Consider the following 144,179-nt stretch of genomic DNA (forward strand, 5'->3'; position numbering starts at 1 on the left):
TTTTCAGCCCACTTCAGAGCCAGGACTGTGGCAACACTGCTCAGAAGTTCAGTTAGTCATGTATTTTAGGAGTCAAAGTTGCATTTTATATGCGAATATACGTGTGATAAATCTTTCTATCGCGTTTATGGAAGCCTTTAAAATTCGAGAAGGAAGAAGATATAATTGTGTCATTACCAAGGTTTTTAATACTATTGTTTATATTGTGTAAATACTATTGTGTTTATATTGACTCACGGTACTATGCATAAAGTTACTTTCCATCCATGCTACTCTTACTAAATATCCAAAATGTCAGTTTATTTCTTCAATTTAACAAACAGAACTCACCTTAGCCTTTCATACAAAATATTACAGCTTCACTGTATTTACTGACCCTATTTCAATAAGGACGCTGTTTTATTTATTTATATATATTAGTGAAGAGCGTTTTATTCTGCTCTCTTGGAATCTAGTCCATTAACTGGGATAATCATATGAAAATTGAGGAGTTTGATGTAATAAGGGCGTAAGCCAGGTAACGCCCTTTTTGCATCAAACGCATAAATGGTTTTTGCCATGCTTGTTCAACCTTCTGTCAAAATTTCAACTCAATATCTAGATTCTAGAGGTCAGGTCAGCTCTTTGAATCAAGAGCAATATCAGCCAAAGTAGCGTGAAAGTATCGTTTATCAGCTGATAACATTGTTTCTATCCCACCAAAAGATGTTCATTTCCCTCCGAACACCATAGTGCAGTCGTATACCGTATTAATTCCGAATATGAGTGACTTATTGAATCTAGATATGAAAGGCAGAAAAGCAAGAAGATGAGAAATAGTGGTAAAGAATATGAGATCTATTGCAAGTCATTGATACTAGTGACGTTTTAAGAGACTGAAGAAATCATGTCATGGACTATTTCTACCCAGAATTTAAGAGCAAAATTCTGTTCAAACTTCAATCGTGTGTAAGGATGCAGTGGTTTACCAGTGGAATAGCTCTAGCATCAGGTAGCTACGTGTAGTGATGTGAGGTGGAAAATTTTCCGCGGAAAATTTTCCGTTCTAAAAGAATCAGTAATGAGGTAACAATTCCCCAGCAATCATAAAATTGGTTGAATTCATGTATAGAAATGTTAAAAGGTGAAAGATCGTTTAAAGAATCTGAAAATTTTCATGGCTCAGACAATTTTCAGTACTATGTAGCAACAAATGAAACGATTGTTCATGAATCGTAATATTTTCTCTTATATGGAAAAATTGAAGAACTTCTTATGAGTCGGAAAATTTTCATCATTTTAAAGATAAAAGTAAAATAACTTTTTGTGAATCGGAAAGTTATATTGCTCTGTAGAAACAAGTGAAAGGAATTTTCATAGATCGGAAAATTTTTATCACGATATAGAAACAAGTGGAAAAAACTTTTCATAAGCCGGAGGATTTTTGGTATTATGTATAGTGATGTTGGGTGGAAAATTTTACCACTATATTTAACTGCACATAGTGCTACAAAATTGAATTTCTGTAGAGGAAAGTTAGCCAGCAACAAATTATAATTTTCGAATTAGGTTTCGGGAGCCGGAAAATTTTCTAATATTTCAAGTTGGGAAGTAAAATTTTGCATAGTGTTTCTCTCTCTCTCTTCCTCTGCGAGCTCCTTCGTTGCTAAGCGGTTAGCATACGCCTGGCGTGTAAGACCTGGCTTTGATTCCCAGCGGGAGCTCATGTAGTTCGGATTCCACGTTAATTAGTGGTGCCGTCTTATATAGTCTCGCTGCTGAAGGGGACGTTAAACTCAAAATTCAACTCCTCTCTCTATCTCTCACTCTCACACACACTCTCTCTCTCTCTCTCTCTCTCTCTCTCTCTCTCTCTCTCTCTCTCTGTGTGTGTATACAAAGTGCAGAGAATATACGTCGAGTTCGTAGAATACAAATATCTCATTCTATTATTTAAAATTTCAATTTATTAAAAGTCATGAATATTTTCCGATTCATAAAAACATACTCCATTTATTCCTACATCGTTGTTTAGCCGTAAAATTTATTGATAATAAATATTGTCTTAAAAAGTTTCAAGAAGTGAAAATCTAACGATTCTTCATTTCAAGAATGTTTCAAAAACTTCAATGCGTTCTTCCTTCAGAATCCACCTTTGATCTTACAATATTAGATTTCGTCAGTTTAATACGCATAAGACGGTTTTCTCATAGCTTTACTACTTTTATAGATTTACATACTGCAACATTCATAAATAAGTGGATATAATAATATAAAATGCCTACTGTAAATTTTTGACTACCCAAAATTCGAGTTTAAGTAACTCATAAAAGCAAATACTGACCACTTTCTGGAAATAAACATTTATTTATTCATATATTCATTCAGAAGAGAAAGTGAAATATAACTAATAAGGAAGCTGATTTGTCTAGTTGTTCTTAAAATAAAATAATAAAAGAAACATAAAAAGCTGCACTATTAGCGCTGCGTTCTAAAAGGAACAAGTAATTTCATTTCAATTTACAAAATAAAAAACATATCTCTTTTATATATATATATATACTTGTTCCATCGAATCGTCATTATTTCTAATACATTTTTATACATAATAATGGTAGTTTTACAATACAAATATCTGCTCTAAGATGTTGATTATACAGAATTCCAATATTGAAATTATGATTTACGAGTGTTAAACATAATAAAATCATTTTTTTCTTATTTTCTGTTACAAAAATAATCTTATAAGGAACTTTTATGTAGTTATTTCATTACAGAGGCAGGTCTACATGTGAAGAAATAGTTTCTGAAATTGATAAATTCAGAAAGGTTTCTTTTGAATTTCTTGTTACATTTTAAGTATTGGAATGGGATATTTGTTCTCTACGAAGTCGATGCATGTTCACTGCACTTTACACACACACACACACACACACACACACACAAACACACACACACACACACAGAGAGAGAGAGAAACACTGTATATTTTTACTTCCCAACTTGACATAGAAAATTTTCTGGTTTCCGAAAGCTAATTGGAAAATGATAATTTGTTGCTGTCTAAATTTCCTCTACAGGAATGGAATTATATATCTGAATGTGCAGTTAAATATAGTGAAAATTTTCCACCTAACATCACTATACATAATATCAAAAATTCTCCGGATTATGGAAAGCTTTTTCACTTGTTTTTACATCGTGATGAAAATTTTCCGATTCTTGAAAATCCCTTTCACTTGTTTCTACAGAGCAATAAAACTTTCCGATTCACAAAAAGTTGTTTTACTTTTTGCTTCAAAATGATGAAAATTTTCCGACTCATAAAAAGTTCTTCAATTTTTCCAAACAAGAGAGAAAATATTTCGATTCGTGAAAAATTGTTTCACTTGTTCCTACATAGTACGGAAAATTGTCTGAGCCATGAAAATTTTCAGATTCTTTAAACAATCTTTCACTTTTTAACATTTCTATACATGATTTCAATCAATTTTATAAATACTGAGGAATTGTTACTTGATCACTGATATTTATTAAGAACGGAAAATTTTCCGGAAAAATATAGAAGAAAATTTTCCACCTCACATCACGGCTAAACAACGATGTAGGAATAAGTGGGGTATGTTTTTATGAATCGGAAAAGTTTCATCACTGGCTAAATGCCATTGTAAATGCCATTGCAATATATAAAGAAACCGTTTCCTAAAAACATAGTCCCAGTAACGAAACCAAGGGTAAGAACATCCAAGTTACTTGATGTTAGAAGTCTCTGTCGGTCTGTACCATATCCTGATAAAGAATGGTATGAGCATGTTTTGGCCCAGAGCTCTTCCGCAAAATGAGGAAGAAAATTCGGAAAGTGACGACGTTCCGTACAGGATTGCCAACCGTCCTTATTCTGTCGGGACTATACCTATTTCTGTCTTATTTGTCCCGCGTCCCGACCGGACACTCGTCGGGATGCATATTGTCCCGATTAATCGATTTTCAAACTTAATATTTTACCGGGCCCTTTTTGTACAAAAGAATAACATTATATTAGACACACAATTTTATGTATAGAATCAATTTAACAAATTTGTGTTTTAATTTGACTCATGAAAAAATAGTTAAAAGCTCGTCTTTAATTTATAGTTATTCCCTACTTGTTTTGAATTGATGATTATAATAATAGCATATTCCATGTAGCGCTAAAAATATTGTTTTCGCAACGTCTACGTAAAAGAAACTACTACCACAGTGGCACTAACACTAGCGGTCACTTTAGCGGGTGGCCACCAAGCTAACTGTAATGCTTCTTTCACATTGAGGCGGCGATTTGCCGTCGCCGCTCGCGGCAGTTTGCCGCGTGAGAAGTGTACCCTTTTATATTACGCGGTTTTTTGCCGCGAATGAAAAATATGCGAGCAGGGTTGCTGTGGAACTGAAGAAACGAAACCCCTTGTGACTCTTGTCGTGTTTGTGGTGGTTGCAATGGAGAGACGCAAAAAGTGTCTTCTACTCACCTTGTTAAGACAGACAGAAAGAAAGAAAGAAAGAAAGAAAGAAAGAAAGAAAGAAAAAAGTTTACTTTTTTTTTTTTTAAGAGAAGTGGTATCTTAAAGGAGATTTTTCTATACTGTTTCCACAATTGATAGACTTGAGCAAAGTAGCGGCCAGGTCTGGATATTTAAAATACCATCCATAGATATTTAAAATAACTATTATCACTGGGAAAACCAGGATAAAGTCTAAGAACAGTCGGTGATTGAGATCTATCCGAGAATCCCAAGTCAACACTCAACCACTGAACCCAAGGCTAGTCTCTAGATCTTATTATTATTATTATTATTATTATAGCTATAGTATTTCGGGTTTATTCGTTTTTTTTAAGCGTTCCGACTATTGACTCGAGTCTCTTTAAAGCACTGCTCTAGTCCTTGAATTCAAGGGACTATTCAAGGAATTACACCCATAGAAGTGTTAAAAGTTATAAAATATATAAAATACGGTATATTTATCAAATATCACATAATCAAAGTGATGCTAAGGTACAGTATTATTACTAAAATCCGGATTACGAATTTTTATGTAACAAAATATATATAGCAAAATAGTACATACATATATAGCAAAAGACTATAAAATATGCAATATTGTTGAAATATTTGATAGTATATATTTCAATTTTGGAGCACAAGAAATTTATAGAATTACAAGCTCATTTGCCCAGCGCTGCCCGCACATACGTAGGGTATATCCCAATCTTCTATTAAATTAAAAAGAAAATAATTTGTATTGATTTGGACTCTTTTTAATCAACGACCTATGGATTCGACACTTCGATAGTATCGGTCGTTTTCGATTATTTTTACATATTATCTTTTCCCATATATTGTATGTAACAAGTTTGGTTAAAAGCACTCCAGGTGTTCTAAGCTAGAACATAACCACATATACAAACACACTCCACATCCATATATATATATACGTAAAACACACACACATCCATATTATCGCAACCACTCTCTACTCTTTCCTGGCAACACTTGCTACCTCCCCCAACACCCAAGCGGCAATTCGCCGCCTATATGTAAAGAGCTTCATTACTTGCAATGTCTCGCTTCGCTATACGCGGCAATCTGCCGCGCAGCTTTCTAGCAGGGAGAGGCGACTGTTTTTCCTCGCCGCGAAAATTTGCGGCGACCGCCGCGCATATATGAAAAGCTCAATTGCTTGCAATTAGTGTTGTAAAAAAACGGTTTTTTCTGTGAAGTTTTTTTTCAATAAAAAACATCGTTCTTTTTCATGTTTTTTTTCAAAAGTCTGTTTTTTTTCTGGCAACTATTATTTATTGATTTATGTTGCAGATTATTGAAATAATCAACACAACTTGAGTCGAAGCCCTCGTAACTTACAAATCGTTTGTTTCTTTGAACCTATACGAGCAAAATTGTGTGATTATTCCTTTCGATCCCAGGCCATTTTTGGCGTTTTCCTACATTTCCAGTTAGTGACTTATTGCTCAAAAACTATTCATTCGATTGATATGGTTAAGGCCTTGTTTTTAAGAAAATGGATGTGGCTACTTTTTGGTGTAAGTTGCATTGCAGTGTTACCAACGGGTGGGAAATTATTGAGGGAAATGTAGGGGTGAAAATTTACAAAAATTCCCTAACCGTATTTCAAAAATTTTTTGTATCTAGCACCACTGCTGCTATATGGGTTCAAGTCACCTGAACAAATCTTTGGTGTGTTGACAAGGTACAGTGAAATCCTGAAGTTGCTGGCTTCCATTCAAACAGGGAAAGAAAAAATTCTGTCATACACATGAAATTTTGACACTTTTTACGCCTCAGAGGCAAAAATCAAATATGCCGGGGTACAGCTTCTCTAATTATCCTATTGAAACTTTTTATGGTGCGTTCTGTAGGGAAAAGAGGAAGCTTTCAGGTAGTGGTACGTTTGTTTCAATGTAGCCAGTAAGAGGGTAATAATAGAGGGGAAAAGGGAAATTTTCCGAATTTTTCACCTAATAGTGGGAATTAATTGTTTTGGCTGGAAACGCTGCCATCAGACAGACGAAAACTATCTGAAAATAAACCGTAGTACTCAAAGAATATATCCTACAAGTAGCATGGCGATATATAACAAAGTAAGCATGAAATTACAAAAAAATCTCATTCTACCTCAGAAATTCACCATTTTCTTACCATTTCCAGAACATGGTTTATTATAAACCTCAATTGTACTTTCTCTAATTATTCTAGTGAAACTTTTTATGGTGCGCTGTGTAAGCTAAGGATGAGGCTGTTAGACACTGGTACATTTGTTCGAATGTAGCCAACAAGAAGGAAATAATAGAAATAAAAAAGGGAATTTTTCCCAAAATTTGCCCCTAAAATCTGGAATTAAAATGTTTTGTAGCTAGCAACACTACTATCAGACACACACAAACTATCTTAAAATAAGCTTTGGTATCCCTTTAATATATCCTACAAGTTTTATGACGATATCTAATAAAGTAAGCATGTCAATAAAAAATATCTCATTCTACCTTAAAAAAAATCATAGTTATCTTTCCAATTAGAGAACAAGGTCCACTGTAAACTTCAACTGTACTTCCCCTAATTATCCTATTGAAACTTTCTATAGTGCGTTGTGTAGAGCAAAGACGAGACTTTCAGATACTGGTACGTTTGTTCCTATATAGCCAACAAGAGTGAAATAATAGACAAAACATAATTTTTTCCAAAATTTCCCCCTAAAATCAGGAATTAAAATATTCTGTAGCTGGCAACACTGCAACCAAACAGACGCAAACTATCTTAAATTAAACATTGGTACACCACTAATATATCCTACAAGTATTATGGCGATATTTAAGGAACAAAGCTTCTAATTACCAAAACTATATTACGGTAAACAGAAACATAAGGAAAAACTAGAAAAATCAAGGGCTAGAACCTAAATACGAATTTTACGTGCGTCCCCTAATTAACCCATTGTAACGATCTGTACTCTCGTTTGTTAAGTAAGAACAAATTTTCGATTGGCGCAAGTTGACTTGCACTCGGACGTATAGGTACGGATTTATAAACAAAAATTTCTAATTTTTTGCCCAAATATAGGAAAATTTTAATTTCCCTAATTGGCAACACTGCGTGGAGGCCCGTCCAATTGATGTCAACAGTTAGGTATCCATCCGAGGTATCTACCTGGCAAGTCTTAAGGATGTCTTTCTACAACGAAGGAAGCTACAGGGAAAAAAAGTAAAGGAAATTCGAAATTCGAAAATTCTCGAATTTTTTACTGGGGTGAAATTTGAGAATCAAATTCGACACCAGAAGAAAAAGAAATTAATATGATAAACTATAGTGCAACCACATTTTGCAAGAATAATATCCCGATATCTTAATTAGTGTCCACACTGGAGCGGATTAAACAAGTGACACACCTGTGTGTGCCACTTTGGCCACCTGGGCCACCGAGTACACATTTGATTACATTTTTTTGACTACTAACTCGTGTTGTTGTTGTAGTTATAGTCTCGACTAATAATAATATCGTTGTAAACAATAACTTTATAAGGAAAATTTTCTCTCCTTTTTACATGTTAGTTCCAACACTGTTGGTGAGAAATGTAGGGTGTTTCAAAATAAATTTTGGGGTTTTAAGTCTTCGTAGTACTTATTACATTTTACGTATAATTATAAGCAATGCATCAAGTAAAAGAGCACCTCAAACAGTCTTTGCTACAAGTGTTCAATGTGAGATTCATTAATCACACGGCACACATCTAGTCGATAGGCGAGAAAGGCCCATATGGCACAAAACATATTCAATTTTGGGGAGTTTCGTTTCAATTGTACCATCTCCTGAGGATTTGCTGACGGCCAGATGCAAACATTATGAGTATTCACATTAGCTCTTAGGTGAAAAATCGATTTATCACTGTAGACGACACGATCCAGAAAATCTTCATTGTTATGCAGGAATATTTCACTTGCGAAATTGGCACGTAAACCGTAGTCTGTAGGTTTTAGACCTGTAGCAACTGCAAACAATAAAGGCGTAGTTGCAAGCGTCTCCTTAATATTCTTCACACAGACGGTTGTACTGTGCAGGTTCAGTCTTTATTAAAACACAGTCTCCATCTTTGCTACTTGCTCTTTCTAACGGCAGACAGAAGAAACAATGCACGTACATGCGTGCGTACAAAACTGTTTGAGCTGCTCTTTCATCTGATATAATATTTATAATTGTAAGTTAATTGTAATAGATACTACAAAGTTTCAAAACCCTAATATTAATTTTGAAACACCCTGCATTACTTCAAATTGAGTCATCTTTTATTCAGGTCCTAGTCAATTTGTCGCCTCGTGCAATGGCCTAATTTGCCGCCTCCCTCTTTCTCCAGAAAGAACAAATCTTAGAAGTCATTATTTTAAGTATACTACTCCAGCATGAACAACAAAGGTGAGGGTAAGTGCAGTCGCACTCAGAAAGGCTTAAATACTTACTAAAAATGCAATTCCGTTGTGTCTGTTTTTTTTTTAATGTTAATCTATTATGATAGTGAAAGATAAAGCAAACACACCTGCAGAGGAAAGATTGTAATCCTTTTTATAGAATTCACTATCGAGCTTCAATCTCAATGTATCAGTTTGCAATTCCAGTGCAACTAGCTCTTTTATCTTTATTTCTTGATTTTTCTTCTACATCTTCTAACATTTAAAAAAAAACTTGTTTCTATCTTCAATGATAAGGAACTTGCTTCTGACAAAAACAAGACTACTTTCATATCAAAACTGTGATAACTTACTAAATGGAAGGGGGGCCGCGGTGGATCAGTGGTAGAGCGTTCACCTCTGGTGCTTTGGGTCCCGGGTTCGATCCCCGCCAAGTGAACTTTGTGGTGGACAAACACCGTGTGCGTGGGTTTTCTCGGGGTTCTCCAGTTTCCTCCCACTTTTTTCATTCCACCATTTCATTCATTACTCATCATCACCGTCTCCTTTAGCCTAACCGGCATAACCGTGGGACGTAAAACTCAAAGATTTCATTTCATTTTTTTTTTTTACTAAATGGAACAAATATTCACTACTATTCGAGAATTGAATTCTTGCATTTGACAACAATCAAGCAATTTGTGCTCGGATTTATTCGACCATTTGCTTTAGCATTGTCCATGTGGCCTTAAACTAATGCAACCTAAACATAATTTATGAATGTAGTATTCAAATAGAAAGTCAGCTTAGTAAATGTAACTACCATCATCATGAAGTCTGTTTCCAACAAGAAATATTTAATTTAAATAATATACTTATGACAAATTTTACCGGACCATCCAAGCTTGCCGTTCCACGCAAATGCACGTGTTGCATATATATAGTGGCGTATTTAGGAGGGCTTCCGGGCTTAAACCCCCCCCCAGAAATCTTACTTACTATAGTAAAGTATATGAAATATCTTGCAGAATTTTCACATTTTCAGGCAAAGCCCCCCCCGAAAGTTAGCAAAGCCCCTCCCGAAACAAAATCGTAAATACGCCACTACATATATGGTAGAGCCGGCTCTTCATATGTTTAGTCGACAAATTATTTATATATGACATTTAGAAAAATACTATTAGGCAAATTAGTATTAGTTTTTACCTTTAGACAAGTTATTGGAATTTTATACTGTTCGTGACATTATTTTCGTACTTATTAAAGGCCTCCTTTCACGAAAAAACAAAATTTCATTTCTACTTTTATTTCTTAGTTGATATTGATGAAAACTGCTGAAACCCGGATTGTTAATAGGTATGGTATTCATGTAAATTGTAAAATATTTGTAGCGTATCAGTATCTAGCGTTTAATTTCTGGTGCATTATACGGTGATTACATCTACATAAAAATATTTCATACTTAAATAGACGTAAGATGCATTACAAATGACTATTTGAAAAAAAACGAAATTTAGAAAAAAAACGAGAGGCAATGTTTTTTTTTCTAAAAAAAACGTACATTTCTGAAAAAATACGAACCGTTTTTTTTCTATTTACAACACTACTTGCAATGTCTTTCTACCCTGCGCGGCAATTCGCCGCCGCCGCGTGCGGCAGTTCGCCGCAAAATGGGAAAGGGCTGTAACTCATTTGTTTGTGATAAAAACTAAGCATTCTATAGGCCTATAGTTTTCTTTTTAAACGTTGTTTATGTTAAATAAATTACAATTGTTTTGGTTTGAATTTGTTTCATATATTGCTTATACGTAGTGATGAGAAGTTGGTGGGAAAATGAAAAAAATAAGGTGCCGTATTCATTCAGGTTCGTGTTATTCAGCTGATTATTTACATTTTTTTCGATGACTCGCTGTACACGGAGTCGTCTGCGCGGGAGGGGTAGGGGCGCTCCAACACCGATTGTCTCATCCCGAGTTTTTTTTAAAGAAAAGTTGGCAACTCTGGTTCCATATGACAGTAAGAGTGACTAAAAGAACAGAGCACTGACAAGCGTTTTATGTAGTTTCCTTGTTATATATTCTCATAAAATCTTGTTACTTTGTTTCTAAGAGTTATTAAAGATCAACAGTTTAGTAAATATCTCATTAATTCACTTTTAATTTTAGAGAACATTTTTGATGCTAGTTGTTTGATGCAAAAATGGCGTACATAAATACATTCAAATAGAAAGCTAAGCACAACATTAAAAATATATATATTTATCTTCATTAACATGTGATTTACCAACAACGGAAATACAATGCTGGATATTATATTGTTTTATGTAAGAAAAACACTACTTAAATTTTCAACATCGTTTTTTCCCAAAATGCATATTTCAGACTTACGCCCTCATTGCATCAAACTCTTCAATTTAATTTTGAACTCACCTTGCTGGTTTCATGTGTCCTATTTAAGGTAGGTCCGAAACTGACCTTTCTGTTAGAGAAAGCTGAATGTGTTCTTTTATGTGGAAGGGAATTCAGCTCGATTATGAAAGGATATTTATCTGGAAATATCTAGTTCCAGTTCGGACTAACAAACTTCTTTTTGAACTATTTTCTTTTCCTTAGCCTAACCTTGTTCGTTACAGAAAAATTTAGTTAGAATCCTTAATGAAAGTGGTTTTAGCTTCAAAAGCTATCTCACGGTTGGGATTAGCCGAGGCTAGCCATAAAAGGTGAAGCTAACCTTTGAAAATTAAGAGAAGCACCACCCATTTTGGAAATGGACAAAAAAGGGAGTGGCTTCATAAATCTCCAAATATTAGAGGAATTTAGAAATGACTGAAGCTTAGTTTGATATTTTATTTTAGTTTGAAAATTGAATCTAAGTGACTATTTTCTCAAAATAATGAGAAATAGTTTTTAGACCCTAGATCTTGAGTGTCATTTAAGATTCTTAATTACAGAAACTCTAAAGAAACTTAGAGGAAGTACTTCCGAATAAATAAAACATTAAGTAGGGAAGAATTCCTTCCTTACTTTTATTAAATCTTACACTTAGACTTGGATTAGTTTAAATTTTGATTTTCTTGTTAATCATTTGGAAAATCTATATGTTAGTATATTCTCATTTAATATTTTTAACTTTGTAAGGTTTGGTCAGGGGCATTGCGGGGTGGGGCAAGCCATCAGGGAGCCTCCAAATCGTTAAGTGGGACGTAGAGAAGGGGTCCCACTCCATGCTGTCTGCGGGAGGGCCCCCAAACCTTTAGTTACGCCACTGGGTTTGGTTTTGGGATTTCGTGAGTCGCATAGGTGATGACACTTAATTTGCTTTTAGGCATAGTGTAAGTTACCATCTGTTGTATCCAACTAATGTGATTATAAAAACGAGAGACAATATTTATCATAAAAAATAATTTCTATGTTTTATTTTTTACCTCAACCTTACCACTTACAGTCAGTAACGTAGCCTGAAATATCGAAATGGGTAGGCTGAAATTTAGGCCCGTAGTAGGGCTGTGACTAGGAGGGGCTCAGTCCCCTTGCGATCGTTGTCAGCCGCATGAAACATTTCAGTTCTTTGTTGTGTGTATATATGAGTACAGGCCCGTGACCAGCCGAAAAATGATGAAGGGGCGCAGTGGAAATTAGGGGGGAAGAAATAGTCTTCAATGCGACTCAACGATATCATAGTTCATCACCGTACTATATTTCATTTGCAAGCCTACCGTGAACAATTTAGGTGGCCAGTAAAAATTTAGGAGGGGCCCGGCCCCCTAGCCCCTCGTGGATACGGGCCTGTATGAGTACAAAGTGAACTGAAATTTGCACCCATCTCTCTGCGCTTCCAGTTAACCATACTCCAGATACCACACTTGTATGGTATACAACAAGTATATTTTGTATACCATACAAGTATGGTATCTGGAGTATGGTATACAAGTATAAAACGTATGTTGTATATTTTTACTACTTGTAAATCCTTATTTTATTGTAATTTTAGGACGTAAGATATTTTAAAATATGTACTAGGCTGATTATGTAATTCGAAGAAGAAAAAGAAAAATAAATATGTTAATTATAATATCGATATAAAAAGATATTCATATGTTTTATATGTTTTTAAATAATAGGATTTTGGAATGTCGTTGTCAGGACAACAGATATAAATAAAAAAGATTTGTTCAACGGAGTTGGCATTTTAATGGCTCAATAAAATTTAAAAGAACCGTTTTAGGTACCATTTTGATTGGAAGTATCTTACTTGCTCTTCATCTTTTTCCCCAAGCAAGAGAGATGAAGTCGCTTATTCTTCGTTTCACTTTTCCCCCTCTAATATGAGACGGGTAAAATATATCTACGTCTCAATGAGATCATCCACTAAGTTTCGCGATAATCCTGTAGTAGATCTACATATGTCACCTCACTAATGCACATACACGTGTATCACGCAAAAATGACAAACTACACAGTCAAAGAAACAAGTACAAACGGATGTAGACCTAGATTTAAGCATAAATTCACCAACAGGTCTTCAGTTTCCACATTATTGGCCATGGAATTTGGATTTGAACTCTGAAATCAGAAATTTCACTGAAACGCGATTGATGGAGATCATCTGCTCTTGGCTAAAATTGGGATGGTGATAGAACGTGACAAGCTTAGTGCACATGTGAAATGATATTGTGTGCAGACCTTTGGTTCCTGAGTTATTAATAATCAAATTTGTGGTCGGACTTAACGGAAGATCATTCTATACTAGCGATGATGCTAATCCGATTTTCACCAAATTTCACATGATAATAGACCATGTACAGCTTAATAGATACGTTAAATATTATGATAAGTAAGCCATTGGTTCTCGAATTAGTTCATATCCAATTTGGGTTTGGCCTTAGAGGAATAAAGAAATGTTATGAAATTCAGATTGGTGAAAGCTATCCGATCTTGACCAGACTTGGAATGGTGGTAGACGTTTGTGAGTTTTGTATATATTAGAGCATGGTATGAAATATTATGGTGTACAGGTCTTTAGTTTCCAAGTTATTGGCCGTCGAAATTGGGTTTGAACTCAGTGAAATAAGGAAATTTCAGTGAAAGTGATTGATGGAATTTCTATCTGATCTTGTCCAAATTTGGCATGATGGTAGATCTTCATAAGCTTACTATGCACATGAAATATTAATTTGTGCACACCTTTGCTGCTTGACTTATTTGACTTCCAAGTTAGGGTTTGAACTTACTTGGGTCCAAACGAAGTTTGATAGTTAATAACTCAAGAGCAGAAGACTTGTACACCACGATATTTCATATGCATATTAAGCTTATTACGGTCGAACAACGTTACAAATTTTGTCAAGTGGAGACTTTTGGTTCCCGAGTATTGACACCCAATTTTGGGCTTGAGCTTAACAAACTTGTTAAAAGAGGTGCAGTGTGTATTTATTATAAAGATTTGCTTAAAAAAATGAATGAAAGACGATTTTTCTTCCACTATAAAGAAACTTTGTTATTTCATCCTGTCTTTCTATTCTTATCTGATGACTCATTTAGCGAAAGGACTTTTTAGTATGTGTTTGTGTTTCCTACTAAGTATTTAATTTTCTTTTGTTTCTAGTCGCAGCATGTTCCTTACCGAAACTCCAAATTAACCCAGAACTTCGAATGGAGACAATGCGAAGATATTGATGTTCGTCAACATTTCCCCGAAACAAGAATTTGTAGGGGAAAGTGTCAGCACCTTAAGATTTGGAGAATCCTGCAGCAATAGCAAAGAAGCAACCAGGTGAATTCAATTAGTGTGGTATGAATTTATGAATACGTGAAATAGTGAAGTGAATGACAAGCATACAGGAAGTAAGCTTATACTGACAAGGGTATGATAGTGAAATTAGGGTTGGCATGTTCCTCATGGAACGAAAAAAAAAGGTTAATGGCAGTATTTCATTCAGAAAAAAAAGTTCCGGGGGGCACACTTAATATTCGGAGGGGCACATATTATTTTCACACGGTACTATTCTATTTACTATTATATTACACACAATTTATTTTGATCTCTTTCGGGCGGGGGGGGGGCGGCATGCCACCTCAAAAACACGTCTGGAAAAGACACTGGTAACGGAAGAAAGGAAAAAGATTGCTGTAACGAATAATACATTGATTATTGCGATTTTAGTCTGAAGAAATTCTCTGTGGATTACCTAATTCTTTAATTAATCGGAAGGAATGATAGCTGTTTCTTTTGACAAAAATCCAAATGCTAATGGACTCCACGGCTTTACTAGCATTTACACACTGTTTTGTTGAAATTTTCTGTGACCGTTTTGCATAAATGTGGCTGAATTTCCTTGACACAGCATTCAATTTCTTCCTTCAAGACATGTGTAGTCGGGGCTTATTCGCATAGATCTTAGACTTAAAAAATATAACGGTGTTAAATCGCATGATCTGGGCGACAAAAATCTGTTCACCAAAGCAGGAAATTACACGACCAGGAAATGACTCATGCAGTAATTTAAATGTTTTTCGGGCTGGATGGTACATGGCACCGTCTTGAAACCACATGTCGTCCACATTCATATCTTGCAATTAAGGCACAAAAACTGGTTTAGCATATCTCAATAGCGAGCACCATTAACTGTCATTGCCTGACCAGACGCATTTTCGAAGAAAAATGGTCAGATGATGCCTCTAGCCCAAAATCTGCAACAGAGAGTATGCATTTGTTTCTCAACAATCCTCATGGATTTTCTGAACCCCAAATGCGACAATTTTGTCGATTAACAAAGCCATTAAGATGAAAATGAGCCTCATCATTGAAAATAATTTTGTTCCAAAAAATCAGCGTTCACTTGTTATTCTAGAATGCGTTCAACGAACTCTCTTTACTGTGCGTGATCAGTAGTCCTCAGTTCTTAAGTAGTTGAACTTTGTAAGCATGAATCTGCAAATCGTTCGTAAGAATACGCTGTAGAGAGCTTCTAAAAATGTCCAATTCTTGGCCACCTTGCTGAATTGATGTTCCTAGACGTCAGCAACAATCTCACGAGCTGCTTCGATGTTTTGTGTTGAAGGACTTCCAGAGTGTTTAAGAGCACAAATTGATCAAGTTTCCTTAATTTTTTGTTAATTAATCTTTTCACAGCTGATGAAGTAAAGTCACTATTCCGACCATAATTTGTACGAAAATTGCGAATTGTAACTGCCAAAACTTCATTATTTTTAAAATATTCCTTAACAATGAAAACCTTTTATCCTTTTGTGTAAGAAAAATAAACACATTGCTGAACAAGACTGCACTTATTTAATATAAAAACACATTTACACGTGACGTTTCGATCTTCTAGCCAAGATCCTCATCAGACGTACACTGAGTGATACAAAAAATTACTCAAGTATATATACACAATTCATCTCCCTATCTGCTTTCTCTTTGGCCCGTTCAAACAGCCAATCAGAAGCGTGGAAATCTATCTGAACTGACCAATGGGACAACATAACATTCTACCAGAAAGAAACAGCAAGGAGCAAGCAACCATTGAATACATTAATTCACATACATTTTTCTGTATTTATCAATAATATTTCTCCATTCTTTATTAATGCTGATACCTTTGGTCCAATTCATTAAGTTTACATCCCCTTCCTTTTCTATCCACCAGGCCTCTTTCCACTTTCTCGGCCACAATCTTTTTTCCCGTTCCAGCACAATAACTTCTTCCCAGTTCACATCATGTCCCTTTTCTTTTACATGTTTAAAGATTGCGTTAGTTTCACCAATATATTTCATATCACAATCCTTACAATTTATACAATAAATGACATCTTTCTGATCTCTCTTTTCTTTTTTCTTCCCTTTGCTTTTGACCATGTCCAACAACGTTCTGCTACCTTTTCTATACACTTTGATCCCTTGCTTTCTTAACATCTTTTTTAAAATCTCAGTATCTTCTCCTAACCCTACAATGCCTTTCCATACCCCCTCATTGTCCTCCCCACTTTTACCTTTCCCCGAGACCACAGATGCTTTAACGATATCCCTTTTACTATAACCATTCTCATACAGCTGTCCTTTAAAGATTTCCACATTCTCTTCTACATTTTTGTTACAAATTTTGGAAATTCTTTCTAACATATTTCTTATGAAATTAACTTTTGTGTTTCTATCTACATTACTTCTCTTATTACAATAAATACCAGCATTACATTCTTTTTGATACCATTGAGTCTTAATGCTCTTCCCTTCCTTACTCATTAAAATGTCAAGATAACATAATACACCTCCCTGCTCTGTCTCCAGTTCTAATTCTATTCCCTTCTCCTTATCTTCAATACTACCAACGAACTCTATCAACTCTTCTTTTGATCCTTCCCATATCCCAAAACAATCATCAACGTATCTACATAAAAATCGAATCTTTTCTTTCCCCTTTTCTATCACATCCTTCTCCCACACATTCATAATGATATCAGACAATACCGAACTTATCTTAGATCCTATACTTAAACAATCCTTAATCTTATATATGTCATTCTTAACTTTACAGAAACCAAACTCATACAGCCCCTTATTAAGTTGAGGGCTTTTCTAATTTTCTCCCATTTCCAGCCTTTAACACATTCTCTCCCCATAACTTCCTTAATCGTATCAAGTATAGCACTTCTCTTTAGATTAGGGAACATGGCTTTAATATCTAAACTAAACAAAATACAATCATTATTAATTTCAGCATTACTGGTGTAGTTTATTACTTCTCTATAGTCTTTAACTGCCAAAGTCTTTTGTCTTTCTCTTACCCACTCTAACACTGGTTTCAATTCACTTTCTAGCGGTTCCAAATAATTATTCCTACAGTCCATAACTGGCCTAAGCTTTACTTCCTTTGTGTGTATTTTTGGAAAACCCTTTAACACGGGCACTCTTCCATCTTCATTCATCCATTTCTTAAGTCCCTTCCTTTTACATTCTTCTTTTAATTCTTCTATAATTTCTTCTTTCTTCTTGTCAACTAATTCATATTGTCCATCCACCAAATCCTTCACCTTGTCCTCATACCACGCTTTATCCATTACCACTGTCGCCCCTACTTTGTCAGCTCTCTCTACCACTATGTCCTTCCTTTTCCTAATGCTATCATATCCTCTTCTTTCTTCTTTTGTCAAATTCGAATATCTTCTGTGGATTTCTTTCTTTACCAAAACCATTGCCTTCCTTCTTAACCTATCTCTGTCCTCTTCTTCTTTAACTTCGCTCAACGCTTCTTCTATAGAATAGACTATGTCATCGACCCTGCTCGTTCCGCCTTTCACTTTAAATTTACAACCCAATGAAAGAAAAGATTTCTCTTCTTCTGACACTTGCACTTCCCCTATCACCACTACTCTTTCTGTCGCTTATAAGGAGAACAGAGATGGAGAACGTGAGGAGCCTGACGGCTGGTTTGAAGAAGAGGCTTTCACACAGAAATTAGAAGTAGAATGTGTAGATTTGGCATCTATTTTTGTAAGAGACTGGTTAGTGCAATATTTAAGAGAATGGGAAATGTGTTTTAGTGGCAAAGTAGAACAAAGAATTAAAAACAAATTAATAGCGTTAGGCATAAGCGAGGAGAAGACCAAAGAAAGAGTAGTGGTGATAGGGGAAGTGCAAGTGTCAGAAGAAGAGAAATCTTTTCTTTCATTGGGTTGTAAATTTAAAGTGAAAGGCGGAACGAGCAGGGTCGATGACATAGTCTATTCTATAGAAGAAGCGTTGAGCGAAGTTAAAGAAGAAGAGGACAGAGATAGGTTAAGAAGGAAGGCAATGGTTTTGGTAAAGAAAGAAATCCACAGAAGATATTCGAATTTGACAAAAGAAGAAAGAAGAGGATATGATAGCATTAGGAAAAGGAAGGACATAGTGGTAGAGAGAGCTGACAAAGTAGGGGCGACAGTGGTAATGGATAAAGCGTGGTATGAGGACAAGGTGAAGGATTTGGTGGATGGACAATATGAATTAGTTGACAAGAAGAAAGAAGAAATTATAGAAGAATTAAAAGAAGAATGTAAAAGGAAGGGACTTAAGAAATGGATGAATGAAGATGGAAGAGTGCCCGTGTTAAAGGGTTTTCCAAAAATACACACAAAGGAAGTAAAGCTTAGGCCAGTTATGGACTGTAGGAATAATTATTTGGAACCGCTAGAAAGTGAATTGAAACCAGTGTTAGAGTGGGTAAGAGAAAGACAAAAGACTTTGGCAGTTAAAGACTATAGAGAAGTAATAAACTACACCAGTAATGCTGAAATTAATAATGATTGTATTTTGTTTAGTTTAGATGTTAAAGCCATGTTCCCTAGTCTAAAGAGAAGTGCTATACTTGATACGATTAAGGAAGTTATGGGGAGAGAATGTGTTAAAGGCTGGAAATGGGAGAAAATTAGAAAAGCCCTCAACTTAATATGGGAGTTTGGTTTCTGTAAAGTTAAGAATGACATATATAAGATTAAGGATGGTTTAAGTATAGGATCTAAGATAAGTCCGGTAAAAGGGGAAAGAAAAGATTCGATTTTTATGTAGATACGTTGATGATTGTTTTGGGATATGGGAAGGATCAAAAGAAGAGTTGATAGAGTTCGTTGGTAGTATTGAAGATAAGGAGAAGGGAATAGAATTAGAACTGGAGACAGAGCAGGGAGGTGTATTATGTTATCTTGACATTTTAATGAGTAAGGAAGGGAAGAGCATTAAGACTCAATGGTATCAAAAAGAATGTAGTGCTGGTATTTATTGTAATAAGAAAAGTAATGTAGATAGAAGCACAAAAGTTAATTTCATAAGAAATATGTTAGAAAGAATTTCCAAAATTTGTAACAAAAATGTAGAAGAGAATGTGGAAATCTTTAAAGGACAGCTGTATGAGAATGGTTATAGTAAAAGGGATATCGTTAAAGCATCTGTGGTCTCGGGGAAAGGTAAAAGTGGGGAGGACAATGAGGGGGTATGGAAAGGCATTGTAGGGTTAGGAGAAGATACTGAGATTTTAAAAAAGATGTTAAGAAAGCAAGGGATCAAAGTGTATAGAAAAAGTAGCAGAACGTTGTTGGACATGGTCAAAAGCAAAGGGAAGAAAAAAGAAAAGAGAGATCAGAAAGATGTCATTTATTGTATAAATTGTAAGGATTGTGATATGAAATATATTGGTGAGACGGGGAAATTATTAAAAGAAAAAATTAAACAACATAAAAGTGATGTGAAATATGTCAGAGAAACTAACGCAATCTTTAAACATGTAAAAGAAAAGGGACATGATGTGAACTGGGAAGAAGTTATTGTGCTGGAACGGGAAAAAAGATTGTGGCCGAGAAAGTGGAAAGAGGCCTGGTGGATAGAAAAGGAAGGGGATGTAAACTTAATGAATTGGACCAAAGGTATCAGCATTAATAAAGAATGGAGAAATATTATTGATAAATACAGAAAAATGTATGTGAATTAATGTATTCAATGGTTGCTTGCTCCTTGTTGTTTCTTTCTGGTAGAATGTTATGTTGTCCCATTGGTCAGTTCAGATAGATTTCCACGCTTCTGATTGGCTGTTTGAACGGGCCAATGAGAAAGCAGATAGGGAGGTGAATTGTGTATATATACTTGAGTAATTTTTTGTATCACTCACTGTACGTCTGATGAGGATCTTGGCTAGAAGATCGAAACGTCACGTGTAAATGTGTTTTTATATTAAATAAGTGCAGTCTTGTTCAGCAGTGTGTTTATTTTTCTGATTTTATTCGCAAGACGTTGACTATGATTGTGTGCCTTTTGTGTAGCTCTCCATTTTTTTAATAACCATGAACCGTCAGCTGTCACACTATTTTTTTTTCGTTGGCAACACCTTACCGCACCAATGGCGCAAAATTCAAATCTTCCGTAAATTTTGGGGCACCCAGTATATATTTTATAATTAGATTTAGAATTTATTTATTTATTTATGGAGTTTATCTACACAAGTCCTAGATGCGATGAGATGCGATGCATCTAGCAATCTACCAAAGCATCATTGCTTTCATGTCAAACCACTCGGCTACTATCCTGCGAGGCAAAGGGTGGACATACCAGATATTAGATAAGAGGTCATAATGTTTTGGCTGGTCAGTGCAGCAATGTACGCAAGGGGAGAGGGAAGGTTGGAGTTTACAGCAAAATAGTATGGTAAAATAAATATTTACCACATTAAGATACTCGTATGTATACAAACGCCTGAAATTATGTGAACGTAGTGCTTGAATCCCCTCCCTTGACGAACATGTACACCCATGTCCAAAATGATTGTCGCATATCTATAACTGTCTTCTTGTAAGAATATAATTTGATAATGATTTTGCAGGGTACTTTTAATATTGATAGGGTGTGGTGTATAATCGGGGAATATATTTAAACACAAACAAACTATTTGCTGAGCAAAACAATATATTCACATAAAAAATTACATACGTGTTACAGTTTCGCCAACTAACATTTTGGCTTCATCAGACACTATGAGATACATGAGAAACGTGCAGTCTTATATACACACATGAGCTGAGACATCTTGCTTCTGATTGGCTCCTGGAAGCAGCCAATCCCCTTCAAGTATTCTAATTTGTATTTCCATATACCGAGGCTTCCTATCTGTTGTAAATTACACACACACATTAAAAGGACGATCTTAGCACAACTAATCTAAACTAACAAATAATTGACATAAATAATTAAATAATTATATAAATATATATAAATACACATAAATAAATAAATATATAAATAAACAGATAAACATACAATTACGCATACGCTTAAAAAGACGACACACACATACAGTATATACACATATATTATACAACCACATATATATCTATATATAAATATACCATTACATATATACATATATACACACACGTATATAGAGATAACTAATATGGACTAATAAATACATAAACACGTGTAAGACAATCAATATATATACAACAATCATAATAGATATGTATATTCAAATCTTATACTTTAAGCTTTTTAACAACCTATTCCACTGTTGGTCGATGATCAGTCCTGAGTTCCAGTTCATAGCTTTATTACCCTCCATTTCTATAAACCGTGCCTCCTTCCATTTCCTAACTATGCTTTTTTCTTCCTGGCCTAGAATTTTTACTTCATTCCAATTAACTGAATGTCCCGTGTCCCTTACGTGTTTGTAGACCGCATTTTTGTTCCTTTCTAGCCTAACGTCATCCTTATGTTGTCTTATACTCTCTCTTAGTCTCTTTCCAGTTTCCCCAATATAACACATATCACACTTGCTGCACTGAATTTTATAAATCACTCCTTTTTTCTCCATCATTACCCCTTGCTCTTCTCTCTTCTTCCTTCTTTTTCTTCCCTTATTACTTCCAGAAGCCTCTTGCTCCCTTTTCTGTAAGTTGAGATGCCCCTCCCCATCTTCTTAAGCATTCCTTTAATGATTTCTGTTTCTTCTCCCAAACTTTCTATCCCCCACCACATTTTTTCTTTTTTCTGCTACTCCTCCTTCACTTTGCTCTCCTTCTCCGCTTCTTTCTTCTCTTTCTTCGTTTTTGTTCTCCCATCTCCTGTATTTCAGCCTCTTTCTTCATGGAATGACTGTATAGTCTGTTCCGCCTTGTTTCTTTCACTGCTTATTTGCTTAATTCTATTCTCCATGTTAATGATGAAATTCCTCTTGGTCGAGTAATCTACATCACTTCTGGCGTGGCAATAGTTTCCCGACGCGCAACTTTTTTGATACCATTCTGTGTATATCACTCCTTGTTTCCTCCTTATTCTCATATCCAGGTTGTTAAAAAAGCTTAAAGTATAAGATATGAATACACATATCTATTATGATTGTTGTATATATATTGATTGTCTTACACGTGTTTATGTATTTATTAGTCCATATTAGTTATCTCTATATACGTGTGTGTATATATGTATATATGTAATGGTATATTTATATATAGATATATATGTGGTTGTATAGTATATGTGTATACACTGTGTGTGTGTGTCGTCTTTTTAAGCATATGCGTAATTGTATGTTTATCTGTTTATTTATATATTTATTTATTTATGTGTATTTATATATATTTATATAATTATTTAATTATTTATGTCAATTATTTGTTAGTTTAGATTAGTTGTGCTAAGATCGTCCTTTTAATGTGTGTGTGTAATTTACAACAGATAGGAAGCCTCGGTATATGGAAATACAAATTAGAATACTTGAAGGGGATTGGCTGCTTCCAGGAGCCAATCAGAAGCAAGATGTCTCAGCTCATGTGTGTATATAAGACTGCACGTTTCTCATGTATCTCATAGTGTCTGATGAAGCCAAGATGTTAGTTGGCGAAACTGTAACAAGTATGTAATTTTTTATGTGAATATATTGTTTTGCTCAGCAAATAGTTTGTTTGTGTTTAAGTATATACAAAGCAAAGCTTCTACTTATGGAAAATATTACAGAGAAATATATATTTGTGGTAAATTTCATAGGAAAAGAATTATAAATATGAAAATTACAGTGACTAAAACAAAATGTTACGAAATGGACAAGAAAGTTTTATTTTCGTTTTATTGTTCTTATTTACTGTTCTTTTGACACAAAATTTGCCACATACAAGTCTTTTCCGATTATACACATACTAACGTTATAAGAAATACCAGGATAATTCGTTATCAAATTAAATTGCTACACAACATATTTATAGACATGCGACAATAATTTTGGACATGAGTGTACATACAACAGTCGGTCAGTGTAAATCATTGTACATATTTTGTTTGTAGCATTCTGTACAGTTTTATATAAAGAGAAATTAGTAGCCATCATTGTTATAAAAATAATAATATTGGTGACAAATACTGGAATATTTGTAAATCTAATTGATTCTCGTAACTCATTTAAAGATCACGTTATAAGATGGATCACCACTTGAACTCGAGTCTACAAACTGTCACGGCAAATTTTCTTACTGACGTAGCTTCAGCTAACTGGACCTTAGAGTACACTCTACGTCTTCAAACATCTAAGTTGACAAGCTTTTTCTCAAAACCAGTTTAATGTACAGGAAATTATAAATAAAATTCTTCCGATAGTAAAAATTTTTATTCGTTGAAATATTTTTCAACAAATACAGTTTCTGTTCAACACAGAATTCACTATTTACCTACATACAGAGTATGCCAAAATGTGTGTATAAATTTTCGGAAGTGATTCATAAGGTTACACTGAATACAAGGACTTCTAATATCAGACTAGTCCAGTAACATGTAGTTTTACAGATAAGGAGCTGCCGAAACCTGTTTAACCTTTGTTCACTTATGTAAGGTACACAACTCATGCTGTACAATGTTATATATGTACAGTTTGGTTTAAAGGTATCTGGTCATCCATTCTTTTCGGAAAGCTTGGTATTCCTGTCTATAGATGAAATTAAATGAAATAAGTGAAATCTCTGAACAATTGACAGCTTTATTTTAAATTATTAAAAGTTGAAATGAAATTTCTATTTTTACGTTCCCCAGTTATGCCTTTAGTGTAAAGGAGATAGATGATTATTGAAGGTGCATAATTATGAAAGTATTGGTAAAATATGAATATGAGAGGAAAGGGAGAACCCTAAACACGATGTGGTCTACCACAAACTCACGCAGCAGGAGATCGAACCAGGGGTATTACACGAGGGGTATTAAACATTTTTACGAACAATTGTAAAAGTATGCTATTTTAAAGAGAGATGGGTGGTCAGGTTTCTGAAAAAGACTGTACTTATGTTTGTAACGTAAATTTTTGAGGATTTTTTTTCTTTTCAGTCATAGAAAAAATAAAGTAAGAAATTAATGATTATTTGGCATTGTACTAATGAAAATTTAGCAAAAAAGCTCCCATGTAACTTAAGTCGCTAACGTTCTCGCCTTTGATACGAGCGGTGTCGGGTTCCATTCCCGGTGAAGATGCTCGGTCAAAAGAATTAAAAGCCTTTTCAGGCCAGCCATCTTGAGTGAAATTTTTCCTGGATTTTCCTAATTCATTAGGGATACCTAACAAAAGGTCCCATGCAGCTTCCTTCCTTTCCTATTCCTTAATTTCTTCCTCACTTTCCCGGGTTGAGTGATAGTCGAGGAACGTCATCCCTCATACGTGACAGGCTTACAAGACCATAGATGCCGAATGCCCAGAAAAATAATTCCTAATCCTAAAGAAACGACAAAAGATGGGAACTTCTATTGTTGAAATGGCCTGAACTGTACAACTATTTATGTCAGTGAAGTGCATATTCTTGGACTACAGGACATATCAAATACTAGGCGAACGTAAACAGTGTAATTTTTGGATATTTCTTCCTATCATCAGTTCGTATATTGCCTACGTATCTAATATTACACTCAAAAGAACTTCAAATGTTATGGATATCACGTTTTGAATTTAAAGACCACAGGGGAAAAGGGAGCTAAGTCAAGAAATGGTCTTGAATGAGTTAACAGTAAAATTATGTAGTCTGAAAGGTGTAGTTTGCATGGACTAAATCCTACAGTAAGAAGAGGGTTAGTCACTAAGAAAGTTAATGCTAAAGATTTCGTCTACAAGGGAAGAAGGAGATAAGTCAGTGGAAAACAGGGCAATTGTGTAAAGTTATAAAAAATTGACTTGCCTCCTTTTTTCCCTGTAATCTTCATTTACATATAACTTAAATATAAATAAAACCTAGTCAAAGAAACCGTTATTGTTACAAAGGATTCCAGTTTAATGAGTGTTACACTTTCGGCACTATATCATTGCCTTTATCAGACATATTATGAAGGTAAAATCAAAAACAACGCCTTAGATATTTCAGAAAAGGAGAGGAGGTCACTTCTAACAACAAATAAAATTAAAGGAAAAATCTTATTGGCTGTTAGAAATGCCTCCTCAAATTTTCTGAATTGCTGTGGATTTAGATTGTACTTTCATAATGTGCCTAATGAAGGCATATATAGCCAAAAGTGTAACACAGACTACAAATAATAACTGTTTTTCTTTTCTTTTTTTTTTGCCAGATTTTATTTTCAAGTTACCCGAAACTTTATTTACGTACAAAATACGTAATGAAACTTTAACCAAACGTTTTCTTGAAACAACTTAACAATAAAGTAAAAAGAAAGTTCTAATGTTAAATTAAATGAAATTTTTGAGTTTTACGTCCCACGTTTATGCCGGCTAGGCTAAAGGAGACGGTGATGATGAGAAATGAGTGAAAATGGTGGATCGAAGAAAGTGGGAAGAACCTGGAGAACCCCGAGGAAACCCACGCACACGGTGTTTGTCCACCACAAGGTTCCCTTGGCGGGAGCAGGGTTTGAACCTGGGACCCCATGCAAGAGAAGTGAACGCTCTAACACTGAGCCACCGCGGCCCCCCAATGTTAAATGAGAAGAATACGTATACGACATGACTCATGTTATCAGTACTAGTCAACAAAAGATTAAATTGACAGTTTCTGGAACTTGCCTTGAGGAAACGGTCGCTTTCCGACCTAATTTATTAGAACATTTTCATTCAATTGGAGGAAAAAATAATCTCCTAATGCTGTACACATTTTGACACACACTGTATATAAACATGTATCACTTGAAAATATTCTGTACATAGTCTGTAGTGTTACAAAATATATACATCTATAAGTGGGAATAAGTTATAAATAATGTCATGTTATAAAAATAAATATCACATTTAATCTTATTTTACAGAATTAAGAGGTCTAATCACTGAGAAATTAAAATACCCCTAATTTTACAGTAATTATGTGATATCTTCAAATAGATAAAAGATAATCGAAATGTGGAAGAAGATCGCCCTAGACAATATTATTTTGAATGAGATACCGTTATCACGAGTCACCTAGTAGCTTACCGTTTGCAGCCATTTAGAAACGTGAAAATAAATGCCGATTTTCTAAATGGCTGGAAATCGAAAACAGATAAGTGAGTCGTGATAACGGTATCTCATGTAACATAATATTATGTAGCGAGGTCTTGTTTCACTTTTACGATTATCTTTTATCTATTTGAAAGTATCACATAATTACTGTAAAATTAGCAGTATTTTAATTTCGCGTGATGGGGCCTCTTAAGGATTTACGAGACATAGGGCAAGGTAATTGTGTTCTGTTTGTCTGTAACTTTTCTTTGTCTTCTGACGTTGGCGATGAATAATCGAAAGAAAGGGAAATAGATCAGCTCCACGAAGCTAAGGAGACTAAACCCTAGGAACAAACCCAAAAGACCTCCAACAGTACCTGCAAATAAAATAAGATTATTTGTAATGCACAAATCATTTGACAAGATTATCATTTCATTAATATATTTGTACAATTACCAGAAAAGCATATACTAGATCTTTCCCTGTAAGATCAAGGTTAAAATTTACTTCATGTGTCGAGGAAAGATATATATTACAAGCAGCAATTAACATTTGAAAATTACGTTATTCTTTTAGTATTATTGCTATATTGTATCGTTCCTTAAGTGTACAGAATCTGTAAAGTATTCTTTATAAATATCTTTATTCTTCTGACAAAATCATGAATGCAGAGTTCCTATAATTAAATAAACAATTAATTAAATGTGGATAATCTTGTATTTAGTAACCGTATTCTACCCTTCAAATAGTTAATATTCTCTGAGGCTCTGTTTTTAACTTTTACATGTCTTGTTTTATTATTCTTTCTGTTATTTGATTCATATGCTTTTTATTTTATTATCAATTCAGTTTTTATTACTTTATTAATTTTACTTTTTAGAATTATCTTTAATATACTATTTTTCATCGAACTATATACTACGCTAGTAGCAAGAAAACTTTCGGTCATTTGGCGCGTGCTTGTCTTTTGGCTTTCTACGCTTGCACTTGAAACACATGCTTTCATACAATCTGCCTTTTGTTGTACTTGCAAGCGATACTTTATACCCTTCGTAGAGCGTCATAGCATCACTGGCCGTTCATTGGCCATTGACTTGGCTTCTAAAACGCTTGCATCAAGCTTGAATGGAACACTGAATGCAGGGTTGCCCCCATGTAACTTCGTTATTGTAATCCAGCTTGCGGCGTACTTGCACGCTTTCCAATCAAGCTGGATGCAAGCTTGGCCGACTTGCAATTCAAGTTTTCAGCAAGTAGTTTGCAAGTTGTTTCTGTTGCTAGGGTAATTACACATTTTATGTCTTATTTTTGATCATTGTGTCTTATTTTGGGAATCGGTTTTGGAACAGCATGTATTAGACATTGTCCTTTTCATGTCAATCACAAGCAGTCTCCCTCCTGACGTCCTCATCAATCAATCAATCAAGGCCTCACGACGTTGGATATCACCCATTGCCAACATCATCTGGTTGTTTCTTTCGGTCATAAGTCTAAGTGCCGATCAGACCTACGCTGCTTAGCTTCCAAATCGGGTAAATTAATTGATAATAATTTTTACACAAAAAGCATGGTTTGAAAGAACACGAGTCCACAGGTTGACAATTTCCTTAATCTTAGAACTTCTGTTATAGAATCTGAATAATCTCTTTAATTGCATTTTATTTTGACCATATTATCAATGTTTTCTCATATAGAAACACATAGATATGGGTAAATAATTGAAAATAAATATAATTAGAGACTAAATAATTACCTAGAAAATCTGTTAGTCCAAAAAGTTCATTTCGTTTGCTACTTAAAATAAGTAGATCTCTGAAGAAAATATGGACCATTGAAATATCTGTCCTGGATAAGAAATGAGAAAAAATCAATCAGAAAAACATAAAATGTTTAAGAAACGTAAAAGTACTGATTCTTTCTTAGAAATGAAAATCACAAACATTTAACAAATAAGGTTTTTTACTTCAAATGTTTAGATGCTTCTAAGTTTAAAAATCTTATTAAGATCGTATTGTAGTACGTCCGCGCGTCTGTTACTCTGCACAATAACCCTTGAACGAAACTGTATCTTTTTAATTATGTATTTTGAAAATGAAATCTTTGAGTTTTACGTCCCACGGTTATACCGTGTGGGCTAAAGGAGATAGTGATAATGAGAAATGAATGAAATGGTGGAATAAAGAGAGTGGGAAGAAACGAGAGAACCCCGAGAAAACCCACACACATTGGATTTGTCCACTACAAAGCCCACTTGGCGAGATGTGGGATCGAACCAGGAACCCCACGTACCAGAGGTGAAATACAGTATCTACCACTGAGCGACTGCGGCCTCTAACTATGTATTTTGCTGTAGTTGAGTTCGTTAATGAAAACAGGCTTTTAATGTTTCAATAGATAACGGTGGCTCCTTATATCCCATATCACACATATTGTTTTCTGCAATAGATATCTAGATCGATTATTTCTACCGATTTCGTTAGTAGAGTCAATCCGTTAATACATTAACGGATAACGGCATCCTTAACGGTGGCATCCGTTAACATAACAGATAACAGCACCCTTAACAGCAAGCACCTATACTCCATATCTCATCTATGTAAACAAGTTTTTAAATTGTGTTTTCTGCAATAGATGACTGGAGAGACTATCTCAGCTGAATTAGCTAATGGAGTCCAATCGTTAACATCTTAACGTGTAGCGGTTGCTTTACTGGTCTCCGTTACTCCATAGGATAAGTCTTAAACGAAAACAAATTTTTGAATTCTGTTTTCTCCAATAGATCGCTAGAGCGATTATTTTGGCCGAGTTCGTTCATGAAGTCAATCCATAAATATCTTCTTGGGCCGTGGTGAATTTAACAGTAGTGTATTGACGTGCTTGATAACGTTTTTCCGAACAACAAAACTTTTCCCTTGATAAATCCTTTCCATTTTTATTCCCTAATGTTTCTATTCTTTTTCTTCCTGTTTTTAACCTATGACCAAGACTCCAGAGGAGAGTTGAAAGGTTGGAAGTTTAAAGAAACTTCAGGAATTACAAAACTCTGTAAATAGAATGATATTCATATTTCATTTTCTACTACTGAAGCAAAGGTAATAGAAGTTATAGATCTCGCCGCTAGATGGAATTAAACATTCTCCAACGGTTGACATCTACCGGACGAAATTAAAACTTCTAGTGCGTGATCCTTTTTATTGTTTACTAGGGTTTATTTTATTAGTTTGCTAATTTATATTTTCTTTAACATTGCTCTTCCTGTAATCTTCCATAATATTCAATATCTCTAATGTAATCAATATTTAGAAGCACCTGAAAATCTTAGATGATTGTTGAGACACATTGAACTGAAAACAATAAACAGAAACAATGAGCTTTCGAGATACGGATGGCTCGTCGTCACTGTGAGGAGAAGGCAAAGGAAATCTTGAAATCTTGCAGTTTAACGTACCACGATTATGTCCATTAGGATAAGGGAGACGGATGATTAACCCAAGTGAATGATGATATATGAATTAGTGGAATGAGAATATGAGAGTACCCCGAAAAAATCCACAGACACAACGTTGTCCACAACAAACTTGATCAAACTAGGGATCTCACCAAGAATCGGACGCGAGGTAAGCGCTCTACTACTGAGCCATCGTATCCCCGACAAAGAAATGATAAAGATTATGATGATGTTGGAAAGCAGTCCCTCGTGTGTCACTGTCTGAATTTTGGAATGTTATGACAATAAAACATGTTGCCATGTTAATAGCAGAGTACAGTTTCCAGAGAGTTAAAGAAAATAAAACAATGGAGACACAGCCTACAATAAATAACAATAGAGGAATCCACAGACTTAAGACTTGGAGCAAAAATGAAATAAATTAGCAAAAATTACTCAAATGTAAAATAAGATTAAAATTAGGATATATTTCATACTTTTATATACGTAATCAAGAACTTGCTGCAGAATCTATCTATTGCAACACTTATTTTACACTGTTGATTAATATTTAAATGAGAGTTTAAAGTGATTTTTTCAATTAAGAGTCTCACAATGTAAAAGTTAGATCATGTGTATACCTTTACAGTTTAAGTTCATAGTAGTATAGCAAATCCATTATGTATAACACATTAAGAACCTGACACTAAAAATAATACAAAATTTACAATTTTTCTTTTGCTTGTTTATTCATAAGTGAAAGGAGATAATGAAATACAACTCACCACAATCATAGATAATGTTATTCTACAACAGAAACTATGAACCTGAAGAATTTTCAGTGTTGCCATCCATACAAATTACAGTGTTGCCAAAATAACTATTCCCCCAAAATCTAAGTTAAGGCAGCGACTAGAGGAACGAACTAAACTGCATTGAAATAACAGTTGTATTTAGTTTGTAATAAACAAAATAGTTTTAATATACAGTTATTAAAATTAAATAATAATGTTACTTAAAAAGAAGTTCACAGGATACCAAATCAACAAGATACGTAATGAAATGCAGTTGAGTTTGTTCCTCAAGTTGCTGCCTTAACTTAGATTTTGGGGGGAATTGTTATTATGAGAACAAAGTAATTTGTAAGGATGGCAACAGTGAAAATTCTTGAGGTTCATATTTTCTGTTGTAGAATAATATTATCTATGATTGTGGTAAGTTGCATTTCATTATCTCCTTTCACTTATCAATAAACAATTAAAGAAAAATGGTAAATTTTGTATTATTTTTAGTAAGTCAGGCTCTTAAGGTGAACAAAAGCAATTATCAAAATAATTATCACCAAGAGGTTATGTTAGAAAATAGTTAGGAACAAGTAAATTAAAACCGTTGAATAGGTAACTTCACTGAAGTTACCATTAATGGGGCATAAAGAACTTACCTTTCATAAGTATTGCCCTCAATCACAAAATTTGTTTTTGCTAAATTGGCAGATGAAATCTCCATGTCGTAGCTGACTTCGCTGCACGCCGATAGGCAATCACAGTCGCTATAGTCAAAATTCTTGGTCTTCCATTGGGCCTTTTCGTCATTATCTATACCGTCTCCGGAGGACTCAAGCAAATCTGCTATAAGCAGAAATGTAAAGAAGAAAAGTATTTGTATTACAAAAATATAATTTCAATAGAATTATAATTAATTAATCGTAACAATCTTGCCAATGTTGTGGTCTACTTTCAGTTTACACAGCTAATAATTTCAGTTACTTTTATACTGAATCAACTTTCGTGAAAGTGCATTAGAAACTCCAAAGTGAAGGACAGTGTGTGCTCCAAATGGAGTGGATTTGAACATAAATATAAAAATTAATTATTTTGCATAAATATTGGAAATACTTGGAGTTTTCAGGTCTCTGGGTTGGCAATAGTCAGGCGACGACCGCAGTTTCGGAGTATTGGCGATGGTGTGTTAAGGACCGAATGTGCATGGCAATGGCCTAAACTTAATGCTATCGTGTTATTATTATTATTATTATTATTATTATTATTATTATTATTATTATTATTAATAATAATAATAAGAAGAAGAAGAAGAAGAAGAAGAAGAACTACGTAAAGAATACTTAAATACTCTAGAATTTACTAAGAACTATGAATATATATCACATGCTTCAGCTACGCGTAACCACGTCTACGGTTCTGTCCTCATTTACATTTCTCCTTAGATATATACGTGAAATCAAAAAGTAAAGGAACTTTTCAGAAAAGGTACATTTATTCTAATGACAGAAAATAGAAACATACATTATGTTTGTACATAATCTCCCTGCATTTCAATGCACTTTTCCCAACGTTTCACAAGTTTTTTCATTCCGTCAGAAAAAAAAAATCCGTTGCACCTGTAACCAATTTTTCACTAGCTGATGGTTGACATTTAAATTTCTTAACCGTTGGTGATAATGAGTATTTCCAAACCATGTTCGCAGCCTTACTTTCCAGTTCATGATGATGTACCCAAGTTTCATCTACAGTAACAATTTGCTGTAAAAATGCCTCTCTCTCTCGCAGAGAGATGTCCAAGCTTTCTGCCTTATGCTGCACTGACAATTCTTTCGGAACTCATCCTCACACACTTTTCAGTTGTGTTTAACACCTTTCGTAAACAATCATTGCCCTCATTTCCTCCTTGGTGCAGATTGACAATGAAGCTGCCATGTTTAACTGTCTGCTACACTCCAACGGCTAACGCGGGAATAATACTGACACGTTGCATAGAAGTGTTGCAGACAGCACTAATTCAGCACTGGATATTAGTAGGGTTACCAAATCCTAGAGCGAGAAATTGCAAGTCCCTTTGCTTTTTGACTTCTCCAAGTATTATGGTATTTCGTATGTTTTATTGATAGCCACACAAGTCAAGTTGTCAGAAGAAAATTAACGTAGTTTTTGAATGTAAAGATTGTTCTCCTAATACGATGTGATTGAAAATGAAAGAACAAACAGAAACAGTATTTCTTTCATATATACCTCCAAGCTTCCTGAAGTAACCCAACTACCGCCTCCTAAAGCTTAGAGAAAGTAAATTGCAATAAGATGTTACTTTTGTGCAAAGCACGTCTTTTAACAAAGAACGTCTTACTGCAAAACCGCCACATTTTGACTTTAGATCCCCCAAATAAAACTTTTTGGAAGAAAGCTTGTAATGAAATATACGTACTGTCAATAGCAGAGGAACAGTTCTGCTCTTTCAGTCCACAAATTATTGTTTGAGGAGGTTCTACAAAAGAAAAGAAACATAACTTATAATCTCATAATAATAAATAACTTAATTAATAACTACGAGTATTACATAAATTATATGTAATAAATAACCTACGTAATGGTAAGAAATAACTTATAATCTCGTTTTCTTAAGAAACCACTTAAGAAATACGTTTGAAATAGGAAATAGCTTTTTCTATGAATCAAATAAATTCATAGTTGAAAAAATTAATGAAAATTTTATAGGATTAAAACAAAAATTAAGGCTATAAAATAATTCATTACATTAAAAATTAATGCCAGAACAGAAATAATAATTATAATTAAAATTAACTTCAATATTAATTGATTAAAATTGAAAGTAAATATGAAAACTTTCACTACAATGTACGACAAGTGTTCAAATAAAAAGATACGAAACGACACTGTGGGTATAATCGAAGTCTTTATTCAGACGTAATCACCAGAGGCCTGAGCACAACTATTCCACTGTTTCACGACCCGAAAGATTCCCTGTTCCCAGAATTCCTGTGACTGTGACAGCAGCCAGTTCTCCACTGTGTCCTTCAGTTCGTCATCCGAGTTGAAGCGCTTCAAGCGGATCGAACAGATGGAAGTTGCAGGGCTATATATCTGGGCTGTAAGGTGGACTCAAGCTGCGCCCACTTGAACTTGTCCAGCACAATTTGTAGTCTGGTTCGGATCATCTCTCAAATTCTGCCGGTCTTCACAAAAACGGGTGCTCCATTTTCTAACTAACTTGTCGGGCACACAGCCTTCCCCGTATACGGCCACCATCTGACGATGAATATCGGCGGATTTAACCCCTTCCGCAGTCAGAAATCTGATAACACCTCACTGCTCCTCAATCGTCGAATTTTTCAATGTGAACGCCATGATTTTCTCAACGCACTGACGCGTTAATTGGACAGAACACGCAACTGCCAGATTTACTCCTGTGTCGTGTTGGATTCGCCCGCGCATATGCAGAACCACACCGGACATTATATTTTTTCCCTAGATGTCGCACAACGTTATTCCAAAAAGGCATATTCCTATTTCAACCGGTTTGGTTTGTACGACATTTTGTGCCTTTTCATTTCATCACTCCTTTTAATAAGAATTGTCTTGAGTTGCAAAAGTTTAAATTGGGATAAAGTTAAATTAATTTAACGTAAAATTTAATGGATAAAGTTATGGGAATGGAAAAATTAATTTATTATTTTGAAAAGTCATTATTTTCTCGCAAAACTAATAATTTGTAAAAACTAAAATTAAAATATCATAACTCAGAAAATATCCAATAAAAATTGTTTTTTAACTTAACTTTTTGTAGAACAGATATTTCTATACTTCTACAAAAAACATTATACATCTACATTTGTCACTTTTCCAGTTATTGTTGTTGGTCAAGTGTTATATATGGAGCATTAGATTTTATGGTTCAGAGACTTGGACATTACGGAAGTTAGAGAAGAAATATTTAGAGAGCTTCGAAATGTGGTGTTGGAGGAAGATGGAGAAGATAATATGGACAGAAAGAGTAACAAACGAATCTGTTTTAAAACGGATAGGAGAGAAGAGGCCGCTTTTAGCCACCATCCTTCGTAGAAAAGTCAATTGGATTGGACACATCTTGCGAAGAAATTGTCTTTTTCATACCGCCATAGAAGGGAAAATGGAAGGAAAGCTAGGAATAGGAAGAAGAAGAACACAAGTGATCGATGATTTAAGAGACAGAAGAAAATATTGGAAATTAAAAAAGGAAACTGAAGATCGAGAAAATGGAATAAACAATTCCAGATCCAAACTGAAAATTAAGAAGAAAAAAACTGATTGGTCCCAGGACCTGCCAAAAGGCGGAATACTTAATAATAATCACTTTTCAAGTTTTTCATATAAATTGCAAAACGAAAAAAAGAAAAAGTCTTGAAGAATATCTATTTTGTATGTTGTAAGAAAAAAAATTAGCTTTAATTTACTTAATCGTTACAAATCTTTTAACAATTATCATTCAAAAATTAACTAATGGAAATTTTAATTAATTAGTTATCAACATTTTTAATTGATTAATTACAGGCCTGGATAAACTAATGTGTAACCTTGAACCGTTCGTAAACGAATAATTTTACTAAAAATGAGAGAAATTTTGACTTAAAATGTTTTTGTTTTCATTTGACTGGTAATTTAAACTCATTTTTACTTTCCTGTAGGAAAGCATGATGGCCTAATGGTAAACCGCCCACCACTCGTACGAGGATTCCCTGTTCTCAGGACATGAGTTGGTGATTTTAAATGTCATATTTGTAGCTTTTCTTGTAGTTCTCCAGTGTCCTTATACATTCGCATTCAATCAACTCAATACTTCCGTAACACAGCCACACACACAAATAAATAAAATAAAATAAAAGTTCTGTGCAGCGTACCCCAGTGTATGGGTTCGATGTATTTTGTTACACAGAATCCAAATTTCGAAACCCCAGGATGATTGACCCCAGGATATGGATTCGATGTATTTTGTTACACAGAATCCAAATTTCGAAACCCCAGGATGATTGACCCCAGGGTATGGATTCAATGTATTTTGTTACACAGAATCCAAATTTTGAAACCCCAGTATGATTGACCCCAGGATATGGATTCGATGTATTTTGTTACACAGATTCCAAATTTCGAAACCCCAGGATGATTGACCCCAGGATATGGATTCGATGTATTTTGTTACACAGAATCCAAATTTTGAAACCCCAGGATGATTGACCCCAGGATATGGATTCGATGTATTTTGTTACAAAGAATCCAAATTTCGAAACCCCAGGATGATTGACCCCAGGATATGGATTCGACGTATTTTGTTACACAGAATCCAAATTTCGAAACCCCAGGTTGATTGACCCCAGGATATGGATTCGATGTATTTTGTTACAAAGAATCCAAATTTCGAAACCCCAGGATGATTGACCCCAGGATATGGGTTCGATGTATTTTGTTACACAGAATCCAAATTTCGAAACCCCAGGATGATTGACCCCAGGGTATGGATTCGATGTATTTTGTTACACAGAATCCAAATTTTGAAACCCCAGGATATGGATTCGATGTATTTTGTTACACAGAATCCAAATTTCGAAACCCCAGGATGATTGACCCCAGGATATGGATTCGATGTATTTTGTTACACAGAATCCAAATTTCGAAACCCCAGGATGATTGACCCCAGAATATGGATTCGATGTATTTTATTACACAGAATCCAAATTTCGAAACCCCAGAATGATTGACCCCAGGATATGGATTCGATGTATTTTGTTACAAAGAATCCAAATTTCGAAACCCCAGGATGATTGACCCCAGAATATGGATTCGATGTATTTTGTTACACAGAATCCAAATTTCGAAACCCCAGGATGATTGACCCCAGGATATGGATTCGATGTATTTTGTTACACAGAATCCGAATTTCGAAACCCCAGGATGATTGACCCCAGGATATGGATTCGATGTATTTTGTTACACAGAATCCAAATTTCGAAACCCCAGGATATGGATTCGATGTATTTTGTTACACAGAATCCAAATTTCGAAACCCCAGGATGATTGAACCCAGGATATGGGTTCGATGTATTTTGTTACACAGAATCCAAATTTCGAAACCTCAGGATGATTGACCCCAGGATATGGATTCGATGTATTTTGTTACACAGAATCCGAATTTCGAAACCCCAGGATGATTGACCCCAGGATATGGATTCGATGTATTTTGTTACACAGAATCCAAATTTCGAAACCCCAGGATGATTAACCCCAGGATATGGATTCGATGTATTTTGTTACACAGAATCCAAATTTCGAAACCCCAAGTTGATTGACCCCAGGATATGGATTCGATGTATTTTGTTACACAGAATCCAAATTTCGAAACCCCAGGATGATTGACCTCAGGATATGGATTCGGTGTATTTTATTACACAGAATCCAAATTTCGAAACCCCAGGATGATTGACCCCAGGATACGGATTCGATGTATTTTGTTACACAGAATCCAAATTTCGAAACCCCAGGATATGGATTCGATGTATTTTGTTACACAGAATCCAAATTTCGAAACCCCAGGGTGATTGACTGTGTCATTTTTTATGGGCGAAAAACTTGAGCGATTTTGGACAGGAAGAACACAGGCTTTTCGCCTATAAAAGAAAATTGACACGGTCAATCGTCTTAGGCTTTCAAAATTTTGGATTCAGCGTAACAAAATACGTCGAATTCATACCCTGGAGTGCAGTGCATAGAACTACTTTTTTTTGTATGTGTATTTGTTTGTTTGTTTGTGGGGGAGGGGTTGTGTAATCATTCCCTTTCATTAATTATGCGACTTCCTCCACCTCAAGAGCAAGCCGTTAGACCTTAAACTAAATATAATTTACTTTCCTGGAACAGATATATATATTAACAAATGTAATTGCAATTAAAAAAAATGTACATACTTGGAAGATAGGAATCAACACAGGCACAATTTTGGAATGTTAGTTTCGATGCACACTCCATGAAACAATTCTTTTGAGTATAGTAACGGAAATAATCGAGTTCTTGCTCATCGGAGAAATAACATTTTCTTTGGGAAGGGTTGATTCTTCGGACGTCGTTGGAGGCAATAATCATTCTTGGCTTGGCAACAATGTATGTGTGAGTGCCTGGAGCTATTGCTGAACCAATCTGGGAAATTCGAGGGCTTTCAACGGGAGTGTGAAGAGTAATCTGGAAGAAGAAATAAAGAAATACAAAAAAAAAATGTACCTAACAAATTATCCAGTTAAGGGGACTTTTTTTTTTTAAGGCAACTTGAACTAGAAAAACAAATCACTAAAGAGAGCAACGTTTGTTTTAAAGTAATAACTGTGTGATAGTTTCACCAAGTAACTGAACGTATTGGCTTTAGCAGACTCTCACAGTCTGATCATTGACAGTGTCTGATGAAGCCAATATGTTCAGTTACTTGGTGAAACTATCACACAGTTATTACTTTAAAACAAACGTTGCTCTCTTTAGTGATTTGTTTTTCTAGTTCAAGTTATTTAAGATAGCAAAGCTAATATAAACCAGTTGTTTAAGGCAACTGTACAAGATGATTTGGTATCACTTAAACTTGTTCTTGGTATGATAAACAGGAAACAGTATATAACTACTATGAGATAATGAATGCTTTCGTAGATTTTAAAAAATAAATTTTGAGCTCACCATTTAACCCTACTATTGCACGATACTTAACGATTCAATGTCATTAAATCTTCTCCCATTTCGTTTTCAATCTTTCAATACTTTTACCCTGGTTCCTTCAGTTGATAACTATTTCACTCGCAGAGTGAAGAAGGAATTTTGTTTTGGATTGGTACGAGTCATTATATTTCATTAAATATTTTATAGTTTTTCATTCTTTTCGTTTTTCTCATGTTATTCATATATTAATTTTTTTTCATAGAATGTCATATACCATATTACAGGGATGCAAACTACTTTTGAGGTCATAGTATATATTTATTTATTTATTAATATATATATTCAAGGACGCCGATTTCTCTGTAAATTCGGGGGGGGGCATTCACATGCAGAAGGTATATATATATGAAGATTTTAAGACAAATTGCACTCAAATACCAAATATTTTATATTCACAAATAGAGTAGTGGGCCCGGACCCCCAGGATCGGCGCCCTTGTATATATTAATATATTAAATTGACCAGCCTATTCTCCACTAAACAGCAGTAAGATATGCTAACTCAGTTATTAACAAGTCTTGCACTATAATATGATAATAAGTATATTAAACATAAGAGATGAGAAAATACGAAGATTGTCTTTGTAAAACTATCTAAACAAAACCAAATACATAGAAAACTGTCTATTCAAAGCCAAATATATAGAAAACTGAATTGCAGTAAACTCATTTTCGTAAGACGAAAAAATAATTACAGCTGCTCAGGCGAATTTCCCTTGCCTCCTTTTACTCATGCAAACTTAAGAACCTTACTATCATGTTTACTCCTTTTTGTTTTTTTTTTCTTGAAAAGGTAGTAATTAATTAGGACTTTCGTTTTTCTACACTTTCCTAAATTATCAGCCTTTTGATTCTTTCCATTAGCTTCTTTCTTCATCTTTGTGGCACTGTCAAATATTATTTGTGCTACATCAGTTCCAACAAGATCCTTGTTCTTAATGGCCTCTCTCAACCATTCATTTGCTTCCTTCAGTAACCTATCAGATGACTGTCTCTTCTCTTCTTCACTCAGATATTTTAAAGTACATTCTTTTCCTTTCTCAAGTAAGTTCTTTTTTTTTAATTGTTCTTCAGCTGCCCATTCAGAGCTTTCCTTTGCCTCTCTTTCTTGTTGTTGTTGTTTCTTCAATTTCATCTGTTATTTGCAGAATTCTCTATAGCTGTTGTAAGCAGTATGTTCCAGGTCTAAAAGCTCTTTACATACATATATATACACAGGGTCGGATCCACAATTTTTTGAGAGGGGTGCACCATAACTACCATAATAACCAGTCTTATTGAAACTCTTCAAAATGACATGTGACAATATTCTTTGCACGTGACAGCGCTGCTACATAGAATGGGAGGGGGGGGGGAGTATTTTAAAGAGGGTCGCAAGTGATATGAAGGAAAAATTGTTCTTCTCTTCTCCTGGCTCTGTTTCTTCCTTATTTGACAGTTATTATATTGCTTTGCTTTGTGAGTCCTTTTCCTTCAACTTTCAGAAAATCGACTGAAACTATTGCTTTTGCAAAACTCCTCTTTCTTTTAAGCCCCAAACGGAAACATGACGGCAGAAAGTTTCGGAAAGTGTTGCTATTTTCACTGCTGTCTTATTTTAGATAGTGTATATTTGCAACAAAGAGGGAGGGGTGCACGCGTACCAGTGCATCTCCCCTATATCAGGCTCTATGTGCCCCCCCATCATATATCTCATGCAGGGCTCCCTTAATGTGCAAACAAGCATTGAGAACCTTCTCTGACATGATGTTAGCCCTGCACAACAAAATTTACCACTTAGAATTTACTAAACTGCAGCACCTGGAAGAACATTCAATTACAACACAGCATAATTTAACACCTTTTACAAATTATTAAACTGCAACACCTTCATAAACTAAGTTCTCCCACTTATGCTTCATTCATCATTGGCGACATACACAAAACATTTTAATCGCTTTCAAAATTTGAAAAAAATTGTTTAATCTTCCAAAGAGCCTAAAATACTGACTTTACTGACTTATTTTTTTTAAAAAAATACTGACTAAATACTGGCCTCGTCAAAAATACTGACTTTACTGACCAGTTTGCATCCCTCCATATACATGAGATAAATCAATTTGAGTCCTTTGTACAGATTGCATGATAGCACCAATATTATTAAATTTTACTTCCTATTTCTTGTTATAATTATAAGCTGGCACATGAGATTTTTCTTTTGTTTTATACAGTTCCTCCGTATTTACATGAAATTTACTTAGGGAGCATCGTATATATAGATATTGCATTATATAAACGTTAATAACTTATATATCCCTCATTAATTACATGTACAATATTCCATGTTAATCACAGTGAAATGACAATGTGCAGTTCAGTAAATTTATAAAAAAATATATTTGCTGAAGTAGTTTGAGGACGTTTTAAAGTTATTTTGATCACTGAAAAATAGGAATGCAGTAAAATATGCGGATGAGTTTTTTTAGTAGAGATCTTGATTGGTTTCTTGATGCTAAGAAAATATCAATGGAAAAATCCATTAATGGTTATACTGTGGGAAAATATGTATCTGTAATCATAGAGGCGAAAGAGAAAAGAATTAATGCGAACATTCTTGGTTTTGTTCTGAATATTTCAGCATCTAATGTTCAGCATCGAATGCACTTTTTTATACATGAAAGACAAGTGGTCTGATAATAAAAACTCATGTAATTTAAATTTAATGGAAGCTGGACTAAAAAACGCTATGAATTTTTACTATACTTGTAAAGAATTTGTAAATTCCCTACTAGCAGAGACAACTTGCAAACCGCTTGCTGTAAGCTTGAATTGCAAGTCGGCGAAGCTTGCATCCAGCTTGATTGGAAAACGTGCAAGCATGCCTGAAGCTGGATTTCAGTAATGAAGTTACAGGGGGCAACCTTGCATTCAGTGTTCCATTCAAGCTTCACGCAAGAGTTTTACAAGTCAAGTCAAGTCAATAGCCAATGAACGGCCAGTGATGCCATGACGCTCTGTGAAGGGTCTGGGGCATCACTTGCAAGTACAACAAAAGGCAGATTGTATGAAAGCATGCGTTTCAAGTGCAAGCGAAGAAAGCCAAAAGCCAACCACACGCCAACAGGCCGAAAGTTTCCTTTCCATTAGCATTATGTCAGAGACAATTTCAAACATTAGGCTGCTACCAAAGATGTAAATAAATACATCTTTAAATAAGAACCTCTCTACTCTGTTATCATTCTATAGCTGTTTGTGTAATAAAACATTTTAAAGATAAGCACGGGGCATGGTGGCTCACTGGTAGAGCTCTTACCTCTGGTGCGTAGGGTTCCTGATTCAATCCCCGGCCAAGTAAGTTTGTGGTGACTACATAGTGTCCGTAGGTTTTGTTGGGATTCTCCCGTTTCCTTCCACTTTCTCACTCCACCAATTCTTCCATCATCATTCACTCGCCTTAATTATCTGTCTCTTAGCCTAAAAGGAATAATCGTGAGACGTTAAACTGAAAATATATTTAAATATAAGCATTTTTCTATTCATTCGTAATAGTTGTAAAGTTGTAATAAAGTTGCCCCTTTTCACCAAAAAAAAAAAAAAAAAAAAGTTGACAACCATAGCTATAGTCTATAAATTCACGTAAGCAGTGGTGTTATTCAAATTATTTAACAACAGTTCTATGATGATCAGTACACTAAGTATTAACATTAATACATGATTATATTATTTATTCCAATGATACTAGTAATCAGTGTCGCAATTAGTATTTTATTTCGGGAGGGGACAAAACTACCAAGCAATAATATTTTTTTCGGGAAATTTCACCAAAATTTGTCTGCAACGCTGCTGTATGATAAGCTACGTTAGTTTTGGAGGTGACTTGGGCCCTCCGAACTCATAGTTGGTTGCGCCACTGTTAGTAAATAGTAACTAGGATTAAGTCACAAAGCAGCTTTATATTGATATTTTGGTATATTGATTATCAAAAGTAGTACTAGAGATTGATTGATTGACTGATTTTGAGTTTTACGTCCCGTTCAGCAGCGAGGCTATGAGACGTGGACCTACTGATTAACGTGGAATCGAACCACATCAGCTTCCGCCGGGAATCGAACCGGGTCTTCCGTGCCAAAGGCGCGTACGCTAACCGTTTAGCCACGAAGGAGCTCGTAGTACTAGATAATAATAATAATAATAATAATAATAATAATAATAATAATAATAATAATAATAATAATAATAATAATAATAATAATTATTATTATTATTATTATTATTATTATTATTATTATTATTATTATTATTATTATTATTATTATTATTATTATTATTATTATTATTTTAGTAAGTACTGTGTCTAGAAGTGAACAGACACTTTTAACAATCGGTTCCGGAAGCTGAGAAATTTGAAATTTTAACAAGTTCGGGTTATCAGACTGAATAACATCGCTGGATATAAGTACGGTCCATAAATTTGATTTCGTAATAACGTCTTTATTAAAAATATAATTTCTAAGTAATTAAGTAAATGATAAAAAAATGTATTATACTCAACTACTATACATAAATTGTAAAAGTTAATTAATTTACTTACTTTAAACCCTACTTCCTTGTTTTCATTACATGGAGAAATATATTCTCTACCGACATTTAGTACAAGGCTAAGACCCTTTTTCCGCCCTGTTCCCTTTGTCCTGAATGGAAACTCTGTGGGATCACTGTCAGCTCGTTTGGAGTATCCGTCTTCAGGATTCCACCAGGCATCAGTCATATTAGCACGGGACTTCGACCAGCGAAACTCACTGCAAACAACAAAATATTACATCAATTTAGTGATAATGTAAAACAATTTATGTTCAATAAATTTAATTGCATACAGTAAGAAGTTATTACAATGAACTCACGATTATGGGCGGGAGAGTGCGAGTAACGAACACAGCAAATAATCCCACAAAGTATTGTTAGTGATTGATTTGAGAATCAGGTTATAATTAAAACTACATTTATTTATTCTAGTGGAAACGCATTTAAGAATACCGTATAGAAATTTAGGGATACGCCTCGAAGTAGGTACACAAGAAGAAGGTGATAATAGAATGTGGCCCCGAATATGCTATATAAGATGCTATATTTCAATAGTACGCCCGAACGGCCACAAAAGCATCTGTTTAATCAAATAGGGTTACAGATATTGAATGTGTCTGTGAAATGATATCCTACGCTTAGGCTAGACCATCACGTAGCACGCTGGCAGTTTCGGAGTTCGGCTGGTTGCCAGGTGCCGTTTCAACATGTCGCATAGTGGTCTCAATTAGGACCGTAGATCCAGCAGGGCAGAGTAGAGGACAATATTGATTAGAACATGCAAGGTTTCCTTTGTGTTGTGCGAAGGCACATTATCCTGATGAAAGATCAAGTATAAAAAGAGTCAAGATAAGGCAGGGAGAAAGGATTGATGGCGCAACGAATGTACGATACAGTAGTTATACTTACTGATCGAACACCAGAGGCGAGTGAGGTGTGAAATCTCTCGTGGCTATCGTTAGCTTATGAACCTTCAGAGTGGGAGACCTAGGTTAGACTCCCGGTGAGAGCTCATGTAATTAAGATTCCACGTTAAAGCTGCGAGTCCACGCGTCATATAGCCTCGCTGCTGAAAGGGACGCTAAACTCAAAATCAACCATTCAGGTGAGCTAGATCTGCATCTTGCCCTTCATATCAGAAAGAGTTAGGGATGCGCATGAGACAAGATTTGAGACTGTCTCGTCTCGAAAATGTGCTGTGAAAGTGATGTCTCGACTCGAAAAAAATGTATATTTCTCTATTGGAAGAGCTGTGTCTCGACTCGAATTTTGTCAGGAAAATTCTGTTTCGACTCGTCTCGTGCGCATCCCTAGAAAGAGTTCTATATGACAAGTGCAAATATAGGCCTACACTAGATTTTCTTGCTCACGTGACCCTTATCAACAAATACCATCTCTCTATTGCAGCCTGCCGCGAAACTAGCGAAGCCGTTCTCGACGGTGAACGAGTGTAAAGGTAATCGTGGGAGAGGAACACAGTAGCGTATACTTCACTCTAACAATCGCACTTTTTATTGCAATCACATGGAGGAAGTAAGAGTCGGTCGTCATCCTGTCAGGGCGACCTAAACGATCATTCGGTCTAGGCGTTCTCTTGTGCGTCGCGGAGCATGTTTGTTGTGGGAACCTCTGCCTCCTATTGTGTGCAGCACCAATGGATCATTGACACATCATAATCCTCACAAGCGGCTATTGTACGGAGCGACTATGCGGCATTTCACAGTTCCACTACGCAGCCATGCTCTAAGTCGCTTAAATATTACAGCAGTTTTTTTAGTTCATATTTTAACATTTATTATAAAGTTGTTTGCTGAAAAATGTGATATCAGAGCTGTGTATACACAAATTACGTTTAGAAAGGATAGAAAAATTACACGCCCGAAGTATGGTGTAATTGATTCTAACTAATATTGACATCAGCATTGTCTTCCGCAACCTACAGGTATGGCAAAATTTATATACTTACAAGTATACCATAGTAAAACATAGAAAATAGTAAAAACATAATCGAAAGACTAAAACAGTTCATTGTAAGTGCTTTCGCTTAATATTTCATCACATAGGAAAAAGTAGAAAGAAGTTCTTTTTATTATTATTATTATTATTATTATTATTATTATTATTATTATTATTATTATTATTATTATTATTATTATTATTATTATTATTATTATTATTAAATTAATGATGATCGTAAACTAAGTAAGTAAAAACTGCATCACATGGCAAGAAATAATATTTTTTATCCGCGCAATCTGGGAATCACGACTTGTGCCTAGCCTTAGGAAAGTCTTTGCTCTGGTGCTGTGAAATAGTTTCCCCTCATGTAGAAGTTTGTCACTTACATTGGTAAAAGAAATGGTTCTGTTGATATCCTCTCCCTCGGGGTGCTTATTTGGGACATATTGTGTTGGGGCTTTCCGTTTGGAAACGACTGTGTAAAGTCACAAGAAGCTTAAAACTTACAACAGCTTAGTGATACAGTGTTCTATCTGGTGAGAATTCACGGTTTGATTTGGATATATATGATCATCGATTTCCACGGTGTCACCTTGTACCTTTTGATTCAATCAATTCTTCTCATCCATTATAATATTATCGGCTTATCGGCTTCTTATCAATACAATACAATAATTATCGGCTTCTACCCCAAATCATATGAGTGAGCAACATGGATCCATATTCAGATGTTGGTGGCAGTGCACTGGTAATGCTAATACGTGTGGCAGGTGAGTAATGTAGAAGATGAACGGCACTTGGACTTCGAAAGCAAATTCATTGCTCAACAGGCAGGAATTCATACAGGAGAGACGAGAATAAACTGGATATCAAGAATTATGAATAGGCGTTATTAGTAATAAATAAGTCAGTAATAGCAACATCTTGATATTAACTTGGTTTCTTATCTCTCTTCGTCAGACGAGGACTATGCGGGTAACATCTGGATAATGCATATAGACATATGATTACTTATAACATCAGTTTGTATAATATTTGTTTATCTTCCTTCATATAATATAATAGCCACGACAGCAGAGTATAAATTAGGAGACCTTGCTTCCTCACGAAGCATCCTAAATCAACAACAATTCATCCTTAGTTTCAGTACCATTAAATTATATATATGTATAGATGTAGATAGATAGATAGATAGATACATAGATATAGATATGAGTTCACATATTGAATGTATATATATATATATATATATATATATATATATATATATATATATATATATATATATATATATATATATATATATATAAATTCAATATGTCAACTCATATCTATATATAAAAAAATGAAATTGACTATGATTTGACTTAATCTAGCCTGTGAAGTTTTTTTTATCATTTCCCTTTGACGGTGTAACTTAGGGAAGGGGGACGGGAGGTATTTAAAAATAAATAAAAATGAAAATGACTACGTCTGTGACTTAATAACTCTTGAACCACACGACCGATCTCGATCAAATTTTCAACATAGATGAGGTTCTGACATAGGATGTTTTTGTCGTTTCATTTTGACGGTGCAACTTAAGGGCGGGGAGATATTTAAAAATGATCGAATATGAGCGATATTAGTGCCGAACCCATAATTTTCGGGGTCGCTGAGTTGAACAGTGACACTTGCATTGCTGTTTAAATCCAAATTCAGCCCCTCAACTTGGCTGATATACAATGATAAAAAATTACCGATATTCCTGTCGAATCCATAGTTTTTAGGATCGCTGAGACGACCAGTGACACTTCTGATGCCGTTTAAATCCAAATTCAGCTCTTTATGTCTAAAATGAAACGTATTCTCCCCGTGCGAAGAACATGTATTCTGGTAGTTTATAATATAACTTCATAGCAGAATATTGTTATCTAACATATAAGTGCGTTTCGTGTCAATCTGAATGATCTACCGTCAATCTGAATGATCAATCTGAATGTCAATCAGTTTAATATAATAAAACAGTTAAGCATCATGTATATTAGTCTACGAAAAGTGAATCGACATAATTCCTACTACATCGATGTTGGATAGAACCCAGAAGGATGAAGGAAACAACGAAATCCATGAGGATTCCGGAATCACTTCCGTAGCTACGGTTATACATTTGTACTCCTATAAACAAACAATATAAGTTCAAGTGCAATTAATATAAGTTAAGTTATATATGACAATTATCAATAATTATATTAAAATTTCAACTTCAACCACTATCCCATCATTTTCTTTTTTAGTTTCGTTCCGACGTTAACTTTAAAACTAGAAGAAAGTTAATCTCATTTCATCATCACATTTATTAGTGTGAACAGCATTACCAGACGTACGTCTTTTGTACTATGAGGATTTAATAATATTATGTACATAATGGTTTTATAAATGTAATTGATTTGTATTATAATAATTATATGTCGGGAATGGTCATAATTCTAAAAATTATACTTAATTATAAGTTGGTAGTGTTGTATCATTATTTTTCATTATAATCTCTCTGTCATCATTTTGTAATAAAGTATGATAGTCCGCCACTATTTGCATTAAGCAGTCCAGAAACTTGTATTGAGTTTAGAAATGAATTATTACATTATTTATATAAATTACATTAAGTATTGGCACAAACAAAATGTCGTATTGCCTGAAGTGTTAGCAAATATGAAAGTAATATTAAATAGAATTGATAATAAATTTTTGAATAATTAGTTTAAATATTATTTCCAATGATTGTCATTTGTTATTCAAGATGTATTATTTTTATATGTTATTTGCACTTTAGACATTTTTCATTATGCTTTTGATAGTTGCTTAGTTGCTGCACAGGAATCGAATTTATGTACGTAAGCTTTTGTTCTGACGAATTGGTATATATATATCAGAAGTGCCCACAAAGGGGGGCTATGACGCAAACTGCGTCATTGAAATATTTGGGAGGGGGTAAAAATCTATATAAATATGTTTGAGGAGGTGTAAAAATTAATTGAAAAGATTTTTTTTTTTCATGGAAGAACACCTACGGATAGACAATTGGGGGGTTGCGTCATGGACATAAGGGGGATGGGCACCACTGTATATATATAAAAAACATGTAAAAGAACTAAAAACCAATCACACACAACAAACACTCCAGTTCACATGTACGCCATCCTCCTCGCGACCTCTAAAACAAAGTTAGAATCCGTAACCAAGGATGTTATAAATTGAGGATCTACCCATATGTATCTTCATCCTATTAAATCGATGAAGCCAAAAAACAACCGAGCATCGGCACGTCTGATTGGCTACTCTCGTTTCTGCCATCGTTTGATTGGCTACTTTCGTTTCCGCCATGATTGTTGGCTCAAAACATTGCGATCCTATTGGGCGGAGTGGGCAGAGTAGGGGTGGCGAAACTGTGACGTATGGCTTCAAGATTTTTTGTAAGGGCAGATCCTCTATTTTATAAGATCCTTGTCCGTAACAGTGCAATCATTTATATTATATATCAGAGAAAAAAAAACACATCTGTCACGAAAACTCATATTAATCATGCCAATTGCTTTACACATCAAAAGTGCCGAAATGATAACACATTGACTAATAGAACTATTAAACAAATAAAAGTAAGCATAAATAACAATGTAATTATCAAGAATAACCAAGATATGGTACAGATATATAACACGGTCACTAAACAAATAGAGCAAACAAATAACAAGGAAAGAGAGAAGCAAAATGAAAGAATTTGTAACGGATCCTTACATGTTAATTATATATTTATTATTTATTCGCACCAATTTTGCTGAAAATAATTCAAATACTAATGCACCTGTAATCAGAGGAAGACATTTTTGATTCCATCTGGCATATTGATCCATATAAACAAACAATTTATTTATGCAGTAAGATTTATTTGAAGTGCATTAAAATATTCGTGTTAATTTTAGAAAGATTATTAGCTGAATTTTTAAAAATGTGTTCTATTTTAAGGACCATAAAAATTGCTGCTTTATTTATTGAATTATTTCACTTACACATTTACGTGCATATTTTTGGATTACTAGAGGGATCATATCGCTGGAGAACAAATAAATGACCTAGACAATAAAAACATATTAATTGACGCATATCCAAATCTTCATTTGATACCCTTGCGTTCTGTATGTACACTTGAATGAACTACAAGAAATAGGAGACATGCATATAATATAGGGTTCCTACTGATCTGGAGTAATATATTTCCCAGACTTAGGGCAATCGAGCGGTGTTCAAAATTTTTATGGTTTAATTTAGCCTAAACGACATAATTACATATCAGTTTAACTGCCTGCAAAACTTCATATCCTCTTCGGACGCCAAGTGTCCTATACGACACGAAATTGGCATTATTCGTCCTAACAGAGAGACAATATGGCACATACGACACGCGTGTTTTGCTTCTTTTCCTTGTCGCAGGAGTAGGCACTGCATTTCATAGAAGCTTGACAATTAAAGAACGCTTTCCGTTGGTCCTAGGTAGTATTTTTGGAGGGAAGAAAATATCACAGAAACCGAAAGATGACACGATTACGTAAGTATTCTACTTCTTTTTCATTAGTCAGTTATTTTTTTTGTAATACCTGTTAATTTATTTTGTTAAAGCCTTAGGCATAAATACGCAGTTGATTATTTTGCTCTTCTATTGTGTGGTGGAAAATGGGGACCTTTCGTTTTATCATGTGTCGTATGTGACACTATTAAAACTAACCGTTACAAAAGATGATTATTCATAATCTAGAGATATCTCATGTTTTCAATCTTTTCACTTGGGTTTTGTGAACATGTGACCGTGTTTTAGGTATTGGATATTGTTGTTGTATTGCATAGATGTAGTAACTGTGTAATACACATAGGCGTAAGGAGTGGGGAGACAAGGGGACAGACCACTATCAGAATATCGTTTCTAACTTTTTATTGGTAGAGTTTCAGTGTGTCCTATATGGCACATATGTTTTTCACTCCTCTGTGCAAAAAAAAAAAAAAAAAAAAAAAAAGTAATCTCTTTTACTCTTTGAATGTATGAAACGAAAGAGTAACGAAAATATAAAATTTACAAAACAAAACAATTCTGCTCCACAAGTGACACTGAAGAGGATATATGAAACTTATACTTACGTTTCCTTGAAAAGGATATTTGGAGGGAATGTGTTAAAAGCACAACACACTCCTTGATCCGTTACCACTTGATGAAATAAATTCGTACATGAATATACTTTGTCTCGCCACGTACATTTTAGGAGAAGTTCTTCACATGAATAGCTTGCCTGTAAGAAAATTACTACAATAATCCTTTTGAATAGAAATCGAAATAAAAAAGTTCTTACATTGCAATAAAAGGTACTTTAGAACTGAAAGAGAAAAAAACTGAAGGCACAACTTACGGACACCTAGCTTTCAAGCCTTGAATGTCTCGTTGTCAGGGTCGAGCAAGAAGAGAAAACACGAAAATACTAGGTGTGATCAAAAACCACGGTGAATATTTTATTAGAAACAAAGCAATAAGCTTACATGGAATTTGATTTAATCTCCTTCAAAGTACTGTCCTTGGTTAGCAATGCTCTTATCCCAACGTTGAATCCATGACTGGAAGTATTTCTGGAAGGCTTCTTTTAGAAGACCATTCAGCTGCTTTGTTGTGGTCTTCTCAGTGTCAGAAATGGTGTCCAAACGTTTTCTTTAAGCATGGTTTTAATTTTTGGGAAGAGCCAGAAGTCGCGTAATGTTATATCTGGAGAGTACGGAGGCTGTGGACAGACAGGAATACTTTTTCGGTCAAAATTTCCTGTTCGTTAGTCAAAAGCGGGGAACGAACTTCACATTCACTCTTCTCATTTTCAAATCGGTGGTTAAAATGCATTGTATGGATCCATAAGGGTTTTGGGGGGGAGCTCTAGAATAGTTATTTGCCTATTTGAACGAACAATTTTTTACCACTTTTTGCACGTTTTCTTCTGTTGTTGAGGTTAATGGATGTCCTGAACGCTGCTCGTCTTCTACCAACTCATTTCCGCTTTAAAATCGGTCATACCACTTCTAAACAGTCTTCAGAGTTACAGCATTATTGCCATACACTAATTTCAACATTTCATGAGTTTCTTTGGCACTGTTTTGCAACTTGAAACAGAACGTAATGTTCACGCGTTGTTCGAAATCCATGATGCGCGACAGACACAGTAAACACAACCTCATTCTAGTGGCTCTGGACGCTGACTGACAAGTCAGAACATGTTCCAACTTGACGCTGCCTGTCTCAACGGATCAGGCTATCGGACAAATTACATTAAATGATTGTAGCACTAGTCATTGCTGCTTAAAAAATTAAAAAAAAAAGCGTTCATCGTATTTTTTGATCACACGATGTAGGAATATCAGAGAGAGAAATTCGACTCAGAAAATTTATTTTCCACATTGAATAATGATTTGTAGAATCAATAAGATAAAGTACAATGAAATGCTTCTTTAGGGATCCGAATAAATAAATAAATAAATAAATGATTATATGGGATAATAACTAATAGTAGTCAATTGACATATTCAAGCGTAAAAGAGGCAGGCAAGTAATGTATGAACGAGACAAAATTTTAAGCCCTGTTAATTGAAATACATAACTATAGAATGTACCTAACGTAATTTTCTTTCCTAGAATTCTGTATATAAAGTCTTATTTTTTTTAAAAAAGAAAAAATCTTATTAATTTATATAAATAAAAATGAAAGTGACTATGTTTGTGACTTAATTGCTCTTGAACCACCCGACCGATCTCCAGCAAGTTTTCAACATAGATGAGGCTAGGGCCTGGGGTGGTTTTTATCGTTTAACTTTGACGGTGTAACTTGGGGAGAGATATATAAAAATGATTGAAAATTACGAATATTAGTATCGAATACATAATTTTTGTGGTTACTGAGATGAACAGTGATACTTTCGATGCCGTTTAAATCTGAATTCAGTCCCGCAACTTGGAGAAAGGAAAGGGGGTGATATATATAAATGATCGAAAATGACCGATATCAGAGAGCGCTTAAAAAATAATAAAAAGTTACTGACTAACGGAACCTATTACTAATTTTTCTTATTTTAACTCATCGAAGAGGGTAATTGATGCTAGTATATAAATAAAAATAAAATAGCGTCTGTTTGTTTGTAGAATAAACACTGATATATTTTTATGATTTTTTAAAAATTAAGATATTTCTTATAGCCAAGACAGGTTTTCATTATATCATTTTGGTGATACAATTATCAGGTTCGTGATACTTAACCACCTACTGTCCAAGGTGAAAAGTAGTACGTACTCCCACTGGTGCAACAATGAAAATGTCTGTCCATAGGAATTACCATAGCTATTGTTAATATCTTTATGTTTTGTTTTATAGATTTTTAATAAAGTCAGTAAGGAAATAACAATATAATAGATAGATATATGGAACTACAATATACAAATCTTGGACGTGGCTCAAAAAGAGCTAATCAAACGAAAGTCACCCAAATTTGATTAGATTAAAATCTTGTTTGATTAGACTAATATTAGTAAGCAGCAAGCCACACTTAAACTGAATTAACTCCCGCCATGTTCTGCAGGACAAGTAAGACACGTTGAAATTAAGCAAAAGCTTACGTACACATAACAGGAGACACATCTACACCAACTTTTGCAATGCAATTACGGTAAAACCTGTCAACTTGGCCACCTCTGTAAGTTGGCCACCTGCTCATCTTGACCTGGTTTGTCTTGAACCTGCATTTTCCCATAAGGCATTCGTTACTTATTACTCTGTAAGTTGGCCACCTGTCTATCTTGGAAGTTGGCCGCATTGAAGCAATGTTTTCCCTGTGATAATGATAAATTTACCTGCGTATCTTGAATACGCAAAAGACCATTTTGTTGTTCTTAAATCTTTCGTATTCTCATATGAGAGACAGATGTTCTGTATTTGTGACTGGAGACAAAGAAGCATGATTTCCACGATTTGTTCTTGGAGGTCAATGGCCAGAACACTACCCTGATAAAGGGGTGGTGAAGGAAGATGTGAATAAGAAAAAGCACGTACTTGAATTGAGGAAACGGTCGTACGTATTTGTTTACCCTGTCTGTTTTGGTAAAACCATTAGCTATATCGGCTCCTTTCATCAGTGGGGAACTTTAGTAATTCCGGAAAATTCTCAAGGTTAAAGCTAACCATCTCAATTACCAACTATTGGCACCTGACGGCTTGTCGAAAGGTAGCGGAGGTTATGAGATAAAGATTTTCTCAAAACATCTTTTGCTCCGAGTGAAGCACTTATAGCTTATTAACAAGAGGTAGTTAACTACAAAATTAAAATGTGCATATGTGCCCGAAAAGAATAAAATAAATACGTATTTTACAATCAAGTAATACTAGAAATCCAATTCTAAAAATACACCAATCACAATTATTTTCTGTAAGTTGGTCACTTCAATGGAACCGATGGTGGCCAACATAAACAGATTTCACTGTAAATAAATAAAAAAAATAAAAATAAAAGAATTAGGATTAACGTTTGATGAAAACTTTTGTTTGATGAGAATGCAAATATAATATCTGAAGATACTATAGAACTTTTAGGCTTTCTTTTACTCCATATGATAATTTTAGGAATATTGACTTATATATATTTTTTATATTACGTTTTGGTTAAGAGCAAAATTAGAGTATGCATCTAGTGCAGAACTATATGACCAAAATTCATTCTCTAAAAATTTGGGCAAATACGAAAGAGGATTCAGTAAAAGGGAAAAAGGCGTATGTTTGTAGATATGAACAATGAACAATACTTTGAAATCATTTCTTATTAAAAATAGTTGTACTGTTGCATGACCAAACACTAGTAGAAAACCTTGAAAATGTATAATTGCTCAGCTCTTAGTTCCAAACAATTTTATTGAAAGCTAGTAACAATAGGACAAACCAAGGAATGATGTATATTACCGTATATTACCATGTGTAATATGTCTACTTTAGGTAGAATACTATGAAACTAAAACAGGAGAAGAAACTCAAGAAAATTAACAAAAAATATTATGTTAGTGACATTTTCATGTATGTAAATTTAAATCAATAAAAGCTCAATTAGTAATTTTTGGTTGATCCGGAATTGCAAAACATTTTTTAGATCTGTATACTCGAATGTACAAAATTCTAAGTTTGATGAAGTATTGTATTTGGCTGGTCGCTGATTCTAGCACCAGAAATAGTAATAATTATTAATTACTCAGTAAATAAAGAAAACCATAGCTTACAGAGAATATTACTGAATCTGGTGCCAGAAAATGATATGCAATTTCACTATGAAAACATAATTGTGTATTTCTCTCTCTCTCTCTCTCTCTCTCTCTCTTTCTGAAATGTTTTCAATTTTATAATAGAAAACTTAAATGCATTATGGACTGATCTGATATTTTAAGCTTGTAAATAACACAATAGGGAATCAATGACTTTTATCATGTTTCTTTCGGAATCAAATTAGGATGTATATATGGTCGTACAGGAAAATCGAGTTCTCCTTTTGGAGCGATTATTGTAAAGATACATTCTGCTTTTATATATATATCTGAAGATCTGTGTGGAGAAAATGTCTGTTTTAATACACTGCAAATAATTTTAACTTATAATTAATATATTTATTATTTAATGTTGTTCACACTCACCGCTATCAAGAAGTTATGATAATTTTCAACCGTAAAATTCACACTATTTGTTCCATTGTCTCCTGTGTTAAGAGGGCACATGCTTCGAAGCATATTACCCCAGAGAGTTGTGTCACTGACAAGTAAAGAATACAGTTAGCATATTAGTATCAACAGAAATATTTAGTTCAAGTGAAACACTTATTTGATTGAAGATAGTCTCACGTGAAGATGTGAAGAAAGACTTCAAACAAAAACATTATTTATGTGAAGAAAGAACGTTATTTTAAATGAAATAGTTGTTAGTTCCAAAAGCGACTTCTACTTCAAATACGACGAGAAGTGAAAAAGTAAAGGAACTTCTGAGAAAAGGTACACTTATTCTAATGATAAAAGAACTGAAACATATATTATTTTTCTACATAATCTCCCTGCACTTCAACGTACTTTTCACAACGTTTCACAAGTTTTTTGAATACGTCGAAAAAAAATATTTTCGGTTGCACCCGAATCAATTTTGCACCGAATCAATGGCTTCTACATCGGTTGCAAATCTTCTTCCCCTAGCGCTGTCTGTCGTGTAAGATGGAATATGCTGAACCATGACTGATATGTAAAGTATTGGTGATTTCGTCCACTGTGATTCGTCTGTTTTCTATCACCATACCCTCAACGACTTTCAAATTGTCCTCAGTCGTTGACATCGATGGCCTGCCCGATCTTTCCTCATCACATAAAGAAATTTTTCCTTGTTTGAAATGCTCTATCCATTCGTAGATCTTGCTTTGCGATCAACAGCTGTCACCATACTGTGCTTGCATTCAACGAATAATTTCCTCCTTGGTGCAGATCAACAATGGAGCTGCCATGTTTAACGGTCTGCTGCATTCCAACAACTAAAGCGGGAATAAGACTGACACGTTGCATAGAAGTGTTGCACCAAACCATAGTGCGAGAAATTGCAAACGTCCCTTTACATTTCGACTTCCCATCATAAAATACAACTGTTAATATAAAGAGTTTCTTTTACTTCAAATAAAATACATTTGTTAATTTCAAAAGAGACTTTTTCGTCAAATAAATTACAGCTATTAGTAACGAGAAAGTCTCTTGAGTGAAGATACTTTTACTCGAATAAAATATAGTTAGGTGTTACTAATGAGAGAGCTCAAATAAAAGATCTTAGTTTAAAGTGAAATTCGAACCGCAAGAGCTTTCACTGGAAATAGAACCCAGTCCCTCTTCGTCACAGACACTGTGCTGACCATCAGGGCCGGATTCAGAATTGTCTGAGAGGGGGGGGGTGCACCAATAACTACTAAAATAACCAATCACATTGAAACTCTTCAAAGTGACATGTGACAATATTCTTTACCCCTGACAACGCTGATGCATAGAACGGGAGGAAGTATTTTAAAGAGGGTAGTAAGTGTTATGCAGGAAAAAATGTTCTTCTTTCCTCCTGGCTTCTGTTACCTTCCATACTTGACAGATATTATATTATTTTGGTTGGTGAATCCTTTTTGTTTCAACCTTCTGAAAATCGACTTAAACTATTGCTTTTGCAAAGCTCTGCTTTCTTTTAAGCCCCAAAAGGAAACATGATGGCAGAAAGTTTCGGAAAGCGTTGCTATTTTCACTGCTAGCTTCTCATTTTAGATAGTGTTTATTTACAACGAAGGGGAGGTGCACGTGCCCCCCCCCTAAATCCGGCCCTGCTGATCATATATAGTTCCACAGCTAAACACTACAAAAAACTCAGACCTCTGTTGAAAAATGACGAAGTTGAATAAAATGTAAAAAGATTTGTGAAGGCTGAGCTCTTTGTTAGTGTCTGGCTGTCGAAGACAACAGGACTGGTTGCAGAAATCATTTCAGGAATATCACAATCCAATAAGGATTCCCAGGGTATATGGTAGGTGAGTTTAGTTAATCATAACAAAATATAACACAATGTATCTGTGTTAAAGTAATCTGTGCAAAATTACTTGATGCAATGATTAGATAAATGATTGAAATGTTATTTGGTATACTGATTTGAAATTTACTTGAAATATCCGTTAGGTAAATGATTATAGTGATTAGAAGCTTCCTTGAATGATTAATTCGATAAATAATTGTAAACTCACTTGATGTATTGATTATAAAACTCCAGTTTAACCTTGTTGAGATTACAAAGAGTGACGGCAGGGAACGGGATATCCCAGACTGGCCTCGAACTGGCTTCAAAGGCTACGATGACTGGGGAATCGCACCATTTGTCCCACACACGTTTTATCAGGATCACACACACGGACAGAGCACATATAAACATGACGATCCAGAATATTCTAAAATAGATAAAAACTTAGACTCAGTTTAAAGTTATTCTGCAAATATCATACATTTACAAGTAGTATTGTGTCATTATTGAAGGTGTAGGCCTGACTGTTAGAAGCATGTTTCACCATAGAACATAAAATAACAATATATGTAATCTGGTATGATCTGGTACATGGATATTTTTGTGCACCTTGCATAAAGAGATGAGGGAAAGATTCACAAAGCTTAGTGTAGAGTATTATGCTGTATGGGTCAGAAACATGGACATTACGCAAAAATGATTAAAAACAGAAGGAAACTTTCGAAATGTGAGTGTGAAGAAGAATGGATAGAATTAGCTAGGTCGAGCAGAAAACGAATGAGAGGGTGTTAGAAATGATCGAAGGAGAAAAGAACACTTTTAGATGTTATTAAGAAGAAGCAGAGAAACTAATTGGGTCATTGACTAAGAAGGAACTGTATCATGAGAGATGTGCTAGAGGGTATGGTGGCAGGAAAGAGAAGGAGAGGGTGAAGGAGACTACAATTGATGGATGATATCAAAACAAAGAAATCATACATGAAGACGAAGACGTTAGCGGAAGACCGTGGAGCATGGAAGCTTCTCAGCTGCAACAAGTGACCTGCCAATAATGCAAAATACCTATGATGATGGTGATGATTAAGGGTCATTCCATGTCAAATCACCTAGAGCAATGTGCTTCAATGTCTCAGATTCTCTTCAAAATTTATTCATAATATAAATACCAACGAATTTATGCTAAATTAAATTTTTCCGATTTTTTGGATGAGAAATGGGCCGGGGAGAAATTTTTGAAAAATATTAATTTGGCGCCAATTTCACTTTCCGCACTCAGCATCATGGAACTAAAATTACCATAACTGTCTTATTTTTCAAGTTATTCAAAAATTTGTTATTATTATTGTATTTTACATGTACGGAAATAAGTTTTGCTACAAATTACCGTTGCTCGTAAGTTTTAATTATGAAACTTTTGAAACTTTTTTTAAAGAATCATCTTACAAGTAAGTAGCATTTACATGATATGGTTAAAAAATAAAAAGGGTGCTTTTGGTATTTTTGTAATTATTATTTTTTTACGTCAGAGTGCAATTCATGAATCGCTCTGGGCCTTCTATATTTTACTGGCCAGAAAACGAAGACTTGTTGGGTACCTTTTGAAAATATCATCTGGGAAGTTCCTGTTCCATCTCTTACAAGCCAATCAGCCCGGACTTACGCAATTGAAAGCAAAATATAAAAAAAATATATCATTTCATCAGTGAAAGCAATGAGCTCTGAAATATAGGACCACATTTTGTATGTAAATCTACGTAATTCTGAGAAGTATTACCAGTATGCATGTTTATTGTTTTCATCTACGTACATTAATTAGTCTATTATTTCTTATTTTTGTTGATGGATTTTGTAATAATCACTCAACCCTTTACATTGCTAAGCCTATATTTTTCATTCACAAAACCACAAAATTATTACAAAAAAGGCCTAATTAAATGCAAACTAATCCTATAAAAAGTTACAAAAGTTTGATACTTGTAAATAATGGCACAATTGGGAAAAAAAGGAAGTCATAGTTAAAGTACAAAAATATAATATTATGGTAATACCAGAACTACACATTACACCAGTTTTATTTTTAAGCATACCTAATATTTACTAAGATGATTATTTGAAAAGGTTTTAAAGTGTGACAGTTGTCACTTCAGAGTAGAGTGGCCAAAATTTTCCGGAATCGGAAATTTCGCTAATAGGGAAAAATCCGGATTTTTTCCGAAAACAGAATTTTCCGAATTCCGAAATTATTCCGATTTTACTTTCCGGAATCCGGAAAGGAAAAAGTCCGTAATTGGCCATCACTACTTTAGAGGAAAGATATAATCTGTTAACTACAATAAAACTGTATATTTCTGTACATTTAAAATGCTAATAATAATTGGAAAAATACCAAAGCACCCCTTTTATTTTTTAACCACATCATGTATGTGCTAAAATGATTCTACAAAACGAAGCTTCAAAACTTTCATAGTTGTAACTTATGAGCAATGACACAATTTGTAACAAAACTTACTTCCGTACATGTAAAATACAAAAAATAATAATTACAAGCACAAAAATAATAATTAAAATAATAATTACTGTATATTTCGGTACATGTAAAACAAAGAACAAAAAATTACAAAAATATCAAAAGCACCCTTTTTTATTTTTTAACCATATTATGTATGTGCTAAGATGATTCTATAAAAAAATTTTGAAAGTTTTATAGTTGTAACTTACGAGCAAGACACAATTTTTAACAAAACTTACTTCCGTACATGTAAAATACAAAAAATAATAATTACAAAAATACCAAAGCACCCTTTTTTATTTTTTTAAACCATATTATATATGTGCTAAGATGATTCTATAAAAAAAATTTCGAAAGTTTCATAGTTGTAACTTTTGAGCAATGGCACAATTTGTAAAAGACTCTAAAATTTGCTTTGAATGCCAATTAATATTTAACACTGTAACATTTTCCAAGGTTTCTTAGGATCTATTGAAAGAGCAAAAATTAAGCTTTCATTTAATACCTGGATGAGTCCAATAACTTGAAAAATAAGACAGTTATGGTAATTTTAGTTCCATGATACTTAGTGCCAGAAAGTGAAATTGGCGCCAAATTCAAATTTTTCAAAAATTTCTCCCCGGCCAATTTCTCATCCAAAAAAATCGAAAAAAAATAATTTAACATAATTTCGTTGGTATTTATATACGAAAAAAAATTGAAGAGAATCTGATATATTGAAACACAGTCATGTTTTAAAATTAGGTGATTTGACATGGAATGACCCTTAATCGAACAATAAGCTTTGTTGATTTACAAAGTTTTGATTACAGTTTTAAAGCATCTTTTTTCTCTGATTTAAATTTATGAGATAGTTTGTTGTGTTTTAGACTTGATCGGTGGCGTCTCTAGTCACACAGTCACGTGCTTTTCCAAATACAAAAAATAAATAAATAAATAAATAAATAAATAAAATAAAAAAATAAAAAAAATAAATAAAATAAAATAAATAAAAATGACTATTATTGACATTTATTTTTGCATTCGAACGCAAAACAATCGAACATAGATTTTAGTTAATTTAATATTGAATCTACAACTCTGCTGTCCATGAGAGATTTGGCAGTAAGTAAGTTACAATTTCAAATATTACTTTTTGTCCACATGCTCTGGTTTATCTCTTTCTGGCTTCTCTAAGAAGTAGTATGTAATCGAATACTTTTCACAGAATCAAAGGAAAAGTTCAAATTGAAGAAATCGACTGAACAATGTTGATAATATCAATTGTTTTCCATTTCTTGAATAGTTTGAATTCTTTTTGCTGAGTAAAGATTTTAAAATTAAGTTCAATAATTCTGTTTGTAAGACATATACGGGATATATAGTTACGAAATATCAAATTCGTTGACATTTTCCTGATGTTTGTGCCTCACATCAGAATTTTAAGAATAAATTCAAAGTGAAAAAGAAAAAAAAAATCAAAGCAGAAAAGGGCTGGATATTGCGAGGAGTTCGTATCGCTACTACTATCAATGACAGTTCCTTCTTATAGAACTCTGGAGCCGCCACTGGACGTGACTGTATTTCATGTTCATCTTATGTATTTGTATATGATGTTATATAAATATAAATGAAATATCCACTGACAAGGCACTCCACAACTCTTACAAAAGATATAGTTATGTGATAGTTTCGGTACCTACCAGTATCTTCATCAGACACTTCGCTTCGTTACAATGTTAAATTCCCTAAATTTCCTATTCCTGATGAAGATGCTGGTAAGTACTGAAAATATCACGTAACGATATATTTTATGAAAGTTGTGGATTGCCTTGTTAGTGTGTATTTCACTATAGACTATTTTACGTTATTGTAAGTTTACACTTGTGTATGCGTTTGTTTAAAGCCGAATGTTGAATTTATGGATTTCTACAGTTTTCCCCACATCTCGAGATTATTCACTGTAAACATTACTCATTTCAATATAGTAATATATAATTATACGTTTTTGTATATGTCTATAAATATTAGATCTAACTTCTAATACTAATTGTTGATAGACTGTATAGCACAAGCGCTGGTTCGTTCTACAATAGTTCGGTTTAATAATACTATAAATATTTCTTACAATTCCATAGTTAAAATAAAATGCACATCAACTACACTATGGTCCTATAGCTATAAGCTGCACACACACACACACAGACAACTACTCTAGTTTCAAGATTCTACTAGACTTCTTCTTCCTTTACAGCTGACAAGTTATATTGAATTGCCATCTCTTAACAAAAATGAAACAATTTAAATAAGTCAGTTAGAATTGAATAATTACATACAAAACAAGATGAATTAAAATATCTTAGATATACTAGAACAATAGTTTTAACATTACAAGTAATAACAGTACAAGAATTTTTGGAATGATCCAAAAAATGTATCAAAAGATTACGATCTTGGCCAAGAATTAATTTTTATATCAGGGACCACAAAATTTTTGAACGGTCTCTAAATCGAGTTTTCGTATTTTTACGGAAAAAGCACATTATACTGAGTTCAGTGATAGTTTGGGTTTGGCTACATTATATACAGTTCTCCAGATATAAGGCCTACAAGATTTTTTTTATTGAAATATATTGAATCTTTTGATACATTTTTGGCTCAGGGGCCACAAAATTTTTGAAGGCATCTAAATCGAGTTTTCGTGTTTTTTACGGAATTAGCACATCATACTGAGTTCAGTGATAGTTTGCTTTAACTACACTATATGTAGTTCTCCAGATATAAGGCCTACAAAAAAAAAATGGTTGAAATATATTGGATCTTTTCATTCAAAAAAAGAAATATAAATGCAAGTAACAATATAAAAATTATTTATTCCTTTTTGTATGATTTTCAGTATGCTTTTTTATTTTATAAATTTTCTAATTACCACCTAAAAATCAAATTCTTCTCCCTTCAGTGGATGATACGCTCCATGGTGGGAATGGCGGATCTAAAAGAAAGGGAAGAATGATTGGGCATGTTACGCGACATGGAGGAATCATGCTATTAGCTATAGAGGAAATGCCAGAAAAAAAAATACCCAGAAGAAAACAGTGATTGAAATATACAGACCAAATAATACAAGATACAGGGAAGAAAAATTACAATGAAATGAAAAGTCTGTCCCAGGATAGGGAAGGGTGGAAAGTTGGCTCCGAAAGCCAATTGAGAAAATGTTGAGTCAAGACATAGAATAAGCTTTTATTTGGAATAGCCTTATTGTTTATTGTCTACATATATTATAATGTGAAATTGCATTGTTAGTGGAACATTGCTGTTCCACGTTAAAAGTATATTTCTATTTTCGAATGGGATTTTACAAAATGGATTTACTTCATTTGTTAGAACATTAAATCGAGACAATGTTTGACTCCTGTGTACAGTTGGTGTTACATTTATTTATAGAATAACATTGTTTATAATTAAACAATGGAAACGTTAACTTAAGTTTGAAATGAAATGATTATATTGCGAACTTCTTACCTTTCCGTCCAGTGAAGTCTTTCATTGCCTACGAAGTTGAGTCCATGTAGGGAAGTCTCACGGCAGAACTGATTGGTGTGTTGAAGAATTCTTCCAAGTCTTAGGTCGCATCTATGTCGTTCGACCGTCCATTCACTCTGATCTGAGTGACCGGATTTCACAGGCAGAAGTCGAGGTGGAGGAGGCGTGATTGTCTTCATCCGCTGCACCCGACTGACAAATAAAAAAGGAAAAAACTTTACTCATTCCAGTAAAGGTGCAGTTCACGTAATATGAACAAATTCCATATTTGTTGTATACGTTAAGCATTCAGAATCCAGAAAGAAACATAGGATTAGCTTGTTTACATTGAGTAATTTACCACAATGACAAACATTACAATCACAGACAAGGAATGTACAGACAATAAACTCTGTCAAAATTTGAAAAAAATGAAATGAAATCTTTGAGTTTTACGTCCCACGGTTATGCCGGTTAGGCTAAAGGAGACGGTGGTGATGAGTAATGAATGAAATGGTGGAATGAAGAAAGTGGGAGGAAACGGGAGAACCCCGAGAAAACCCACGCACACGGTGTTTGTCCACCACAAAGTTCACTTGGCGCGAGCTGGGATCGAACTAGGGACCCCATGTACCTGAGATGAACGCTCTACTAGGAATGGCCACAAAGTTCCGGTTCCGACGGAACCGGTTCGCCGAGGAACCGGTTCTTGGAGACCTGGTTTCCAGAACCGGTTCCAGACCTGGATAAAAAAACAGTTTTGGAACCGGATCTTAGGAACCGGTTCCAGACCTGGATTCGAAAACTCGGTTCAGAACTGGATCCGAAAACCCGGTTCCGGATCTTTTAGAACCGGATCCGTTCAAAACCGAAAACCGGTACCACCGGTTCCGGCCTTCCCTACGCTCTACCACTGAGCCATCGAGGCCTCTACTACAGGGTTTATCAGAGAACACACGCGTGTCAATCAATGTAAAATAAACCAACATGTTTTTGTTAAGAGAAATCGTCAGTTTCATTGAGCGAGCCTATAAAACTGGAGAATATGAGATGGCGCTGAGCCAAAGCAGTGTTTTGTTAAATCCTTTCTGTATATTCTGCCCTCGAAACCTCTCTACTATTTTCTAGTATGCCAAGACACAAACATGAAATTGTATTTAAAATATTCAAGACTCTGTACTTTGACTAAGACTTCATATCTGGAGTCGAACAGCGGAATATTCGATTAATGGACATGTTTAATCTAATACAAAATTCTTCAGAAATTGTATAAAGCTGATATTTCTGTCCGGTAACCAGATCTATCTTATCGGAGGAGCTGTCCAGGTGAGATCAGGTCTGAGAACTAGACCGAAGCATGAATGATCCTGACAAGTGTCGTGTCCCAAGTAAGGGGCAATCCAAATGAAATCGACCAATGATGGTTGCTGACAAAATTTAGTTTTTTATTAATTTTTTACCTAAGTTTGTACCACATTTAGAAAGTTGAAAACGAGTATTCATTTATTTTTTTAGCCGCGCAGGTTTTGTGGTAGCGGCCATTTTGTATAGGCGCCTGAATACATTTTGAACGTTTTAGTGCATTCCGTTAAAGACTGTAGCTTCTTAGGTTTTAAAGACAATGAGTTCAAACGAAAACCATATGAAAGATAATGGAATGGACAATATTCTATGTTCTGTGAACATTGAGACATCCTTCAGAACGTCGAGGAAAGAAGCTCTGAACATTGAGGTTGGAAACCTAGAAACTGCAATTTTGGAATGTACATTTTGAAACGAAATAAATGAGACTTACCTTCAATTCTTTGTCTACATAGAGACTAGATAACAGACAACGTTCTCAACAAGTTTCAGATCTGAGAACTATATACTTAATTTTTTTGAAATTTTTAAACATGCGAATTTTCGAAAATCGTGTATTTTCACCATCACATATCTCAGGAAAGACAGAAGTGAAAAATATCAAATTTGCACGAAACAGACGGTAGTTGTGCAGTAACAAGTAACTCAGTGACTCTTGTCATCGATCGTGGAAGCATAATACGGGAGCAAACATGGGAAAATGATAAGGTAGGGGAATGGATGGTAGTGTACGAATAGGCATGGACCCACAAGTAGCGTTTGATGTTCTTGTTTACCTCCTACCATTACCTTTTATGGACCCCAGATTTGCTGCCTGTTCTCTCCGATCGGCTTGCTGAGAATGGAAGCAGTCAAAAGTGACGTCACAGATCACCCAGTTGAAAACGGTTGATCTAACATATCCCTTCATGTATACTGGGGTATTCGTGGTTCGTGATGTGTGCGTGTTCTGTCCAAAGACAGGTTCAAGCCTCCTCACCTTATAGTAACTAGACAGGACCAGCAAAGCCAGCAGGACAGAGGTAAAGTGCTTATTTCTTTCCCCATAGTTCATAAAAGGTTGTGGCAAACCGGAAATAAAGAGTTGGGTCATGATTTTTGTTTTTCAGTTTAACGTCCCTTTGAGTAGCTAGGTTATATGAGACATGGACCTACAGCTTAACGTGAACATGAGCTCCCACCGGGAATCGAACACAGGTCTTCCACACCAAATAAAGAGGTGGAGTAGAGTAATAGATTGAGAATAAGGAATAGAAAAGCAGGGAATGGGTAGTTCTCTCTCCTGGTCTAGTGGGTAGCGTTCGGGTCCGTGTGAGAGGTCCCGGCTTCGATTCCTGGTGAAAGATCCTTGAAATTTGAACGCACATGTCTCATATAGCCTCGGTGCTGGAAAGCACGCTGAACTTCAATCCAAACAACCAAGCAAGAACTGTGTAATTATGCTTTCACTACACAGGTAGAATAATGTATTGCAAGATAGTTATTACCCATTAAAATATTTCATACCCATTTCTCGATAGATGAATGGCGCCACTATCGGTAGAATTGTTAGGTGAAGGAGATATACATTATGTGATCAAAAGTATCCGGACACCCCCAAAAACACGTTTTTCATATTTGGTGCATTGTGCTGCCACCTACTGCCAGGTACTAATTATCAGCGACCTCAGTAGTCATTAGACATCGTGAGAAAGCAGAATGGGGCCCTCCGCGGAACTCACGGACTTCGAACGTGGTCAGGTGATTGGGTGTCACTTGTGTCAGAAGTCTGTACGCGAGATTTCCACTATCCTAAACATCCCTAGGTCCACTCTGTCTGATGTGATAGTGAAGTGGAAACGTGAAGAAACACGTAGAGCACAAAAGCGTACAGGCCGACCTCGTCTGTTGACTGACAGAGACCACCGACAGTTGAAGAGGGTCGTAAAGTGTAATAGGCAGACATCTATCCAGACCATCACACAGGAATTCCAAACTGCATCAGGATCCACTGCAAGTACTATGACAGTTAGGCGTGAGGTGAGAAAACTTGGATTTCATGATCGAGCCTCTGCTCATAAGCCACACATCACGCAGGTAAATACCTCGCTTGGTGTAAGGAGCGTAAACATTGGACGATTGAACAGTGGAAAAACGTTATGTGGAGTGACGAATCACGGTACACAATGTGGCCATCCGATGGCAGGGTGTGGGTATGGCGAATGCCCGGTGAACGTCATCTGTCAGCGTGTGTTTTAAAAACATCCCTGTAATTGACTGGCCTGCGCAGAGTCCTGACTTGAATCCTATAGAACACCTTTGAGGTGTTTTGGAACGCCGACTTCGTGCCAGGTGTCACCGACCTACGTCGATACCTCTCATCACTCCAGCACTCCGTGAAGAAGGGGCTGCCATTCCCCAACAAACCACCCAGCAGCTGATTGAAAGTATGTGTGCGAGAGTGGAAGCTGTCATCAAGGCTAAGGGTGGGCCAATACCATATGAATGCCAGCAGTACCGATGGAGGGCGCCACGAACTTGTAAGTCATTTTCAGCCAGGTGTCCGGATACTTTTGATCACATAGTGTAACTTTATGAGTGACATGGTTAAGCATTATCTAGAAGAGAACTTATTATTATTATTATTATTATTATTATTATTATTATTATTATTATTATTATTATTATTATATATGCACATTTTCCGATTCTCTAGGGTTATACGCAACTTTCTGTATAGACAAAACTGGAGTCGAAGGTTTAACAGTATTGTAAACGAAACGAATTAATTATAGGTTGAATTCGGAAAATGATGATTGAAGAGATTTAAATAATTTCTCTGTAATATCTCAAAATATACAAAATGGACTTAGCAATCATCGATTCATATATTTGATATTTATTTCGTATGCTATTGTTGTTACAATATATACAGGGTGTTTCTGATGAAACGTCTAGTGCTTATAAATCATAAACGGCTGCAGATAGAAAGATGAAACGAGGAGTGAGATAGGAAAACGTCATAAGGCGCATTCAATGGAAAGTACTGTTTTTTTTCCACAGGGCCACGTATCATGGGACACTGGGGGTTACTTCAAAATTTTAAATAGGAGGAATGTATGTTATTTGTAGACTTCGGAATTTTAGGCACCAAAAAGTTTAATTTTAGGCGCCTAAAATAGGTACTAAAAATAGGAAAATAGGCGCTAAAAATTAAAAATAGGCTCTAAAAATAATAGTATAAATTATTACATACCCCTTTTTATTAACATCTTTTGTTTTCAGTGAATCAGGTGATTCATTCAGTACACAACTTGCTCATTCGTAATTTTGGAAACAGTAAATTACCAACAGTTTCTCAAAGTTTTCGACTGTCAATCTCTCTCTTTTGTCTGTAAGGATCATCTTTGCTGCCGAAAACGATCTTTCCACTGAGACAGATGTTACAGGAGCATACTTAAATTTCGATACATTTTTCATTTCCACTTCGTCGGGGATGGTTTCATCCTCTCCCATCAAAACTTTCCCTATACGAGCCAACACAAGAAATCCCTCATTCTTCTTCACTACACTTTCCCACTTACACTGCACTTTTTCCCCAACTTTCCCCGTAGCACTTTGGATTTTCTTTTCGGCTTCGTTAACTACTGACACCTGTTCACTAAGTGGCTTTCCCGTAGCTTCCAACTTAGTGATCGTCGTAGGTAAGAATGAAAAATTTGACTTGATATATACAAGATCTCTTTTGAGAATGGGATCTTTGAAAAGTTCCTTCAAAACTGAAACACTTGCAATGTTTTCCACACCAGGAAGTTCGCCAACAACACCAGCAATAGCGTCCAAGTTCTCTGCGTAATACAAAGCTGCTTCAAGCCATGTTCCCCAGCGCGTTAGGACAGGTTGTGGAGGAAGAGAAATGCCAGGCAGTTTTTCTTTAAAGACAGCGATTCTCGATGGGGCTTTGCAAAAAGTTTTTTTCATGTTAGAAATGAGGGCATTGACTTGAGGAAATTCGTTCCTGATTGTTTCAGAAATTCTATGAAAAGCATGTGCTACACAGGTAACATGGATGAGGTTGGGGTAGAAAGGTTTTAGGTTCTTAAACGCAGCAATCATGTAAGAAGCTGCATCTGTGCAAAGAAGAAGAATTTTAGAATCATCCACACCACTAGGATACAGAAGTTGCAAACTTTTGTTCACGGTGTAAGCAATTGTCTGGGCACTCACTTTCTTAATTTCCTTGCTACTTAACAAGTGAGGAGTTGAAGGTCCATCTTCATCAAGTTTTCCTACAACAACATTCACTATGTATTTATTGCATGCATCAGTAGTCTCATCGACGCCTACCCAAATGCTGGAATCGCCAATATCCTTTCTGATTGTATCAAGTGTATTGTTGTATTCAGAATCCAAACACGTTTTCCTGAGTGTTGACTCACACGGTATCGATTGCTGGCACCACTTCTGTAAAAACTGTCGGAATGTTTCATTTTGAAGTGTGTTCCATGGGATGTTGGCAGCGACAAGGGCTCTAGCAAGATCCGCATTAAATGTGTTCGCAGTTCCAGATTCAGATCCAGATCCAGAAGGCTGAGTTAACTGTGTCTGTTTCTGTTGTTTCTTCGCTTTAGATTTGGCAAGATGTCCAGCACCATCAATGTGTTGCTTTAAGTGGCACTTCTTTTCCTGAGAAACCTTAAAAAAAAAAAAAAAAACGCTTAGAAATATATTTTCAAATGCTTCTTACAAAACTAGTGAAGATGGTGGCGTTTTAACTTTAATTTCGGTTTCAAATTCTCTAATTTTCTTCGTGTACATTGCGACTAGTATTTTCAAACGGGTCAGTTCGGGTCAGCTTATTGTTGGACACCCTCAGTAACGGGTCGGGTCAGGTCAGCCTAACTCGGGTCACGAGTCTGGTATCGTTAGACCAACTCAGTTCACCAGTCGGGTCGGGTCAAACTATCTCGGGTGACCCGACTCGACCGGTGAACTGAGTTGGTCTAACGCTACCCGACCCGTGACCCGAGTTAGGCTGACCTGACCCGACCCGTTACTCGAGGGTGTCCAACCAAAAGTCGACCCGAACTGACCCGATTGAGAGCACTAATTGCGACAACTACCATCACTGTTTGCTTGCCTTTCTGGTCGTAATGTGCTTTTTTTTTTTTTTTAATCGGTGAACGTTACATTATTGATTTAAAGTTGACAAAAAGGCAAACTTGTTGGTCTACCTCGTTAAAGACCAATATACCCCAGTCCCATTTCGAATCAGAACAGATCAAATAAAAGACTAATCGATGAGCATTTTACTTCAGAATAATCCCCAATTTACAGACAGAAGCAATAAAATTGTATATCAATATCTGAGAAATAATATTTAATTTTAAGCACTGTAACTAATTTAATTTTAAGCACTATATTTTATTTAATTTCGAATGCTGACACACTCCAACTTGGCAAAAATTAAAACATAATTTGGCAATATTTTGTTTGAGATTTGGATGCCAAAATAATTGCATGAAAAATTTCAAAATATCGTCCCTTTAAAATTTTCTTTAAAACTGTAATTTACAAAATTTTTAACTGATTTGAACCAAATTTTCCCCAAAATATGATTAAAATGTTTCAGTGTGAAAATCAGTGACCTGTCAAAAATTTAAAATAAGGGCCGTTTTAAAATTTCAAAAATTCAAAATTTTTGCAACTATCAACTGACAGAAACCAAAGTTAGAACGAAAATAAAGTATTAGCAATGCCTTAGTTGAGCGTGAACATCAGCATGATACAATAAATAAAAATTGGCGTTTTTTAATTTTTTTTTTTTGGAAATGAGTTGTCTCTTGCGGCCCTGCGACAAAAGGTGTATGGATATTCTTCATCAGGAGAGAGAGAGAGAGAGAGCAATCGATTAGAATTCCTTTTTTTTTTTTATTTTTTGGCTTTGGGGAGAGAACATCAGAGACAAATTCTTCCTTTCTTAAGATCTGTCCTAAAATAAAATTATCCGCAATTGTAATTCTTGTTAGACGAGTGTCAGACTGTTCTTTTCTTGCCCCTGTGTGGAATTTATTTGTCTGTAACTATGGATGGAAATCAATAGCATCTTAAGACAATAGACAGTAGCACCTCGAGCAAAATTGATAAATAAAAAAACAAAGAGACAAACAAGTTTCTGCTTCGTAAAACAAGTTCTGAGACAATCTATGAACCTCAAACGCCGTTATTTAACTATTAACAGATCTTTTCTTTCTTTTTCGAGAAAAATAACAAAAAAAAAAAAAAAAAAAAATGGCCTTTAAACATTTTTCCTATCTTTTATGCTTTTCAAGATATTGACATTTCTAGTTTTTCTTTCAAACTGAAATCCTCGTTTTTAGATATTTTCGGGATGAAAGGATATATCCAGTTTCCTTAACTTTTTAAAGATAATCAATATTGGCATTGCACATTTCTTCTTTCAAACTTTTGGAACTGTTGGCATTTAAAAAAAATTGAATCCCGCCTTTCTTAACTTCTTTCGTATTTTTTTTTTCTTTTGAAAAACGAGATAGCAAAAATATGTTTTCTTAAGCTCCTGAAACTGTCGAGTAATTGCTGGCATTAAACATTTTTCTCCGAAAAGAGGACCCCTTTTGGAGTTACTGACACAATATGTCAACTTTAACTTACATTGTTTTTAACCTTTACCGCTTTTTTTCGGGGGGGGGGGAGTCCTTCGGAAAGAACAGAGAATGCCATGTCCGCTTTTCTCAAGATCCCCGAGAATCCCTAAAACTGTTGAATGTGTAAGTCTAGACACTTTCTTCCATTAGCACTTTCAAAACCATCGTTCATATATTTCATTTAAGCAGGCTGCTAGAAGTCTTTACATTTTAAAGATTTTCCTGTGTTACAGGATTATTTTTATGTTTTTTCTTAACTGATCTAAATTCCATGTAAATTAGATTTTCACGAGTTCAGCAGCTCAGTAACGTTGTCTCTTAAAATAGTTAACCTCCCATTGATAAAGGTTTTACTTTAGCTAGCTATACAGAAACAAGGAGGGGGGGGGGTGTACAATTGATTTAATTAAATTTATAAATTCTGTAAATAAAAATAGCTTTTCTTACCTGCTTGCTGCACAATGGACAAAAGATTATTCTTCCATCGTATGTTAGATCTGGAAATTCTTGCAACCACTGGCGAATCAAGGTACTTTTTGAAGACTTCTCCTTTGGCATTGTTGCGTATGATACAAAACTTCTTTTTAAGAATCCTCAAGATCTGTGACTGGGCTGTAAGCCGTTGAGTCCAATTGTTCATGCGTTGTAGAGACGATGTATCGTTCTTGAACTACGTGTTTAAGATAAATCACTGCACTGACCCGAAAATGATACATGGATGGATACTCCAGTCAACTGAACCGCGTCACTTCATGAATCGTTTCTGTTCGTGGACTTTGGTTTTTCCCAAATATTGAAAGCGAAGACCCGAAGAGATTCTTGCTTCAATAGAGCTGTGTGTTGATTTGTGAATGTGTGTGTGTAAACTATTGTCCAAATTCCAGAGAGCTGAACGGATCACAGAAGAGCTGAAGTGAGCCGCTACAGAAGAGAAAAGGTGGAATAGTTCCAAGAATGCAGAACGGCAGGGAGGGGAATATTGGTTACTGCGATATGCACTTAGCAATAGCTTTGGTTTTGCCCCTGGGGAAAGAGAGACAGACAGAAAGAGATAGAGATCTTTCAGTACAGTGTCTGCAGGATGCAAAGGGATGGTTTGTCTTTGTCTTTCACAAATGGGCTTGACCTTGAGCAGAAATAGCTCAACTTTTAGAAACAATTTTTTACATACAACCACCCTCTGCGTTTCACTTCTTCATACGAGTTAGACTAAAATTAGCCTCGACAAACACACTCACTCTGCCTTCAGATTTGTCAATTAAATTTCACTCAACACTAAAAAAAAAGTTTATTTAAAAAATACAGGAATTTTGTATTTTTTGCAGTTTTAGGCATTTTTAGGCCAAAACGGCCAAAATAGGCGCTAAACTCCATTTTAGGCATTTTTAGGGCACTTATAAAGTGTTTTAATAGGCTTAATTCCTCATGATTCGTAAAGATCCGAAGTATTTTTTACTTCCTATAAAGGGAACAAAATAGGCATTTGCCTTAAAATCCGAAGTCTAGTTATTTGATATAACATTAAGATCATGAAGAAACAACTTTTCTAGAAAAACAGTTTTCCATCTGGGGCACCGTTTCTGAACTGTCCACCATTTAAAATGGGTTCTTGCATAGTCAGGTAACACGTCCAGTGCTTAGAAATAATAAATGATTGAAGATAAAAAGATAAAAGAAAAAGTGAGATAGAGTATATTGAAGAGGGGGTATTGTTTTTCCCACAACGCCTTTACCATAAGATACTGGAGGTCACTTGAAAATCTTAAGTGTAAAGGTATGCCACTTGATATAACATTGAAGCAGTGTTGTCAGATGGCGGGAAAATTTCCCGCAAAACGGGAAATTCTTAGTATTGGCGGGAATGCGGGAAATTCTGGTTGGAAATGGGAAATTCTCCCAACTTTTATTCCTTTTCATGTCGTCTGTTGTCGTCTCTGACTCCTTGTCTTCATCTCTTTGTACATAGAATAATACAAGGATTAGAAGCGTTTTTGAAGGTCAAAAGAACCAGAACAGCAAGAGAGGTTTATAAACCGAACCATATGGAACTGATTTTTAATCGCGCCAATATCCATTTTCTGCGAGAAGAAAGAAGGGAGGGAAGGTTTATGGCCTTTGCTTACTATATTTTTTATGGTCAATCATTCACGGAATTTTAGGGTGAAGAGGAGAATATAATATTTGGAAGTAGCAATCACACACAAACACACAAATTTGTATATTTATCTCTATACCAAATAAATACAGATAGAAAATACTAGGATTTCCTATAATAGATTTCTCCTCCCGCAGGAAAAGATCCTACTGCTGACTGATTGTTCATAGTTATTTGATTTTAAAATGAAGTAATTCATATAGTGATTAATTAATGAGTGATATTTTTTCTTGACGGGAAATTTTGCAACCGATCGGGAAATTTCAGGGCTTTGAGCGGGAAATCTGTTATTCTGAATCTGGCAACACTGCATTGAAGAGATCAAGAAGAAAGAAACAATTTCTTGGTAACAGTTTTCTCTGCAGGTTGGCAGGCCAAGAGTTGACATTGTTAGCACTTAATCAAAGCAAGAAACATTTTAAATTTAACCAACTGAACCTGCGCTCTGTACACAGCGCATCATTCGCATACAGTATAAGCATGAATTTCCTTGTCATTCCTCACAATATTTGTACACGTCCTTTTACAGACACAAGTAAAGGATGTCTTGATAAAAATCGGCAAAGGGTACCATAAAAGGGAGATTTTTTTGATTATTTTTTTTCAATATCTCGCACCGTTTGCAAGATTAAGCCTACGTCCGGTTGCAGTTTCGTATTCATGTATGATCAGTGTTTTCTTTCTTCTTGCGTGCAGTATGTAATAAGCAAATACATTACATATACAATTAATCATAATGGCAGTGATATGTGGTGTTCATTGGGCAAAACATTCCAAACAATGCGGATTCATCTTAGACTGAAGAAATGGTTATCCTTCGTTTTTCATTACTATTTGGCCATGAAACAAACGCCTGAGAGATACAACCCCTGTATTCAACTGTGTTGTGTTGGAATGTATAATTCGTAGGATATGATGCTTTACTTTTTTTAGATTTTCAACACTTCCAGTGTACCCCTAAAAATGTAATAAAGAAATAGCGCCCATTAAAAAAAAAATATTCAATTAGAACTGAACGATCTACACAAAATTTGCAATCGATCAGTGAAAACGGAATCTTTGTAGAGCTTGTGGTTTCCGAGATGTCATTGTCAAAAGAAATGACTACAAACATATAAACTTTTCTTAACCACAAACATTATAAATATAGCATTTAATACATAAATAAGTACATCCACTTCTTTCGGTATTATGTACACTCATGTCCAAAATTATTGTCGCATGTCTATAAATATGTTGTTGTAGGAATATAATTTGATAACGAATCCACCCGGTATTTCTTACAATGTTTGTATGTGTATAATCGGCAGAGATATATATACGTGGCAAATTTTATGTCAAAAGAGCAATAAATAAGAAGAGTAAAACAAAAATAAAACTTTCTTGTCCATTTAGCAACCTTTTGTTTTACTCATTCTAATTTTTGTATTTATAATTCTTTTCCTATGAAATTTACTACAAATATAAGTTTCCCGAATATACACATAGTATCAATATTAAAAGTACCCTGCAAAATCATTATCAAATTATATTTTTACAAGAAGACAGTTATATATTAAATATATGTGACAATCATTTTGGACATGATTGTACATACAATTGATATCTGAATATCAAAGTGTTGCTTTCAAGCTTCATGATTTGTTTCCTTAATTAGAATTCACAACGTAAAAAAGGGACAGAAAGCAGCTATTTAAAATAAATAAATAAATTTCGACGGAGCCCATGCGATCGTATGTGCGAAGTAAATGGTCAGTTAATGCATTTGTATGTTCATATCAGTTTTGTTATTCTGTACTTCAGCACCCGTATTTTAATACAATATGTGTATTTATGACACTTTCGATATGCTTTACTTTACGACATACTACACGTTTTCTATTTCACTTCGCAAAATGTACTTTTTACACACAAACACAGTGCACCTGGGGCCTACTTCTCAAAAATTTTCTCAACTAAACCATCATCACGACCTATTTGGGTTTTTATACAGAATCAAAAATGAAGAAAAGGATTCCCTGATGAAGAAGTGTGTTAACCTTTAGGTGGCTTTAACAGATAAAGAGCATTGTGATTTGAGGGTTTCCAACTTCAACAACTATTGGTTTTACTCTCCCTACTACTAGATGAAAATGCTAAAAGTACCCTTGAAGTATTATAATATTTGAAGAGTAGCCAGCTGACTGAAAATATCCCTAATGTATCAATTGCACTCAGAATTGCCCACACTCTTCCCGTCAGCGTAGCTTCAGGCGAAAGGAGCTTCTCAAAATTAAAATTAATTTAAAATTATTGCAGATCTACCACGTGTTAGGGGCGCCTCGTGGGACTCGCCCTGATGTCAATTGAATTCGACATTCTTCCAAGACATTGACATAGATATCATTATCAGAGATTTTGCAGACAAAATAGCTCGGAAAGTTAGATTGCAATTGTTGTGAGCAGTGTTCGAAGTGGAAAAAAAGCAGAGGCGATATGTTTTATTTCGATTTTGACTCGACATACCGGCTATCTAAATGTTAAAATACAGTGAGGATATGGTGCCTAAAAGATTGCATTTCTACTTACATAAATAAAAACCATCAGAGAGTTTCTCTGAAGTTACGGGGGGGGGGAGGACATGGAGAGACTTTGAAAAAATAAAACATCCCCTTATGTTGCATTGTAGAGAATTATACACGAAAATGCTCCAAAACCGAGTTTTTATATTAACAATTCCTGAGGGAAAACTGCCGGACCCTCTACTCGACTAAGGGATATTCCAAATCCCCGGAAGATCCGCCTCTCTCAGCAGACAACCCCAAATTCCGCCCATACTCAAAACATGACATTTATATGCATTCAAGCAAAAAGACATACACATACATAAGAAATAAACAATTCAATATGGCACATCAAAATATAAATTGGAGACCCGGGTTCGATTCCCGGCAGGAGCTCACGTGGTTCGGATTCCACGTTAATCAGTAGGTCCACGTCTCATATAGCCTCGCTGCTGAACGGGACGATAAACTCAAAATCAACTCAAAATATAAATTAGATTAACTTCTGTGAAGACACCTCATTTTAAAAACAAAAGGTAGGAAAAAGGTAAGAAAAATGTCGGTGTCGTCAACTTAGAAATTATTTCTACATACGTGCAAAACTATTCATCAATTCCTGTGTATAAAAATGAATCTACTAAAGGTTTTTAGCATCTAATTTTCAGTGATGGTATGCCTTGATGAGTGAAAAACCAGAAGCAGTATGCCTTCATCACGGAAAAACCAGAGGCGGTATAACATACCGTCTCACTTCGACCACTGGTTGTGAGGTGCTGAAAACAAATGTATTTAAAATTGTTTAATTTGTTGCTAATTTTCAGTAATAGTGGAATTTAGCTCTTATTTAGTTTTCCTTAAAGTTTTGTTGTACTATTAGCTATCACGCCTGAGGCCAAAGGTTGCAAAATTAGGAGAACAATTTGTGTAAATTATTCTATATCTTAAGAGTCTTCATACCGGCGAAATTAAAATACCGCTAATTTTACAGTAATTATGTGATATCTTCAAATAGATAAAAGATAATCGAAATATGGAACAGGAGCGCCCTAGACAATATTATTTTGCGTGAGGTACCGTTATCACAAGTCACCTAGTGGCTTTCCGTTTTCAGCTGTTTAGAAACGCGAAAATAAATGCCGATTTTCAAAATGGCTCGAAATCGAAAGCAGATAAGTGAGTCGTGATAACGGTTTCTCATGTATAATAATATTGTCTAGGGCGCTCTTGTTCCACATTTCGATTATCTTTTATCTATTTGAAGATATTACATAATTACTGTAAAATTAGCGGTATTTTAATTTCGTCGGGATGAAGACTCTTAAGGTACTGTTTTTGTGGAAGAAAAAGATATAGACGCTTTCTCAAAAAGTTCCCTAAATTGACTTTGGTATGGTTTGATATAGACTCATCAAACTTACGAAAATGAGAATATTTCTAAACTTCATAAAACCTGTTATTAAGATTTAGTCTTGTAAGAGTGTTCAGCTTTTGTACAAATTCATGAGATACATTTTATGAATGCTGTGGACTTCAATTACTAGGACCTACATAAAATGGGTTGTCTATATTGTTGTGCGTAAAACACGTTCAACATATGTGAAATGTATTTATTGCTATATTTCACGTTATTATAATAGATTGTTACATAGCCGGATATATGGTAAAATGACTCCTGATGTTATTGATATAACAAAACAATTTACAGTAAAGCAGTGTCATCATTAGTAGTATTCAGTAAATACCAGGGGTACGCAAGGGGTGAGTCCCGGGGGTCCGAACCCCCTCCCCGAAATCCCGATTTTTTGTAAATTTAGTCTACTTTTAGGGGCAATTTTAGAAATTTTCATACAATTTAGCCTCAAATTGTATTTGGACCCCCCCTAAAACGCTTTAGACCCCTCCCGAAATAAATTCCTGCGTACGTCCCTGGTAAAAGCTGTTCAATATTGTTTTTGTTTATATATATTGGCACATAAATAATAATAATAAAAAACACAATGTTATTGGTACCATATGCATATTTTTAAGCATTTAAATCATGTATTTAAGTATTATTTGTTGTTTTTCAAAAATGGTTTAAAATATTAAAATCACTGTAATAAAATGTAAAATATAGGCTAGAATTAGGGAGCGCCAAAAAGACACTTTGCCTGAGTGAAAATTTTGCCTTGGTCCGCCTCTGTCTACGGTACTCATCCAGAACTTTGGGACACGGAACATGTGCATAATGCGAATAGGTATAAAAGAGGGGAGGCGTATGATGTGTTATAAAATTAAAAGAGTTGGAATTTCAGGCGACACGCGATATTGTTATTAGAAAAATAAACAACCTACGGTCGTCGGCATTTAGGAAGGAATTGCTGAAAGTGAACGAATCCAAGAAATCAGCGACTGGAGTAGTGGTGGATCTGGAAAGTAAAAACTGGGGGACAGAACCCAGATTATGATAGATATGAGTTTACTATAAACTTTCAAAAATATATAAATAATTGCTCATTTTATTTCTGTCACTCAAACAATTGGGGGGGGGGGAGGTAGGCCTCCTAGCCCTGGCCTAGATCTGCCACTGGACTGGAGGTGAGGAAATGTACATTCTAAAAGGGTTAAGTTCCAAAGTTGGGCGTCCGTTTCCAGCAAAATTTTTAAAATTCAAAGGAAAGATATGGATAATTTGATCGTTTGTGTGCTTGATAATATATAAGAGTGTCGACAAATCTGTTTATTTGTTATATATAAGCGGTTATAAACATGGGACTATACGGCGAGCGGAGGGAACTACTTGGCGCAAGGTAACCGAACAGTTGCATTGTGGGAAAGAAACGAGCATTTGTGTTATCAACATGGCGAGTGTACAAGGGCAATGAACTAACAGTTTTAACATTTGTGAAGCAATACGTTGATAACGAGTAAAATCTTTTAAAAGTTTGTGAAGAGCATGGATTAATGAACCTAATAACAAATTGCAGAGTGTGGAAAGGAGATAACAGCGAAAAAACGTGTCGAAAGCGGACGTCCAACTTCGGAATAAATGCCTTCCAAAACTTTGGTATTTCAAGCAACTTACAAGTGCGCTCCACAGAACATCTGATCAAACTGAAGCAACTGAACTGAAGGAACTGAAGGACTGAACTCGATTAAGTAACTGTGCTCCACACACTATCAGTTCAGTTCATCGTACAATCGGTTAAATCAGTTTCTAACTCACGTGGACTGATTAGTAAAAAACTGATAGTGTATAAGCCCTATTAGAAAAAATACTGTGGGTGTCCCTGTTCAACACACTTCATGATTTGCTTTTCTTTCAATAGCATTGTGAAACCTAATTCAACAATTGATATGAGGCATATTTGAGAAAGCAAAATTACAAAAAAAGAAAATGTTATGAATGCATGTATGAGTTAAGACACTGCAATTGGGTCTAATGCTTGTGGTGTAGGTTATCTTTCAATAAACAACTAGTCACGTACCTGGCATACAATTTCACACATTTAAAATAAAGCCCTTTCGTACTTGTTTCAACCTTCGTTCCAAGTAATTTCCTCGAACTCGTCATAACGATTCACTCGATTTGGTTCAACAAATTCCTTCTTTATTGCACAGAACGACTCGATGACGCGTTTGGGTTTGACCTTTTATTACACACACAATACACACTTTGTTTAGTAGGCATTAATTTTGCCAAAATTACGTGTGCAAAGCAAAATTACCTCTTTGAATGATTGAAAAGAAATTAATAATACCTCAAAGTTGATGGCGAGCTAATTTCATTGGTGTTTTCTTCATCCATTATATTACCCAGCAGATCCCAACACTATTGGCAATAAGCGGGCTAACAGTTCCCAACGGCGGTATTAATTTTGGCGGAGAGACGGAAAATATTGACGTATGTAGCCACAATTATCAGACGAAAACGTTATGTACACCAAAAATAAATAGATAAAAAGAATACACTTAGGGTCATAAATGCTTAAATAATTGCAGAAGGCTTCGAGAGAGATTGTTATCGCACAAGAAAGGCGTCTCACCGCTTCCACAAGACAGAAACTACTTTTATTTTCAGAGCGTATTCAAGAACCTTTACTGTCACACATCTGCGTAATTGGTAAAGAATTAAGTAAGAAAGTATCTCCCTTTTTTTTTTCCTTTTGCCATTTATTTACACTGTATCAGTAATTATAGTGTAGACAGGATATCGTTCGCAAAAGCATACAACCCATTTGAAGGCTCTCGAATCAATATTCATAAAAGGAGTAAACGAAGGAGAGTAAATATATTTCACACGCAACTTAGATGGAGCAGTTCTCCTTAAATTGTTGCTTTTTTTTAAGGCTCATAAATACAAAATAAAACTCCTATGCATGAATTGAATAGTCTATGTACTCAGTACAATGCAACAATTTTATTATTTCTTTTAGACAGATCAATTAGTAAAATAAGCCCCCAGAGTAAAAGACCACAGAGGGATTTGGTGAACCAAAAAGCTTTCAGTTGGACAATGTGTGGTCAGTCACCACTTACTATCTTTGGTTTCCTAGATTGGGATTTTGGCACAACGTAGTCTAGTGATTGGACTTGCGTCCACGTGGTTTCGGATTCGATTCCCGGTCGGTGTTTCTCAATTTTTTGGCGTCCACCCAGCGTCGTGAGGTAAACTGGGGAGTCACGTGAATGAAAGACGTCATGGCCATTTGGTCTAGAAATCTTCCGATACGTCAAATAGTTACAGGGCGACGCCCACGTGCTCGTCGCTGACAGATGGCGTTGGAGTCGCTCAGGCCCTCAAATGGGCTGTAACACCAAGTGGTTTTATTTGTTCTTTTCTTTTTTTTGTTTGTTTGTTTTTAATTGGGGTTTGCTTGAGTCATGGCTGATCAGAAAGAAAAAAATCGAGAATTTAGAGGAGAGATTTCCAATCCAACATTGAATAACATAGGAGCGCGGGTTTAGGCTAGAATCTGAGAAAAGCAGACAAGTGGAAAGGAGGGGAGGGGTAAAAATGGTAAAATGAAATTAAATGAAATCTTTGGGGCCTATGCAGAGTCGTCCTGACTCGTGATTAGTATCATACTAAAGTGCTGGACTAACATATGCTTCCTGTAATAGTCAGGCCCTTAATATGACCCTAATCATACGTCAAAACGACTCTGCATAAGGCGGTTTACGTTTTACGTCCCACGATTATGACGGCTAGGTTACAGGAGACGGTGATGATGAGAAATGAATGAAATAGTGGAATGAAGAAAGTGGGAGGAAAGCGTTTGTTTACCACAAAGCTCACTTGGCGCGAGTTGGAATCGAACCAAGCAGATATGGCGTGGGTCAATGAAAACTTGACCTTCAATCCACTGACCCACCACCCACCGTGACTCACTCTAATCCAAATGTGTATTTACTTACAATATGTTCTATGCAAGTAAATATGTGGACAAAACGGTATAGTAAGTCCACATACTTTTACACCGCTAAACAGTTTAAATTTATATCGCAATGACTTTGTAGGTAGAAACTAAACGGCGGTCCGGGCGAGTCTTTTCCCTTCACCAATTTTATTACAAAGTTCTAATTACAAACTGTCTTTGATTACAAAGAGTAAATAGTGTCTATCTTCTTATTTGACCAGATGAAGGGAGACTGGTGTTTTGCACGGTGACCCTTCTCCCAAAGCAGTCTCCAAGGCACCTGCAAGGTTTTGGTAAGTCTTGAAGGAAAGCCTCCTCAGCCCAAGGCAGCTTCGTGAGGCTTGGTTGTAGTGAGGATCCCCAGTCCAATGCGACCTCGGGTTAAGGAAAGGTGTACCCCTAGTCCAATGCGACCTCGGAGCAGGTGTTGGTAAGTTGATCAGTTGGTCGACTCTCGACTGATACCAGGTCCCTCCGAGGTCTGTCTTCTTTCGGCTTTCCTCGGTGCCTTCCGTGTCGGCTTTTCATCTGCTTCATTGTTTACAATCAATAACACGTGTTATATTGACATGTGCTTCTGTTATGATGTGGAGATCCTTAAAATATGTAAGTGGATTTTCTAAACTTGAATCTGCTACTGATATTATAAACATATTAAAATTTTAAATGTTATAAAGAAATTAGGTTGGGTAACTGCCAAAAGACACATGTCTCACCATTTTATCAACATTTGCGCATACATATTTATGTTCACAATATTTGCAAGATACTGACTTATCTTTATAATTTTGCACGTAACATTGGCACACGACATTTCTTCCTACCTATTTCTCGAAATTTCATAGAAGTCCGGGTACCTCTTCAGAAATTCGAGTCAGAGACAGGAGATAGACCGACGTCTGTTACTAACGGTGGTTCCGGGTGTATTAATAGTACTGCATCTCTATTTCTACATAATTTCTACATTACTTTACAAAATGGTTTCTTTTCATCATTTGTAAATTAGTACTTTACTACATTTTAGTGTAAATTGAAATGGAACATAAAGATTCATATTAGTAGTTATACAAAATACAGTCAGCGAATTTGAATTTTTTTTTTTAATCTCAAAATTATTTAAAACCTAGAAGTAAATCATAATAAATGAAAATGAAGTAATTAGTCATATGGTTCTTATAATTTGGAAGATAAAACCGGGAATATTCTCAGTTTTTATTTTCCTTCCCACCGGGAATATTCCCACTGCCCATCACTAGCCATGCCATGACGTTGAGCTTCGTGGTATCTCCAGTGGGATGCCACGCAGGATTTTTTGCAAGGGGAGCAAAAGATCGATTTCACGGGGACATTCATAGTCGTGGATACACGCACAATTTGATCTACAGGTGTATAATACATAGTATAAAACAACAACAGTTGCTTACACTGAGAAAAAAAGGTATGTGGAGTACGTAAAATCTTATGTTACATTTGTAAATCCTGTAGATAGAACACTTATCCTAGTTTTTTGGACTTAACATACATCAAACGTATAACTGAAAACGCATGTTTTATAATACTTTCTGTATATGTGTTCCATCTGTACGTACTTTTCGTATGAAATGAAATAGGAGGTCAGGATCTCACATACAAATGGACAAATAACTGAGGAAGGTAACATACATATATGAATATAAGGAAGTCTGTTAGATATCAGGCATTCTGCAACGGCAAGGGCAGTGCCTATGTAGCATACGGATAACGTATGCTCCGTACTGATTTCTGTAGTAAGCAAGAGGATTCCATATATTTTTAAATATACCAGTATCCGAAGAACGAATTTTTCTCAGTGTACGCATATAACCTTATTAATTGCAGTAAAAGAGTTCGGAAATTAGAATGTCCTCAGAAGTACTTCCAAGAGCTGAATACCCTTAAAAATCCAAGAGGACGATAATTGTCCTCCGCTGCAGGTGATCATGGGCAGGGTTCTAGAACAGTGGTTCTCAATCAATGTGTTGCAACACACTGGTGTGTCACGCAGTTCCCTAAGGTGTGTCGCGAAATTTTAGAATTTAAAAATAATGAAATATTTAATAATAATTAGTTAAAATTGGTGCAGACAATACCAGTCATGACCTCCAGCGGTACCAATAAGTTATTATAAAAACATAGAGTTATTATAAAAACTAATTTATTTCACTATTATAATAGATACTACTATAATTATTATTAATAATAATAATAATAATAATAATAATAATAATAATAATAATAATATCAAACAAGTGTGTCGTGATGTCCTGGACGTTCAGTAAAGTGTGTCGTCACCAAGGGCACCCATGTTGTGGTTTCCAAGGGAAGGGGCAAGTATAAGCTACATTTCAAATATAGTTTCAAATTTTGCTGTAACTATTCTAAAAATTCAATTGTTTTCGATATTCGAAAGTACAATTTCTTCTAGGGGGCGAGCGCCCCACCTTGCCCCCCCTAATGGACGCCCTTGGTCGTCACTCAAAACAGGTTGAGAACCATTGTTCTACAACACTGCTCCACATCCATTGAGTTGTAATAAAAAAATAATAATTTATCTGGCTATTAACCTGCCTTCACTCCCTGTCGCTCGCTCGGCGTTACTGTGTGGATTGAGCATTGAGAAAGAAAAGAGCTACAAATCCACCTTCAGTATTCTATAACCATTCCGGGGTCATATGTATCCAATCCTAGCAGTCGACTAACGCTTCCCATTCTGTAATGCACGTCACTGCTGAAAGAATTTTGCTATCTGTTACAGTTTTTATGCAACTCTCACAAGTATCGTTGTTGCTTATAGGGAGACCGGGGCTGGTTGACACAGGGCTAGGCTGACACACTGCAAATTAAATTCACGTTCAACGGTTAGTACCAACTATACGCATGTCATAGGAGTTGCTATGTACGGCGCAGTTGATGTTGTACTTTCATGTATATAGGACAAGATTTGAAGAGGTCAGAAAAAAAAAAAAACGTTTTTTAGAGGAGGTAAGTAAATTTTTATAATTCTAGTTTTTATGTGGTTTGAAGTAGTAATTCATTAGCAAAGAAAACAAACAACGCATTTCAAAGGTTAATGTTTCTTCTACAATAGGCATTGGAAGTAAACAGTGTATGATTCATAGTCATTGTTTGTGCAAGCAAATAAGCTGACATGGCACGATGGGGCTGGTCTACACAAAAGGCTTGGCGGAGATTGATACGTATGTCAACCAACTCCGTGTGGTGCTGAAAAGTATTTTGAATGTATTTTATTGTCTTATGGTGAATATTGTTTCATTTTCAGAAGTGACATGTTTCTTTGAGTTTTGTACTATAGATCTATATTTATTGATCGATACTTCACCGCATATATCCAGGCGCCGCAAAAATGTATTACGTAAGGAGCCTAGGCTATATGCCTCTGATGTAAACTGCAGTTAAATATTCTGATTAGGCTATTCATTTCTAGATGTTTGTTCATTAAACCTAGCCTAACCTATTGTGTACTGATGGACAGACCTACATGAGTCAATATTTCTTTTCTTTCAGGAATGGTGCGTACTTAGCACAGAAAGACTGACAGATCAACTACTCCAGCAAATCTTATGCTGCAGGTAGTGCGGCTGTGAAAGATAGAGGCCGGTCAATTTGTGGAGCAGCCAAAGATTATAAAATACCATTTATGACTTTGGTCAGATACTGCAAAAACTGACAGGACATGACAACGAATGTATCAGTAGCGGTTTCTGACGTAGGGCTACCGGGCTACACCACGCTTCCTATGTTTGTGTATTTGTGTTTCAAAAAATTTTCATCTATTCATTTGTTTAAACTGTTCATCAATTAATAAAATACAGAACTTTCCCATGACGATCTTCTTTTTCAAGCGTGGAGCGCGATTATCAGCGCCTTCAGCAGTGTGGAAGTTGTACTAACGAACCGAGCGGGCTGTAGTGAATGGAGCCCGCTTGAACTATACAAGCCTACTCAACAAATATATCTCTAGCATGGAGCAAAGATCTCAATATGCCTTGTCCACTTTCCTTTTTTTACACCCAGAATAGCTTCCACCGTGCTGTGTTAGGTTGAGCCCGAAGAAATTCTGCGCAAGCGCCAAGTATTCCTCTTTTTCGCTTTCTTCTGCTTACCGGCGGCGCTCGCCGCCCAGTTCTGTCTTTTCTCCTTTTTTTTAATTTTCTTTAATCCTAAAGGCCCGGGAGCCCAGAATTGTCGGGAGTGTATATTAAATGAATTGAACATTTTTGACACAAATTCAGATCGTAGCAAAATAATAGCGCACACATTTAATGGGGCATCGGTAATAAGGGATCAATTAATGGCGTACAATCTAAAATTAAAGAACACTTTCCTTTGGCACACTACCTCCATTGTTAACCAATTAAATTTGATAATGGGAAGAACTGCATCTCAAAATCAATCGACAAGGGTTTTTTTTTTCCTGTAGTCTTTCAGGATTTTCCACATTTTTCCTCCTGCTCCCCTCAGCTTGTATCTGTTTTGGAAAAAGTGGCTGTACGACGTATTCCGAGTGGGTCGGCTACTCGATGGAATTTCAAGTCACGAACCGTCAGTTCCATCTATGAAAATTAAAATGTTTCGAAAGAGTGTTTTTCAGAACTAGAGAAATCCAACACAGGGAATTCATGTTTTGGTTAGAATTCTTTCACAAAATAATGCCGCATGTGAATATTTTATATAATCAAATTCAGTGCAGGCCTGCCATTAAAGTACAAACAGCACTTAAATATTTCATTGAAGCCATTGAGAAAATTCGGAATGACACAGACAATATTAGGACAAGTGGTATGTTTCTTCCAACAGTTGGTGAAAACAAATGTGCGCGGATTATATCTTGCAGAGTACCCAATGCCAAAGGAGTATGTGATCGCATTTCTGTTGAGAACAAACCTATTTGAGAAAACAAGCCATTTGGATGCCGCCAAACTTCCGGATTCTGCAAATTTTAGTGATTTTTCCGAAACATTTCTGGACACTGCGGTTGAAAGCTACCCAATGTTAGGTAAGCAGTGCCTTCGAACTGAGCTTTTGGTTCTGTCAGCTTCAGTGGCGGCGTAAGGGCGGGGCGAGCGGTGCCACGGCCCCGGGCCCCACTTTGTGGGAGCCCCGACGGTAGGTAAAAAATAGTTACTAAGGAACCTTGTTAGCACGAGCCATACAAGGGCCGTTGAGGTTTATAATCCACATCTTCCCTAAATGTACACGCAATTAATTGTCAATCAATTTTACACCAAATAACCGATGAAACAACAGAAATATCTGTCTAATAAAGCTAATCAGTGCTGGATTTCCGTATAAGCTAAACAAACTATAAGCTTCGGGAATCACTCTCTGCAGCAAACAGAAAGAATGCTTATGTAAATGAATGTCAAAAATAGAAGTGTATAAATCACGATTGTTTGAAAAGGGGCCCCAACCTACTTCACTGGCCCCGGGCCCCAGTTTGCCTTACGCCGCCAGTGGTCAGCTTACCTTTAAAAACAATTTACAGGACAATTTTAGCGAAATAACAACCCTTTTGCAAATAATAGTGACCATACCAATGTCCACAGCAGAGCCTGAGAGATGCTTTTCGTCTCTAAAGAGAATTAAGACATTCGTAAGGAATTTCCGTAGGTCAGGAAGGTTAACTGCCCTAGCCATGCTCTCGATAGAAAAAAGTTTGATCAACAACATGCTAGATTTCAACTCCAGGGTGATAGAAAAGTTTGCCAGCATTAAGAATCGAAGGATGGATATCAACTTCCTTCTTCAGTGGGTAAATACACACACATTATATGTATATATATATATATATATATATATATATATATATATATATATATATATATATATATATATATATATATTGTAGCACGCTTTGTTAATGACAGTACGAGCCGCCACTGGAATGTATGCCTCCCACAAAAAAGGTTCTTTCTTGAATATAGGATAGACAAAAAGAAAGAAAAAAAAAAAAAAAACAGGTTGATCTTCTCACACGTACAAGAGAAGGAACTTGAAATATACTTGAAGAAAACATCTTATATGTATTTTGGAGTGACCCATAAAGAAGTTCGAAAATTAGCTTATGAGTACACAATTGCTTTGGGTGTTAAAAATTTCTTCAAATTGTAGTGATAAAAAGTTTGATGGACAAGATTGGTTTACGTCCTTTTTAAAATGGCATGAAGATTTATTAAAACACCTGAACCCACGAGTTCGCCCCGAGCATCTGGTTTCAACAGGAACAACGTGAGTGAACCCTTTTCGAATCTGAAAACTGTGTTAAATCGTTTGAAGTTACGTCCAAGTGAAGTGTGGAATATGGATGATAGTGGACCACTGTACAAAAACCCGACGGAGTAGTGGCACGGAATAGGAAAGAACATCTGGTGGGAGATGTTATCATAGCAATTGCAGTATCTGCTACTGGCAACAAAATCCCTCCTTAATTTGTATTTTCTCGAGTACATTATAATTTATTATTTATTTATTTATTTATTTATTTTGTGAGCAGAAGTCTCTTAGGAAGTGCTGGTGGATCAAATTTGTCTGGTTGGATGAATGAAGCCAACTTCGTTGTCTTCATTAAGCATTTTGTGAGAGAGGTGAAGTACAGTAAAAGCTCGCCTGTTCTTCTTTTACTAGACAATCATGACTCCAAATCTTTACAAGGTTTGGACTACTCCAATGAAAATGGAGTAACTTTATTATCCTTCCCTCCACACTGCTCTCATAAACTACAGACCCTTGACCGAAGTGTTACTGACCTTTGAAGAAATATGCAAATTCGGCTACAGATGCTTCTATGCCAAACAATCCCGGGCGTACTATGATGATTTACGATATTCCCGAAATCGTTTAAACTTCCTTGCCTTTAGCTGCTACTGGAAAGAAAATTCAATCAGGATTTGATGACACGGGTATCATGGCATTCAATCCAGATACATTTAAGGATGTGGATTTTATGCCAGGATATGTGACCGATAGGCCAAATCCTGAGAAAGTTAACGTTGTAAGTACAGGAACAAAACAAGGAAGATTAGAAGAGGCGAATCCACCTATCAACAACTCTCTAACCAAAGTTCAGCTTGTTCCCGGTTCATCAAGTACTACAGACTTGACTATTTCTCAGCATTCTATGTGTATATTGCCTAAAGAATAAGGCTACTGAAAAAATAATAGAACAACGGAAGCTGCGTCGAAACAGACAAATAAGAAAGTGCCACTCGGTTATATTAACAGATACTCCTGTGAAGAGAATGTTAGAAAAACATAAAAGAGTGTCAAAATCCAGAAATATTTCCCGTAGCACGAAGAAAACAAAATTTTCCAAACAATTTCACTACCTCTGAATCATCAGATGAAAGTTTGTTTGGTTTGCATGGACTTTTATTGCAATAGTAAACCAAACTAATCATGGATTCAATGCTCACATTGCAAGAACTGAGGTCATGAGACAGATGCTGACAGGAACGAATCTATTTGAGCCATAATTGTGATTCAATGGATGATATGTCTGAGTGAAAAACACATGTATGTAACATTTTGTGATTTAGTGTGCAGCTAGGCCTACTTTATTGTGAAATAGCTACTAGGTCTAGGTTAGCTATAAGTTAAAATATTTTGCATTTTGTTCTGTTTTGTTCAGTTTTAATTGTGAAAAGAATAGCCTAAGATCAAATGTAGACCTATTCCAATTTATAGTTCTTTTTAGTTATGGGAAGTATTAATACGCAGTCAGGACCGGCGCGAGGGCGGTCGAGCCGTGCCACCGCCCAGGGCGGCAAAAATTGAAAAAGAAAGGAATATTATTAAAATATAATGTTTCGTAATAGATAAATAAAATTTTGTTCACCTGAGAATGTAATTGAACTTACTTCACTCACATTCAGGAAAATGCTCACTCAGGAAATTCAGAGCATTCTCCCTCATTTTCAATTATCAAACTACTAGCTACAAGTATCTCGTACAATTACCGGTGGCTATGCCCTTGCAGTGGTGTAGATAAGATTTTCATCTAGGGTGGATAAGCTTATCAAGGTGTATTTTATATATATATATATATATATATATATATATATATATATATATATATATTCTATTCAGCAATCTTCTAACGCTCCACTCAAAGTATGCAAAAAAATACAGTCCCACTTGAGACTGGCCGTTCTAGCCTACAGCATCTAGAGACATTTAGGTTCTAGCAGCGAGTTTTTAACCAATTTTCAAATTGTTCATTCCGAATATAGGAAATCGTACAGCTTATTTTTTTCTGGAGAAATGTCTGCTAGAATCATTTGCGCAATTGCACATGCATTACGGGGGTTTCCCGTTTTTAATAGAGAACTTCGTGCTTTCTTTCTGCTGGATAGATTGGCGACTACGTAATACATACACTATAGTCATCGTCTGACTGTACATCCGAACCATCGTCAGGAAATATGATTCAGAACAAATGCTCTCTGACAGTGATACACCTTCGTGTTTACATCTTTCTGAAGACCCAAATTGTAACGACAAAGTTTGTAATGTTCCTCAAAATGAAGATGAGTCAAAAGAATTAGATTTAAATGAAGAACTCAAGTCAGTCAGGAAATATAATTCAGAGCGAGTGCTCTCTGTTAGATGGTGATGCACGTTCGTCTTTACATTTATCTATAGATACAATAAATAACGATCTCACCACAAAAGCGAGCACAAATATTGCAAATAGTGCCAAGAGCAAGCGAATTGGTTTCGTAGTATAAAGGATTGTATTACAACCACCCTAGTCAAAAAGAGGTCCTCCAGAGCAATTAACCAAGTTTGATAACTGTTCCAAGAATAATATCAACCGTCAGTTCACAGGTAATGTTACAAGTACACATTACGTAATGGCGAAATGTATTCAGAAAATGATTAGTTCATTCAGAAAGTAAGAATGCTGTTTTCTGGTTTTTATTGCAAATTATTTTCCACAAGTAAAATATATTTCACAGTTGACGGCTATAACAATTTGTGCTAATTTTCTGAAGCCTTAGTTAGTCACGATATGTCTCGTATTCACTTTGAGTCGCAAAAATGGTGGATGGACCTTTCGATAAGACTGAAGAGTGGTCTTACAATTGACACAGAACACTAGAAAATGCTAAATGCCGAAGCACAACATTGGAAGAACGTTATAGAACGACTAGTAGCAATAATTACAGTTTTCAGATGAACAATGTCTACCGTTACGCGGAACATCAGATAAACTTTACACAAGTAATAATGGTAATTTTCTGAAACTGGTAGAACTATTTTCACAGTTTAGCAGCGCCATAGCCGAACACATTAAAAGAACCATGGGACAACAAAATAAATACCACCATTACTTAGGAAAAATGTACAAAATGAAATTTTTCAAATTCTTAGTGAACAAATAAAAAGTAAAATAGTGTCTTTGTTGAGAACTGCAAAATATTATAGTATAATACTAAACTGTACACCAGATATTTCTGGTACAGAGTAATCGTTTGTTTTGTACAAATTACACACAGTAATGGAGAATGCCTTGTAAAAGTTTGCGAACACTTTCTTGGTTTCGTACCGGTGACAGACACCATTGGTCTAGGATTGGCAGAAGTAATAATTAAACACCTAAAAGAAATGAACATTCCTATTGAAGACATGAGGAAATGAAATGACAGTGGTTCCGATATGAAAGGCAAATATTCAGCCATTCAGAAGAGAACTTTAGAAATAAATTCCCGAGCCTTCTACAGGTATGTTCCTTGCAGTAGTAATTCACTCAACTTTGTCGTTAACAATACAGCCACAGCATCTCAGAACGTAGTTTTTTTTTTTTTTTTTTTAAATAGAGGTCCAGTTTTAAAAAAGTCTATGACTTTTTCTCTGCGTCAGTTTAACGTTGGGCCATACTAAAGGAACATATTAACAGTCTCACTTTAAAACCATTCAGCATCACAAGGGAGAGAGCCGAATATTGATGCTCTGACTCCAGTTAGATATCAAATAGGGAGATTTATGATTATTTACTTCAAATAAGTAACGGTAATTTTTTTATTTAATTTTCTGTATGCGCTACTATATATCACAGTTATACAAGGAAATAAAGCATACTGAATATTGTGTCATACGGAGTCGTTTAAATATTCCGTTAGCATTCGAGAGAAGTAATTCAATTTCTTGTTTACTTTTCCATTTCATATATGTTTTTAAATGAGGCATCTTGAACAGGATGTTTACATTCTGGAAAGTCAGTGAAAGTTACAGGGAAGTAAAAATGTATCAGGGAAAGTCAAGGAAAGGGCATATTAGTCAGGGAAAGTCAGGAAAAAATCGATTTAGGTCCATTGTTCAGTTATTGAATTTATGAAAGAGTAATATCGGGCTGATACATATGTTTGTAAATTTATATTCTTTTGGATTAAAGAAAATTGTAAAATAAAGAGACGAAAGTGTAGAGGGCACAAGGCCATCTATGGGGAAGCTGGAGACTGGGGTTTCTTTCTTTTTCCTTATTTTAAAATTATTCAGTGGTCAGGGAAACCTGGAACTTTGATCATGGAAGGTCAGTGAAAAGTCAGGGATTTTTTCCGTCAAATTGTGTGGATACTCTGTTGAACATCTTGTGTCAAAATAAGGTTTGCGGATTAAAGGGGCGACATGTAAAAATACCGCCCAGGGCGGCAAAACTGCTAGCGCCAGCCCTGTTCGCAGTTTTGATAATACTTTTGGTTGTGCTTGTTATGTAGAAAGCACAGGACTCATTTCCTTTCTGAAAAATTGTGAATGTTAGCCTACATGGTATACAAGTTTTTGGTTGCCTACAGTTGACCTAACGCTGCATTTGCATTATTTGTATTCTATTCTTTAATAGTCTTAGTATTCATTTTCGTACTTCAACTAAAATGTAAATACACTGAATATGAAAGAAATAGGTACAAAACATTTCAATATATGAATGTGTCCACTTACCCGATCCAGTGTGTCAACCAACCCAGACTCAGGGCTAGTTGACACACTTCACTTAATGTTATTTTCACACGTCTAGTTCCTATAATATAATACAGATAATATTCTACATTGTTTTAATTAGTATAACGAGTTTGTCAATACTTCCTTTCCTTCTCTAGAAAATGTATCTCACCATTTATAGCCGACAAATGAAAAAGTGTGTCAACCATCCCCGGTCTCCCCGAAGCATAATAAACGATGATATTGTTTCCTCTGATTTTCTTTACCACTACCAAAGAGTAGTGATCGAATTTCTGTTTTTAAAAATTAATACTTTTGGATAACATATCCAGTGATTGCCAAACCGTCGATCGCGAGAGCATTTTCGGTACATTTCGTTAACGCTCCGGTTGGCTAATCTTGATTCCTCCACTGAGCTAACGACGGAAGGCGCTGACGACAACAACAGCTTGTTTTCACCGCGCAACTGCCGTTATCAGTCGTGCACGTTATGATTTTCGTGTGTATATTAGACATTTGCTAAACGTTATGTTTTTCGTGTGTATATATTAGACGTTTGCTAAACGTTATATTTTGCGTGTGTATATATTAGACATTTGCTAAACGTTATGTTTTTCGTGTGTATATATTAGACATTTGCTAAACGTTATGTTTTTCGTGTGTATATATTAGACATTTGCTAAACATTATGTTTTTCGTGTGTATATATTAGACATTTGCTAAACGTTATGTTCTTCGTGTGTATATATTAGACATATGCTAACTTGGAAAGTTTGATTTCATATTTACGAGAAATGTAAGTTTATAGGCAATAAACAAATGTAAGATTTCTTTTTAAAAAGTTGGTAGTTCTTTTGGTTGGTAGCTCACAGTAGAATTTTAAAACGGTACGGTAGTTCAGAAGCTTCGTAAGTTTGACGACCACTGGTCTATACAATGATTTAAGATATACATGTTAAGAACGAGTTTTATACATTAAAAAAAAAATAATAATAGATAAGAAGAAATAGGAACAATTTTGCGTCTCGACTCCAGTTGAAAAAGAGTTGATACTAGGAGCCAAAAGAAAGAAATGTCCCAACTAAATCGGGATAACTGATAGTCTTATCCTAGGAGAGCAAACGTTCTCAGTGAACAGACAATGAGAATCCAGTTTGTTGTATAAGCACTGTCGTTTCAGGTCTTGCTTAGGAAAAGAAGGGCAAAACTTTAATATACACGAAGTTTCGCGTTTTTCATTAGTACCAGTATTATCATACTACTCGTTAAAAGGTATATGCATCCCAAACTCAGGAAAGCAACTGACCCCTACCTTCCATAAATGAGGCCCCTCCCTAATCTTTATTTATAACAGAGTTGACCTAGGCGCCCGAACTTTTGCTACATCCCGTATATACATTTAATACAAAACAAAACACGAAGAACCAGATACCACGGTTCTATAAATGAAATTTTATACACACGCTGTAAGTTTGAAGACTGCACCTGGTCATGTGCACAGGTTGAGCCAAACGACCAATCAGTGCGTTGTGTATCCTTCCCCAACTTTAATGCATATCTGCACTCTTACAAGAAGTTGATCACAAGGTCTTGCTGAGAAAATGTTGCAAGTTCTTGTCACTTGACTGTGTAGTTGTCTTAATTGGTCAACTGGACTGCAGATTGAACAGAACGCACGGTCAACATGGGGCAGACCCGGTGATTATGAAGGGCAAGGAAAGTGATGCGAATAGGTAACACAAATGATGTTTGGACTGACATTTCTCTGTTGAAAGGACACCATTCCCTGATTATGAAAAAGTGGCGTGACAGTGGTTGCGATGATGTTCTGAATTATGCTGCACTGGAGAATGTTTCCAGCGGTGTCACGTCAGAAGAGCCCGGACAAAAGGGCGAGGACAAAAAGGCCCGAGTCAAAACGGCCCCGCGTCAAAAGAGCCCCGGTCATAAGGGCCCGAGTCAAAAAAGCCCCGCGTCAAAAGGGCCCTGGTCATAAGGGCCCGAGTTAAAAGGGCCCTGCGTCAAAAGGTGCCGGGTCAAAAGGGCCCCGGACAAAAGGGCGCGAGTCAAATGGCCCTGCGCCAAAAGGGTCCGAGTCAAAAGGACCCCGCGATAAGAGGGCCCCACGTCCAAAAATCCTAAGATATAGCCTGAAAAGCATGAGAAATACAAATATGCTTATTAGATTAAAAGTATTCAGTGGACACCACCTGATTTGTGTTGAAAGAACGTACATGCGGATAAGTATACAGTGCTAGTCAAAGTTATTATGACAGCCCAGTTACAACGATTCATATGAACAGAGAAAAGTGTTGCAGGTAGGTATTGATCAGTGCCATGTCATGGTGCGGGTAAGCGGGGCAACGGCCCTGGCTGCCGAAGTAAGGTGGCGCAAAATTCGGGAGTAAGAAAGAAAAGGAAAGAAGGAAAGAAAAAGAAAGAGGAAAAATACTTGGAATATTTTAGATCAACAGCAGATAGTGTTATTCATGTTAGGAAAATCTATGTACACCCAACCACAAAAGTATCTCCCCCCTAAGTTCTCTAATTCCATAACTTGGGGTTCTGGTAATTTGCAGTTGTGAGAACGCCTAGACAGATGCAACCCAATTTACACGTAACTTTTCTCGGCACTGACAGCAGTTGCTAGCACTGAGTCCAGTCTTTATGCAAGTAAAATTGTGAGTAGATGACGCACGAAACATTTCTCCATTCTGAGATGAACCTCTCTGGTTCAGAGCGTGTTGTCCAATGAACATCATATGTTAATCTCAATATTGTTGTGTATGTAATGTATTGTTTCACTATATACTGTATATTCAAAGAAATAAAAACACTGGTCACACATGTATCAGAAAATGCTTGAAAGTAGCTGAAAATATCAAATCTAGAACAACTGCTGGAAATAAGTTAGTAAATGATTGCCTTTATTGAGAGACCTTCTCCAATTCTCCTCATTCCAACATCTTTCTCTTTCTGGAGGAGAGAAAATAATGCTTGTCACACTGAGTATGTATTGAAATTGAAATCGAAACATTTGAAAAAGTTAGAACCTGACCGGGATTTGAACGCGGGTCCGCCGAATATAAGTTCAATGCGCTAAACACTTATCTACCTCGTCACTTCATCTTCCGCCTAAACTCTTAGCTAGTTAAAAGCATTGCATATAAGACCATACACAAAATACTCGTCCTAATACTCGTATAAGGAGACGTTCCTTATGAGTGTCACAATGACTTACTCGAGGTTTCCTTCTTTAACTCAAAAACAAGTGATATAGACCTTCGTCAATAAGGAAAATATCGCGAAGCGTTCTTCAAGATGAGGCTACCTCATTGTTTTTAACTGGTCCCGATTTACATTACTGCAATTCTTCCTCACCGTAACTTCTAATTTCTAAAGAAGAAAAACCAGCAGACATTATTTTCGCATTCTTTGAATTGCATCAACACGTGTGGAAATAGTGTGTGCTATGTTTATCTAACATAGCTACTAGTTTATTTTCTTACCTTTGTATCAAGTGTGAAAGCAGAGAACTGGCATTTCAGTGACCCGGGTTCGAATCCCAGCGTGACATTTATTTTTTCTTTATTCGAAGGTAGTTTACGTAATTGATATTGTAATTCTATATTATTATTATTATTATTATTATTATTATTATTATGCATATAATTGTATGAATTTCGATGGCAACTGTCGCGGAATATTAGAAAGTGAATATGGGAGAACTATGAAATAAAGTAAAGATATGCGCGTAATTTTATCATAAAATTATATGGCGAACGCATTTTATCTTATCGCAAACGGTTATTGTCGAATATACACGGTTAAAGGAGCACTCTGTTGGTCAAATTAAAAGAAGTTGCTAGACAAGTATAAGCCACCGGCAGAAAAAATACAGAGTAACTGCAAGTCGAGTATGTACTATTGTACAGGAGTATGCTCAAAGACCTTTAGAGAACTATCTTCGTGGCTTGGCTCACAATTTTAATTTGCAATCCACGTAGGCACTTTGAGACAAACGTCAATCGTATGTGGCATTTGGAAAGTTAAGCAAAAATGATAATAATCTTATGTCCAATATAAGTTGGAAGAATTTGAGAACAGATGAAAGTAGCCAGAATTTTTCAAAGAAAGTAAACACACTTTATATATCTGCGACTTGGGACTAAAAGGGCTAATGTCAACACGAAGTAGTTTGGAGTATATATACTATTCATATTAACCATTGCTTTTCTTGCAAAAGAAAATATCCATTTATAGGCGTTATATATATATATATATATATATATATATATATATATATATATATATAATTTAATCGACAAGATATGAAGATTTTCCTTTGTTTGTAAGGATTCATATTAAGTAAGTACCTTTCCAATGTAATAAATGTAATATAATGTTTATCTCAAAAATACTTTTTGTTAGTAACGTTCGCCTTTTGTTTTTCACTCTCTTTATCTTATTGTAAGGCTTCATGCAACATTGATACTTCTAAAATATAATGATCAAAATGTAATGTTAATCAAAGTTGGTCAAAATAATATGCTCTAATGTAAAATAATTATATATGTATAAAATCTTATCAGATGCAACAGAAAATACAAACAAATGCTATTTGTTTGTAATGTTTGTCATTTGTCTTTCAGCTGTTTTTAAATCCTTATTATAAGGCTTCGTGTTAGGTTAGCACCGTTAATATATAATAAGAATAATGTAATGTTCACCAAAGTCAAGTTGTTAATATTATATATATATATATATATATATATATATATATATATATATATATATATATATATATATATATATATATATATGTATGTATGTATGTATGTAAGTATATAATTTGAGAAAATATATATAATAGTTTTTAATAAGGATTTTTTGTTTATAATATACTTCTTGTTTCATTATTTTTTATTTGATTCCATGTCAATAAGGCCCAAAGAACGACGTGTACAGAAGGGGTCGTCCTCAATGTAATATCGTATATCAGTGGCTCCCAATCATGTTTACCTGGCGCCCTCTTCCCAAGCCCTTAATACTTCACACATTTCTTACCGCTTGTTGGCTATACGTACTTTTTTCTGATCTTTTACCTGATTTCAGAAGCACCATTGAATTTTCAATTCGATAATAATAATAATAATAATAATAATAATAATCTCAATATATTTATATTTCTTCCAGCAAGACTTCTGAATACTTTTGTAGTCCAATATTATTATTTACCAGCTGTATTCCTAATTAAACCACAGTTCGTATTCAAAAAATATTCTGTATTTGTACTTTTAATTTAACATCTCTGTTATATCATTCGTAATATTTCTAATTAAGAATGTAGTTTATTTCTGTCAGTAGCTTCTGTACTTCTGTTCTTGCAAATGACATCCCATCAATGTGGGTTTTCATCGCTCCAATAGTGATAATTTTTTCGGTCCACCAGACCATATAAGGTAAATATCGCTTCATCAAAGAATACCGGAGGGAGGGGCACGGTGGTTCAGTGGTAGAACGCTTAGCTCTGGTGTGTAGGACTACTGGTTCGATTCCCGGCCAAGTAAGGTTGTGGTGGACAATACATTTTAAAAAAAAGGGTCACCTTCAGACTTCCAAAAATTTCTCCCTACCTTAGTTTTCAAGATACAAAATTGAAATTTTGCACATGTATTATGAATATAACATATTCTTTTTAAAAATCAGATTCCTACATGAACTCAGGCCTGGGACAGAGGGGCGCAAAAATTACGAAAGCATTTTTTTCGGAAAATTTCGCGGTTTTTCCCCATTTTTCCGTTTCTGGTATATAATACGGACAAGCGAGTGATACCGTTGGAAAGTATGCTCTGTCCTAAAGAAACGAGGTATGAATCATGATCCTACAATAAATAGTAAGAAAGCAGTAGCTGTTTGAGTAAAAGTCTAAAATTTATCTCAAAAAGTGGAAATCCTAAAAGGGTTAAAAACAAAGCTTTTACAGAGGAAAATAAAATAGAGAATTATTAGCTTAGCTATATAGATATGACTTACAAAATTTTACTGAGAGACAGGCACTCACGCTATGTGACTTGACTACTAGATTTAACTAGTTATTACAGGCTTCTAGGTATGACCTTATACATATCCCATCCCAATGTGAGCTCTGTCGTTCGAATGATTTGTAACACACGGATGTGGTACAGTTCAGAAAACAAAATCGGGGCCTTGCTCATACGTCAAAAACATAGCATCAATATGTCGGAAATATCCAAGATCTTTTGTTCATGTATCAACGTCAATGCTGCTTTTATATAGAAAAAACTCAAAAATACTTATTAAGCGACTACATAAAAGAAAGCCAAAAACATGTACAGTGCAGCTTAAACGTGCTACTTTGAAGTGGAGAAAGTGTAATTGTCCTACCTGTGTAATGATCTGTGAAGAACTATACCAGGAGGACCTGTGCTGTAGAGACTTCGTTTGCTTGGCAGGCGATGTCTATGCAAGGAATTTAGAAAGAAAATAATGCCAATTAATTTTGTACAAGACAACAATACTACATCTAGTATATTTAGCACATTATATATTTGCATTCATGTTTAATTTAACTTTTACTGATTAGAGATATTCAAATAGTTAACATATTCGTTTTTAAAGTCCGGATTCAAAACCAGCAGCTCGTCATCCTAATTGAGATTTAGGTTGTCTGTCTTCGGCCCAGAGATCTCTCAAACTAACAAGGCTAGGACTCAACCATTCTTAAGCTCAATATTGAGGGAGAGCCCGTGTGAGCAGGCCTATAGACCCAGACTTCGGGTCGGAGGGAGCGCAAGTATCATATTGAGGATTGGTAGCCAGAGCTCGAGCGAGTAAGAGCCTGAGCTCTCGTTATCCTCATTGAGATCGTAATTACCACCTTCATTTAGCCCGAGTGAATACCAATAATAAAAATGCCCATCTCTGTTTCAGCTTCACTCGACGAATCCTCTGCTATCATACTTTTTACACATAACTTTCCTTCCTAACATCTTTTTCTACCTCTATACTGCACATCCGGAATTGCAAGCAAGAGAGATAATATATTGTAAAGTCCTGCTTATGCTGGTATAGGTAGAGTATAGGTAGAGCTAAATTATACACGGGACCGTTTCTTTTCCATTACTGAATATAAAAATCTTGTTATAAATGGTGTAATGCAAAAATCGCTCAAATATAGGTAAGTCACTAATACTGGGTAAAGAGAGGTATCTCAAAGACCGAGTAGCCTTGGGAAAGATTTCCACAGAGCTCCGAGCAAGCTAAGTGGGCAGGAAAGGAAGTCTAGAGCTTCGATGGGTTAGGTTATTCCAAGCAAGCTAAAGGAGAGGAGATGACCAACCGTAGACTGATGCCAGATATGAAGTTCCTTTTATGTAGCTGCTCCAATATGGGCGTGGCACTGATGGTCCTCAATCGTCACATGACTAGTGGTGTCGTTGATGTTCCTGTCGTTTGCCACTCTAGTAGTTTGTAGTAGGACGCACATAGTTAGTGTTTGTTAATATATGCACGTGTTGGTTGTTTATAAATAGTCATTTGCGGGATACTACAATATACCAATATACCAAATATATCAATATTAGGTTCGTGCAAACGAAATACCCACACCAGGCGCGTCATTTCCAAAGGCAAAAAAAAAACAATATGTAATTAATCAAAATAATCGCCACCTGGAACCATATGCTTTTGCCATCGGTCAGCCAACGGTTGGAATTTGTACAGAAAAAGGTCTGGAGTTTGCGATACACAGATTTCGTCTACCTTACATTGCACTGCCCAATCATCAGAGAAGGTCTTTCCTCCCAATAAGTAATCAAGATACTGGAAGAGATGGTCGTAAATGGAAGAGATATCGGCAAAATATGGTGAGTGAGAAAGTGTTTTATGAACAGATTGTGTTATCCTCTGAGCGACATGTGGGAGAACGTTTCATGCAACACGAGGACAAGATGTCTGCTGGATGCTTACGGTAGAACTTTGCAGTGAATTTCCTGGAGTTCATCACTATTACGATCTGTATTGGTAGTTTAACCTCTCCTGAGAAAGACATGGTATATTAGCAGCAACATCTTCTGTGGGTGACGTCCTGGACTTTGATCACGGTCCACCCATTGTCATGAGCACTCACGATTGCCATGAAATGAAATGAAATCTTTAAGCTTTACGTCCCACGCTTATGCCGGTTAGGCTAAAGGAGACGGTGATGATGAGAGATGAGTGAAATGGTGGAATGAAGAAAGTGGGAGGAAACGGGAGAACCCTGAGAAAACCCACGAGCACGGTGTTTGTCCATCACAAAGTCGACACGGCGCGAGTTGAGATCGAACCAGGGACCCCAAGCACGCTCTACCACTGAGCCACCGCGCTCGATTGCCATAACAGACCTATTTTTCAACTGAAGTCCGATGTAGGAATCCTTCTTGGTTATTGCTATATTCAAAGAACTGCGCACCTCCAGATTGCAATTTTGTTGGACGGTGACAACAAAAGGGGCATTTATGACTCACCTTCCTGATTGCACAGAGCAGCCAAATGACAGTGGTATGGTGTGTATCTTCATCTGCAATGGCACGAACACGTGGAGTTTCTGAAAGCTCCTCTGAAGATATCTTCGGTAACTGCGGGGCTCATTTTGCAATTCTGTATCATCGGAACGAAATTTGACAAACCAACAGGAATATATATTAATTGAATGATACTTCAAATTAAAGTTTATGATTTAATGTTAGTTTAAGTTATTATACGCAGCTCACAAGGGAAGTTCGGGAGCAAGCATTCGCCTGCAGAGAAACTAAGCATGACATTTGAAGGACAAATTCAGGCTGATTACAACAAGCTAATAAAATTCCTATACAGTTGAGAACTGTTCGAGAGATTCAACTTGGAAGTTTATGTGGAAAAATGAGTATTTGCGAATTTAAACAATTTAAGTATAACGTTGTTAACAACGAATATTGACATACGAATTGAAATCTATCGAAGATAATAGGAAAAAAACTGTTTTGCAATAACTAACAGGTTTGTTAGTTAAAATACTGTTCACAATAATGATAGGTTAGTTAGAGATGAAAATTGATCACTGTTGCTCTGTTCTACGAAGAAATGGCGCAGGCAGAGGACTTCCTCGCACCATGAACATTTTATATGTGGAATTGCGTTGCATCCGTCAAGGGAACAGTTCGCATAACCACAGCAAAAAGAAAATTCGACAGATGATTCAAAATGTATATAATCTGTTTGGTAACTGAAAAAATCCAATGTATTGCGCTGATCGGAACTGATTCATTAGCATGGACAGGGACTTTATTTGATTATTTCGTTTGGTACATCAGAACGTCCGGATGAAGAAGTTTCATACTATGTACAGATCTCCTGCCATAAACTTTTTGATTAGTCGGAATCCAAACATATCAAATGGTTGTACAAATCGTGTGCAGTTCTTTGCTGTATTCTCAGCCATTACGTCTCTGGCATCCCTCATCCAACTTGCAATGGACAATTTGTCTGTGAATGGACCCCAGTGATAAAGCAGTAACAAGTTCAAACCATCAGGCTTCACCATGGGAAGGAATACTTCGGTTAAATACCTCTCACCATCCTTCTTTCCTCATCATGCATTTAACATTGAATCTGTCGAAAAGTCCTCAACCGTACACGGATTGTATTAGCTTGTTGTAATCAGTGGTCTTTTAAATGGCATGCTTAGTTTCTCTGCAGGCGAGTGCTTTCTCCCGAATTTCCGTTGTCAGTAACTTAATGAATGCTCAGTGGGTAGTATTGGCTTTGTTCACCCCTGCAGAATACACCGCCCTCTTCCACTATGGGCTTTGGGATCTCCAGTGAATTTTCACTTTGAAGGTTTTCATTAAGATCCTGATGTAAGACACATACACCCTCCATTCCAAAAGAAACCGAACGTTTTAAAAAAAAACAAAAAAGCAATGTACATTTTGGAACAAATCGTTTTTATTAATCAATGTATTCCCCTTCTGCATCGATACACATATTTGCACGCTCCAACAAGTTGTCAAACGACTTCTCCATGTCCTTTATTGGAATGGTCTTTAGGACGGCGGTCGTCGCCTTCTCAGTGGCATCAATCGATGCGTGCCACTTTCCTTTCATCGCCAAATGCAGTTTCGGGAACAGATAGAAATCGCACGGAGCGAGATCTGGTGAATAGGGCGGATGATGCAACCGAATAATGTGATTTTTGACCAAAAATTCAGTTACAAGTCGCGAACGATGTGATGGTGCATTATCGTCCAAAAGAGTCCAACTGCCGATTTCGCGATATTTGGGCCGAATACGACGAATTCTTGCCAGCAATCGCTTCATGACGCCCAAGTAAAACTCTCCAGTGACTGTCTGGCCGGGCTGAACAAATTCTTTGTGGATAATTCCTTTTGAATCGTAAAAACAAATCAGCATCACCTTAACTTTTGACTTCACCAAGCTACTTTTTTTGGGTGTTCCTTCATCCGGCGCTCTCCATTCAGCACTTTGCCGCTTTGTTTCGGGCTCATATTCAAAACACCACGTCTCGTCACCAGTTACAATCGATTTCAAGAAGTTTCGATCCTGCCGAGCACTTTTAACGATGTCTTTGCAATGCGCAATTCGATCAACTTTTTGGTCTTCGGTGAGTTTGTGTGGTACAAACCGCGAATTAACCTTCTTAAGGCCCAAAACTTCGGTCAAAATGCGGTTGTTTGAGGAATGCCTAATTCCATTTCAATAACTTTCACCGACGATTTTTTGTTATGTTTGATGAATTCACGCACTTTTTCGATGTTTTCTTCCGATAATCCGGTTCTGGGACGGCCTGATCTTTCGTCATCATCCAGCGTCTCTCTACCCGATTTGAATCGCCTGAACCACTCGTAAACTTGCGTACGGGATAGACACTCATCACCATATGCATTTTGTAGCATTTGGTGCGTTTCACTAAAAGTTTTACCCAGTTTAACACAAAACTCAATTGCAGCTCGTTGTTTGAAACTCATTTTCCGACCGATGTACACAACACACTGACAGTTGAAACGCAATAACTTTGTTGCCGTGCATCCAAATGTCATGACATTTATACCAGTTGTCAATGAGGGACTACGCCATCTACCGGTAAAATATTACAACAGATGGCACTAGTGGTACTATTTGTTTTCAAAAGTTCGGTTTCTTTTGGAATGGAGGGTGTATATACTTTATTTTGCGTTTACAAAAATCCAATGTGATGTAAATTCTTTCGTTTCCCTTTTCTTTTCTATCTTTAATAGCAGACAAACGTTTATTCCACTAAAATATGTTTCTTCGCAGTAGAAAGGGAAAACAACGTTTCAAGTGATTATGAGGCCAATAACATCTGAAGTAATGCCCGAAATTCATTCATTCGTTGTTACTATGACTAATGCGTAAATTGTTAATGGTTTTGTTAATAAAATGTGAAAGTGAAATCTTGAACTAAAATATTCCAAGGATCGTTACACATGCTTACTGTATGTGTGTCTGTTCAACGAGGTATAAAACTAACTACTGACGTGACAGCCCTTTTTGACCTCAGCCGCTCTAACAACCATCTGTTAGCGATCGGCTGAGCTACTGTATGTCTAACCTAGCAATGAACACGTAACCAGTGCGTTGCGTCCCTCTATCTCTAACAGGCATATCACGAGTTTTCTCGACCTAGTGGCCGTCATGACTTTTCTTCACGTGACTCCTTAGTTTGCCTCGCGACGCCGAAAATTGGGAAGCACCAGCCAGGAATCAACCGGGGACCATTTGGACATGACTGTGGAGCTTGCATTCAATGTAGTATGCTTAGTTTTAAAAATTAGTTGCGATGGCACTTATGTTTCATTTTATTCTCTTTCGTCTCATTCGCACCTAAAGGACAGCACCATGCACAACATTTTCAGCATTAGTATGGAAAAATTAAAAACAATCTTCCCTTTGAATTCGTGCCTACGTGATTTTGAAAAAATGTCATCGATAACAGTGTATAAAAGTTATGGATGAACACAGGTTCTTTAATGAGCATAGTACGAAACAAATCACTTCATAAAGCCGTTGTGTGTTAACGCTGCCACTGCGTGCACTCTCATCTTTTTAGTTATCAGAATGAATGGTTTGAAATGAAAATGAAATCTTTTAGTTTAACGTCCCACGATTGTCCTTTAGGCTAAGGGTGGTGGATAATTAAGTGAATGATGACATAATTGGTGGAATGAGGATATGGGAGGAAATTAGAGTACCCTCGAGAAAACCAACTAACACGATGTTGTCCACCACAAACTTATTTGGCCGGAGATTGAACCAAGGACTCCATGCACCAGAGGTACCGGTAAGCGACCTCTGGTGACCACTGAGCCACCATGCCCCCTAGAATGAACGATTTGATGACTTTTATTTTACTAGGGATGATTCCATACCGGAACCAAGTACCTGGATAAAATCTATAAGTTATATCGTCTGAAAGCTCTTGCCATGAGAAGTACGAAACCGTTTTCAAATCACGGGCAAACCCACAACCTCACCCTACAAGGGGCCAGTTTGTTGGTATTTGTGACCCTATGTATGACATATTCGACAGAAGTAAAAACGAATGTTACGACCTATAACCCGTAAGCATCTGAACCCATTATGTTCCTTTTTGGCTCGTTGTTAGAACGTTACTCGGGCAAGGGTTTGGTAACACTGACAATCTAGAATGGTTGAGAAGTGGTCACACTCAACGTCTTCTTGCTATAGTGTCGTGTGGGTGTGATGTTTCTGCCAAGCTTGGTATATAAACTTCTCGTTGTACAGAACTTGTTTTACACCTTCTCATTTTTACAATTCGTTGGCAGCACTGACAAACTGGGATCCTTGAGAGAGGAATACGTCCACAGTATATTTTCTCTAGTGACGATTGATGTTTATGCCACGTTACATGGATATACTTTCAGTGGATGAGAAACCATTTGCCACATTGTATTTACAATTCGTTGGCACTGATCAAATGGGTACGTCTTGGGTGCAAAGTGATATAACCAAACCCTTGCCCGAGTAACGTTCTAGCAACGAGCCAAAAAGGAGCATAATGGGCTCAGATACTTACGGGTTATGGGTCGTAACATTCGTTTTTACTTCTGTCGAATATGTCATACACAGGGTCACAAATACCAACAAACTGGTCCCTTGTAGAATGAGGTTGTGGGTTTGCCCGTGATTTGAAAACGGTTTCGTACTTCTCATGGCAAGAGTTTTCAGACGATATATAGGTTTTATCCAAGTACTTGGTTCCGATATGGAATCATCCCTAGTTAGTATCCCTTTCACTTTTAACAGTTGGAGTATTTTGAAGTAGCTTTTTGCCAGCCACAAATGTCATCTTTTTTCAGTGCCACAAAAATTTCATTCGTTTTCAAAAACTACGCAGGAAGATTTAATTTACGCTCAATCGTCATTTTGTTACCTAAGTGACATTTAATGATTGATATGCTCATGTTGCGTCATCGATTATACTCTAAATAAAATTTATAATTTTTAAAATGGGGTACAAAGTATAGAGTGGCGCCTCTTAAGGGGCCTCACTTATTAAAACCTTTATCATTAGACAAAGCTAAGGGAACACATGTTTCATACAGTTTCAGAAAATTGTATACAGAAGTTAATACAGTTCTAAGCCTTCCCTCGAACTGTGCTGCGATGAATTTTAAATTTTTACTAACGTGACTTCCTTCAAGAACTACCACTGAAAATACCGCAATTTAACATAGCGTCACAAGAAAAGGCATGCCCTTGTTTATAATTTTAATAACGTAGAAAACCCACCTAGGGAGTAGCACACTGTCTGTCAGACTCACTTTGTAGTTAACCATTCTGAAATATCACTGAGCAAACATTCGTGTTTCGTGCAAGCAAATACGAAACTATACTAAATTGTTCGAACAAAATACTAAATAGCGGAAAGAAAAAAAAAAAAAGGTCTCCTGTTCCCATTAAGCGACCTTCGCCGTTTGTAAAAAGCATCCTTCCAAGAGGTCAATCGACTGCCACGTGTCATAACTCTTTCCTATAATCCTTGATCTTTTACCTACGCTCCGATCCATTAAGCATTTCTGTACGTTACACACACCAACATGGTAACGTTAAATGCAATAATCATGTAACTTTTTGTAGAATATTTCTTTCACGTCCTGTCAGGCTCGCACGCGATTCAAAACGCTCAACTTTGGGTAAATGTAAACTCCACTTAGCCTCTCCATAACACCATAAGTGCCTACATAAAAGATCACAGAATTCCAAGTTCATATTTCCGGCTTAAGGTGAGTGTAAACTACGGATAATTCCAGAGATTTCACGTTTCCCGTGCTTTCCCAATGAATTTTAAGAAGCGAAAGTGTTCATAATCATTAGACGAATTATAAACATATGAGTTAATGTTGAAACTATAGAAAAAAAAACTCGATTGTACTCGCTAGCACGAGCGAGTTTGATACACATGGTCCTGGATTTGATTTCAGGTGCGCGCTCAGAATTTTTTTCCTGGGAGGGGTCCAAGCTTTGAAGGGAGTTCAATACTACAAACTAGGGATGCCCAGAACCGGTTTTCGGGTCTGAACGGATTCGGTTCTAGAAGATCCGGTTCCGGAACCGGTTTTACGGATCCAGGTCTGGAACAGGTTCTTTGGATCCAGGTCTGAAACCGGTTCCCAAGATCCGATTCTGGAACCGGGTTTTCGAATTCAGGTCTGGAACCGGTTCCAGAACCGGTTCTAATAACCGCATCTACGAGAACCGGTTCCACAAGGAACCGATTCCGCCGGAACCGGAACTTTGTGGCTATACCTACTACAAACCACTACATCTATGTAGTTGAATGGATGTTAATCTGGACCCGATAAGTAATTTAAAATACTTCCACCTATATTTTCAGAAAAAAAAATGATAGAAACAGATTGTTTTTTATTAGAGAAAGAAATGAAATGTTTAAGTTTTACGTCGCACAATTATGCCGGCTAGGCTAAAAGAGACGGTGATAATGAGAAATAAATGACATGGTGGAATGAAAAAAGTGGGAGGAAACGAAAGAACCCCAAGAAAATCCACGGACACGGTATTTGTCCATCACAAAGTCCACTTGGCGCGAGCTAGGATCGAACTAGAGCCCCTATGCACTAGAGTTGAACGCTCTACCACTGATCCACAATGGCCCTATAAGAGAAAAAGTACAGATGAATTGTAAGATCGAATTTTCATGCTACAACAATCATTTTCCTGTTAAATAAGTATAGCTTTATTGAAAAAGTTCCGCTGGATCCCCCGTGAGTGCGCCACTGGAAAACACTTAAATTTGAACTGCTGTGGCTTGGATTCCACGTTAAAATGTAAGTCCAAGTCTCATGGTCTCCGCGGTCGAAGAGGAGCCTATTCTGATTTAGGGTAGATTGGAGGTTCAGTGGTGTGAAGCGCTCAATTCTGGTGCGAGGAATTTCTAGTTCGATTCCCGGCCACACTGTAGCAGACATCATATCATGAACTTCCTGTTTCCTCTTACAATCTCATTACACCAATTATTTCATAGTTATTGGCTTCATTTCATTAAATATCCGTCACCTTTATCCTAAAGGGCATAGCCGTGGGACGAAACACTACAAAATTCCATTTCATTTTAGAATTCTAAACTTTGCATGCACAGGTATCGGAATTCCTATAGAATTGCTATGTCTGTATGTATGCCTGTTAATAGGTCTCTAAGCAAAAACGGTAATAGGTAGCTACAAGCATGTTTTTTGGAACTGATTCATCGCAGAAGAACGACTTCAGTTCTTTCTCTCAACACTAGCACTAATTGTTTGTTTTCAATTTTTTAACCGACTTAAAAAAATATTCCTTCTCTTTGTTTCCTTTTACCGTAGCGGTGAAGAGTCTTTATCCCGGCGAAATTAAAATACCGCTAATTTTACAGTAATTATGTGATATCTATAAATAGATAAAAGATAATCGAAATGTGGAACAAGAGCGCCCTAGACAATATTATTTTTACATGAGAAACCGTTATCACGACTCACTTATCTGCTTTCGATTTCGAGCCATTTTGAAAATCGGCATTTATTTTCGCGTTTCTAAACAGCTGAAAACGGAAAGCCACTAGGTGACTTGTGATAACGGTACCTCACGCAAAATAATATTGTCTAGGGCGCTCTTGTTCCATATTTCAATTATCTTTTATCTATTTGAACATATCACGTAATTACTGTAAAATTAGCGGTATTTTAATTTCGCCGATGAAGACTCTTAAGGATGGTCTAAATTTCTAGAAGTGAATACGGTCGCTCAGTCATAGATAGAGCGCTTGCCTCTGGTAGGTGGGTCCTTGGTTTGATTACCGGCCAAGCAAATTTGTGGTGGGTGACATATAGTGTCCGTGGGTTTTCTTGGGGTACTGTCGTTTCCTCCTATATTCTCATTCCACCAATTCTTCCATCATCATTTACTTCCTTTAATCATCTGTTCTTTTAACCTAAAGGGTATAATCGTGGGACGTTAAACTAAAAGTTTTTTTTCATTTCATAACTTTCTAGAATCTATAGTATTGTGGATTGTTCGGTAATGGACAACACTCCATCATATCACCCCTTCCTAAGAGAGTTCAGTTGAGTTGAGTTTCGTTCAGCAGCGAGGCTATATGAGACGTGGACCTACTGATTAACGTGGAATCCGAACCACATGAGCTCCCGCCGGGAATCGAACCCGGGTCTCCCACGCCAAAGGCGCGTACGCTAACCGCTTAGCCATGGAGGAGCTTCCCTTCGTAAGAGAAGTTCAAAAGCACAACCTTGTAACAAGCGTAAGCCTTTATTTATTTATTTATTTTCGTTCTTAAATTTTTAGCGACCTTTGATTAATATTATATCTTATCATATGCTTAATATCTTTATTTCAAGTGTTTAATTTAATACTTGATTTTTTGACTTCGTTTTGTTTCTCTGCTCAATGAGCCACGTCCGGCTCACTTGCAGAGCGTTATTCTTGTTGTAGAAACGTCCAAACTCTGGAAGTTTACGATATTACACTGTCCATAGCCCATAAAATTGAATAATAAACGCGATATTGTAAGTTTACCATTGAGATGTGAAAGATGTAGGTCCTAATATGAGGCGTATAGTTTCTAAATCCGCCATCTCCTTCATAAACGGTTTCGAGAAAAACAGGAAAAACTGATAACTCAGAGATTATGTGAGATAAAATTTTCTTTTTAGAAATACTTTACTGCTTTCTGGACATTCATTATAACTACCAAATGACAAAAATCTCTCTCATCCCATTTCTCGGTTATTGCAGAAAGCAGTTTGGAGATGGCGGATTTTGAAAACAACTTTTGGAGATGGAGGACTTTGAAACAAACGTACTTAAGTTTTTTGGGGTTTATTTGCTTCCAAGTCATTACTATTATAATTTCTGATAACTATTTCAGAACAGAACAGTAGATGGAGATCAACTGAATCTAAACAACGATATTAACTTGTTGGGTGACATTATAATGTGCACAAACAAGGAAAAAAAATGAAGCTATAATCATAGTATTAGCTATTTACGGGTCAAGTTCCGAAGTTCCCAGCCCGTTTAGAAATATCGTCTCCTAACATAAGCTTACTTAACCTCACCTCACTAACCTAATCTAACCCATTGGGACCTAACCTAACCTAACCTAACATAGCCTGACATAACAGGATGGGAACTTCGGAATAAATGCCACCTTTACCAACAAGTAAAGGATTGAAAGTGATCTTTACACTGTTTTCAGATATAGTTCTCATCAGAATCATGTTCGAAACACTGGCATTCAGCCTAATCCTCATCTACACTTTCTTCTGTTGAAGCAGTCAATCTCTTTTCAGCATCAACATAAATGGCTAAGTTTGAATTAGCACGCCAATTCTCCCCGAAGTGTTTCGTTAGGAGTTGAACAACATCTTGCAACATTTTTTCATTAACATCGGTCTTCAATTCATAGCATAGAATAGAATAGAATCGAGATGATGGGGTTTAGAAACACACTGCTGAGTGTAGATGGCGGCTTTTGAAGAATACTCTGAACTTTAAAGAAGTAATTGAGGGTGGAGGTGGTGACATTTCAAACAACTCTTTTCACCATCATGTAGGGCATGGAAAGGAATACCAGTAAATCTACTTAGCTCGTTTTTTTTGAAAATTGGAGATGGCGGATTTAGAAACTATACGCCTCATATAGTACCATTAATATATATAATTTTATATTGGGTTCACAACACTGTTAATCAAGAGCTATTGCAGACTATGTCAAACAATGTGCCTCTATTGATATTTACATGTTGAAAAATTTCATCGAATTGTATCTATTGGTTTAAAAGCTAGAAGAGCGTTTCAAGATAAATTGTCCACTCTATATATACCTAAGTAGCCCTACAGTCCTTGTTACTCCATTTTATAAAAGCTTTGTTTTCAAAGCATTTTTTTCTGTATTGCCTTTAGTGCGAGCGGTTTTGGGTTTGATTTCCGGTGGGGACACTCGGAAGAAAAAGTGTAAACGCTTTTTTAGGTGGGTCATCCTGGGTGAGGTTTTCCTCATTGATAGAACTTTCGACATTGTTCCTACAACTTTCTAGATTGTTCCTAGAACATTTCTGTTTTAAGTGTGCCCCTGCTAGCACTGCTGTTTTCCCGTACTTCCTTCGAAAGAGGAGGGACAAGTTACTGCGGCCGAGATCCTTTAATAGTTGGATGCAGACAGTGTTGCCACAATGAATTATTTCATGGACCTCTCTGTGCAATGTGTTATTAGCCATTCTAAGTAGCCTACGATCTTCACTCGTCAAAACCAAACGACTAAATGACAAATTGGCAACACAGCTGAGGTCATTCACTTCTTTTCCCTAAACAAAGGGACGGTTTCCTCCGTTAGAGGGTGACTGGGACGGGAACGAAGTATGTTTCACATATTTTCCAAGAGCACACTTGAAACAGAAAGGCTTTAACATAATGGTCCTAGACCACTTCCTTCCTTCCCCATTCTTTTCTTCTTCCCCAATTTCTCGGGAGCTAGCATGGCTGCAAATGCCGAAAACCCATATAAATTTATCTACTTTGTAATCCTTTTATGTTATTGTTCACGTTGTTCTGGCCACTTAGCTATATCGGGGACTGGAGGAAAACTCAAAATATTGTGACGCACAGTAACACAAAATCATCAATCAATACCTCTTGCCAAGGACTGAACGCAGGACCACAAGAGGTAACTATTGAGCTCGACACAAATGCTTTTTATACAATAATTTTAACATACTGAGCCTTATGTTTGTGTTAAGCTAGCAACTCTACATAACCCTTCTTATACTCTGACCTTAACATTATTGTAACAAAAAAAAAAAGTATAATTATTCCACAACGAATTCCACGTTTCAGGAATGCCTGTATTGTACCTGTATTTCAATGTGCATACTACTACTACTACTACTACTACTAACTACTACTATTGCTATTACTAATAATAACACATCGCTGGTCTTTAGAAATATTGAAGGCATTGGAACACGCAATAACTTGATCAATTACATATACATAATTCTGTTTTGAAGCTGATAAATGGAATAATACATAGACGTCAAGGCTTTTAAAATCACACAATACGTACAATGAAGCTAGACGTGTTTTTCGAAATAATTTCCATTAATCATACGGAGACATCTGATATACACAGTGATGAAGAGGAACTTCCCTACTAGCGTTTCAACGCCCATCAGTTGTTCTATGATTGTGCCCAGTACGTTAATTAGATTATTAATGTTGCGGAGGGGAAATAAAAAAGGCCCAACAAAGATACGAAAACGTTTATAATTTAAAATGAGATGATGAGGCCCTTCCCCATACACAAACAAATATGGTTATATGAGACAAAAATAAACAAGAAATTTATTATAACTAATAAATTTAGCAACAATAGCTAAATTACTTATACATCGCCTGACATGTCCGCACCTAATTTTCCGGCAGTGCATGACTGTAGGATTGAAAGTATTTTACATTGTACCAGCGAGATATTCAACCTTCATTAAACCACCATAGAACCACATGAGAGATAAAACGTGGATTAGCCCAATCTATTCATTGGAGACTGCATGTCCCAGTAACCAAAAGATATAAGGCCTTATGATTAGCGTCATACTAAAGGCCTGACTACTGCAGGAAACATATGTTAGTCGAACTCTTTGGTATGACACTAATCACGTGTCAGAACGACTCTGCATAAGACCCATAGACTCTTGTGTTCAATCAAGAAATTGAGCAGGCTATTAAAGCGCTGAAACCCAAAACATCTTGTAGTATAGATGACATTCCACCGTATGTGGTGAAGGGCTGTTTAGATATATTCAAGCATCCACTCCACATTATCTTTAATATGTCCATTAAAACCAATATATTTCCGAATAAATGGAAAGAAGGTCTCATTTGCCCTATTCCTAAATCTGGAAACAGGAATGAGATAGAGAACTTCAGACCCGTAGCCATCCTATCTCCCTTTGCAAAAGTTCTTGAAACCATATTATACAACAGAATTTTAAACCATGTTAAGCCTGTCATATCTGAACATCAACACGGATTTTTAAGGAATAAATCCACAACAACCAATCTAGCAATAATAACGGATTACATAGCAAGAGAGTTAGACAAAGGCGGTCAAGTGGACGTCATTTATACGGATTTCAGTAAGGCTTTCGACAGAGTTGACCATGACGTGCTACTACAGAAATTGGTATCTTTCAATTTTTCTAAACGAGCAATAGAGTACTTCGCTTCCTACTTGTGCGATCGAGAGCAAGCTGTCTCTTACAAGGGATACATTACCATGAAATTTACCACATTATCAGGTGTTCCTCAAGGATCCCATTTAGGTCCGCTATTATTTCTTCTTGTAATTAATGATATCTCAACCTATGTTAAAAACTCTCACTTTCTGTTGTTTGCCGATGATCTCAAATTATATTCTAAAATAAACACAATAGATGACTGCACACAACTCGAGCAGGATTTACAGGGTGTTGAGCAATGGTGTGCCAAAAACAAACTTTCATTGAATATCTCTAAATGCAAGTCTTTATCGTTCTCAAGGAAAGAAAATCCCATCAATCATCTGTATATAATTAATGGCATATCTCTGTGTAAACCAAATTCAGTTAAAGATTTAGGAGTAATTTTTGATTCAAAATTGACATTCTCTCATCACATTGATGCAATCTCTAACGCTGCATTCAGAAACCTCGGTTTTATCTATAGAATGGGTAAAGAGTTTAGAAACGAGTCAACATTCATTAAACTTTATAATTTGTACGTAAGGTCCCGATTAGAATATGCGTGCGTTATTTGGACACCGAATGTAAATAAATACTTACAAGCGATAGAAAACATACAATTTAAATTTCTAAAAATGCTTACGTACAAGAAAACAGCTTTCTATCCCAAACAGATTCCCTACGTGGACTTAGTAAGGAGTTTGAATTTCCTAACGTTGACGAATCGACGAAAGATGTTTGATTTACTATTTTTATATAAAGTATTAAATAATAAAATTGACTGTCCAGACCTACTCACGAAAATATATCTGAGCGTTCCAACAGGCAGAACAAGACCAGGGAATACTGGTATATTTTTCTGTGAAAGGGCACGAACAAATATTCTCAATAAATCTCCGCTGTGGAGAATGTGTGACTCCTACAATGAATTAAGTCATAAAACTGATGTATTAGATATATTCAGTATGTCAGAATATGTATTTAGAAACAGGATTATTACCGAGTACCTGACACTCGAAGTGTATTGATTAATTGTACGGGTAAAAGTATATATGTATATGTATGTATTATACGACACTATAATTAGGCATTAAGCCTGTTGTGTTGTTTTCTAAATAAATAAATAAATAAATAAATAAATAAATAAATAAATCATTGTCGAGTAGCGGGTGTGAAGTCATACCGGCCGCAATTGAAGCGCCCGCCAAGTGTAAACTGTGTGACATAATTCGATTTCTCCAGGCGGGTACTGGAGAATTTTATAATTGATTAATATTCCCTGGTCGAGCTCGAACGTTCATTCGTTTGATTCACAGTGTAATATTTCTTAGTCAGGATGCCATGTTTCGAATATTTCATGTCTTAACAAATATAATTATGGTTACTAGTTTCTCATACGTGGTTTTCGAACCAACTTGTACAAAAAGAATTAACAAAACAGTGTTTGCGTTCAGCAGCAACAAATTTCACAGGTCGATCAAACTGACGATCATTCATAATTATGAGAAACATGTATGTTATCTTTTCTGTGATTGTGACGCGTTTGTACACACACACAGACGTAAACAGATCAGAAAGAAAATTATATTTATTGAAAAGGCAATGAGAAAGGAGAAAATCATCTTGTTAGAATTGCATTAATAGTGTCACACATACTCTCCATGTATATGACGACATTTCGTCTCTGGGTCGCTCTGGCTCATGGGGATGTACGGTCACCGGGACATGCGTCTCATTGTCTCTGGGTCTTCTGGGTCATGAGTCAAGAAGATTGTAACCAATTCCACCACTAATACCTACACACACAGACATCTGGAGTCAGGCACGTAATTAAGGGGTGGGTCTGGAGGGTCCGGACCTCCTCCTTCGGAACCAGAAATGAAAAAAAGTTAAGGAAGAATGAAACAGAAACGAGAAAAAGAAGAATTACCGTTAAAAATAAAAAGCTACAGCAAGCGTTTCGTTATTCTTTCTTATGCGGTGTTTTGTCTGAAGGAAACGGGGGGGGGGGGGGGAGTCAAGTTAAAAATTGGTATTATTGTAATGGAGGACTCGAAATTCCATCTACCTCCATGCTAATCCAATGGACTACAAATGACGATCGCTAACCCTGGTTCTATCAGATAGACTCTCAGGTAGAACTTAAGAATTGCCTACAATCACCAGTAATATGAACCTGGCAACATAGATTCCAGTTACACGCACACACACACAAACACACACAAATGCCATTTCGCGGCAACACTAATCCGTTTTATAGGATGTCTTTACTGTCGAAAGAGATCTCGTTGCTATCCTTCACGGCATTAAACGAATATAAGAAAAAGAAGAAGAAAGAAGACCAGAAAAACTGAGTTGGAATGACCTCGAAAGACTATATCTTTTTCAATATTTTTAAAATAATCTTTTACTGGAGATTTCTTTATAGTTTGTTTCAAAAATACTTAGTAACATATCCTCATTTTATTGTCCTAACAAACCAATATGGGTATGTTGCCAGTAAAATACACCCTGTTTCAAAAAGAATATACGTATTTCGAATGCATATATTTATTAAACTTTAAGACACACGAATGTGAAATTTTACACATATATTTACGAACCTCTCAAGTTCAAATTACAGTTCAAAGTTCAAATTACAGATGTTCAATATGTCCTCCATCAGCGACACAAACAATATCACATTGATACTACTCAAACTCCTCCCATACTCGGTCAAGCATGTCCTGCGTCACTGATGCTATACCAGTACTGATCCGGTTCTTCAACTCTTCCAGATTCTGTGAAAGTGGTGGTACATAAACGTTGTCTGTAACAAAACCCCACAGGAAGAAGTAAAAGGATGTCAAATCCAGTGACCGTGGAGGCCAGCTGAGACATGCTAACTCTCTAGCTCCTTGACGACCAATCCAACGGTTCGGTAGAGTTTCCTTCAGATATTCACGCACTTGGCGACTCCAGTGAGGGAGTGCCCCGTCTTGTTGAAAAATGACGTTGTCTTCATGCAGCCTCGAAAACAACCAGTTTTGTAACATAGCGAGCTGACTGTTAACCGTGTTTCCATTAAAGAAGAATGGACCGTAAACAGATGATCGGGATATCGCACAAAACACATTGACTTTGGGTGAATCTCGTACATGTTCAATGACTGCATGTGGGTTCCATAGTCCCCAAATTCGAACATTTTGTTTGTTTACCTGACCACTAACACGAAAAGTCGCTTCATCACTGAACACGATGCGTTGTGCAAAAGTGTTATCATTGTCAATAGCATCCAAAATTTCGTTACAAAATGCCACACGGTTGCGTTTGTCATCAGGATGCAGAGATTGTAACAGCTATAACTTGTACGGCTTCATAACCAACCGACGTCTCAAAACACGCCAAATTGTTGTTGTCGGCAATTGTAACTCCTGACTGGCACGACGAGTTGATTTTGAAGGACTCCGTTGGAAGCAGTTTGAATTCGTGCAACATTTTCTTCAGGAACACGAGGGCGGCCAGGACTCTTTCCTTTACATACATATTCTGTATCTAAAAACTGTCGATACCATCTGCGAATGTTTCCACCCATTCGGAGGATCAATTTGGTACCTCAACCTGAAACGCTTTTGCACTGTAATCACGGAATTGCACTTCGCAAACTCGAGAACACAAAATGATTTCTGCTGCGGAGTAGCCATTTTAAACATATGACGGTTTCCAAGCAAAACAGAAGACAACTGACATCTAGCGGCTATTAATATAAACTAGACTATGTATTCGTTCCTCCAATAGCCAAGCCGAGACGCAGCGATCGATAGTTTGAACAAAATAATTCTTCGTAATACGTATATTCTTTTTGAAATAGTTTAGAATGAGCGAGCCCCTGGTGTGCTAACCACAGTATTTCGTCACGGACCACCCTATTTCGAAATCTTGGCTACGTGCCTGCTTGGAGTGAAACTATAAGCTCTCGTATGTTTACACCGGAAGCTAATAAAGAGCGCCACTGCGTTCTGTATTTTTGGGTAAGTTACTTTCAATTGACAAGTTGCTCCCCTTTTCTCCTTCGATTACTGATTTCCAGAGACACCAAACACACAACAATAAAATATGTTCTGAAATCACTCTTTAGGACTGAAGATAATGTAGATTAATAAAAAATTAGATCAGAAAGGAGAAGTTCCCAAGTTACCGTGTAATAAGCAATGCATATCTTACGGTAAAATGCAGTCTCAAGAGAAATGAAGCCAAGTTAATAAGAGAGGTAATCAAGTCAATACGTTACTTGGTTGTTGGATTAGTGTGTTCCCTTTCAGCGTCGAGGATACGTGAAACATGGACTTTAGGGATGCACGCGAGACGCGAGAAGTCTCGTCTCGTCTCGCATTTGCGAGACGAGACACGAGACGAGACTGAAAATTTTATGCGAGACACGAGACGAGACTCGGTTAAGTCTCGCACGAGAAGTCTCGCGAGACTTCTCGCAGTCTCGCAACATTTATGAGTTACATTTAATTGTATATTTAGTGATTTTATATTTATTGAGTTTTCTAAGTTGAGCATTAATGCGTCCAGGAACAAAAAAGCGATTGGGGCAATAGATATTTTATGAAATTTATTATTATTCAAGGTTGATTTTCAGAATAAAAGCCTTCTTTAGGTTCTAAACATCATTAAAAAAGAAAAGCTTTGTAAATGGGAAATTTATTACAGCACCGATTTAGGACTTTATTTTGCGACACAAACACATACATGTGGGCGCGACCGAATACATGAACTTCTGTTTTTGGTCTGAAAAGCGAATAAGACTCCCTATTGCTGCGAAATGTGATATTTCTGTTGTTTCTGTCTTTTTCACATTACTACTAGCGATTAATGTTGGGGGATGGCGAGGAAATCCCCTCTCGTCAAAGTTTATCCTCGGCCCGGCTCGCAGAAATAACATGATATTTTTACATGGAATAAGTATTTTCTTTCTATATATGTATCCCCCTCTACTTCGGAAGTTTAATTCAAATACTGGTTTGGTAGGACTTACACTTACTTTTTTTTTTTTTTTTTTTTTTTTTTAATAATAACCTTTCATTTGAGTAACACGAGTACTGGCGCCTAGTCTGTCTGACCCAGCATTTCCTTTTCTCCAAATAGAATGCCTGTCAGCAAGCAATAAAATGCAGTCTACAACTGAGGTGTTGAAGTAGGAAGTTACATGAAACCGCGTTCTTGTAAGGTCAGCATTTTACTTAGGATCAAAATAAATGTGGTCTGTGTCTGTGTGGCTTGACACCAGTGCTGTCGGGTTAACCAAAACTTTTCAGGTTTTGATATTCTGGCAACACTGCAGTTAGTTCAACTGTATGATCTGGAACTTAATCCAGAAAGCTTTTTTCGTTTCAAGTATAGTTTGCTGGATATTTTGATTCTCGCAATTGTTAACATATTGCGTTATCCACAACTCCGTTGACACAAGTAACGTTATTCCTTGGTGGTTGGTGTAAAGGGAGATAGGCGACAATAGATGGCAGCACTGTTCTCCTACACAAGTACGTATTTTTATATTTTCTCTGCTGCTTCCACAAATTTAATGCTAGAGAATTTAAACTTTCTGAAAAGAAAGTTAAAATCTATTCTAAGGGAACAATCCGTGTCAATTTTGGATATTGTGACGTTAGAGCATTCCTCGGACTAGAAGCAGGCAAAGACAAGGTTGAAATCCGGTTAAATAAAGACGAAGAAGTTTACATATAGATATAGTAAAAGGATCCGCGTTTGGTTCAATGAGTTCAGAAAAACATATACGGAAACGTTATATTCTTTATATCCTAATTATAATACATTGGCGACTTTTTTCGGGGCAAAAATGTGCCCGCATGGCATACTGGAAAATATTGCTGGAGAACTCTAAGCTGGAAAACAATGTTGGATCCAGCAACAATTTATGCTGGTTTTGCTGTAAATTATGCTATTAATTTGACGAAAATTAATGGTCCAGCAATCAAATCCCAGCACAACTTTTCTTTTAATTTGGAGCGGAGGGGATACAAGTTCGGATACCATGAACTCTAGGTTCCGTCTCCTTAGGATGTCATGAACATTCATCCCATGGAAAGCAATGGCAAATCACCATGGATTCACCTTGCCAAGGGACTTTTAGGTCAAATACCTGCCTTCGGACAGAATATCACATCATCATTCATTAACAGCCATAGAATAACACATTGCAAAATTTTGACCCAGAATATATGCGAGACTGCGAGACCATGCGAGAAAGTCTCGCGCGAGACGAGACTCAAAATTTTATGCGAGACGCGAGACGAGACTTCACATTTGCGAGACGAGACGAGACCAACATTTGAGGCTGCGAGACGAAACGAGACTTCCATTTCTCGTCTCGTCTCGTCTCGCGTGCTACCCTAATGGACTTACAGTTTAAGGTTGAATGTAATCGCCATAATACGTTCAAATTTCAAGGTTCTCGCACCGGGAAACGAACCTGAGACCTCGTACACCAAAAGATCGCGTAGTAGCCACTTGACAAGCGAGGAGGCCTTCAAGTTAACTGGTTTTACTGTCGAGTCTACTAAAATATAGGCATTAAAGGTGACGGGACATATTCCTCGATCGGAAATACATGTAAAATACGCAAAAGTAGAAATCTTCTAGCACATCATGAAAAGGGTGCAATATTATACAGTAATCCAGGATTTTATAAAGTTTGGGAGACAACGTATTGATTGGGTTACCTTGCCTGCAACCAACCAAATACTTTTCTTTTGCGGTAAAGAACCTTTCGATTGTTCAACTTTTAAAAAATGTTATTATAAAATGTTATTACAAAATGTACCTGATGAACAAGTTGCTACTCAAAGTCCACATGACAAGACTGGAATTTCTCATCTTGAGTACAAAACGAAAATTAGAAACAACGTCATTTACGTGATCATTAGTCATTGTGGTATAGACTATTACTTCAAGAATGGCATTGGCTTTCAAATAACAGAACTATATTTAAGGAATAAAAACAGTTATCCTGAATCATCAATCGTTGGAAATTATCAGTTGTGCTCGCACTAGAAAAGTTTTTAATGACTTTATTGCATTTATCAGATTGCCTTGATATCACAAAGGAAATTAAGAACAGCTCTTGTGACGCCTAACGCTTGACGGGTAAACAATAAATTTTAAAGAAATGACATAACAGGTAATTTGATACCATTTGCCTACACTTTTATATTAATTAAATATTGCAACACGTGTCAGGGCCTCAACTGTAAAATGATATTTTTTGTATCTTCTTCTTGCCTACGAGGTGGTTAACGCCCTGATTGATTGATTGACGATGAAGCTACGGAACGAATCAAGGAAGGCTTGCAATTGTAAAAAAGAGATCCAATTGAAGATTTCAACGATTCATGGTCTATACATGTCAAGAAATATTGCTATACGTAGGCGCCAAATTTTAAGCTCATTAATGGGTGCTCAGGCTTCAGCACTAGCGTCTAATACAGGGCTAGCATAAATAATTCACTCATTTTGAAAAGGTTTTATTTTCAAAAGTATTACACATACACACATAAAAGATATATGAAAAGAATCACAAACTCAGCAACTTTATACACCCTCTACGAGTATTCAATAAGTGCCCCTTTGGTGACACGACACACATCCAGATGATACTCGAGCTCATTCCATACGTTTTGTAGCATAGTCCTGTCAACTGTCTGCAGTGCAGTACTGGTGCGTTCTTTGAACTCGACTAAGGGTTGCGGTAAGTTATAGTACCTCCACAGGAAGAAGTCTGAGGGCGTTAAATCAGGAGATCTGAGAGGCCATAGAAACAAAGCTACGTCATTCTCCACAATACGCCCAATCCAGCGATGCGGAAGTTCATCGTTTAGGTAGTCAGGAACTGGGATGTGCCAATAAGGCAGTGACAAACTCTATACAATACAAACTTAGTGAGTTTGTGTTTCCATTGATATATCTTTCATGCGTGTACGTGTAATACCTTTGAAAATATATCTTTTTCAAAACAAATGAATCATTTATATTAATCCTTTTATATTATTATTATTATTATTATTATTATTATTATTATTATTATTATTATTATTATTATTATTATTATTATTATTATTATTATTATTATAGTAGGTCCAATAGATTAGTGGTTCAAAAATTCTTCCTGAGAGGCGAGAAAGACTATCAAGACCTGTTGAAATAAAATTAACCGTGAAATTAATTTTAAATTGCAAAGCCTAAAAACAAATTAATTTTATTTGAATTTATTTTAGCAAGATTTCCTAAACTTTATATTGAACAAAATTCCTAAACATTAAGATTTTGTTTGTGAATTTCAAACGTGTTGGCCAAAGTAAGGAGACAGAAAATTATTAAAATAATATTGATTATGTAGTCTAATCAGATCTTTAGAACATTTGAGGATAATTTTAAGTGAAAATAGAAAATGATTCATGTGTCTTGTAATTTATGTAAAGACATTTTACGTTTTTAAAAACATAAAATAACAACATCAAACACCAAGTTCTTTAATTAAACAAAATTACACTTGCTGATGAATAGGGATTATTATTATCGTTGTAAGGTTATATCGCTTGATCCTCGATATGCCTTAAACCAGAAGAGTCTAAAACAGGCATTGATAAATGATTATTCAACAGATATTGATTCCTATTTGAAATTTACCCTGGGTCATATGCACTATAGCTTTTTATTCACCGCGTGAAAGAGCAATTCCATAGTTAATTCCAACGCAAAAGTTCAATGAACGCTCATCAGCACCCATTCTCCGTGCTTGAGCCACGGAACACTTATGTAGGCAGCCCCTACGCCTGTAAGTGTTTGTATGTAGAGAATCATAGATAAAACATTTCGAGCTTGCAGACCAAATTTTAGACTTACCGGTTAAATGTAATGCCCAAGTGGGTATTTCAAATATTTCCTCAACACACGAAAATAGAAGCCAGAGAATTCGGTGCACGGATATCTCGATGTGCGGTAGTTTTTATGGAACGGAAGTTCAGTACAATGAAAAATCTTTACCTAGAGAATCAGATCCCATAAAACATTTGGTCTGAATAAAGAACAACGCATTATTTTCCATTGATGTATGGAAAACTGGGTCTGAAAATAGAACTCATCAACGATTTTATTATACAATAAAGCCAATAGTTTTTTCTTCCTCCAACGTATAAATTTGTCTTTACAATCATCCACTGATTTAACTCCTTAACATAAAAAGCCGAGAATACTCGAGTGTTTAATTTTATCGAAAATATAAAATTCCGAGTATATTCGTGTTAACTTCTCTTTAACTATACATGTTTTAAAAGAACGATTTTGCTCTTTTTTTTATGTTTCTGTATGTTTCCGCCAGATAATACTGCTAAAGTTGTTTACGTGGCTTTCTCTATTAGTATTATGATAAATACATGGTAGCATTAATAATAATAATTTCATAATCATAATAATAATAATAATAATAATAATAATAATAATAATAATAATAATAATAATAATAATAATAATAATAATAATAATAATAATAATAATAATAATAATGGAGCCCGATGCCTAGTGGCCCAGCGCTCACCTCTGATTGGTCCCTGCTTCGATCTTAAAAGCAAAATGAGAGTTTCTGCTAGATAACTGTCTCCGTTGATTTTCTCTAGGTGCTTCCACATTCTCATTCTACTAATATTCATAATAATTTACTTTTGTAAATGAATTGTTTCCTTCCATCCTGCAGGACAAGGGCGGCGATTAGGGGGGTTAAAGGGAGCAGTTGCAGCCTCACTTTTTTGAAGTGGCCGGTTAATGTATATAGTTTAATTTGGAAATGAAAAGTTTTTGTATGTATTACTGGTTAATAGAAAAAAATGGTGCCATATAATATTTGCCATTGCGTGAGCATGTATTGGTTATTTGTCTTCCCGTTGAGTTACGAAAGCTACAGGAATTGCGTTTTAATTGCAATTCAAAGCAATTACTATTGCAATTGCGTATTTCTTTGTAAATGTCGTAGCCAAGGGCGCCCATGTTGTGGTTTCCAAAGGGGGGCGCAAGTATAAGCGACGTTTCAAATATAGTTTCAAATTTTGCTGTAACTAATGTAAAAATTCTGCTGGGTTTTCGATATTCCCAAGTATAATTTCCTCTTAGGGGTGGGCGAGCGCCCCACCTTGCCTCCCCCCTGATGGGCGCCCTTGGTCGTAGCATAGGTTTGTAGTATTTACTGCCTTTCATTTTCTAAGAGTAATAACATGCATTTAATGGCATGTGTGGAATTAAAAATAAAAGTTGTTCATTAATCCCCAGTTTCAATATAACTTCTACAAAACAAGCTTCATTATTCATTACTATGATTAATATTATCCTTTCTATGTATTTGTTTTGCAAATTTGTTATTAAATAATCTGGTCACACAATTTTCCAGACAGAATTCTAAGATGTTCATGAGCAAGGAATCAAATCTCTTCTTACACTTTCGTTGTTTAAGAGTTACAAAGGGTTTGCTCTTGTCAATGTACTTAATAAACTATGAAATACGATATACGGTATTTTAACTGAAAAAGATAGTATCCTATTAGTTATATGACCTTTCCTCAAACAAAGTGTTAGATACAACCAAGAAAACTAACGATTGATATACAAATATACAGATCATGAAAATGAAATGAAATCTTTAAGTTTTACGTCCCACGTAAATGCCGGTTAGGCTAAAGGAGACGGTGATGATGAGAGATGAGTGAAATGAAGAAAGTGGGAGGAAACTGGAGAAGCCCGAGAAAACCAATGAGCACGGTGTTTGACCACCACAAAGTCCACACGGCGCGAGCTGGGATCGAACCAGGGACCCCAAGCACCGGAGGTGAACACTCTACCACTGAGCCACCGCGCCCCTATACAGATTATGTCTTGCTGTCTCAATAGTAGAGTGATCTCTGATGTGTGGGACTCTGGTTCGATCCTAGCTCGAGCCATGTAAAATTTTTTTGGGGACAAACACAGTGTGCATGAGATTTCTCAAGGTTCTTCCGTTTTCTTCCACTTTTCTTCATTCCAACATTTTCTTCATAACTTCTTTACCTTCGGTGCATAGTTGTGGGACGTTAACTAGATATTTAATCCAATTTCATTTTTTCAATAGTTAATTAAAGCAGGTTGTTAGAGATGTTAGAAAAATACAATATTTGACCAAAAAAGAGTTCAAAAGTATCAAGAAAAAAACTACGAAGAAAATGACACTAAAATGGGATACACGTATACAAGTATTTTGTCAAAAAAATCATACCTGTACATCTACTGTAGTTAAACATTGGTAGGTGTTCTTTCAAATGCCAACACCAAAACGTACGCTGTAACCACTTTGCCTTTTTTTAACTCATGAACTCATAATTTTTTGAGTCAAATGGCCCTTCAAGATAAGAAAGCATAAATTCAACACTTTCCGTGTGGACGAAGAAATTTTTATATCCTGTTTATTCTGCAACCACTGGAGATCTTTGTGATAACTATCTGTCACATTAATCATGCGCAGGCACTAGTGTGTAATTTAAACATAACAGCGGGGCACTACCCGAACCATTTTCTTCGTATATTTGAACAACAGTTTACGCACGTGTCAGCATTGCCATCCAAAGAAGGAAATTTTATCCGCTTTCAAATAAAGTTATCATGGAGGAAGCAAGAAACAATTCATATATTTTCTGCAGGAAATAAAACACAAGGTGCAAATTCGAATCATTTGCGTTTGTTATCGATTGCAGCGCCATCATGTGACCCAAGTTTGTTTTCAATTATCAACATGTTTTCAGATGGGAAATGGAATTCCAGAAGTGAGGCGGAGGGGGGGTCATTAAGATATACGATCTGATCGGGTTACGTCACCAGATAAAAACCCCAGGGGAGTGCGGCTCATTACTTAAGTTTTTCTCATTTTGTACTAATAACCACTGATATTCTTCCTTGTTTTGGGCAAACACTTCAACATACTAAAGTGGGATTCCGTCCCCCCTCATTTCCACCACTGATGTTATTTTTCTATGACATAAATTACGCTTGTGGATATCTACTATTACCCATCGATATAACTTTTTTTGCGAAATATTTCAATTTTCTTTGCGGACGGCCGGCGGATGAAATTCCAGATGTTCGTGAAAAGACCAGAATTTCCGTGATTGTACTTGTAAACAGTATTAATCATTTACTTGTATTACTAAAGTCTAATTGTTTTTTTTTTTCAACAAATAGTCGCTAGAGCAAAAGTATCTACGAGGGTACTACTAAAAGTTTCCGATCAGACAATGAAATATCACGCCACTGCTAATATTGCCGTTTATGACATATAGTGCCATCTAGGGAGGAAATAATCCATCAGTTTCAATTTTTAACTGTGTCAGTTTGTTGGAAGCAGTCATTCGAATTTTCACTGTGCTTTGAGCTCGAATACTGCATCGCAATGCTCCAGTCCACGTGGCTGTTGTTGCCAAAGCTGCAGTGAAAAGATTGTGCCTTCAAAATAATCCAGCACCCACCCTTTAGCACTGCAGCTTGACAACAACAACCGTGTGAACTAGAGCATTGTCGTGCAGTAAGCGAGATCAACGCGACTGATTCAAATGACTGCGTTTTACGAATTGACACAGCTAGGCAGTTAAAACTACTGTATTATGCGGCACTTTAGCTAGAATTTTTCTGAGTAAAGGCAGTGAGAGGACCATTAAAAATTTGAGGGCACCCATTCGTGTTTAACATTGCTCTATAACATTAATTAGAGCTCTGAATGCATTCGGATATCTGCGGAGGAAATTGCAAATATTCGGTAAAATACCAGAATTTGCAAGGATAAGTCAAAAATTATCCACAATTTTGACATAAATCTTCGTACATTGTGCACACTGAACTCTGTCCTTGTTTATTTTATTTTTAAGATGTTGTTGTCATTCTCTGAAAGTGTGATCCTAATTCCTCCATTTGTCTTCCTTTTGTTGCAGATAGATCACGGTCGCTCCAGTAGAAGTTTGCACCAAATAGGAATAACGAGCAATGATCCGGTTTTTGTGGTCGGAAGATGTATCAGGGGGCCAACGGCGCCGGCTTTCAAAAATTTATATGGGTGCATATCAATGGCAGGACGTGTTATATGTATTCAACAGAGTCTCGATATTTTTTGATTGATTTCCTTTTAGTTAAAATATTCTATGAACACTGTCATAAAGGGCTGCGCTGTGATAAAGTTAAGTTTTCTCCCATTCAAAAAAAGCTGGGTCATTTTTAAGGTTTGAAAAGTAGGACATGTGATAACCCTATACCTGGGTCTTCCACGCCTAAGTGCATACACTAACCATTTATGCACGAGAGAGACAGTTCTTTGAGAAGTTATCATAATAAGAATTCTAACAGAAATTGCTTTACACAGTATAGAAAAATGAAAATGAAATGAAATCTTTAAGTTTTACATCTCACAGTTATTTCGGCTAGGCTAAAGAGACGGTAATGATGAGAAATAGATTAAAATAGTGGAATGAAAAAATTGGAAGAATTCCGAGAAAACCCACGTACACGGTGTTTCTCCACCACAAAGTTCACTTGGTGAAAACTGAGATCGAACCAAGAGCCCCATGCACCACAGGTAAACGCTCTACCACTGAACCATCGCGGCCCCTTACAGAGACTAGAATCCATTTGTATTATTTTGTTTCCACGATTATGAACTATTATCTTTTAAGCCATAAAGTTAATTAGTTGGCAACACTGATACAATTCCACCCCAACCCACGGAATATAGATAGCGTGAGCACGAAAGGAGAAAGAGCATGGCTACACTACAAAACCAATTGTTCTAATGTTTAACCACTGTTAATTTCGTTTTGTATTATTAGCACATACTATCTGACAACACAAACAATCCTTCTTTCTATTATTTTTTCTCCGCAAAAAACGTTATAATTCTAAGAAACAACAATATTTCCACTACGTTTCCTATTATGTGAAGACTAAATAATATTGTTGAGTGTTAGACCACAACGTTCCTGTCGACACAAGACGTTAAAAAAAATATAAAAGTGTCCGAAGTCGTTAAAACCCTTCGTGAGTTTATTGATGGCCATCGACAAACACTGTGCTTTTCTTAACTGCGTTTAATAACAAAAAGACTATTATCTCAAGAAGAGCATTTGGAGCACAAAATGACTTAATTATCTCCAAGGAAAGAAAATGAGTGTTCACTTAATGAAGACATAACTTAAGTTTATCATAGGTAAACAGGTAATATTTACAATACCCGAGCGACGATACCTGAGAAGATAATATGGAGATCATGAAAAGAAGTCGAAGTTTCAACCCATTTACACCCTTCACGGACGAGAAAGGAATTTCTGTCTGTTCGTCAGTCCATTCCCTAACAGCACAATTACATAGCAGGTATATGCCTATCATGTTCCCTCAGGTATATGGGAATGTGTACAGTATGTGCCTTATGTACCTCTCAGAGAGAAATTACATGGATGGCAAGTGATAGGCACAGTCTATGTCCGCCCCTAGGCACATGCCTGACATACGTGGGGAACGTGTGTAGTATGTTCTAGGTATGTTCCCCATGCCGTAAGCGTCAATGAACCACAAAATGACTCCCCCGAAATATGTTAAATCACCTATATGCATAATGTGTTTACATTAAGGTGAGTCTAAAAAACACTTTAAACAAGTAAAAAAAATGTACTTCAGGGTGGGCGCCAACCACCAACCTTTGGATTACTAGTCCCTTGCTCTTCCGACGTGGCCATGGAGGCGATGAAGAGAACGTCTCTTGTAGAGGGATAAATTGTCAATGTCTTTTGAATTTGGCTAATCACAGTGCTCCTTTAACTGCGTATATTCAGCGATAACCGTTTGGGATAAGATCAAATCTGCTCACCATGTAATTTTATAACAAAACGACGAGTGTCTATTTACTTTCTTCCATATTCACTTTCAAATGATCGGCGACAGTTGCCATCTAATAAGGTTGATGCGTTTGTTGCTTCTAGTACACAATTACTTAGAAAAAAGAAGCAACAAATGCATCAAATGTGAGATATGAATTTAGAACACCTAAATGGCGCATGCCTAGCACATCTTGTACTGTTAGGGTATCTGAAACAGTATGTACCTAAAGAACGTACCTAGAACATGATAGATATATGTCCCAAGTGACGACATAAAAACAAATGACTGTTAGAATGCGAAACTGAGCCAGGTATATAAATGCTATCTATATTTGTGGTACATAGTTGCAAATATCAATTAGGTGTAACAAGTACCTAAAACTGTAGGTAGCTGAGGTACCTAACACTGTGGTACATACTTAGCACATGAATATCGTATGTATCAAGTGTCGGGTACCTAAAAAGTAGATGGGACACCTAAATGGCACATGCCTAGCACATCTTGTGCTGTTAGGGTTGATACCGATCTATATACAGTTGTGAAGAGTTCTTGCGAAACTGCTCAGCAGACAGCTTGTCCTTTCTACTCAATTGCAAGTAGTGTAGCCAACTCCCACATTGAGAAAATTACAGTTGTGGTTGCGTGATAAGCCTACCACAATTTCACCAGCAACTTCGTATCACTTACAGAAATTATTATACATCCGGAGTAAATCTCTCCTACAGCGTAAAACCACTGGCATTATGCTGTAGAATTTCATAAACTAGATCATTTGTGGTGACACGTGAATGAAACTTGACTGGACGGGGCGCAAGAATCACTAAGGCAGATTTTCATGCAAGCTTTCGTTGCGTTCTTTGCTTGCGATTTTAATGTGTAGCCAACAGAAAGTTGTGTTACGTAGAACACGTACTTAGACAACTTTCTCACTTGGCTATTCAGCCACGCTTGCATGAAAATACGCTCTAACGTATGTGGAGCTCCCTCGTGACTAAGCGGTTAGCATGCGCGACTTTGGCAAGTTGGTTCATCTGCTGATTAATGCACCCACGGGATAGTTGAGTTAGCATTAATATGTTACATTAATATATAGAACATAAAAACAAAGCTATATTTAGCATATTTTGTTACCATATACCTAAAAATTCTGCTTTGATTTTTGAATCTCAAATGTTGAAAGAAAAATTAGCAGAAAAACGTGAACAAATAGGTACCTACAAATATTGAAACGAATACGATATGGATAATAAAATTAAAACCCTTAACTGTGTGGAACAAGTTGTTTACTTTGGAAATATGGACGAACCCCATAGTTCTAGTTTAGAAGAAGCCTGAGATAAGGAGACTTTTCGGTAGACGAATAAAATGATGGAAGGATAATGGAAACCATGATCTTCAGACGTGTGCTCCTGTTTCGCAGAAAGGGATTCAAACTGTTTTTTCACGCTCAGGGTTGCCACGTTTCAAAGAACAGAAAAATAACCCAATGCGTGTGCTCCTGTTTCCCAGAATGAGAGATTTTATTTTTCACATAGGTTTGTGGAAAATCTGTACTGCACTGGAAGTACGCCGATCTTCAGACCATGATCTTCCGAATTTGTCTAGAATTTATTGATCGTGATAGATGCGAATCGTATCATTGAAAAGCTTATTTCATTCTAAAGACGATGACTCTACGATAATCTGGTTACAACTGAGTTCTTTTTATTATTTTTATCTTCGATTCTTCAAAATGTTACAATATGCTTTGGAATTTCCTTCTTTCTACTTACTAACCCTATTAGAATTACACTATATAAGTGTTTGTAACCTAGAACATGTGTAATTTCTTGGGACAACTCTAAAGAAGACACTAGTATCTTGTGCTCCGCTACAGGCACTCACACAACAAAATACATTTTTGGTTACATATAGAGAAAAGCCAAGAATTTAGCATTTGTGAGAAGTGTATGTGGTGTTATTCAAAAGCCTAATTTATTCTGATATACAGGGTGTTCCAAAACAACACTGACAACGTTTGGAAGGTGATTTCTGACATCAATATAAGACCAACCTGGGTGCACAAATGCTTCCTTTCGGAGCTATAGGCTACCGAAAACATGAAAAAAAAATGAATTTTAAAGGTCCATAGCTCCAAAACTATGGGACCTACGTATTTAGATCAAGACTTCACTTACGAATTAATATGTGCGCTATTACAAAATCCATATTTCAGAATCCTAAGGTACTCACACAACAATTCTTATAGAGGGAGTTTAGCTACGGGCATATAATCTGAAATACTAACCAGCTACCTCTATAAAAATTGTTCCGGAAGTAACTCAGGATTCTGAAACATGGATTTTTGGATATGGCACATATGAGTTCTTAAGTGAAGTCTTGACCCGACTACGGTAGATCCCATAGTTTTGGAGCTATGGACTTTTAAAGTTCAGTTTTTCATGTTTTCGGCAGCCTATAACTCCGAAAGGAGGCATTTGTGCACCCCCACCCAGGTTGGTCTATACTTTTTGTCTTGTCTTGGTGTCAGGAATCATCTCCCAAGCGTTGTCGGTGTTGTTTTGAAACATCATGTAAGTGCAATGAGCGTACAAATTGTGAACCTAATTTACGTAGGAATGAAACTGCTAGTTTTGCATTAGGCAGTGTGACTAAGGGAAGCGGTGTGATGGCGAGAATGAACTGGTGGAATGGAAGAAGCAGGAGGAAACGGGGGAATCCCAAGAAAACCCGCCATCAGTGTCTGCCACAAATCCCACTTGACACAAGCTGTGATCGAAGCAGGGACCTCACGTACCAAGTGGTGAGCCTTCTACTATGGGATCAGCCACCTAAGATAATTAGTATATAAGCAGCAGGTTGCTAATTGAAAGTCCAGAATTCAATTTAAACAAAACTTTCATTCTGAAAAGATTAAACCTTATAGGCAGTTAATAATATAATTGTTACTTACCGAGTAATGTTGGGAAATACACGAATAAGAGCCGGATATGATTGATGATCATGTGTCATTGGTGTTGCAGAGAGAGCTTCAACCGAAAGAAATAAAATAATCGTCATTCATCAAGAATTATTCAAGTAGAAACTGACAAACATCTTCCTTAGATGTTCCCAGAACTGAAAGAAAACACAAGAATAATAAATGATATTTGAAAACTTTGCAGACATCTTCAAAACTTCAAAAGCGACAAAAACATTAAAAAGATTTTGTCCTTTTATGTGGTTGGCAATGACATTCCTTTTAGATTTGACTGTAATATATGTCTTCGATTTATTACACTCTTCTGACTCTAGATGCATCCTATCTTTCTTCCCTTATACAACTTCTGATCTTTAGTCAGACGTAAGGAATTGGCGTCCAGATGGACCCTATACCAAAACTAACTGTGAATCTTTTTTTTTTTTTTTTTCAAAATATCTGCATCTTCGGACAAATTAAGGCTGTAGGCTTTTTTTAAAAAATCCACACAGTTTCAGACGTTACTTTTCTAAATCACCCACATTTACCCATAGGTGACCCTTCACGTGATACACAGGTTAGACACATCCACTCCTCCATATATATTGATATCTTCTAACAGTAATAACAAACTGATTATAAATACGCAATGATTATCAAGGACAATGGCATATTAATGTAAGGACTACTCTGCAGACTAGCAATATATAACAGATAAACAATAGTTGCAAAAAAAAAGTAACTAACTTGGACACGTCAGGGGACATCCACATTGCGCCTTATGTTCGCGAGAATATAGGGACGCATTGAGACTCTAGCAAAGAACGTGGTATTATCATGTTCGTTTGGCTAATTTTAATAAGGTGAGCCTGATATATAAAGTTGTTAAAGTCATATTATTACTCCAAGGGCCGTACGATGGAGGCATTAACGTTAATATTAATGGCACTAATGAGCACTTACTTGCTCTAACGGTTAACCTCATTTTTGAGATGATTCTTAGAAGTGGGCGTGTTGGTATGCAGTTAGAAGACCTATATCCACTATATTTTCCTTGAATGCGAGAATTCTGCGCCCGGGAAATTTGCGCCCTACCACAAAAATAGGGGAAAATGCGAACGCAATATATTTGTACTGGGATGTTTGCGCCCTACCCAAAAAAGAGGGAAAATGCGCCGGCTATATACTTGCACTGGGATGTTTGCGCCCTACCCAAAAAAAGAGGAAAAAATGCGCCTGCTATATACTTGCACTGGGATGTTTGCGCTCTACAATTCAACTTATTTTTGTATTGTGTAATGTAACTTCCACTCACACTTGAACTAGGCTTGCCTCTCATCGTCTCAGTGAGTTACTCCATCCGTTATAGTATTCCGAACAAATGAAAAAAATACAATTTTAATTCACTAAAGGGCAATCCATACAAATACAATTTTTCATTATACTACAAAATTTACAATAAAAGTATAAATGACTGATATATAATTATTTATTAATATAATCAAAGAGTATAATTTAATCTACAAAAGGCTGTTTGGCTCTCTCCAGATATCTCTGTTCACAATCCTTGCGAGTTGTTGAATGTAAAATCAGTTCAGTAATATTATCAAGAAAACTATGTACAATGTGTTTACTTGCTGGAATTACACTTCAAACACAAACTGCGTTCAGTCGTTCTTTCAGAAAAATGTCCCAGGGGCGCACTTAATATTCCGGAGGGGGGTCACTGCTGGTACTATTCTATTTATTATTATATTATAGACGTATTATTTTGGTCTCCTCCGAAGGGGCACTCTGAGAGCTCTGAGGAGGCCAGTGTTCCCCCAAAATCATCTCTGGAAGAAGCAGTGATTGCGTTGATCCGTTGTGTTCTTTTGGCTTATATTGAAGTTTATTCTCCCCTTATATAGCCACAATGAAAATAAATCACAAATGGCATGGTTATGGGGGGAGGATTGTTTATGCTGTAATGTCAGCCCCTCCGAGCAAATGCGTAAGCTCCAATAGGTTCTTTTATTTCGCAGGGCTCAAACTTCCCGGTGTAGGTACATCGCAGGCGCAATTTTCCCGGATTCCGGAAAAATTTGTCCTTCCCTAGTATAGATCAACCTGGGTGCACAAATGCTTCCTTTCGGAGTTATAGGCTGCAGAAAACATAAAAAAAAAAAAGGACTTTAAAGCTCCATAGCTCCAAAGTTATGGGACCTACCGTAGTCGGGTCAAGTCTTCACTAAGGAACTAATATGTGCTCTATCCAAAAATACATGTTTAAGAATCCTAAGATACTTACGAAACAATTTTTATAGAAGAAGTTTGGCTACGAGCATATACTTTGAAATGCGCAGGAACTACTTCTATAAAAATTGTTGCGGAAGTACCGGAGGATTCTGAAACATGGATATTTGGATAGGGCATACTAGTTCCTAAGTGAAGTCTTGACCCGACTACGGTAGACCTCGCAGTATTGGAGTTATGAACTTTTAAAGTTCATTTTTTCCATGTTTTCAGCAGTCTATAATTCTGAAATGACAAATTTCTGCACCCAGGTTGGTCTATACTTTTCATCTTATCTTGGTGTCAGGAATCACCTCCCAAACGTTGTCGGTATTGTTTTGAAACACCCTATATACATATTAGTGGTTTTCTTTATGTGCGCACCAATATTGTAGAATTTTAAGATTAGTTTTCAGGTGCGATTGGAGATGAAAATCTAAACTCTTTAAAGACGCGCAAGACTTCTAGTGCTGGCTACTTTTCCTCGTTACAATCATTGACTCCTCGTTCCTTCATTGAGACATCAGGTGGTCTTCAATTCAGGTTACGAAGTGGGCTGATAACGTACTTGGAAAGCAAGCAACATGTAAACAACCACAAGGAACCGATATTGAAGACACGCGAAGTGCTGAAGTGGATTTTTCCATTAAACACGTGTCTTTATTGATTAGTCAACGATGTTTGTGAAACTTCTTTTCCCAATACGCTGTTAATAACTCTTAACGAAGGAATCATTGCTGATTAAGTGTGTTAACAATTGATTCTTCTAATTTCATTGCGCACTGTCATGCCTTTTATGGTTTTCCGTTCAAAACAAGTGCAGCGAGGTTTTATACTTTGGTCAGTGGCGGGTCTTGAGGGAAGTTACATCGCTACAAGTTAATGAAAAGAAATGCTTATCTAATCTACTAATTCTTCTAAGTAGCTTTCTAACCTTGTATCAAACTGACTTCGAGTAAGCTGTTACATTTAGTACATTATTCTTGGATAAGCTGTTACATTTAGTACATTATTCTTGGATAAGCTGTTACATTTAGTATATTATTCTTGGATAAGCTGTTACATTTAGTACATTATTATTGGATAAGCTGTTACATTTAGTACATTATTCTTGGATAAGCTGTTACATTTAGTACATTATTCTTGGATAAGTTGTTACATTTAGTACATTATTCTTGGATAAGCTGTTACATTTAGTACATTATTCTTGGATAAGCTGTTACATTTAGTACATTATTCTTGGATAAGCTGTTACATTTAGTACATTATTCTTGGATAAGCTGTTACATTTAGGGCATTATTCTTATTGTCTTGTCCTGTTTACTCACGGAAAGGAGTCCTTCCAAAATTTCCATGAATCTTACCCCCCCAGTATGTATATTATTCCCGTATTGGGGGGGGCACAGTGGCTCAGTGGTAGAATGCTTATCTCTGATGCGTGGGATCCCCAGCCAAGTAAGTTTGTGGTGGACAATATCGTGTCCGTGGATTTTCTCGGGATACTCCTGTTTCCTCCACATTCTCATTCTACCAATTATTCCATTATTATTCACTTGCCTTAATCATTCCATTATTATTCACTTGCCTTAATCATTCCCTTAGCGTAAAGAACATAATCGTGGGACGTTACACCGGAAGATTTCATTTCACTTCATTCCCTTATTCTGATTATTCAAGGAAGTCACGCTAATGCAGTTTCCATGAATATTAAATTAATGTATTATTCGCATTGCCTTAATTCTGTTGATTCAGGTAAAGGGGCGCTTCCTCGGCTTCCATGGATCTTACGCTCTAGCATATATAGGGTGTTTTAAAACGACCCCGACAACTTTTGGAAGGTGATTCCTGAGAACAAGATAAGATAAAAAGTATAGACTAACCTGGGTTCAGAAATGACTTCCTCTTGGCGCTATAACCACACGAAAATTTGTGCAAAAACAACCATTAACTCGAGAACAAAATGTCGTATCGAAGTCGAGTAAAACGTAATATCCATTAATTTTAATTGTAGATCCATTTGTGCATAACTGACCGTGGTGCATGTGTGGGGAAGAGTGACTTTTTATATTTGATTAAAATTTGAATAAGAATAGGGCTAGTAAGCACCAATGAAGGCAGATATTTTAAGGAATAAAACTCATAATAGGCTATTTTGTTCAAGTTAGAAGATTACTGTTAGAATTCGAAAGAGTTATACATATAATTAATTGTTCGTGTTACCTGTAATACTCACTTGAAATATTTTTCAAACAATGTACTGTATACTTCATCAATTTTGGGTGAAGATATTTTCCGAGCACAAGAAAATAAGTGAAAAAGCATTGAAACACCTAGTTCCATTTGTAGCACATATTTTTGAACAAACCTTTTTCAATGTTTTGTTTCTTGAAAAGTAAATGTAGAAGTCTTCTCGAAGCTGATTCTGATGCAAGACTAAAAGTACCAAATGTTGACCCAGATGCGGAAAGAATTGTCCTAAACGAAAAGATGTATTGCTTTCTTCATGACATCTAGATTCGGGCATATATTGTATAAGACTTAGGTTTATAACAAATTTATATTGGTAATTGAATTGTTAATATTACTACCTCCCTTTCAACTATTACTGCAACGCAGATATTAAAATTTAATGGTATTGCGTCCGTAGCTAGAGGTAAAAATAAAAAGGGGGTCCGCCACTGAAGTAATTGGGAACCAATTAGTTAGACATGACTATGTCAGGATTTTTACCAGGTGATCTTCGCATTTCAAATAACTTCTGTACAGCATTTGGCAGGTGTTTTGGGATCAATTCTACAAGATCTACTCCGTCAACAATAATGAACTAAGTTGTATAGACTGCTTCGTTGAGTTACGACAACTATTTCCAGGGCCGGCGCTAGCAGTTTTTCCGCCCTGGGCGGTATTTTCATATGCCGCCCCTTTAACTCGCAAACCGTATTTTGACAGACGTTCAAGTGTCACGAAAATGTAGAACGCCCATTTAAAACATTATGAAATGAAAAAAAAGAACTACCTCTCTTGAATGCTTGCGTAACATTTAACTCGATTTCGCTGTATGTGCGTAATACACAGCAGCGCATACGTAAAATAAAATTTAAAAAATATGCTTTAGCCACGACTAAGAATTTTAGGGCCTTATGCAGAGTCGTTCTGACGTACGATTAGTGCCATACTAAAGAGTTCGACTAACTTATGTTTCCTGCAGTAGTCAGGCCTTTAGTATTACGCTAATCGTACATCAAATCGACTCTGCATAAGACGGTTTAGTTTTAAGCTTGTTTTATATCAAATGGTGTTTCCAATTGAGTATAGAGCATGAAGATAATATTGTAAGGATCTCCACATCACAACACAAGCACATGCTCATAGACGACACGTGCTAATGTTTACAAATAAGCAGACGATACACTAAAGAGGAAGACACGAAGGAAACCGAAAGAAGACCAGCCATCCAAAGAGGACACATAAAAGAGGGATCACAGAGGTACTAGGCATCAGTCTGACCGCTGATCACATAACCAACACTTGCTCCGAGGTCGCTTTGGACTAGGAGTACACCTTTACCTCAACCAGAGATCCTCACCATAACCTAAACTCCGCGAAGTGCTTTGAGCTAAAGGGGTTTTCCTGCAAGATTCACCGACACCCTGCAGGTGCTTCGGGGACTGCTTTGAGTGAAGGGGCTCCCTTCAAAACACCGTTCTCCTTTACTCAGGTCAATTAGAAGGAAGATATTAATAGAGTCATCTTTGTAATCCAAGGACATTTTGTATTTAGAATTTTATAATAAAATTGGTGAAGGGGATACCATCGGAAGGGAAAAATCAGTCTTTCCTTTATTTGTCTCTATCTACAAAACATTTCAATATAGTGAATTAGATATTACGACAAGACTGATTACCCTAAGCCTTATAATGTACTAAAACACAATACAGATACATAAATTTAACATCCTTAACTGAAAGAAACTTTTCTTGCTTTGATATGGGCAAATTCTTTATCACATTCGCGTAGTCCAATGTTTCAGCCAATTTGTGTCCTATTGATATCAACGGTAGACCACTCAAGCGTGTTTCAGATATGGAAGAACGTACATAATTTTTAATAAGCTTAAATTTCGAAAAACTTCTTTTTCCGGTATGGTTAACAAAATCTTAAGTGCAACACTGACATCGGGATCAAAGTCATGTTTGTTAATTTCAAAGTCTCTTTTGAACTTTTAGGCTTAATTACAGTGGATAACACTTTCGGTTCGTCTTTCAATCACTGGGGTTAATATATTTTTTAGTCTTCTTGTGTTAAACTGCTGACAAGTTTAGTACACTTTCCAGACAAAAGTTCAGGTGTCATATCTTTAAGATTACTTATATCGTAAAGAAAATCGAAATGCTTGCTGTGATGTTTAAGTTGCTCAAACCTTTTTCTTAAGGCTAACACAATCACGTCTAGAACTTTGTAATAAAAATCGATCTTGTATCGTTTTTTGTGGATGTTCAATAGCTTTATCCTCTGCCTTGTACTGAAACTGTCTCTTCTTTCGACTTCGAGCTTGCATTGTATTACCTATCCGTGGATCATCCATATCTAATGCTGATACCAACTCTATCTCATCAACTAAGTAAGATTGAAACTTTGCATCATTTCTGTCCTTTCAAAGTACTCAGATATATTTCCAAGAAACTCGACTGCATCCAATACATGAGAATCAATGCTTTTGCTTACTATGTTTGTGTGGAATAAAAAGCCATGCCAGATAACGAATGAGCAAAGGAAAGTAAATTCACGGAGCTGGTTTGCTATATACAGAGCATCGTTTACGTCCGTTCTATCTGTACTATTGTTGTTCCTCCTCTATTTGATATCCAAGTGAAGCCAGAGCATCAATTCGGCTGTCTCACCTTGTAGCGCTTAATGGTTTTAATGTTAGACTGCTATGTTCCTTTAGTATGGCGCAACCTTAGTATGTTCCTCTAGTATGACGCAGAAAAAAAGTCAAACATTTTTATCTACAAAATAATGAAACGGCGTACTGAGATGCTATGGCTCCATCGTTAACGACAAGATTTAGTGAATGACTACTCCAAGGAACATAGAATTTATTTCTAAAATTCTCTTCTGAATACATGAATGTTTGCCTTTCATATTGGAACCATTGTTATGTTCTTAGCCCCTCATGTCTTCCTTTAGGTATCTTCATTTCCTTTAGGTGTTTGATTATTACTTCTGTCAGTACTAGACCAGTGCTGTCTGTTACCGGTACGAAACCGAGAAAGTGTTCGCAATTTTTTACAAGGCATTCTCCATTACTCTATGTAATTTCTGCAAAACGAACGATTATTGTCATTTGCAAGGTACCAGAAATATATGGTGTACAGTCTAATATTATACCATAATACGAAAGTATTTTGCAGCTCTCAACAAAGACAGTATTTTACTGTTTATTTGTTCACTATGAATTTGAATTACTTCATTTTGGTCATATTTTCGTAAGTAATGATGGTATTTATTTTGTTCTCCCATGGCTATTTTAATGTGTTCGGCCATGACACTATCAAACTTTGCAAAGAGTTCTACCAATTTCTGAAAATTACCATTATTATTTGTGTAAAGTTTATCTGATGTTCCGCGTAACGGTAGACATTGTTCACCTAAAAACTATTATTGCAACTAGTCGTTTTATTACGTTCTTCCAGCGTTGTGCTTCGGCATTTAACATTCTCTAATGTTCTACGTCAATTGTAAGACCACTCTTCAGTCTTATCGAAAGCTCCTTCCACCTTCTTTGCGATTCAAGGTGAATACGAGACGTATCATGACTATCCAAAGCTTCAGAAATGTGGTCCCAATTGTTATAGCCATCAACTGTGAAATATATTTTGCTTGAGGAAAATTAATTTGATACAACAACTGAAAACAGCATTCTTAATTTCTGAACATAGTTTCGCCATTACATAATGTGTACTTATAACAGTTACCAGTGAACCGACAGTTCAAATTATCTCTGGGATAGTTGTGAAACTTGGTTAATTGCTCTGGAGGATCTCTTTTCACTAGAGTGATTCTAATAAAATCATTTATACTACGACGCCAATTCGCTGGATTTTGGTCTATAACGACATCACTGTGTGTGATATTTGTGTTTCATTCATTGTATCTAGTATAGAAAAATGTAAAGTTGAAGGTGTATCACTGTCTAACAGAGAGCACTCACTCTGACTTACATTCGGAATGAACAATTTGTAAATTGGTTAAAACATCGCTGCTAGAACCTAAAAGTCTCTAGATGCTGTAGACTAGAATGGCCTGTCTCAAGTGGGAGTGTATCTTTTGCATGCTTGGGGTCGAGCGTAAGAAAATTGCTGAATGGAATAAAATATAATCTTATCCATCCTAGCTGAAAATCTTATCTATGCCGCTGCAAAGGAAATATTGGACGAGATACTTGTGACTAGTAGATTACTGAAAGTGAGAAGGAATGCTCTGAATTTTCTGAGAGTATTTTCCTGAATGTGAATGAAATAAGTTTAATTACATTCTCAGTTGGGCCTATTACGAAGCATTATATTTTGATAATATTCTTTTCTTTTTCAAATTTTGCCGCCCTGGGCTCTGGCATGGCTCGACTCCCCTCGCGCCGGCCCTGACTAGACTATTTCTTAACCTCTAAAATATTCAGAAGAAAGAATTTTAAATTCTGAAGAAATTGATATCTTGAACTCAACGAAAGATTCTTAATAGTGACGACACCATCTTTAACTTGTAGGACGATTAAAATTGAAAAATAAATAAATAAGAACATGACTCTCTTGTACTTATCTATTCGGCAGAAGTAGAGGATCTAGTCCGGAGTGGGGAAAGTGATGTAACTAGGGGGGCAAACGGGGCTTGTGCCCCGGGCGCCGGATTGGGAGGGCGCAAAATTAGGGAAATATTTGGGGAAGCGTTTTGGTTTGGTTGGTCAGGGAGGCGCTAAGGCGAGTTCTCGCCCCGGGAGACAACTAAAGTATTTACGTCGCTAGCCGGGGAAGGGGGCTAAGCCCTCAGTTTTTGAGTGATAAAAGTAATTTAAGCTATTATTTATACACTTTGAAAGTTTATGGTAAACTCATGATATACTTAGATCTACTATAATTTGGGTTCTGGGTACCACCCAGTTTTTACCTCTAGATCCGTTACTGTCGGCAGCCATCTTGGATCCACCGATTGATGAGTTTATTTAAGCATTGTAGTATAAAATATACATAGCCCTATGTATTGTTCATTTGATTTCTTTTTACAATCACATATCTCCTAACAGTGGGACACAGATACAACTCATAACTATACATTAAAGAAAAGTAGTTGTTCATGATCTTGGTGTTGGATAATAATCTGAAACGAGTGAAACGAAAATCACAAACTAATTTGGAAAGAAACTCACCTCAAGCAAAATTGTTAAGTGCAGAATTCTACATAGCGCACAGCACAAAATAATATTAAACCGTAATGCCTAACGTTAGCCTCGAAACATTGCAACATTCTTTTGTCAACAAGGATCAAAGTTGCCAGTCCTATCGTTAATTCCCTTTGTTCTCTTCAGAAAACACTGCTTTTACTTCAAATATCTAAGTTTACGAGCGAACGCTAGTGTCATAAAGACTTATGCGTTTTACGGGAGTAGCAGGGGACAAAGAATATTCATTTTTTTTCTTTTTTCTTCTTTCTTTTTAAGGTGACATCAAGCATTGGTGAAATACTATATCGGCATAATGATTGTGATAGCAGAGGGGGCAGGGGAGATAATATGAATGCAAGGATGCAATTTTATGGCCATCTCGTAAACTATCATAAATACTATTAACAAATTAGATCGTTTCTATAAAACGTAATTTCTGCTTCCAACAATGCATTTAAGGGCTTTCTTTTACAGAGAGTACGTAAAGCCTTTTCAGGTTCAACACTGAATGATATCGTCTATTAATTGTAACTCAACTTCGCCCTCTCTCTCTTTTTCCTGCCACCATACCGCTAGCACGTCCCTCACGATACAGTTCTTTCTTAGCCAATGTCCCAATACGTTTTTCTTTCAGTTCCTCTTCTTAAGGGTCTTCACTACATCGAAATTAAACTACCGCTAATTTTAGAGTTTTTCTGTAATATCTTCAAAACAAATAAAAATATTCGAAAAGCAGAAACGTAGTGAACTAGACAATACGATTTTGCATGTGATGCCTTTACCACAATTCACCTATCTGCTTTTGGTATGCCGCTATTTATAGAATCCGCAAAAAATGCTAAATTTTTCGACAGTTGCAAATAGAAAGCAGATAGATGAGTTCTAATGAAGGTATCACATGCAAAATAATATTGTCTAGTGTACTACGTTTTTGCTTTTCGGATATCTTTATTTGTTTTGAAGATATTACAGAAAAACTAAAATTAGCGGTAGTTTAATTTCGCTGTAGTGAAGACCCTTAACAGCACTTCACCCAACGGCTGGTAGGCTATTGGGACAGTAGTTTGATAATAATATGATATCGGCCTATATGGAAAATATCTTTGAGAAGCTAAATAAATTTTAATGAATCTTGCTCTCATAAATATCGAAAAACGGATGAGGAAAATCGTTTTATTAGACTTTCCATACTTTCCATACTTTCCACACATAAATGCACCATATTTTAGAAATCTAGAAAGCAAAAACGAAAACAACACTTATTGAACGGTTCATTCATCGCTTCGTCAATTGTGGCACCAGATGTCGTTCTTCGTCTCTACAATTCCGTGAATAATTTTCTGATGTTTTGTGTTCTCTAAATAGAGGCTAACACTGACGTAGACTTATAATTCCATCAGAGATAGAAGCAAACGGATTTACTGCTGTGACGTACATAAATCCAGGTTAATAATAACTATAAGCTGTATACGTACAGATGGAGCTCTGTTTCACTAAACCAATTCCCTGAACATCAAGGAAAAAGAACTTACACCGGTACTTGTCCTCAAAACAATGTTCGTGAACCTGTCCCCACCCACAGCGGCAGTAATATTAAAACACATGCTATTTAAAAAAAAATGTGCTGTCAAAAACCAACAGAAAACAAAAAAGATTCTGCCTCGGGCTAGGTTCATACTAGCTTCAAACACTTAACCGATTGAGCTGAAACGAATATAGAAAGTTAGAATTAAATTAGTGCTGACGATACCGCGTAGAAAGAAAATTAGTGCCCCTCTCAAGAAGCCAAAAGATATACGGAAATCTCAAATGGTGGTATCATCAAAGAAAAGAACTGATTTCTCATTTTCATTGTGAGATAAACAGCACTAGTATTTTTTTTTTATGTACGGTATCGTCAGCGTTAATTTTTAGCACGGGTTTCATCTCAATCGGTTGAGTGGGTGGGGCTAGCGTAAACCAAACCCTACGGAGATTTTTTTTTAACTTTCTGTAACAGCACAATTTTTTTTTTTTTTTTTTTTTTTACATTATAGGTCGTCAGCACTAATTGGACATTAATTTTTGGCATGTTTTAAACTTAGTGCCGGTGTTGGTGGGGACAGGTTTATGTAACTTCAAAACAATTGAGTTTCGTTCCACATTGGAAAACTACAAGAGACTTCTCGGTGGTGTTGCTCACGAGATGAGAGAGGCCTTTTTGAAATTCGAGACGCAACGTGAAATCATATGAGTCTCCTGGGCAAGAATACTTCACTCAAGTCTTAATCTAACAACGTTTTGGTGTTACAAGTAATTGCACTATACTCTCGTTAATCCGGCCATTCCTGGCACATATGGGTGCCAGATTAGCGGAAGTACCGGATTATTGAGTGTCTGACATTGATTTATTTATTTATCTTGTTTGTTTTTTTAATTTATTTTGAGAACATAGGGGATATAGTGTACTGTACTTTATTAAATCGAAGGATACTTTTAAAACAGAGGATATATTTTATTAAATCCAAATATATATTAATTTTCAAAGAAAACTTAGTCCTTGACTAGTACCACTCACTATGAAACATGCCCGTAATTTTTAAATATCGCAATGATGATATGCGACGGTGGCATGCTTTATCACGCAACCGCTTTACAAGCATTACATCGGTACTGCATAACTAAGCATTGTTGCGCATGCGCACGATAATTCATTGTGCACGTGTTTTTGGTTGGATGTGCGCCGGATTATTGAGAGGCCGGACTACTGAGGGCCGGATTAGCGAGAGTCTAATGTATATGAACACGATTAAGGGTATTTAGCAATGTTCAAAGATACACACATCATTACACAATGTAATCTAATAGTAAATATGGTTTACGCGTGGCGTAGTCGCTAACGCTCTCGCTTTCGGTGCGAGCGGTCCCGGATTCGATTCCCGATGGAGGCAAACGGTCGAAAAAGTGTAAAACGCTTTTTAAGGACAGCCATCCTGAATGAGATTTTCCTGGGTTTTTCTCATTCACACCAGGCAAATGTCGGGGTGGTACCTAACTTATAGGTCCCAAGCCGCTTCCTTCCTTCCCCAATCCTTTCTTCCTTTCCTTTACCCGGATTGTGCGCTCGCCGAGGGACGTCATCCCTCAAAACATGAAGGGCTAAATGGCCTTAGATGCCGAAAGCCCAGAAATCTAAATCCCTAAATATGGTTTAAATGTTTTTATATCACACTCTTCATGGACTTCCCGTGGCGCGGAATGGTTCTGATTAACTACTAGCCGAAAATCAGGGTTTTTTTTTTACATACATTAGACAACGAGAAAAATTTCGAGACAACACGAGAAAAGGTCGAAACGAGACAAATTCTTTGAGAATCGAAACAAGACAGGAGCTTTACAAAAATGTACAAGACGAAACGAGGAAGTCTTATTTCTCGTCTCCTGGCATCCAGCAGTGTGGCAGCGGGTCATAAATATGACTGGGAATTATTTTAAAGATTATACGAGGGAAGTACGTACAAAGGATATTTTGTGAGAAAATATTAGCCTTATTTTAAAGCTGGAGAAAATAAGAATTGTTTCTGAAGCCTAATTTATCGCAATGTATTTGCTAGTAATTTGATTTGAGACATAGACTTACTGACTAACGTGGAATACGAACTACATGAGTTCAGACCCGTATCCACGGGGGGGGGGGCTAGGGGGGCCGGGCTACGGGCCTGCATAAGCTCCCGCCAGGAATCGAACATAGGTCTGCCACGCCAAAGGC

General features: G+C 36.1%; 2 protein-coding genes across 2 annotated transcripts; both read right to left on the minus strand.

The window, feature by feature from the left end:
- Positions 1 to 17,398: 17,398 nt before the first annotated feature.
- Positions 17,399 to 18,100, minus strand: LOC145673330 (uncharacterized). The gene has a single exon (XM_081742928.1). It carries the CDS (start codon positions 18,098 to 18,100, stop codon positions 17,399 to 17,401), a length of 702 nt encoding a protein of 233 aa, XP_081599054.1.
- Positions 18,101 to 24,034: 5,934 nt separating this feature from the next.
- On the minus strand, positions 24,035 to 98,478 carry LOC145672396 (pickpocket protein 28-like). The gene is made up of 11 exons (XM_081741551.1): positions 98,401 to 98,478; positions 62,913 to 63,125; positions 57,126 to 57,326; positions 55,018 to 55,132; positions 50,463 to 50,611; positions 43,348 to 43,555; positions 37,989 to 38,259; positions 33,461 to 33,520; positions 31,686 to 31,872; positions 28,571 to 28,662; positions 24,035 to 27,193 (listed from the first exon to the last, which is right to left on the minus strand). The coding sequence occupies exons 2-11, from the start codon at positions 63,110 to 63,112 to the stop codon at positions 27,033 to 27,035; spliced, it is 1,644 nt and encodes a 547-aa protein (XP_081597677.1). The 5' UTR covers positions 63,113 to 63,125; positions 98,401 to 98,478; the 3' UTR covers positions 24,035 to 27,032.
- Positions 98,479 to 144,179: the final 45,701 nt, after the last annotated feature.

This window comes from Thermobia domestica, chromosome 16 (assembly GCF_964235325.1).
Source record: "Thermobia domestica chromosome 16, izTheDome1.hap1.1, whole genome shotgun sequence".
Taxonomy (NCBI): domain Eukaryota; kingdom Metazoa; phylum Arthropoda; class Insecta; order Zygentoma; family Lepismatidae; genus Thermobia; species Thermobia domestica.

Coding starts and splice junctions, on each gene's coding strand:
- LOC145672396 (XM_081741551.1), bottom strand. CDS start 63,112: ATGAAGACAATCACGCCTCCTCCACCTCGACTTCTGCCTGTGAAATCC. Junction 57,327..62,912: donor AGACTTCACTGGACGGAAAG/GTAAGAAGTTCG, acceptor TATCTATTTTAG/AATATTCTGGATCGTCATGT. Junction 27,194..28,570: donor TGGACTAACAGATTTTCTAG/GTAATTATTTAG, acceptor TTTTATTTGCAG/GTACTGTTGGAGGTCTTTTG.
- LOC145673330 (XM_081742928.1), bottom strand. CDS start 18,100: ATGGTTTTGGTAAAGAAAGAAATCCACAGAAGATATTCGAATTTGACA.